This window comes from Alosa sapidissima, chromosome 2, assembly GCF_018492685.1.
Source record: "Alosa sapidissima isolate fAloSap1 chromosome 2, fAloSap1.pri, whole genome shotgun sequence".
NCBI lineage: Eukaryota > Metazoa > Chordata > Actinopteri > Clupeiformes > Clupeidae > Alosa > Alosa sapidissima.
Window position 1 is genome coordinate 39,088,150 of NC_055958.1, and position 144,179 is coordinate 39,232,328.

The following is a 144,179-nucleotide window of genomic DNA, read 5'->3' on the forward strand; positions in this document are numbered from 1 at the left end:
TTCTGTTCAGCAGTTCATACCCAGTCAACACAGAACTATGTTTTAAAGAGTCTGTCTTTGTGTAGATTTAACATGAGCAGTAATTGTAAGACTGTAAATTAATGTTAGCTAACGTTAGCTGGCTTGAATGTCACAATTCTTAACCTGCTTAGGCTGAACGAAATTAGAATATCCATTCATATCACGAACTGGGTGTAGGCTACTTTTAAAATCCGTCTGAATAATAATAATAAAAAACTTAAAAGCAGATACATACCTTCCAAAATCGCCTGATTTCCACTGCATGTTGAAAGCTGCTGGACTGCATGGACGGTTGAAAGAATAACGATTTCCCCCGAACCCACAAATAACTATGCAGCTGTGTTAAAGTTACCCTGGTGCTGAGTAGTGTGCTCACGTCAGGTGGGGGAGAGGAGGGGCGCTGTCCTAAACTATCAACCCAACAAGCTGGGTTACAGAAAATAACCCAACATGAGTAAAAACAACCCCACACAATGACCCAACAGTTTCAACTCAGCGTTTGGGTTGAGAAAATAACCCAGCATTTCTTAGAGTGTACACTCTTAAAAATGCTGGGTTGTAAACAACCCAAATTGGGTTATTCCTAGCCCAGGTACCTGGGTCACTATTGGACCGACCTCATGTTGGGTTAAAATAACATAATCCATTGGGTTGGTGACTTTAACTCTAAATTGGGTTACTTTTATCAAACCAACTATGGGTCATTCTTACTAACATGATGGGTCAAAATAACCCAGAAAAATGGATATGACCTACCAGCCCATTACTGGTTCATATTTACCTCTCTGTTGGGTTATATATTTGACCCACTATTGGGTGTTCTGTTTTTTTGCTTATGGATTTCCAAAAACATATTTCTTTACTTTATTTTACTTATGTACATCAAGGTGAAATAGGGCTGAAAAAATCAGCTGAAATAGACATAGGAGAATACATTATATTAATTTTTATATTTTTTATTGATTGCCACAAATGGGCTACAGTACAAAAGTAAAAAACACTGTTTCATTTCATTCAAACACTGTTTCATTTCATTTTGAACAACAAATTTACTAAAATCTAAAAAACATTTTACAAAAAAAACAACAAAAAAAAACCATTAACTAGCAATGCTCATAATACAGTAGTGTAGTGACAACAGTAGAGAGAACTTGTCCAAAATACCTGTGCATCCTGCAGGAGCTGATCTGGGAAATCTTTGACCTGTGGAAAACAGAAAAAATATAGGTGTTAACAAAAATACAATGGATGAAATGTGTCTTGTCCGAAACAGGCAGCCAGCTACTCTAGTGACTACCCTCTCTCAGCCTCTAGCCTACCATAACACAGAGTAAAAAGTATAGACACATGAAACACATCATACACTAAAATATGTCTTACTTTGAGGGATCCTGTGTGGAAGGTCTGGACGGGACAGATGGGACACTTGAAACACAAAGATTAAAAAGGTTAAAACAAAGATTAATGATTCTTTTAGGTAATCAGTGTCAGATCATATCGGATTCAGTCAGAATGACGTATGAATGAGGGCAGCCTTTTTGGACTCTGCACAGCCTAGCCTATCACTGGGTGTCTCTTGTTGCCAATCATCTTGTGCCACTAGGAAATACAGAAAAAGGGCCCGTTACACAAATAACAGCATCACCCAGGTCCAACTAACAGAGCTAAACGAGTGACCCCACACCTGTGGTTCTCAAACTTTTTCTGTAATTTTTGTCATTCTCCATTTTGAATAGGACTGTGCTGTGTATTTTGTGTGTGTGTGCCTGTGTCAGTGTGTTCTCCATCTGAATGCTAAATAGCTTACGTTCAGGAGAGCCCAGCCCTTCATATTTGGCTTCCTTCTGCCAATTAACAGTTGTCACTATGAAATGATAACATACATTACATGTAAAATATCTTACTATCGTTAGTCTTCTGAAGGAGCTCTGGAAGAGGGTGGTGTGGAGGTCGCTGTAACAGTCCTTCGTCATTATCCGGTGTCATTAGAAAATAAAGAAAAACTAAATTATTGGAGTGAACAGTACGTCAAGTTTATCACAATTAGATAAACTAAAGGCAGTGAGCTGAGTAATTGCCACACATGCAACTCATCTTAACCCAGGTCAATATAAGAGGCTAACATTCACATACAGTATGTTAACAATAGGCTATTTACCAGGCCCTGTTTTGTTACAAGTATGTATAGGTGGGCCATGGGATAGAAAATGTTGAGAACTCCTGGTTTAGGCTAAATAATTGTGATTTCAATTTTGACCTAAATTATGGTTATTATTCCATTATTGAGCAGCACAGCAACGAAAACGGCAACAGCACAGCTGAGCTGTACAATACATCCAGTAAAAAACAATTGCTGCTGTTGGGAGTAACTGTACATGGCTATGAAACAGACACAGATAGTAAATGTAGGGAACAAACAGGGATATATTTGATTAAATAAGGGATTGATGAAGCAGTGGATTTCAGTATGTAAGGAAATGTTTGAATAGTAGGCTAGTTAGATCCATCTGCTCATTGTGTTCCTGATGACAAACTTCACATGACTGAAACCAAAGTGAACTTCAGCTAAGAACCAAATTATAGATGCTAGGGTGATGATGGTCAAGGTTTTACTGTGTACCTGTGTTGCAGCTGTAAACTGGGCAGGATCTGGAATATGAGTGGGGCTGAACATTGCCTGTGGAACAGATAATCATGTACGGAGCATTAGTTTAGACAATTTGAGGACCTTGTTATCAATACATTATATGACAAATATGTAGATTGTGATCTAGGCTACTGTGCAATGTGAATGTAGAGGATGTCATAAAAGCAAAATTACGTCCGAAGCGCCACTTCTAAGCTTGCATTGTCGTTTTCAGGTGAAATGGCCTTTTGATGATAGGAGCACTACTACTTTTACACATGATCGCATCAAATCGCTAGCGCTATTTTAAAAACAAACCCTTTCATTTTAGTAAACTATGTGTACACGAACAATGTTCTCAATGCTCGAGTTCATGTGTATAGACACTGATAATACTTCGATCAAAGTTTCAAGTTGTGTTGAGCCTTCTTAGTGTTTTAAAAATACAGATTTTGACACGATCATGTATCAAAATAGTAGTGCATTCAAAAGGCCACCCCACCCGAAAACGACAACTCATAGAAGCTTAATAATGGACGTAATTATGGTTTTAAACTAAAGTTTGATTCAGGTACATTCCCAAAAACACCCTAGGCTGCATTTTGGCAGAGTTCCGCTTTACTGTTTCTGTTCTGTTTAAATTGAACGTAAATGCCAAATATGTAGTCACCTCTAGTCCCTCAGATTCAAAAGAAGTGCCGAACTTCACCTCTGCTATGACTCCCTGCAATGGCCAGCGAAGTGGCAAGCTAACGTTAACGCTAACTAGCTAGCTTCTACCTACCTAACGTTTGCTGAAAACACATCCCGTTAAAGCACTTTCTAACCACAACAGACGTCATAGAATACAGTATCTGATTAAAAACACTTCTACAATGAGTTTACTTATGTGTTATCCTAAGTTAGCCAGTTGGCCTACAGTATGCAAGTTAGCAGCTAACGTTAGCAGCTAACATAACCAAATAGCTTGAAAAATAGCTTGTGTAGCAACGTTAACGTCACCGTTAATGTTAACCTTAATATAACGTTACTATCTTCAAAAAGTTAGCCTACACCGGATTAGTCTATGCATTCTACCAAATATCATATCATATATCATCATATAAATTGTGGCATACGGATTTTACACAAATTCAACATACCTTCGAGCTTTCACTGCTGGCTTGTCGCTTGATGTGGAGGACCAACGGTTGCAATCAAATATTCTAGAACACTGTTCCAGGGGTACAAGACTGTTGTCTTCATGTCTTTGCGATTGTCAATCCAACTGGTAGACTATATTATAATGACCAATGACTGGGTTAAAATTACCCAGGCACTGGGTGCATTACATGATTTTTTGTGCTCTCAGCCACTAACCCAGCACCTGGGTCTTAACAATAACCCAGCATGGGTTATGATAACCCAATAAAAAGTAAAAATGTCATTAACCCAGTGCTTTAGTTAAAATAATAACCCAGCACTTTTAAGAGTGTAATGAGAGGTCAATATGATCAATATGAGCATACATTTGAATGAGGTATTTCAGTCATAATAACTATTATAATGCTTATTTCCAGAATACAGTCCTCACAACAGACCAAAATAAACATCTAATAAAAAAAGTTGCGAAAGTGATGAACAGAATATCAGAGGTAGGCCTACAGCACATTCAAATGATCTTTCTCTCATTGCAATTTTTCCTCCTCTCATCCTTGTAGGGTCTAAACTGCTGAATATGTCTTTGCCTTAATATTTACATGGTTTTATTTCTACAAGTTTGTTCAGATGATAATCTCTTGGTCTTTTGCCTGTATCAGGATAAAGTGACGTGCCTGTTAACAAGTATCAATGAGGACTACATGAGCCTGAATGAGTGTCGCTCCTTCATCCTCCAATGGGCAGCTGAGCTGAGAAACATCCCTTCTCTCAAAGACAGAACGACCCCAGAAGTCAGTCACGCACGCTCACACACACGCATTAACAAATTAGTGCAAATGTAAGGGGAAAATGTGGGTAGGCTCATGGAAATTGCTGTCACAGTTCCCTGGGATTCACTGTGAACTTGTCCTTATTTTGCTGACAGAGAGGTCAGTGTCACAACACCCGCCAAATTACCTCAACACAGAAGGATCAGCTGATGGAAGCAAGAACAATCCTGTCAGAGTGGGCAGCAAGCCTAAAGTCTCTGCCAAAGGTCAGTGTGATGTCCTACTGTAGGTGAACATGCTCTCTATACAGCCAATGACACTCTCATAAAGACTCTGAAAACAGTTGTAGCTTGGCGTGACAGCAAGACGCTACCTAAGAGTAGCCATGCCATCATAGGCCTGCAACAATGTTGCTGGGACTAGTCCCTTGCAAAAAATAACTATGAATATTACAGTATTTTGGTACAAAAATATTAGCATATAGTGGGTGTGAGTAGGGGAATTTAATTCTAGAATTATGCAAATCCTTCTTACTCTCTCTCTCTCTCTCTCTCTCTCTCTCTCTCTCTCTCTCTCTCTCTCTCTCTCTCTCTCTCTCTCTCTCTCTCTCTCTCTCCTCCCAGGGCTCTGTGTGTGCAGCAGAGGATGTGAGGAGTGTGTTGGAGGATCTGGGGAGGCGGTGGAAGAGGGGGCAGCTGCCCAACATGCTGCCAGCCCTGGACTTCATCATGAGGAGTGTGTTACAGGAACATTCTTTAAAGGTAAATATGCATGGGTATACCCCGAGTTAGTCATGTGAACAACTTCCCCCTTCCTTCCCATCCTACCTGTTTACCATGTTCCACTGCACATGATCTGCATTTTCCACTGCACTGGTGCATTTGATACTGTACTGTACCCAGACACCTTTGTTCCACTGCAGTGCCGCATTTGAGCACAGGTGTAAAGTTTCCTGATGCTCCTGTTTACCCAGAGAGACATTTGTGTGAAGGTATTAGGCTGCGTAGATTCAACATAAATGTTGCTTATCTTATTGTTTTTAAATAAGAGTAGTGGCAGTGCATTAAACTAGCATAGGGTAGTGGATAGAGATCTGGATGGGCTACTCTGCTTTATGGGGAAATGGGGTTGTTTCCAGTGTATAGGGATCTGGATGGGCTACTCTGCTTTATGGGGAAATGGGGTTGTTTCCAGTGGATACCCAAAATGTTGCAGCACAAATTAGTTAAAAGTGGCGGGGGCATCTTCTATGCTAATTTCATCTTGTAAAGCTGTCTCAACTCCATGATACAGCTTTAAACGTTGATGAGAAAAAATGATGCAAGATCTTCTGGCACTTGCTACTTTTTGATGAATATTTCTACCATTGACAGGTTAAAACCCCTCTAGGGAGTTGTTGAAGATAAGCTGGAACAGATGATCCTGTGGCTACAGATGCAATTTGCCCCTTATTGAGATAATATTACCTCTCAAAATGTCTCTTTTCAATGGAACCTATATCTCGTTTGATTCTTTTGTTGAGCTTTGGACTCATCAGGAAGTATTCAGACAGTCATTTCCCTGTTCCTTTATTTGGAACACCAGCAGCTAGGTGAAGCAGGAAAGACTCAGATGATGGTAAATCTATCTACCCTTTGGGCTTTTTGGGGGAAGTAGATGACACACACACACACAAAGATACACACTTGGAAAAAAGTGTGACGTGACAGTTTTTCCATACAGACGCTGCCCAGTGTGTGATCTGATGCTCCCAGTTTAGTTACAGGTTACGCATGTGTTTATTTTTAAGCTCCAAATGTCAAAACTTCATTATTTCATTGTGATGTACTAATGTACCATTGTACCATTGCTTGTTTTGAATGCCCTTCATAACACAATAGTCAAAGGTACAGCACCTTAAATTGACATTTCAATACCATTTGAATTTCAATAGAAGAATAGGTTAGATTACGTTTGAAAACTGAATATGTATGTACTCCACGTCAACAGGATACCTTGTTTGTGTACATGTGCACATTATAATTGTGTGGAAGGGGGTGGATCTGCGATGCCAGATATCGCTGTTGAGCCTTCTGGAGGTGTCTTGGGCGTGCATGTTTAATAACCCCGGTGAAATGCTCTTGAAGGCTTTTCTGTTGGTGATGTTTTTGCCCACAAAGGTTGATTTGTGAGATTTTGTTTTTGATGGTAACTAGGCTTGATTGTTGATAGGCCGCTGTGTGAAACACACTACCTATGAGTTCAACATCTCTCCAGTGTATATTTGAAAAAAAAAAAAAAAAAATAGTTAGGCAGGCTCAAAACCAAAACAAGAGGAAGGGAAACGATGTTCTGTTGAAAAGAAAAACAATAATAAAGTTTCTAAAGAAATCTGAACAGGGACTTCTTTTGTGAGGTAACAACTGCGAGTTGAGGCTGAAAATGAAAAAAAGTTGTTTTGTGATGACGGATAGGCAGCCACAGACCAATGATCACCTGTTCTTGTTAAATTAAATCAGCACCCTGGAGAGGGATACCTACTGACTCATGTAGTGTGGACCTTATGCACGGAACACTCTTCAGCTAGCTCAATTATTTCCGCTGGAGCCAGGTGTGTTGTAGCCGCCGCTATTGCTAATGTAATTAGTATCTATACGGACCTGGTTGAGTTGCACCTAGTGCATCAGCATTTTACAATGTAGAAGGATTTATGTATGTGTTAAAATTGTTATTAATGAGCAAACAAGATATTCAGTTTTAGAGTGAAGATGTAAGGAGCAGAATATAACAGAAGATGCCGTTACAACACAGCTAGCGCTCCACCTGACATAATTGAGCCTTCCGTGCATAAGGTCCATTAGGGGGTTCAGCCTGTGCCCTAGTTGAGATGAGTAATCCCTAGTGCTGAGGTGGTTGAAACCAGAGTGCTGATCAAACAATGCTTGTGATGGGAGAGTGTGAGGCTTTTCCTTTTCAGAATTGAGATGATCAGTGTGAGTCTCTTCTATTCATCCTGTGTGGCAGAGTAGAATAGACACACACTGAGTCTCAGAAATGCTATAGATTCTTGTAAATGTTATTTGTTTCTCTTTTGCTTTCTGTTTTAATGGGTGTCTAATCCCAGTCCTTGTTTCTCTTTTGCTTTCTGTTTTAGTATTCCCATTTCTGTGTCACGTTATTGGTAGAGGTTCTTCTTATAAAAGAACATTTGCTCTTTCTCTTTCTGCTTTAGTATCCTGTTCAGCTCAACTCCCATCGGCCACACCAGATCCTTGTCCACTGAAGCGCATCCTGTACAGGAAGTCTGATTATGCACTTTAGCCTGCTCTGTGACAATGTGAATGTCAATTATATGCTACCTCAAGCAAATGTTTCCTTCATAGAGATATTCATATTGTTGTGCATTATTAAGAGGTAAAGTCAAAGTCAAAGTCAGCTTTATTGTCAATTTCTTCACATGTTCCAGACATACAAAGAGATCGAAATTACGTTTCTCACTATCCCACGGTGAAGACAAGACATATTTTACCAATTTAAGTCCACAGACAAACATAACATTCAAGTAAACAAAAAAGTAAGTAAATAAGAGGGCACATATAATAATGAAAAAAAAAAAAAAAAAAAAAAAAAATTAAGAGCAGCAAAATTTGGTTGAAATTGTGCATAGACAGTCAATAAAATACTAGTGCAAAGTCAGGCCAATAAAAGAAGAGAAAGAAGGAATAAATATGTATAAGAGAGAAGGTAGAAATATGTCCAGAAAAAACACAAAACACCTTAAGTTTTTCCCCTAAAGTATGATCCTTAAGGCTTAATTTATCCTTAGGGAAGGGATTTATTTATAAGGGTGTTGTGCAGAATACCTTAAATTGTTTCTTTAGTTAAGGAAAAACGTTAAGGGATACTGCATTGAAAGGGATTTACCGTCACAAAAATTCTATTGAGATTGTTCAACAGCTGTAACTAACTGGCTAGTAGGCGATGTTGTTAGTTAGCAACCCACCGAACACAGTGAAGTTTAATGATCTTATCATTCATCTCACCTTAAGAATATTCGCTGAAATTGTTCAGGTAGCAAGTAAAGCATGTTATAGACATGAACTGAACAATACTTGCTGGCTAGTTAGAAATTATCCTGACTGTCATCAGTGCACCAAAACAAACTTTTTTGTAATGTTTTGCCTAGTGAACCGAACCGAAGCTCATGGCAGACTAACAGACATCTACATGAAGTTAACGTTAGCCTACCACTAACGTCATGTAAACCACACAATAACAATAAGGCATGTTTCTGATAGGCCTGTTTGAATAAGCATAGCCTATTAGCAGAGAGGTTTTATTTTCAATTGTATAATTTTCAAAAAAGTATAATTATTGCAAGTTGCACTACTTTTTGTATTGGTTTTATACAAGACAATTGTCTGCAATTGTCTTCTGTCTTCTTGCATTCTGATTCCTCACTTCATTAGAATCATGAGTGGCTCTTTGTAAACAGCATCATTTTCTGGGGCCATGCAAACCTGCATTACCACTAGTGTGAAGTTATTCTACATCATGGCAGTAAAATAGACCATCCTTAGTCAATGTACTGCAGCAATTCCTCTCTCAATCTGTAGAAAATGCTGTGAACATCTGATTATGCATGAAAAAAAAAATACAGTGAAACCGTGATATACATTTTTGGTCATACCGCTCAGCACTACGATCCACCTTTGATTTGTTGCACAACCTACACACCCTTTAGCCAACAAATCAAACATGTTATTAGACAGCACTGGCATGTTCTTCAGGCAGACCCCAAATGTGCTGAGCTTTTTCCCATCCCACCCCTTTTTACTCACTCCAGATCTGCTAAAAGACAGGCTGGTCCACTCAGACACCTTCAATCACTCAATGCGTCCCCGCGAACACTTGGATGATCTGACGGGCTTCTTTCCCTGCCGCAATTGCATGTCCTGTACCTCGATCACCAAGACCAGCAAATGTACTAGCTACTCCACTGGTAAACAGTACAACATTAGAAAATTCATTACATGCAATTCCACTAATGTAATTTACTTGCTATATTGCCTTTTGGTTTGCAGTACACAGGCTGCAGCCGTAGACAGTTAAGAGTCCGCCTCAATGAACACCGCAGTGCCATCAACAGGCAGGACCCTAAGTCACCAGTTGCGCGGCATTTTGCAGAAGCTAACCACTCCGTCTCAGAGCTTAAATTTCTAGGAATAGATAGTCTCTTCTACCCGCAGGAGGAGCTGTACAGGACAGACGCTGCTTCAGTGCGAAGTGCGTTGGATCTATTATCTCAAAACATTACATCCACATGGGTCAAAGGATGACTTTGACTTGCTTCCTTTGAGCTGGTTTTATCTGAGAATGTTCAATCTGCTGATTATATATCTGAATATCCATCTATTTTTTAATATACACTTGATTATTGTTAATCTTGTTTCCTTATGTTTTTCTTGTTTTTCTATTTCTGTGATTTTTTTATTTTTATTCATTATCTTGGGTCAGACTATCTACTGTACCAATGAGCCTGAGGGCCTTCTTATCTCATGATTCTCTGAGTCTACACTGCAACCTACCTAGCTAGGGGTCAGGTTGATTGACAGAGCTGCCACCAAGTAGACGTCTTTGTGTATGGAAGACTGAAAGAAAATGGCGTAAATACAAACTTCAGATCCACTATGAAATCCATAAAGAGATGCTCCGCACATATAACTCTGAAATATGCAAAGCAAGACAGTCTTTCTTTTCTAACATTATCAATAGAAGTTCAAATAACACTCATATTCTATTTTCAACTGTTGATAAGTTAACAAATCCCCCCTCACAATAACGCCTGAACTTCTCTCAACTAATAAATGCAATGAGTTTTCATCTTTTTTTTTGAAGGTAAAATTGACAAAATCAGACTCAACATATCTGCTCAATTACAAATTCAACAACCTGAACTTCCAGCAACAAACAGAGGGAAACTAAACTTGATGTCAGAGTTCAGCTTGATAGACTACGAAACACTTGAAAAAACGGTACAGAATCTCAGCTCTTCCACATGTGTCTTAGACACTCTGCCTACCAATTTCTTCAAAACTGTTTTTCACCTCATAGTGGCGGATGTCCTTCAAATTGTAAATGTATCACTGCTGTCTGGCACTTTTCCTAAGTCACTGAAAACAGCTGTTGTAAAGCCACTTCTCAAGAAGAATAACCTGGATGCCTCCATGCTAAACAATTACAGGCCCATATCCAATCTACCTTTTATTGGCAAAATTATTGAAAAAGTAGTCTTTAATCAATTAACCACCTTCCTAACATCAAATGGGTATTTTGATTACTTTCAGTCTGGTTTTCGGGCAAATCACAGCACTGAAACAGCTCTCATTAAAGTTTCCAATGACATACACCTCAACACAGATTCAGGTAAAACATCAGTCCTAGTGCTACTGGACCTTAGTGCAGCATTTGACACTGTTGATCACAATATTTTACTACACAGACTAGAACACTGGGTTGGATTTACAGGCATAGTTATCAGCTGGCTAAAATCATATCTACAAGAAAGGAGCTTCTTTGTTGCCATCGGAAACTGTACCTCAACACCAATGTCCTTGACCTGTGGTGTTCCCCAGGGGTCGATCTTGGGGCCACTATTATTCAACCTCTATATGCTCCCACTTGGACAAATCATTCAAAATAATTTGATTTCATATCATAGCTATGCAGATGACACACAAATTTACTTAGCTCTATCACCAAACGACTATGGTCCTCTTGAATCTATGTGTCAGTGTATAGAACAAATCAACACCTGGATGTCTCAAAATTGTCTTCAGCTGAACAAAGAAAAAACTGAAGTAATTATATTTGGTAAAAATGAGGAAAGACTTTTTGCTTGTTGCCACTCTCCTTGACACAAAAGGGTTGAAGGCAAAGGATACTGTTAAAAATCAGTGATCTAAATTTCAACAGCCACATGAAAGCGATAACTAAATCAGCTTTTTACCACCTCAAAAATATTGCCAAACTCAGAGGGCTGATGTCAAAACATGACTTAGAAAAACTCATTCATGCATTTATCTCCAGCAGGGTTGATTACTGCAATGGACTGTTCACAGGCCTTCCTAAAAAGACTATTACACAGCTTCAGGTGATACAAAATGCAGCAGCTAGGACTCTAACAAAAACTAAAAGAACTGACTTTTTTTTTACTACTTTTGCCTTTGTTTTTGCCTACTAATTATTCTTTATTTTTAAATGATTTTACCTTGTGTTTTATGTTTTCTTTTTATTATGATCTTTACCTTTTAACTGTTCTTTGACTATATTGCCCTTCTATGCTTTTATTTGTTATTATTGTTTGGTTTTGTTTATGTAAAGCACATTGAATGACCTCTGTGTATGAAATGTGCTATATAAATAAACTTGACTTGACTTGACTTGACTATGGTTTGCACTAATGTAGGTCTGTGGACCGAAACGTTTGTACATCACCTCACTTAGTAACACATTGGTTTGATGGATTAAACACTTGGTGTGCGAGTTTTTTCCTTGATTGACTTGATCAACACATCCATGATTCGTGGAAATGTGTACGCCAGATTTATGCCTATTTTTTCACATCTTATTGGACACCACAATGGTTTTCCTCATGTGGTAATAGTTTTCCCTGTAATTATGTATGGTTTGCGGAAATGGGAACTACTGCATCCGTATAGATGAGAGGAGCAAAGTGTGAATTGTGCAGTACATGCTACATTATGGCCAAGCAAGGTGTACTACAGGTGTACTACAGCCGTACCTTACAATCAGGCTTTTAACAACGAGAAACAATTTCCTCTGTGTGTATTTACACCAAGTTGACCTAACTTTCCACCTCTGCACATGTGACCAACGGTACATATATATAGGGTCTTGGCTCTAAAAAGTGCTCGACTACGCCACTTGGGGCCCTTCACGCCAAGATATGTTGTAACCCAGGTATACTTAATAAGACACACACAGATCAGATAAGTAAAGACATGATTCCAGTACAAAAATAAACAAGATTTATTAATGCAGAATTCACTTAAAAGGCCAATTGTTCATTTAACAGGCTAAGCACTGGAATGCACACCCCCTGGGAGAGGCATGAGGCCGACACAACACTCGTGCTCTTGACTCAGGTGCCTATTCACACAGACACACACACGCATGGCAAGGCACAACGGTTACAGTTTACGTGACAGTATCGACATAAGAGTGACATGACGTGTCATAAACAAGTCATAAATGTTTATGACATAACGCCTCTATTATTAAAGGGATATTCCACCATTTGGGGAATTACACTCATTTTCCACCTCCCCTTAAGTTAAGCAATTGATTTTTACCTTTCTCCAGTTCATCCAGCAGTTTTCCAAGACTGCCGATACCAGTTTTAGCTCCAGCCTAGCATAGATCATTGAATCTGACTAGACCATTAGCTTCTCGCCTGCTAGCATCACGTTTAAAAGTGACTAAGATTTCCAGGAATTTTCCTATTTAAAACTTGTCTCCTCTCAAGTTAGAAAGTGTAATTAGACCAACGGAAAATAAAACGTGGCGATTTTCTAGGCTGATTTGACCTGGAACTATACTCTCATTCCAGCGTAATAATCAAGGAACACCATGGGCACAACAGCACAATCAGGGTGCGATTTGTAGGGGGAGATGGTGGGGATTTCCCCCCCTCTGGTTTTCTTATCCCTACCTCTGCTAAATTATTTTTATCCCCGGTGGGGACAACATTTATCCCCCTCTGCCCCTCATATTGATTAATGCTACTTCATATAAGTAAAGCGCTGCAACGTGAGAACAGTCTAGTAGGCTAGCCTACATAATAATCTGACATCAGAAACGCACCGTCACCGTCAGCACTCATGCTGCTGACACAGTGGCTGCGTGATAACTTAATTTGGCCTTGATCGTGCAGGACATTTCAGAATGTCGAGTGTGTAATCCATCATAAATGGCTAGTTTCAATGGAAAAGTTAGCTGGACAAATGAAAGAAAACGAGAAGGATTCAGTGAAGCATATCGTCATATTTTAGAACCTTCAGAATTAGGACAACTGCATGTAGAGTAGAACGTAGGCCTATTGCCCGAAGGAACTTACATTAAATGAGGAGATATTTGCTGAATGTCACAAAAGTGTTACAGAAATTGCTTGGCATCGCTTATTCAATGGCTCTCTACCGAAACACCTGTAGCTTGCGGAGGACGAACGAAATGTTGGTGGGTATTTAAACTATCTAGCAGGTGTTTTAACAGCTGCAAGAAATAGAAGCTTTATTGTCTTTATGTTCTGGTAAATTATTTTCATAAAACTTCAAGTTGCCCTATAACTTTACTCTCCAAACTCTTCACTGCACTGTAGTTAATTAACTGACAGTATGATAGTAGGCTATTTATTTTCTGTAGGCTACAATAAACATTTATTTTTTCAACTTTTGCAATATTACGCACTTGGCTACTGAACGCAAGGAGAGAGAATGTTCGTAGCCTACGCAGCGTGTAGCGCAATGTGTAGGCTATTTGGTTACCAACTAACACTGTTAGCCAATTCACTAACTTAAGACTTCAGTGCCATCATATACAACGTTTTTTACACAACAAATACAGAAAGGATGGAGGCAGCAAAAGTAGAGGAGTCATTTCAGATGAGGCAAGAACAAGGTGAGTTTGTACAAAGCTCTGAATGGCATAGCACCTTCATATATCTCTGAGCTTTTAATATCTTATCAACCACAAAGGAAACTTAGATCATCCAATTCTAATCTTTTAATCGTACCCAAAGTGCTCCACAAACAAAGTGGAGAAGCTGCGTTTATCCATTATGCCCCCAAACTATGGAACACCCTGCCTCTGTACATCAAGCAGGCGAGTTCAGTAAATATTTTTAAAAAAGATCTGAAAACATACCTGTACAGGAAAGCTTTTAGTTAACTCATCTTATCCTGTAGACTACATTTTCAGATTATTCTACATCTGCTACACTGCAAAAACTGCTTATCTAACAAAATCTAACCAAGTGTTATTAATCTTATATCAAGATAAAAAAAAATAGTTGGTATTGTTTTCAGTATAAAGAGACTTACCTAGCGCTTTTTTGTGAAATCATTTGACTTAATTTAAAAGAAATATGACTTATTTTAAGACATCTCATCTTGAAAACAAGCAAATTTGTCTGCCAGTGCGTTAAGCAAATTTGTCCTAAAAACAAGCAAATTTGTCTGCCAGTGCGTTGAGCAAATTTATCTTGATAAGACTCCTTAAAATAAGTTAAAGTCTTCTTAAATTAAGTCAAAATGATCTTTTGAGAGGGCGCTAGGTAAGTCTTTTCATACTAAAAACAATACCAAATAGATTTTTTTATCTTAATATAAGATCAATAACACTTGGTTAGAATTCATTTTTTGCAGTGTACTATTGGAGGGCGCAGCCAGCCAGAAGCAGATGGGCTCCCCCTATTAAGTCAGGTTCTGCTCAAGGTTTCTTCCTGGAATATGGGAGTTTTTCCTTGCCACAGTTGCCATATGGCGTGCTTGTGGGGGGTAAGAGGGTTAAGGCTGCCAGTCTTATGACGTCATTTTCTATATTTTTGATATGTTGCTGAGTAGATCATAAACAGCAAAGAAAAGTGATTGATAATGACTGACTGACTATCATTGTGTTACATGCTTCAAATGTAAAGCACTTTGAGCTGCATTCTGTGTATGAAAGGTGCTATACAAATAAAGCTTATTATTGTATGCTTGTCAAAACGTAGTCCTACCCTGCATTAGAGGAGCTGATCATCATACCAAGCACACTCGCTGTTTAAAGTCATACACCACGGTAAACTAAAACTAAAATGTTACAAAGGTGGCAAAATTAATATAGGCTATTATTAGCCATGACATTAGGCTACTAGGCTATGAATCGTTCGTTCATTTTCATTTGGGGGGGGGGGGGGGTACAAACTTATTCAAAATCATCCCCCCCTCTGGTTTTTACACAAATCACACCCTGAGCACAATGATATCATGCAGCACCTGAAAATAGTCCCTGTAGGCTAACTTCCAGCAACAAGGTTGAGCTGCAGAAGACGAATCGATTAGTGACTGGATATTTACGCCTGAATGAGAGTATAGTTCCATGTAAAATCAGCCTAGCAAATCGCCCCTAATAAAAATAGCGGATGCCCCTGGTGTAGTATCACATGCAACAAGAGGTGTTTTCCAATTTGTGTCATCAACAGCCGATGACTAGCTACAGAATGTTATGTTCACATGACAAAGTGGATTTAAAATATCACCCTGCTATTTGCTGCTGTAGTAATTGGAGATGTGTCATACACGGGAGAGATAACAACTAATCTGGGTCTTTAAATTCTTCCTGCACTGTAACACCCATTAACTGATAACACAATATCACTAAATCAGGCATTTATTACCTTGGTGGGAAATTATGTTGGCATGATTATTACGTTTAAATGCAGATTTGTATTACGTTGGTAGCTGATTGTGTTACTGTACTGTCCCCAGTGATCTTGTTCTGATGCTGTTTACTGGTTCCCTGGCCGGTTTGTTGCCAATGCCACCGCGTGGTGAGTTGTCTCCACCATGTACAACATACAGAGAATAGCCACACTGAACACCGTGGATCATTTGGGTGTAAGAGTCACTGCTTATTGCCTCTTAGCTAAATATAGTGCATGAAAATGCACTGTACTGTTCCTCCTGGGCATTTTATTATTCGTCTTCTTCTAACGCAGTTAATGCAGCTTCAACCGCTTAACGTAGGAACTTCATTCAAACTATGTTGCGTAGGTCTTACTTAGGACATGTGGGCTTTGTATTTTTCATCTTTGTAACTTTTATACTTTTTAAACTATTAATTAAAAACTATTCAAAATTTCCCCATAGACTTAACATTGGGCTGATGACATCATAGGGCCATTAAGCAGAATCCAGGGCCAGGTGGCCAGGCCACCTGCAACAACTGTCAGTTTCTCAGGCTTTAAGCATACAATCTCATTGTCTTAAGACTACAGATCCTGTTCCACTGCTTCCTCTGTCCACAACTGTTTCAAAATAAAAGTCCTCACCACAACAATTCACTGTTAAAGGTGCCCTGCCACACAAAACCGTTTTACTTTTTTTTGAACATGTTAGGTCCATATGTGTTTGTGTTATGTTGTGAATGTGAAAATAAACAGCTACCTCCTCTGTCAGCTCTAGCCACTGAAAAGAAATAAGCAGAGAAATTAGGCCAATTGCAAAAGCTCTTCATATTGACGTGGAATTGATGAGCTCATTACTATTCATGAGCTTGCCCAGTTGAGGCCATGCCCACAAAATTTGTTAGCTCTGTGAGTTTTAGTAGGCCTATGCAAGGATGGCTGAATGTCAACGGACTTGTGGGCTATGCACGAATAGAACGTCAACAATGCATTTTGACCAAGAACCCAGACTTGAGGATCAAATGGCTTCAGTTTATTTTTTGGAACAATGCTACAGGCTTTGCAAAAAGGTTGCTGTTGAAGCCTGGAGCAGTAGGCCTCCATCGCAGCAGTCTACGACCAGTGCCCGTAAGTAAAACGTTATTGTCAACTCAAGGAAGTGCTATGTTATAGAGGTTTAATGAACTCGCTAGCCTAGCAGGTTTTATTTATGCACATTTGGACAATGCTAGCACTCGCTAGCCAAGCAAAGTTCATGCCATGAAGCTAAAATTAGTTGATAACAGCTACCATCGCGGCAGTCTACGACCGGTGCAGTCCGTAACTAAAACGTTATTGTGAACTCAAGAAAGTGTTATGTTATACAGGTTTATAATGCTAGTACTAAACAATGCTAGTACTCACTAGCCAAGCTAAGTTCATGCCATGAAGCTAAAATTAGTTGATAACGGTAACGGCTGTCATGTAGCTGTTAGCCAATCAGAGTCAAGCAGTTAATTAATAGCAGTAATATTAATGAGAACTGGTGCAAATCGAGCTGAGTCTTCATGCAGGCTTTCAATACCACGCTAGAATGGCTTGAAACAAGGTAACCAAGGCATGTTTTCCACAAAAAAGGTTACAGAGTCCATGGTAGAACTTCAGACATTATCACAAAGTAATGAAATACGTGTGGCAGGGCATCTTTAAACAATTTAACCATTTAAACTATCCACCTATTTAATTGTTCAGCCAATCCAACTATATTAAACCACCACCTACCTAGCAACCAACATAACAACCACCTCAAGTACTCTAGCAACAGCCTAGCAACCATGTCAAATACCCTAGCAACAGCCTAGCAACCACTTCCACAGTTACAACCTAGCAACCAATATAGCAACTAATGAGTTTAACCTAGCAACCACCACAACTAACCTTGTAACAGCCTGGCAACCACCTCATGTACCATAGCAACAGCCTAGCATCCATGACAAATACCCTAGCAACAGCCTAGCAACCACTTCCACAGTTACAACCTAGCAACCAGTATAGCAACCACCACAACTATCCTGGCAACATCCTTGCAACCAGCATAGCAACCACCTCAAGTACCCTAGCAACAGCCTAACAACCATGCCATATACCATAGCAACAGCCTAGCAACCACCTCAAGTACCCTAGCAACAGCATAGCAACCATGTTAAATACCCTAGCAACAGCCTAGAAACCACTTTTACGATGACAACCTAGCAACCAACATAGCAACCAACATGATTACCCTAGCAACCAGCATAGCAACAACATAACTACCCTCGCAACAGCCTGGCAACCAGCATAGCAAACACCATAACTACCTTAGCAACAGCCTAGCAACCACTTCAAGTACCCTAGCAACAATCTAGCAACCATGTCATATACTCTAGCAACAGCTTAGCAACCATCTCAAGTACCCTAGCAACAGCATAGCAACCATGTTAAATACCCTAGAAACAACTTAGCAACCACTTCCACAGTTACAACCTAGCAACCAATATAGCAACCAGTGAGATTAACCTAGCAACCAGCATAGCAACCTCCACAACTAACCTAGCAACAGACTAGTAACCACCTCAAGCGCCCTTGGAACAGCATAGCAACCATGATAAATACCCTAGCAACAGCCTAGCAATCACTTTTACGATGACAACCTAGCAACCAACATAGCAACCAACATGATTACCCTAGCAACCAGCACAACGAACCTAGCAACCACCATAGCAACCAACAAGAATACCCTATCAACCATCATAGCAGCCACTTAATTTGGCATAACAACCATCATATGTACCGTAGCAACACTATTGTATCTGCATTATTTGTTTTTACTCTGTATGATATTTTACATAATATTTTTTGCATTTTCATGCACAGGAAATTCCTTGGGAATTAGTTTAATTTAGTGTCTTTTGATTTGTTTGCATGCTCTAGTCTCCCTTCCCATCATTATTGTCACCATGGTATGGGCCTGGGCCAGGTGCTTGCATAATGTCGGTAGGCCTGGGTGGTGTAGAGCTGGGTTAGTGCTTTCATATATCTGTATGGTGCTGTGTCCTGTTGTGTGAGCCTCCGAGGAGGGCATTTGTGTTTACTTTATTTATCTATTTTCTGGGTCAACAGGTATGCCTAGTAGGATTAAGGGGCTCATTGACTGTAATTATTGTGGGAATGTGTGCCGAAGATCACCGAGAGCTCGATGGTGTTTTAAGCCCCCACCGTCAACTTCAAGGCGACCGTTGATTTCAAGGCACCTCAGTGTTTCCCCTAGAAATTTTTCCAGCAGCGGTGCTATTACTGGGGGGTGGGGTGGGGGGGGGTTGTTGCGCATTTTTTTTTTATATATATATATATCATACCTTCGTGTTTCTTTTGTGGACATTTTCAGCTTTCTTTTACATTATTGGTTAAAAATGATAGAAGAAAAATGAAATGGCACAACCCAGAAAAAGATTATTTACAATTTATTTAAATTTGTCTTAATGGCAAAGGCCACACCCAATCTGCGAGCACTTAATTTTTCTGGGCTTTTCAAAGAACATCTCTAAGGCTCTTTGGTAATTGAATTGAATTGTTGGGGGGCCATTAATGCTGACACGCATGCACGTAGCCAGATGCTCTCCTTGTAGTCTATTTCTCAGTCCCAAAACAACAAACCCACGTATAAAAAAGTAAATACTCACTTTTCTTCTACATCACTCCCACAGTTACCATACAACTCACTCACAATTAACTCGAAAAGGACCTAGGCTACTTGATTGAAGTGCGACCGTTCGTCTCACCGTCAAGAGAACGCTGAAGTTATGAGAACACGTCTTTCTGATAAGAGAATGTAGGCTCCTATGTCTAATGCCGCAAACGTAGAAAAGGTCTGTTTGTGATAGCCTATTATAGCTAAGTGGACAGAATTTAGGCTATACGTATATGCCAACATATGCTCATATTTCCTTTAACTATCAGAAAGTTTAAACAGGCCTAGACTGTGTTCGCCTAGCTTTCCCATGCAAACATTACATGTAGCCCTACGCTAACGTTACAAGTCTAGGCTACAATTAACGTTAAGACCATACACCTTGTAGCACATTGGTTTACTCTATTGCATTACTTACGTTTTAATAATTTGTCGTTGAATGTTGATGGAGGCTCATCTTTGGGAAATCAGCTCTCTGGATAAAATTGTCAGCTGGAGCAAGAGTTCTCAGAGTTGACGACACCGGACGTAAATCCAATCAGCAGAAAGAACCGCATCACAACAGTAGGCTAAATCGCAACAAACTTTTTCCCCCCCCCATGTTAAATTCATTTCGGTAATCATGAATTGGTTTCTTTTATTTGATGTAGGCTAGGAGAGGAGGATGCATGTTTCACATTAGTGTCAATGTGTCAAAGCAGGCTTTGGATCAGAGGAATTGCTCAAGCTTAACATATGGCATAGGCTACAAGCGAATTCACGGCATACAAACAGCTTCGTGATGAAATATAACTAATATCATTTTTTATTGTCACCAGGCCTATAAGTAGGCTATTTATTGTGTAACCTACAAGTGAACGATGACACCATAGGCTACACTGTGGCGGAGCAAGACCCCATCAGTCGGATAGCTAAACAATGTAACCGTGTTCAGAACGTAGGCTAGCCATATGGGCTGCAGACTTGTCTTTGGGCTTGTAATCACCTGACACATCATGCCGCATATATGTCCTGAATAATGAGAGGCTAAGTGCGGATTTGATGCACTTAACTTACTCAAGACTTTCAGAAAACAATTTCGAGATGACGTTGGCCGTTGTGCTTTTACAGTGTGTTAAGTGAATCTCGTGATATTATGTTGCAGAGGCGCTGAAAATCCAGCGGCGGCGCTGCGCCGCTGTTAAATACACTGTAGGGGAAACACTGCACCTAACTCTAACCTTAACCCTAACCCTTTGCCTTCCATGCAGCGCTGCCAACGTTGGGGGCTTAAAACACCAAGTAACTCACCGAGTACTGTCAGCACAAAATAAAAGACTTTTGTTTGAGTTGCTGCAGTTAATAGCTAGAGCATCCAGGCAGCTACAGTGCTACACTCTGGGGACCTTTTTACTCCATAAATGAATATGGTGATACAATTTAACTTGTTGTATAACTCATCCTTCTCAAAGTCAATGGTCAGAAGTTTCTTTACTGTTACCATCTCCATTTCTGCTACTATAAGGGGACCATCCTGAATTCAACACCATCACTAAAAGATGTCTCAAAATCAAAAGTGAAAGATAACAACAATAACAATAATAGTTAAGAATTGTTGTTGATAGCATTACCACTGTCTTACTACTTAGTTCTCCTGAGGGCTTTCTGCACTGATTTGAAGTGATGTTTCAAAGATGCACACATGCAAAGATGCCATTTTTTGGTTTTTGCAGTATGAAGAGTCGGCACTCAGCCAGGCTGTAGCTGTCGTCTACTGAGCTGCTCTGCAGATTCTCCCCACACTAACATGAGTGTTGAAGACAGAGAGTGGAAGAGCTGGCTATGTCTCATGCTTCAGCCTGACACAAAGCTCTGCTCAGTTGTGAGAAAGATTGCACCTACAGCAAGGTAGGAGGTGGCGGTTTCCCCTCACAGGGAAGGATGGGAGGGAGGGAAGGAAGGTCCACTGCAATGCTCCGCATTCCTTGGTTAGCCAGTGGCTGAGATCAGGATTGTGAAATTGTCAATTGCAAATCAGGTTTCTAGGCCAAGTATACTTGTGTATACAATTTGTTCTCTGCATTTATCCCATCCGTGAATTAGTGAACACAGAGCACACAGTGAGCACCAGGGTTCTCAAGTCTCACGCAATGGGCGTGAGACACACGCAATTCTGTGAATTCAGTGAACACAAGTTCACACGCCACACCTTGCATTTCTCACGCAGAAATATTACTAGGAATGTCATGATATCTGCATAATTATTTGAGGACGCGCAGGGATACAAGAGGATATCTCGCAGGGTTCAGAACTAGCGCACCACTCATTTGCAAAATCAAAAACATAAATAGCCACCAAAAGAGTGTTCATTGTATCCGGGTAAAATTCCAAAATAGGACATCCCCTCCCTGAAACCACGTTATGTTTGTGCGCTTGTGTGGGGTTACACGTTTAAGATGTCAAAACTGCTCCAAAATGATTTTTTATTCAGAAATCCAACTGTTTGTCATTTTGGTAAATCAGCCTACTTATGGCACTTTAACGTGTGTAAATCAGGCCTTTCTACGAACACTTGTAACGCTGTAGGCCTAGCTTACTTTATGGCAAAAGTTATTTTCCTATTTATAAACTAAACTAAACTGTTGGACATTAAGAAAACATAATGAAGTGTCATTGTAGCTTTGTGTAACCCAGACATCAGCAACGTTCATTTTATACGACCTATCACTCTCGTGGCTGCCTGCATTTTCCCTGTCGTCACGGTCTCTGCAACTTTCACACTCGTTTGTGCTTTTTAGCGGCGTTCATCAGGTCCCGGGACACCCGTCTGAGCCTCCATGGACTATGACAATGAATGAAATTAGCTTATTATCAATGAGTGTTATCAATGTGAGCGAGTATACTACTCATATTTTTTTTCTAAAGATACAGGACTGCTGCAGACAATGCTGCCAACCACCATAATGTAATAGCAACCCAAAATAATGAACTTGCTGTCCTTATAAAAAATAAAAAGTTGGTCTCGGCATGCCCATTCTTGATCCAATGGTTCAAGTAAAAAAAAATAAAAAATTAGCCTAATAAATAAAATATTTGTCTCACTCAGTACATATATCTCGTAAATTTGTGAGCCATAGAATATCCCACCGTCAAGATTATATTTGAAAATTCCAATCTATCCCACCTAATTATCCTGGTGACATAAAAACACAAATGGTTTCCCCTTGATATAAAGGCTGACATAAGAGACATAAGCTATGCAAGATGGGTACACATACAGACTGTCCTGGAAAATAAACAAAAACAAGATATAGGATGTATACAATGACAAATTCAAGGTCTCAAAGTGTTAATGCTTCTTTCCAAAAATCTCACCAGAAGTTGTTATTTAAGGAGTTATTTTTAAAAAAAAAATCTTCTGGGGGAGCATGCCCCCAGACCCAGACCTAACTAAGCTGAGTTACCAACCTTTTGAATTGCACATCTGTGCACATCTGTGTCTGGGGGGCCCATCTGATACTCCGCCCATGTGTGCACACCTTTTGCTACTTAGTGCGCAAGTTACACACATATTTTAATAAATGGTGCACTCATCTTAGTAAATAATGCACTTACTTTATTCAATTCTACACACAAGCGAAACATTTTAGTGAGTGAGTGTCCCCCCCCCCCAAATCTCACTCTAAGCTGAGCTTAAAACTTGGTGAAGCACACACTAACCCGGAGCAGTGAGCTGCCTTGCTACAGCGGCGCTCGGGGAGCAGTGAGGGGTTAGGTGCCTTGCTCAAGGGCACTTCAAATTCAAAGGTGCTTTATTGGCACGACAAAAAAGGCATAAATTGTAAAACATAAAGTACAAACTGACGTTCCCACTGGTTGGGGATCGAACTGGTAACCCTTCGGTTCCAAGCCCGAAGCCCTAACCAGTCCAGGGCTCACCCCATTCAGCATGACCAATTACCTGCATTCTCAGGTCTTGTGCAGTAACTGCGGTACTGTTGGAATGACCCGTCCGCAGTGCGGTTCAGGGCTCCTTGGTCTTTTTATTGCTACATAATAATAAAAAAATAATAATGTGGTTGTCTGTCCTCCTCTCCTCACACAGCAACATTGAGGTCCATCCAGAGTGATGGGTAATAGGGTAGGAGAGGAGGGCATCTCAGACATGCATTTGTTGTATTTAATATCAGTGTCCATTGCATTACTTTGTATTTAATCATTTAGCTGACGCTCTGAGCTAGCAATATATGCAACATGGAAACTAAGAATTCATAACAACACATGATCAACAAACAAGCAAGGGGATTGTACACTATATTTAACCTGCCTTGCCACTAATAGATGCAGTCACAAGAATACATTCTTCTGAAATGGTGATTGGTTGATTTAAACAACAACAACAACAACGTAAAACCCTGACCCCGCCTTTCTGTTCTCTCTCCAAAGCACTTTTTACTTCCTGTTATGATTACAGTGCCCTGTGCTGCTCCACTCTGTGCTGCTCTTCTGTTCTCTGCTATGTGTACTAGTGTTACAGATCATGATTTCTTCAGTCACAGGTAGGACTCAGACACACAAACACAGAATTATAATATGGAGGTACAGTTGCTGGATTACCTCTGCTGACATAGACTGAAATGAAGGCAAAATCTGTCTGATTTACTGTGTCCTTCTCACACTATCTTGCATAAACTATGCAACTATATTCTGGCTGCATAATTGTCCCTATTTTGACTGACACAACTGTCTGTTTACTGACCGTTTACTTTACAGATTCTGTAAGCATCGGGACAAGCAAGAGTTTTCCCAGTTTTGGCAGACATGGAATAAAACCCTGTCAACACGACACCTGCTCACAGCCGTTTGGCAAACCCAACCTTTGCTGCCAGAAGGTAAACAAAGAGCTTTTCAAAACAGAGCTGTGAAAGCAGATTGTCAGAGAAGGGAAGAAGTCCCTGTAATGAGGAATATGACAGCAGGGAAATAAGTCAGAGGAAGTATGCTTTTTATTTCACAGCTGACGTTCTCACACGTTTTGTTTTTGGTGGTTGTTGGGTTTCAGGGTTCCTTTTTAAGAACCAGAATTTTGGATTATTCTGCTGTGGACATAATACAATAACATTGTGTTGGCATAAAACAAGGTGGTGCATAAGTGACAAATTTAAATAGTGAACAAAGGGAAGCTTTTAAAGAATATGCAAAACACTCATGTCTATGTCTTCAGATACAGTATGTCTTTTGATGGCCTTTCAGTCTCTGCACATAGCTCCATAGCTGACATGCCATCAAAACCCCACCTCTTTGCATAGTCTTGTATCAGCATGTTAGGCACATGTATGATCGCCAGAGTTCAATTTGAATGGATATTACATGTTCAACGTCCATCAACTTTTACAGGCTGACCACAAGAGGTGTGCCCAGGGAGAGAAGTTGTACAAAGGTCTAAAGACATTTCTGCAGGTGAGACTACATGCCAGTACTTTTGCATTGCTGTTTTGAAGTGTACATTCTGCCTCAGGCTGGTGCAGTCATGTTGAAGCTGAAATGCTCCTTGTTGTTTTTTTTGTTGTATTTTTGCAGAGGACATTGCATATCTCTACACGGTCAAAAAGCCATAAGGTGGAGACTTTGGAGGAGTCTAAAGCTATAATCAGAGAGTTGGCTGCACAGCTGGGTAGAGTCTCACAGGTATGTTTTACCTTGTCTTTGCAATGTTGATCATAGGTTAGGTTAGTGTTGTCTGAACTGGATCATAATTTGAATAGCAGGTTAGTCTGGTCTGCAGCCTGTAGATGTTTACAGAGATAAATCGCAGAACATTGTGTTCCTGTTCTGACATCCTGAAAGATATCACATCAACAACGCTGCTACTGTAAGTCAGACATTTGCATGTTCTCATGTTAGTGTGGGGAGAATCTGCAGAGCAGCTCAGTAGACGACAGCTACAGCCTGGCTGAGTGCCGACTCTTCATACTGCAGTGGGCAAAGGAGCTGGACAGCCTCCCCCAGGTACAGCACACCTGAGTTAGACCTGGATTACACCTATGTAGTAATGAACACCTGTCAGCCTCGCCCAGGTACAGCACACCTGAGTTAGACCTGGATTACACCTATGTAGTAATGAACACCTGTCAGCCTCGCCCAGGTACAGCACACCTGAGTTAGACCTGGATTACACCTATGTAGTGACCTGTCAACCTACCCAAGATACAGCACTCATCACTTCAAGCCAGGCTTGACTGCACAACTGAAGCAGAACCATATGCAAAGCATGCTCTTCCACAATTAGCAACTAGTAAAACCAGATATGAGAGCAGGGTGTAGGTCTATATAAATATAGACCAGTCGTTTAATTTTGTTTTTGTACATTCTGCTTTCGGTTTATGTTTGTCACCCTTCTGCAACGCTAAGTGGGCCAGGTAGACCACAGAGGACCCCTCACCATAGCACTGTGAACTGGTTACATTTCTTTACGTTACTGATTGTAATGAACGCTGTCAATATGTGACCAGAACTCTGCTAATAACCTGCCACATCAGGGAAAGCTGATTCTTTATCTTTACACAGAAATATATATAGAACATACAGTACTTTGTGGCAGTAACTAAGGGTCTCATAGATGGGCCACATCCATGTCTTCATCTCCACTGCACTGATGGTTGCCCATGTGCCAGGTGATGAACACCCCACTGGAAGTCTGATGTGTGTGTGCTGCAGGTCAGTGGGCCAGTGGAGCTGTGTGAGAGCTGGGAGCAGTATGAGGAGGTGGAGAAGACCCACCCAGAGCAGGCAGACCGGCGGCTGAAGACGGCCCAGAAACTGCTCTCCATCTGGGCCTCAGAACTGGAGGAACGGCCCCAGGTTGGTGGCAGCAACATTCAATAATACAGACGGGATATAACAACCAGGCATTTACATAATACCATGATTCCTCTGATAGTGACATGGCCTATGCTATGTCGGATAGATACATATACCAACTCTCAGATCTCTGGTCTTTTTCCTTCACACCCCTCCCTCCCTCTCTCTCTCTATCTCTCTCCCTCTCCCTCTCTCTCTCTCTCCCTCTCTCCTCTCCTCCCAGGGCTCTGTGTGTGCAGCAGAGGATGTGAGGAGTGTGTTGGAGGATCTGGGGAGGCGGTGGAAGAGGGGGCAGCTGCCCAACATGCTGCCAGCCCTGGACTTCATCATGTGGAGCGTGCTGCAGGATAAGCCCCTGAAGGTGTGCGTGCGTGTGTGTGTGTGTGTGTGTGTGTGTGTGTGCATGCATGCGTGCGTGCATGGTGATGTTGACAATGTTGACAGATTCTGTCAGGAGTATTTAATCTAAGTCTAATCTCTGTTTTTATCCCTTCAACAATGAGGTGTTTCATTTTGTTCCTGTAGGGTGGCATTCCGTATCTGTGGCTGAAATCCAAGCAGAGATTTAGGAGCCAAGGTAAAGGTCAGAAAGTCTTTGAAATGATAATTATGAAACTGGTTCAGCCCACTATCATGCATCTCTTTTGTTTCCTTTCGTAGGAGCTGTTGACCACATTCCAGACATAGGTGTGTATAGAGTTCTTTGTATTCTAATTATATACAGTACATCTCTACCTTACTAGCCTTATGTCAAATAGTCACAATAGCTAAAATTGCTTTTTATTTTCACTTTTCAGTATGGAACATGTTTACGGAATCATATGGTGAGTAAAAAGTATGAGTGCTCCAGCCAAGGGAACATTTTGGTATCACCCACGCCATAACTAAGATAATTTAGGGGAATTTCTGTGTTATAAAGAAATAAAACCAAAACTGATCAACTGATAAATGTTTGAATCTTATCCACTATGAAACTGGACAGACCCTAACCTTCATCCTTTACTCTGGTCCAGTAAACATGGTCCTGGATCAAAACACAGCCCACCCGGACTTCGTCTTCTCCCCTGACAGAAGACAGGTGCGAGTAAGGCAGTTCGGGGAGAGACAGGGCGCCTCAAGGAGTCGTGATCGGTTCGACGGCTGGTGGTGTGTGCTGGGTACCGAGGGCTTCAGCTCGGGCAGGGCCTACTGGGAGGTGGGTGTGGTCGGGAAGGAGGACTGGCGGCTGGGGGTCGTCAGGGGATCCGCCCCCAAGAACGGCTTCATCGACCTGAACACACGTTCAGGCTACTGGACCCTCCGGCTGCAGAGAGACTCACTCAGGGCCTTATCTGTCCCTGCCAAAGACCTGCCCCTGTCCCAGCCCCTCAGCACGGTCGGGGTTTACCTGGACATGGAGGAGGGGCAGCTTTCCTTCTACGACGCAGAGAGACGCAGACACATCTACACCTTTAACCACAGCTTCAAGGAGGAGGTGTTTCCCATCGTTGGCACCATAGAGATAGACACAGACCTGATCATACTGCCTCAACCTAACCCTTAGGGGGCTACAGGTGCATTCTGTAGCATTGTTGTAATGGTCAGACTAAGATTTTACTTTTGCATTATTTTAAGGGACAAACATAAGAGCAGAAGCCTGGAAAAATCCAGACTCATTCACAAATCAGTACATGACACATACAGACTCCGTTTACTACACAGTTGCGTTCCCGATGGTCGGGGGTGTGTAGCCTACTATGCAAATGCATGGAAGTAGGCATATAACCGTAATTTGATTGGCTGGCGCCTTCCGTGGCTCTCCGTCGGTGCAGCAAAAGTTGAACTTTTCGACGGGGGCGACGGGAGCAACGCGACGCAACGGACCCACAATTCAGTTTGGCAACGGATAACGTAAGTCCAAGTGGACGAGATACGTCTCCAGCACTGCACGCAACACAACTGTGTGTAAGCACCATTAGTGGCATCTATACATTCGCCTTTGTAGCACAAGCATATGGTTTACTGAACCATGAAAACATTGTTCCTTGCTCAGCAAGGAATTTGTACATTATTTTACATTTTTACTTTCTCCTCAAGCTTTTACATTGTATATACTGTAGTCTGTACAGTACTGAGCGTATGAGCTGGAAAGTGAAGTGTAGTTAGATCATTGTGCTGCAGCATGTTGCCACTTTGCTCTTGCTGCAAAACCACATCATGTTGATTGCACACTGAATTAACCAAAACCAACAGCACCAAAATATATGTGCTAGATTAACTGTTCTAAACTGCATACACTTTTGTTCCCCTATGCATGCTAATGTGATATTTTAAATAAAATATAAATTGCGTCGGAATTGCATTTCTAGTTATTCAATGTTGTCTTTTATGTCTTTTAACTATTGAACTACTGCCCTTTTATGCTTTGATGTACTCTTTTCTCTTGTGTATGTAAAGCACATTGAATTACCCCTGTGTATGAAATATAAATCAAATTGCTTTGCCTTGACATATACAGTACCAGTGCCTGCTATACATGTCCCACATACTCTCACAACCAACCTCCCTAGAGATTATAACACAGTGCATTGCATGTATGGAATGCAAACGTGCATTACTAATAGGACCAAGGTGTGCTTGCAAGGTGTATTTGTGCAACATAGTGTGAGTGTGCAGAAACAAGAGTTTGCAGGTAGTCCTCTGCTGTTTATTAGGCATTGACAACAAGACAGAAGCTGCATCTATGCCTGTGGTTGTTTTGGTTTGATCATGTGACCCTGTGGAGAGGTAGCCTGGAAACCAGACTCTCTGACTTCGCAGAGTACTGTAGTGAAGTGGTGGAGTACTGTAGGGAAAATAAATCGACCGGAAGTACGTAGGCAGGCCGAGGCCAGGAGGGGAGAGGTGAGAGTAAAAAGTGTCTCATGGGAATATGAATATGAAACCCCCCGAACATTATACTGAGAGACAAAACAAGCCCAGTACAGAAAGTGAAATTGACACGTGACATCTGGGGGAGAGGGCATTGGGAAGGCACCAAGTGAAGTATATGGATTTCCCTGGTCGGTGTCACCACAAACAAAAACATGAGAAGATTAGGCAACTAGATAAAGAGGAAAAGATGGTATTAGTAAACCGTATCGTGAACCATGGGACAAGCTTCCCATCTGGTGTCCCTCGAGTTGAGCACACTGCATAGACTACTGTCATCAGCCACAGGCTGCCCTGAGACCACACTGTGTCATGGTCTTTACTTCTCACCTGACCTAGTCACAAGGCTATGAAGGGAAACAGCAAGTCTATTCACATCTATATTAATGTAACTGAGACACATGGGAGACACAAGGAAGGAACCACATATCATTGTGTGTGTGTGTGTGTGTGTGTGTGTGTGTGAGAGAGAGAGAGAGCGTGTGTGTGTGTGTGTGTGTGAGAGAGAGTGTGTGTGTGTGTGTGTGTGAGAGTGTATGTGTGTGTGTGTGTGTGAGAGAGAGAGAAAGAGAGAGAGAGAGTGTGTGTGTGTGTGTGCAGAGTTACTGGAGGATGGCAAAGGGGAGAACCATAGATAGGGATACAGCTTAGTGGTACCTAGTGTGCTGTTCAATAAACAAGAAAACAAACAAATATATTTACAGTCTGGTGACAATCTTGGGGGGGTGCTATAGTCAAATAAGTACTAAATCCAACAACAACAATAATAATAATAATAATAATAATGATAATAATAACAATGATAATAATGATAATAATATTGGTAGTGGTGGTTGCAGTATAGTTCAAGTAGTTGTAGTTAGTTCTCCTGCACAGCTTTTTTTCTCTTTGTTTCGCCATTTTGAGAACTGAGGGTTGAAGAGCTGGCTGTGTCTCATGTTTAAGCCTGACACGGAGCGCTGCTCAGTTGTGAAAGAGAATGTCTGTGCACGAGTCATGGCTTTAGTTGCCTCAAACGTTCACTGTGTGAGCAAAAGCTAAAAGGGATGATGTCAAAACACCGTGAGTAACTGTTTGCACATTAAATATGAATATATATATATATTTTTCACAGTAGTATTTTGATCATGTCTGAATGCTGAAACACAGAGATAAGGCTGTTTGAGTGCAAATAAAGCAACAGAGTGGTATTTTCCACATTCCCCTGTGTGTTTGTGATAATTTTCTAATGCCATTAAACATTAACATTAGTAAATGGAGTTTATACGTTTCTGCTCAGTATGTGTCACTTCTGCTTTTTCTGTTGCAGCTGCATTTGCAGCTGCACATAGTTGTAGTCTGTATGAAACTAAAAGGGACCTACTGTAGGTCAACAAGCATGCAGCTCACAACCTTTCCTCAAACCAAAGATGAGCTTACTCAAGGTAGGCTAATATTTAATGTAAACCTTTGACAGAGTTGAACCATGCCTTATCTGATTCTTATCTGACTTCATCCACATCTGTTTGCCTTTTCTTTAGGTGATTGAAGAGTGCAGAGTTTGTATTTATTGCAGTTGGTCAAAGGTAAGCAGTGATATTATAAAAACCACTAAGCAAAATCATCCTCTTAGGATCCACCCTTCTCCCCAGCAGGGGAAGCTCTTGCTCACTCCAACAGTGAGGGATGATGAGGGAGAGGAGGAAGAGGATGATGAAGGATTTCTGCTCTATTGAGATGAGAAAACAAGAGTAAGGCACTGAATCTCCCCCTATTACCAACACTGCTACTGTTTTTAGTTTTTGTTTTTCAAAGAGATTTGCAGAGCTGCGGCCTATTGCACAAAAGCAGAATTAAGACATCCGGGATAAGTTACTGAGCTGCGCTCAATGAATCCAAAACAAGAGTGTACAGGCTTAATTGGTTGCACAACGAGCAAGCCAGGGGGTCGTTTCTAGAAAAGTTAGCAACGACGTTGCTCAACCACCATGGTACGACGCAACTTGCGACCAAACAACGACACTGTTACACCTGTTTCCAGAAAGCATCGTACCTGTGTCGCAATTCGCTACCTCCGACGTACATATCATTGGTGGAAACAGTGGAAACGTGTAATACCCCACCCACTAGAAATGTTCTGTCACGGCCTATGTCGACATTTTTCTAATCTAAACCGAGTAATTAATGCTGGCATTGTCATTACATCAGCCAAAACCTAAACCTATTGCAAGCATAGTAACAACAGTTAACTTAAGCAGACCAATATGAGTCATTATTTGTGTTAAATATCTATGTTGGAAAAAATATATAGCCTGAACAAATGTCTGAGTATCCCATAGGTTATCAACTGTCCCGTGGCTTAACGTCAGCGCGTCGGTGCACTGCGTGCTCGGCCGGAGTTCGCATCCTATCTCTTCTTTTCATCTCTGAGTAAGAGTAGGCCTACGAGACACAACAATAGGTTTTGACCATACATATTTATGTATATAATTACTCTACATCGAGAGACCATAGGTACAATACAACAGTCAAAAACAATTGAATCTACGTGTCACACTAGTTCACCTGCAGGTAGCGAGAAGCAAGAGGACAATCTCACATCAGAAAATCGAACCTACAACGTTGGGATAATACAGGGCTTAAAATTAATTTTTCAAAATGGGGGGGAATTCCCCCCTTAGGTTATTCATGTAGGGGGGATTTACACAATTTAGGGGGGAGCGGGGGATTGCAATTTCGATACTTCTTCGATACTTTTTAAAAGTGTTTGATTTTGGGGCCCCCAACACCCTGATGTCATCAGTAATATATACTGTAGTGGGATCATTCACAACAGTGGACATCCCAGATTCTGCTTGACTCTCTCCACACACACACTGAAAATTATGGCTTATGTGATAGGCTATGTTTCTATTTCATATATTTATTAATTTTTTATTTGTTAATATATTAGTTTATTTAGTTAATAATGTATTTTTTTTTTATGTATAGCATTTTTAAATAAACATATTTAGTAATTTGAATGCTTCATATTGATGTTTAAACTATAACACTTAGGCACATCTTTAATGTGTGGTGTAGGTCTAATTGAGTGCACATTGGTGATGAGTAGGTGTAATTGAGTGCCTGTCACTTTAAGAAAATACGTGATAGTAATTAGCCTCCCTTCAGCCTGACGGTTTTAGGCTAGTCGCTAGTGAATAAAAGTTGTGCATAGTGCATAAGGATATGTGGATGCAATTCATTATGTTTTCTATGTTATTAGATAAAATTAATGTTCAAAAAACTAACAAGTTGAAGACAATCTTTCTGGGATCAAGTGTTGACGTGACCTGAGCTAGCAGGATAGTTACCAAGGAGCTCTTTCCAGATGTAAAAGTTTGCCATGGTTGCGTAGTAGCCTATTTGCGTAAGCGCAAAGTGGTTCTCTCTCTCTCTCTCTCTCTCTCTCTCTCTCTCTCTCTCCGTGTGTGTGTGTGTGTGTGTGTGTGTGTGTCTGCGTCTGCATGAGGCCATGTTCAATTCAACTCGGTAGTTGATCCGTCCGGTCAATAGTACCGCCTTCACGCCACTTCCACGCCACGCCGTCATCAGACAGGCTGTAAAAGTGTATGCGGGAATTTCTCGCATTATGATGGCTAGAGTTGTGGGACTTGAACAAAATAGCAAGAATGAGCCAAGTAGGGGAGTCAGTGTCTTATTCAAAATTAAGCTACAGGATAGATCAATCATTGAGTCACAAGATAAACATCCACTTCACAAATTTTTGTTAGGTGGTTGCGATTTTTGGTCACCGGACACCAACAGGAACACCAACAGGAACTACCAAGGAACGACACAAGTGCGACTGCCTAGGGGCAGTAGTTGAAACGACCAAACTTTGCGTCCTTGTTTGCGATTGAGAGTTCGAACTACCCTTTCTAGAAACACCAAATCCAAGTACGATGGAGCGAACTACCAAGGTTGCGACGCAAGTTAGCAAACGATGCTTTCTAGAAACGACCCCCTGGATGAGCAGACACGGATTCATCAAGACAGGTGAAACCTATCCTGGATAAGTGCGCGCTCACGGCTCCCTCAAATAGACCCCGCCACCGATCACAGATTCACTGATTCACCATGGCAACTACAGCGGCTTCGTTGCTTCTTCTACGGTGTGAAGTAGGTAGCGATAGCCTTTTCACAACAGCAACAAACAGCAACACCTCTGTTTAGGAGAATATTGCAACTACTTGCGACCACCACGTGCAAAATGGTCCCGTGACGTCACATTGTCGCATGACAGGTCGGGAATGGCGAGTATGTAAAAGTTAATTAATGATCACAAGCGTTTAAATAATGACAGTGGGTCTAGGTATATCTGATACCAATATGTAGTGGGCAGTGGTATAACTATTGGTTTCCGTTTGTGGTGACTGCTGACTGAGATAAGGGATGAGATTAAATAGATCCTGGAACTTAGCCTGGTCTGGAGCAGGCTAGCTCCACAGAATAAATCGCCATGGTGACTTATACTATAACATATCCTGCTGCCCCCTATCCCGCTTTTGTGCAACTGGATCATGGATAAATTGAGCCAGGATAACCAAGATATCCCGGCTTAATCCCTTATCCTAGTTTTGTGCAATAGGCCCCTGTTATCTAAAATTAGGCCTACTGGGATACCAACACCCACACTTGCCAGGTAAAAGATCAACAATAGCACAAGCCAGTGGGCTTGGTTACGCTTGTGTGTCATGTGGACATTTCTGTATTTACACAAAGAAATCCCTCCTTTCACCCAGACCATTGAAAATGTTTTAGACAGTCTAACTAGGTGACTAACTAACCCATTCTCCTTCAGTTCACTTCACAATGGAGCCAAAGACAACAAACCAAACCCTTAACCTGTCATGGGACTATGGACAAGTGCGACCATACACCTCTCCAAACCAAACCCTTAACCTCTCATGGGACTATGGACAAGTGCGACCATACACCTCTCCAAACATGGAAGAGCTTTGCTGATGAAGTCAGCACACTCAGCACTCTTCAGCAATTGGTTTTGCTTCTGCTATAGTCAGCACTACTGACATATGGAAGTGAAAGCTTCTTACATAAGGCTGCGACATGACCTGACCACTAAGATAGTTGCAACAACAGCATCTTTTAACGTTCATTTTTTCAACCCAGCCTGATCTGACGACGGTTTCTATTCCGCCTGGAGTTTTCGCGTCACTTGCGTCACCCAGTTCGTTGGTCAGATGCGTACAGTCATTTGAACTATGCCCGTTGATCACGCCTCTTGTGCAGTATAGAAAATGCAACTGTTGTTATATAATGGTCACACTGTGGTACAGTTTAAATGATTACCATAAAGTACATAATAGTACAGTATAGAGTGCAAACAACATAAATGTGTATTGCATATGGGATGAAGATGTTATGTGTGTGCAAGGCCAATATTTGAGCAAAAGCTGCAAATGGCTGCCACATGGCTACTGTGAGATTCCCTCGTTGTTGCGCTGTGTTTTAGTTGTAATGTTTGTATTGAAGATGGTCAATAAAGCTTGATGGCTGGATCAGGATCGGCGATTAGATGATGATTTATTGTAGATGGTAAAACAATGAATCACAAAACACACGCTAAGTCTCGAACAGTAAAACTGAGTCTAACAGGTGTGGTTGCAATTAGAAGCGGGCTACTTGAGCTTCCCGACAGAAGATGCTCCAGCTCGAGTTGCTTCCTCCATCCGTATCAGAGATAAAATCTAAGACAAAGCCTGTTATACTAAAACATATGAATGTAAATCATGCCAACGTGGCAGGTGCCAACCAGTGTACAAAACCGGCTCTGACCAGATGGATATACTAGCCCGAACAGAACGCTATCTCCTTCAGCCCTGTTATAACTGATGTTCCTGATCACCAGGGCAGCATGACCCTCTCAATGGTAAATAGGCACAGGTGTAAGCCTCCCTTAGTGTCCACATCTGGTCAGGCTTTTGGTATTAGACAGCATTATATACAATCGTATGGACCTCTCCCCTCACGCAGAAGTAACATATGAACACATCCGAATACATTGAGAATACCCCAGAATTCTACACTACCCCCATTTTCAAACAAAGGACATTCCTCACTACACAGGGTGCCAGGCCAAACTAATTTTCATAAAGTGATGTTCACCTCTGAAATCTTTGTAAATGTATGTTGTGAATAACACATTCATGTTTGCTCTTAAATTCATTTGTAATGTGGGTCAGTCTTTCTCTCTCTCCCTTTCTCTCTCTCTCCCTCTCTCATTATGGGGCAGCCGTGGCCTACTGATTAGCGCTTCGAACTTGTAACCGGAGGGTTGCCGGTTCGAACCCCGACCAGTAGGAACAGCTGAAGTGCCCTTGAGCAAGGCACCGAACCCCTCACTGCTCCCTGAGCGCCGCTGTTGTTGCAGGCAGCTCACTGTGTCGGGATTAGTGTGTGCTTCACCTCACTGTGTGCTCACTTTGTGCTGAGTGTGTTAACTAATTCAAGGATTGGGATAAATGCAGAGACCAAATTTCCCTCACGGGATCAAAAGAGTATATATACTTATACTTATATACTTATACATTCTCTCTCTCTTTCTATAATTTCTTTGGGGTTAGTTATGTTTCTTATTTGCTACGTGTTTACAGTTAAGCTTGTTGTTTTGGTTAAGCTTCTTTTGTTACAGTAGGCTATGTTCACCTACCTGAGTTTACTGAGTTTATGCCATGCCATGCTCTGCCGTAGGAGATAAACTAGTTATTTGGTAATTGATTCTAGATACAAGATATTATTATAATGGAGTCAGATTAAACATGGTTTCTCATAATAATAATAACATAATAACAACAATAATAATACCATCTATGTCTTCAGCCTATCTGTCCATTGTTCACACACGCAATCAGGAGAACGGCCCAACACAACTCTTCCTCTGTGAGGAGCGCTGTGGGCCTGCTCTGTCCTTACAAGTGAGGAAACCGATGATGTGTTATCATGTCGCAGATTTTTCCCTCCTTACATGTGTGTTTTTGAGCAACACAGTAATGTGAACATGAAAGCAGAATGTGATAGCTGTGGGGAAGACTCATTTGCAAAAGCATGCAAAGCTCCGTAGGGCTCAGATGAACTGATCTCTGCATGATGATGAATATGACAGTCTAACATGAATCAACACATGCCTCTGGGGCCTGGGCCGCTTATTTCCCTCTAATTTTGTTGAGTAACATGAAAAAATGCTTAACAGTTTGTTTGTGTAGCATATCATATGTCAGCCACTCCCACCTACAAACCATCCAATAATCACACATGTTTGTGTTAAAATTAAAAGTACAAAACGTGACTGTGTCACATGGACTCACAACGTGAGGGGGCATATTTGTTTATCAGCTGTACGAGAAAAAGGTTATCTGTCAATCAGAGTGAATACTGCCCTCAGTGCAGATTAGCAGACGATGCCATATGTCCCTTTGAAGGAGGTGAAATGAAATGTCACTCTTAAAGCACAGTTCATTTTACTCAGATTGTTTTTTTTTTTCAATTTAGAAACACGCGCTTCTAAATGCAAGTGGATTGTTTAAAGATGATATAAATAGGCTACATACAGTATTATGACCATTTCATTCATTTTCATCTGGGTCCTTCAAATATTTTTGACTGCAGAATGTCATTAAATGACCTCAGATGATGTCAAACTCTTCTCCTTACATGTGGATATGTAATTGTTACGCAGATGCTCCTAGCATTGATATTGCATTGCCTGTTTGCGCTGTGGTTGTCTTGTCTCTCTGTCTCCCTCTCTAGGTCATCCCGAGTGTGGGCCGATTGCGGGGCGGGGCAGGGCCTATATAAGACGGCCGCGTCCTAGGAGGAGGTTTCTCTTTTCGTTCCTCGCTCTCGCCCCTTTCAGAGCTGAGCTGCTGGCAGCGTGGCACTGCGTCGTCGCCTTGCCATTTTCCCTTTGTTTGAATTGTGTTTGCGTTAAGTTAGCACTCACGTACACAGGCTGTTTGTAAAGCACTTATCCTTCATTTCTATTTATCTGAGCGGGTGGTGTTTGGTGGCGGGCTATTATTAAAAACAGGCCCAGGGAGTGTAGAAGACAGTAGTATACAGTAATATATACCATTTTAATTTAATTTAACATTTAAATCAGGTTTCTAGGCCAAGGAATTTGGTCTCTGCATTTATCCCATCCGTGAATTAGTGAACACACAGAGCAGACAGTGTACACACAGTGAGGTGAAGCATACACTCATCTGGAGCAGTGAGCTGCCTGCTACAGCAGCACTTGGGGAGCAGTGAGGGGTTAGGTGCCTTGCTCAAGGCCACTTCAGCCGTGGATGAGGGCATGGGAGTGGCCCGGAGCATCTGTTTCATGTAAGGGTGTTGGTAGCATCTGTTTCATGTAAGGGTGTTGGTAGCATCTGTTTCATGTAAGGGTGTTGGTAGCATCTGTTTCATGTAAGGGTGTTGGTAGCATCTGTTTCATGTAAGGGTGTTGGTAGCATCTGTTTCATGTAAGGGTGTTGGTAGCATCTGTTTCATGTAAGGGTGTTGGCATGAATTAGGCACAGGAGATGAGAGACTAGAACAGCTCCATTTTGAGGTGATGGGGTGCAGTGAGTGAAGTAGGCTCTCAGGCACCTTAGGACATGTGTACTGTAGGTGACAGGCACTAGCACCAATGGGTCGTGGGTCATATAGCTGCATTGCTAGCATGCCCTTCGTCTCTGATGCCCAAGGTTGCAAGTCCGATTGAGAGACTGTGCAGCTCTGATTGCAGGGAGATGAGGACTCCAGTGATGGATGCACACTATCAATTGAAAAAATTCCAACCAGTATTTATACCACCAGCTCACTGTCTATATGTCATTCATGGTTACCCTGCACACTCATCTCTCCCATGCTGATTTTTGTGTAGGCTAGCCTTAGTTTTTTATATCTTAATTCATTTTTGTCTGATATAGGCGTTACCGAACTTTCATCACAAATAAAAAATGACAATTTAATTTGTTTGTTTGTACTTAAATTAACGTAAGCCTAAACTAGAATGGAGCAAAGCCTCCTGGGAATGGGGAATGTGTTTCTGGTGCCGTCAGAATTTTTCCCGGTGGATTTTAGTGTCCCACTCCGCCCCTGGTTGGACCATATGGTATGAGGTTTTTCAGGTATTACAGGAAATATTAGACAGCACAGTATGTACAGTATGTTGGAAAGTATGTAAAATGCAATTGTTTTTTTTTTTTTTTAAATTTTAAACATTTTTGATTGTATGTTTTTCTATTGTGTGTAATGTAATACTGTAAATTAAGACTACTATGCACATGACTTTAATAAAGCTTACTTGTCTTTTTTTAACCAGCCTGGTTGTCTGGATTCTTATCTCTCTCTCTCACGCACACATACACACTCACACTCACACTCTTTATCTCTTTCACACACACACAGACACACATAGACACAGACACAGACACACACACACGCTGATACCACAGCCAAGAGGTTAGGGTAGAGTGAAAGTAAATGTAGTGTTTATAATTTAACTCCCCACTGACATTTCACACTTTGGCTAGCAATAGGAGTGATCAATCCACCAATCAATAGGGACTAAAGGTGCAAAGAGAACAGATTAGCAGAACAAACATTCTCTGGGCTTGTGGCCAGTTTCACTATTGGTTTTTCCTGGCAGGTGTGGTCATTCTTTTGACATGAGGGTTTTGTTATCAGATGCTGCTTAAGGTTCATGGCTTTATCACAAGCTCCAGAAACATGATGCATTTTTTAAATTCATGTTTACATTTATTCATTTGGCGGACACTTTTATCCAAAGCGACAGAAGCAATAGAATAGCATTTAAGCTACAGTGCAGAAGAGAATTTAGCTAGGAATTATCACTGCATCTGTCAATGCTAGCACTAGAGGATAGGATTTTGGCCACCCATTGCTGTTTTCAAAACGAAACTCTATATAACTCACAGCAAAGAAATGGTCTAAGATGAGGAAAATGAAAGTGATGTTGGTGAAATGCAGTAGAGCAAGAAAGTCCTCTTTTTATGATTGCTATATTGTCCATATATTGCTCAGCTATACTGAACTGAAACTGAACTGAGCTGTAATACTGAAAGTCCAGCAAGAGATGCTCACAGCAGACAAACAATCAAATCTGATAATCTGACCTCTCACTGTTCCTGTAACTCCCAGCCCTGCAAACAATCAAATCTGATAATCTGACCTCTCACTGTTCCTGTAACTCCCAGCCCTGCAAACAATCAAATCTGATAATCTGACCTCTCACTGTTCCTGTAACTCCCAGCCCTGCAAACAATCAAATCTGATAATCTGACCTCTCACTGTTCCTGTAACTCCCAGCCCTGCAAACAATCAAATCTGATAATCTGACCTCTCACTGTTCCTGTAACTCCCAGCCCTGCAAACAATCAAATCTGATAATCTGACCTCTCACTGTTCCTGTAACTCCCAGCCCTGCAAACAATCAAATCTGATAATCTGACCTCTCACTGTTCCTGTAACTCCCAGCCCTGCAAACAATCAAATCTGATAATCTGACCTCTCACTGTTCCTGTAACTCCCAGCCCTGCAAACAATCAAATCTGATAATCTGACCTCTCACTGTTCCTGTAACTCCCAGCCCTGCAAACAATCAAATCTGATAATCTGACCTCTCACTGTTCCTGTAACTCCCAGCCCTGCAAACAATCAAATCTGATAATCTGACCTCTCACTGTTCCTGTAACTCCCAGCCCTGCAAACAATCAAATCTGATAATCTGACCTCTCACTGTTCCTGTAACTCCCAGCCCTGCAAACAATCAAATCTGATAATCTGACCTCTCACTGTTCCTGTAACTCCCAGCCCTGCAAACAATCAAATCTGATAATCTGACCTCTCACTGTTCCTGTAACTCCCAGCCCTGCAAACAATCAAATCTGATAATCTGACCTCTCACTGTTCCTGTAACTCCCAGCCCTGCAAACAATCAAATCTGATAATCTGACCTCTCACTGTTCCTGTAACTCTGATAATCTGACCTCTCACTGTTCCTGTAACTCCCAGCCCTGCCCTTCTTCCCCCGCCTTGATGTGCTTATAGGGTTGCCAACTTCCTCAACCTCAGATGAGGGACACTCAGCCCCAAATGAGGGACACTTTCACCCCCCCCCCCCCCAAAAAAAAAAGAAACACTTTATATTCAGATGATAATAATGACAAAGTAAAAAAATATACATTTTAAATATAATTTTCTTAAGAAATAGGCTACTACCGATTTGATGCTGTTTAACGTATTAATGGTGCACTGTCACGTTAAGAACATTGTCTAGGCTAATACACATTCAACATATATAAGATTTTGCCAGCTCCATTTAAATGTACCCTATGGCTAGTTCCCAAAATCTAACATTGTTTGTACCACATGTATAGCACAATATTAACAATGATAAGCATACTATTAAGTTGGTATAAACAACCTTCATTCCTTTGGAAATAGAAGCATGACATGATGCTAGCTAGATATTTTCTGTTTGCAATTATTATGAACCTGGTAGCCACCTAGCTATCTGAGTGGAATGTATTTCAATTGGCATATCATGTGCTTCACGTAAATGCTTAGTTTAAGGGAAGCAAATTATTGAAGACTTCAAGACTCACCAATTCCATTACACAAATGCAAAGACCACTCTTCATACACGCTGGAGCTGCAGCCCATGGGTCTGTATCAGTGTCCGCAATCCACCTAATGGCAACATTTTTTTAGGGTAATTTGGTCTTTGCATTCATCCCAATCCGTGAATTAGTGAAACACACTCAGGCAACAACAGCAGCGCTCGGGGAGCAGTGAGGGGTTAGGTGCCTTGCTCAAGGGCACTTCAGCCATGCCTACTGGTCGGGGTTTAAACCGGCAACCCTCCGATTACAAGTCCGAAGCGCTAACCAGTAGGCCACGGCTGCCCCAATGCTGCCTATCTGGCCTTGGTTTTGAGGCTAAAACACGATAACATACCATGTGTTAAAATGAGACACTTGGCAGATGCTACAAAAAAAAGGAGAAGTCAGAACATCATTTGGGCAGCCGCGAGCCGCACAAGAGGAGGCAAAGAGCCGCATGTGACTCGCGAGCCACAGGTTCGCCACCCCACTAGACTATCCCTCTGTTCCTTCCCTTGACTTAAATTAACTTCAGGGCGTCTGCTGACGTGTTGTGGTCCGGTTTGCCCTGTCGTACTTGAACTGTCAACCTATAATCATAGGTTCTATGACACTTCTAAGAATTGGTTGTGCTGGTTTACTTTTCTGTGTAGTATTTATATTTATGTCTATGTTGTACATTGTGTTGACATCCCAGATATGGTTGAAGCACGTGTGTAAGGCACCCTGGGATGGGAGAAGTGCAGCTGGTGATTGTGTGAGGGATGCAATTGTGCGTGCAGCGAATGGGCAAGCTTCCTGAAGGGGAGGGCAGAGTGATGGAGTACCATCACTACAGTTGAGTATGCCCTATGACTGCCATACCAACAGGCCTGGCTCTTTGGCATTGTGGTCAAGCTGCAGGGTTAGTTAAACTTAGCATAATATTGTCACAGATAAGCTAACCACATAAGCTAAGTGTTGTGCTAATGCTGAGAACAGGCAGATTGCATCTTTATATTTGGCCATATGATGAGACATATACTAAGGTTAATATTTGACCAGGTTCGTAGCAGAAGATTAGACTAAGCAATAAGCCCCTAGAGGCTGGAACTATCAGTTTTAGAATATACAATGTCCTAAACTGGAGATCCAATGTAAGTTCTGGTCTCAAGCATGAGTGATATTTTTCCTGTCACAAGTTCACATCTACTCTTGGCTGCCCATATTTTATTTTGGGGAAAAAAATATAATAGAAACGTTGCAGTAAAGAACGCTATACGTCAATTGTAGCAATCAAAATAAACTATTGAAAACAAAAATATTGAAACAGAGTTCTTAATTTGTGTTTCTTCACATTGCATTGCAGTAGACAACATAATATTATCCTATAGCTGGTTTTGATACTGTCCTGTATGGATGGTAGCTACAGGACATGCTTTGAATTCATAATATTTAACAATACAGCGACAGATCAGATGGCCAGAGACTTGAGACTTGACTTGGACTTCTGGCAAAAGACTTGAGACTTAATTTGAACTTGGCCCTCAAAGACTTGAGACTCGACTTGGACTTCCAAAAAATGACTTGTGAACATTACATTTACAGTACATCTATCCTGCATTTCATTATAGACAAGGTTTTTCTTGGTCAATGGCGTAATGATTTTTAGAGGGATCGTGATTTTTGGATCAGGCGCCAGACCACATCTTATGTCGTTAATTGCCATACACCTGGGCGCAAGGTTTAATGAAAGTGGCGAGCATGGCAAGTAATCCGTCACTGACTTAAGTAAGTATAAGTATAAGGGCCCGTCCCAATACCTCCCCTACCCCTAGATTTTTGCCCTAACCCTCATTTTTGCGCGTGCACGTGTAGGGCTAGGGTGTCCCATTACTTTAGGGAGCAAGGGGAAGTGCTATTTTCCCCTTAAAATCAACCCTCAAAATATAGCCAGGACCGATGTAGGCTTAAAACGAAGTGGGAGATGAAATTACCCAGGATACCGTGCAAGCTCACCGAGCATGCCACATTTTTCATATATTTTCGCAAATAAGCATATTAAAATTTCGAAATATGTTGAATGTTATGTTAGTTTGATGCACATCTGATGGACTGTTGAGTTTTGAACACTAATGTTAGAAAATATCTCACGAAGCTATCTGACGATCATGATATCTGATGAGTGCTTTGAGAGAGTCCCATCAAATAACTTTATTTATCTGATCTGGGTAGTTTCAGGCTACTACCGGTAGACACGTCGGCGCTGCGCGTGACGTAGGTGAGCACGTTCGCTACGCTAACTTGCATATAGTGGTGTTCCAATTCATAGGGAAAGATCTTCACCTCCACTTCCCTTGTCAAGGGGGCTTTAATGTTGAAGGCAATCAAAACCAAGTGGAAGTTTTAAGGGGGGAGAAATGGGACGGGCCCTAAGTATATATACTCTTTTGATCCCGTGAGGGAAATTTGGTCTCTGCATTTATCTCAATCCGTGAATTAGTGAAACACAGTGAGCACACAGTGAACTGAAGCACACACTAATCCTGGCGCAGTGAGCTGCCTGCAACAACAGCGGCGCTCGGGGAGCAGTGAGGGGTCAGCAGTCAGGGAGCAGTCAGCTGTGCCTACTGGTCGGGGTTCGAACCGGCAACCCTGCGATTACAAGTCCGAAGCGCTAACCAGTAAGCCCTGGCTGACCCTAACTGGGTGTAAGATATGAATAAGACTTGCGTCGTGCTTTGTGTCACGTTACGCCGGGTGTAGGATGGGGGTCTAGGTCATCAAGAGCTACAGTAACCATGGTCAAAGGACTTTCACATCCTGACATGTTCAAGCAATTTGCAAGGACCAAGAGAGCTATATTAGACTTTGCTCCCTAGTGAAACTTTCGGTGGCTGTGTGTGTGTGTGTGTGTGCGTGAGCACAATTTATTTATGTTTTAATGTGTTTTGTTTGGCTTGGCTGTGTGTGTGTGTGTGTGATGAGGCAATATGAGATTGTTGTTGAAATTTCCCTTGACATCCTATAACCTTTCTCTTTTAAACAGGAACCAACCTGTTTTTGCTGTCAGCGGCAACTGATAGTTTGAGCTGAGCAGGATATCTGCTATGCCTGATATGCCCTGTTTCATATTGCCTGGAGACAGTTCATAGGGAAAATAATAGGCTGTCAATAGGGGTTAGTTGATCGCAACCAGCAACTAAAGCCAGGCTACCATTGTGACAAAGCAATAAGGGCAGGGAAGTCCCTTTCTTTCTGTCTTTGTGTATGTGTGTGTGTGTGTGGTGACCAGACTACCACTTTTCTTTTTAGGGGGGTTCACCACCTGTCACAGCCATGCCAGGTTCCCCAGAAGCCACACCTGTGGGGTGTACTACGAATCTCGATTAGTGGGTTAGCGAGGTATGTTGCGCTCAAAGCCAGGCTATGCTGTGACACGAAAGTGGATCTGTTTTAGTGTCGCTATATCACCATGGTATCTTATGCTGTCAACCAAACCTGGTCGGGAGGAGGTTATGTGCTAAGTTATAGCTCAAATCGTGTAATCTACCGCACACTGACCAATCAATTGTCTTAAAAACGAAGTAATCTCACGTGTAGGATTCTGTTATATATCTTACAGGTGGAGCTCCGTCTCTACTAACATTTTGGATCTCGAATGCGCTTTAATAGTGCTGTGCGTGCAAATATCCCACTATGGACGTGCATACCATACAACAACTGATGACAATTGATTTATTTGATGTTATAGGTTAGACACAAAAAATGACCGCAGTGTAGATTAAGCTATCGCTCATGAATGCGGAAGTAATTGTTTTTAAATAGAGGCGGTCTTGTGCGTCTCCACGTTACACGATTGGCCAAAGTCATCCCAACACCGAGAACGCGCACAGAACTGAGCTGAAAGCCTAGTTTGACAAATATATCACATAACTGCAATCGTAGTATCACTTAACGTATACCCCTGAGTCAAGGCTTTGTCAAGCCTCGATATGTCTACATAGCCTAGATATGTCTAACGTGCTTTGTAGTATACCCCACCAGTCACTCACCTTCAGACTCAACAAATCCCTCAGCCATGCCCATCAATCAGTCCCTCACAGCTCATGTGTCCCTTTCACTTTCCCCTGAGTACTGGAATTCCCTACACCTGTGTTGCTCTGGACTCTAGCCCTATATTTACCCCACTTCCCCAGTACTCCACGTCTGGTCTCATCAGAGAATGACACAAGAACTCTCTGCTCCTGTCTTCCCACGTTTGTGCTTCTTCTCCAGTTAAGTTGGATCGTTTCTTTGGACTACCTTATTATTTGAACTCTAGCTGTGCTGTGGACCTTTTTGCAGGATTTCTGTTAACTTTGTGTTTCCTTTCCTTTCCTAAGCCTTGGGCCTGCAACTTCCTTGTTTCATGTTGTGATCATTAAATCTGAAAACCTAGATCTGAATTCTCTGTCTGAGTCAGTGTGTCCTGACCCACAGCCGTGTAAATCACAATTATTTATTCAAGGCCTTCACACAACCTGGGCAGCCGTGCCCAGCAGCTGTGGCCTACAGGTTAGCACTTCGGTAGCTCTCTTGCCAGCACTGCTCTTAAGGCATCGGGAGGGAGGTTACCAACGTACATACTGCCCAGCTACGACCAGCTGGATAGCTTTACACACGTGTGCAAGTGTTAATTTAACGTTTTAGAACCACGTCTCTTGTGGTTTAGTTTATTATAACTTATTGTGTTGAAGTGAGAACAACAGGCACGTGCAGAGAAGGGGGGCTACAGGGGCTCTAGCACCTGCCCTTTTGCCCCTTTGATGTCCAAGAGTCCTTTTGACAAGACCCGTTTTTTACTTTTTAAAATTTGTAATACTTTCGCTAGTTCCAATGTGAATATTCGCTAAAATGTCTCATTAATAGTTTGTGAAATTAGAAATTTACAAAATTAACAATTTTCTGTGTTAATTGAAATGCCTTGCGGCCACCAATCTGTGACATCATACATTCAGTGAACTCTCAGAAGGTGCACGCAGGCACAGTGCTGCAGGAGACGTTTGGGAGCACGGTAAGGTACTTGGCAGTTAGCCTATCTGAACATACAATAGTATTCAGCTTAGAGATAGAGAATAAAATGTTTAAAGTTGTTTCATGTTTAATGACGTAGGCTATCAAACCCGTTTTAACTAGTGCTGTCAAACGATTAAAAAATGTAATCACGATTAATCGCTGAATTCCTATAGTTAATCACGATTAATCACATATTTTATCGCATGATTAAAATTCTATTATTTTGCATTTCTGAACTTTCCAGGAGTCCATGTTAACAATATAAAGCAATTATTGTGTATCTTGATTAGGATTCAAATGAAAGCAAAGGAAGTTACTTCATTAACTTAACTTAGACGTAGGTCTATTTGATTATTTCAAATCAAATTTCAAAAGATGTGCAGCAGACCTGAGGCAACACAATATATTCTTCAGAAATATAGCTAATAAAGGGCATAACAAACATAAAATACTATATTCATTATCTTTGAGTTCAGTTGAAAATAAGGAACTTTTCGACATGAGTGCACTGCCATTTTATAGGCCTACAGTCTATGGTGCTCTGTCACTTGCCACACACATCAGCACTGAAGTTTTTAACAGGCAAACACTGGATGCACAATGGATTTTATGGAGCGGCATCGACCAAATATAACTGAATCGTGATTACACGGCGGCAAAGTGCGATGCTGGTGTGCAGAGCTGTATTGAAAAGAATGGAATCTAATGTACAGTTCATGAATGTCGAAAGCAGAGTGCATCGCACTCATGTCGGCATCGGTGTCCACAGCAATTTGAAACACCATTCAGCAGACTGGGAGTTCAGAACTGCGTTGGTGTTTATTGTACGAATCTACTCTTTGGCCGGCTCGTAAGCATAAACAAGTGTGTGCAGCATGCCTTTACGTAGCCTACTAAAGGCGCATCATCATATAGGCTACATTTAATCTGCACCACGCCCCGTTTTAGCGGAAAACAAGTTAACATACATATATCATTGATTCTAATGGGAAAGACAGATAGCCTAATCACACCTTGACGTTACATCTAGTTATTAATTTGCAGGCCATTCAATAATTTTACTAACACGGCAGTTATAAAGAATTATGTGTATGTAACTTACTCATGTCGAAACGATGTAGGCAACATTACAACCCATTCAGCACGTACTAGCTACACTTACCATATCCCATGTAAAACGGTTAGCTTGCTAGCTAGCTAACTGTGGGACTTAAGTATAACAGGCATAGCCAATTATCTCACCTAGTTGTAGGAAAAAGGCTACGTTTATATTACAAGTGATAGAATGAATGTGTGACTTATGTTTAGTTTGACTGTTCTACATTCGTGACACTCCTGTTAGTAGGCTAAACTGGAAAGAGCAAAAAATAGGAACGTAATGGTCACATTAATCCCATAAACACACAGATAACTCTTACACCAACCTTATTTTGTGCCTTTTATTCACGTTTGTTTCAAGATTTAGTAAGTAGAACCCCTTTTCGCTCCCCACTTCTATGCAGCATAGGGTTCCATTATCCAAACAGCTCCCTTTCCCCTAAAAGGGGGCGTGTACATGCAGCACGGTCTAGCTAGATCCAGTGTGGTGTTGTAGTTGTTCTAACGTTACTAGTTGTTGCAACAGCTTGTGAAAAAACTACAAAGTTTGAACGTTAATCTCGCGATAAAAAATCGACGCCGTTAAAATAGGTTTACGTTAACGCCATTAATAACGCGTTTAACTGACAGCACTAGTTTTAACCATGTCATGGTCCATCCATTTCAATAACCTGGCAGCTTCGAAAATCTAAGGCTCTAAGGCTGAACGTTCATAACATATTCTGTTTAGGTTAGGCTTATACTATGTTATAGTAGCTTACTGTAAGTTAGTAGACCTAGTTCATAAAACAGAGTAGGCAAACCTTTTCTAAATCGTCATAAGCCGACGACATAGGCTATTGTAGTTGTTTAACTAACCCAATTCCACACGTCGTTCTCTGTTTACAGTAGGCTACATTACGCGTCATTTCACTCAGTGGCCACACGCACAGCACGTGAATCTGCAAGACACCAGCTTGCTAATGGTGGTAGTTCACTGTGATAAACATTAAAATTATAGCCTGACAAGCCAGACTAGGCAATAACATATTTGCTGCCGCTATGTGCGTCTAGATTTCTAGGCTATTAAAATTAGCTTTGAATTTAATCAATAAGATGAAAGATGTTTTATTTTGATATAATTTGCATGTAGCCTATGTATTCTCTATTGGGTTGTAATCAAAATTAAGTTTTAAATAACGTTTTCTGAAAATGTTGTTCCATGTGGCCTTTTTTTTCATTTGAGCCCCTGCCCCTTCAATGGTCTCTGCACGCCCCTGGAGAACAATATATTTGGATGCAAGTTCCATCTTGGCAGCTTTTATGCACAGGGGAAGGCCTTAAAAACCTATACCATACTTCAAACATTCAGTATTAATTATCATTAATCCATTGGCTGTGTGGGTTTGAGTTTATGGGAGTTTGGCTTGGCTGTGTGTGTGTGTGTGTGTGTGTGTATATGTATGCACTTCTGATAAGGCTCTGAACAAAATGAGGACCTCTTAATGGACTTTGTTTCTTGACATCCCATTACCCTTTCAAACAGGAACCAACGCATGACTGTAGCCAACAGTAACAGCTTATCAGCACTGAGCTAACAACACTGTCCTAAATGAACACAATAAAGTGCCTAGAACAGGATATCTGGTAAGCCTGATGGTGCCCTGTTTCATATTGCCTGGAAACCATCTGGCCATCTGACAGTACAGAGGCCAAACAATCTGCTGTCAACGGGGGTTAGTTGACAGCGACCGCAGCAACGAAAGTCAGGCAACCGTTTGGGTTGGGTTTGAACCTTAACTGACTGCCTGGCTCAAGTTATTCTCAGTTTATTTTTTTCAAGGCGGGCAATAAAGACAGAGAGAGATTTCATGTGACTAGAGTATTGCCTGCTTTTCCAGTGATATCGGAAGGGAAGGTCTTAACTCCAGCTAGAGATGTTTACTGCAGACCAACTAATAATGTGTGTGCTCACGTCACTGAGATTACTGTATGCCAGTAACATATTAGCATCTCTCATTATCTCTCTCTCTCTCTTTCGTTCTCTCTCTCTCTTTCTCTCTCTCTCTCACTCTCATTCTCCCTCTCTCTATATGCATGATAATCTCTGTGAAATGTGAAACTCCTACACCATGACGGCTTTGTCATGACACATGCTATTTATACAGCAAGAATAACACCTGGTGGGTGAGAGACGCAGGATCAAAAGAGAGGGGAAAACAACACAAGATCAGTGTGATATGTGGCCCCAAACCAGAACTGGTATTAGGATGGTTCAGCAGCAATAACACCTTGAATTAGATCATGAGAAACTCGGTCAAACACTCAAACTCGTATTGGTGTGGGTTGTGGAAGGTACAATGGGACATTTGAGAGTGTGGGGAAGTCCAAAGGGCAGGTAAATTCCCCTCAATATCAATAACATACAGTATGACACTATCACATTGGCATTACAGAACTGAAAAAAGATAAGGGGTTGATTGAGAAAGGTCTGATATAGCCTGGCTAACGTCAGACCTTATCTCATTGAGATGGGGTCTGGGAACTAGACATTAATTTTCTCGTATTTGAAACGTGGTTTACGAATGCCCAGAGCCGTTTATTGGGCGCTACAGAGGTCAGATGATAGCTGTCTGCGCCAGGGGTTTCTTCCTCTGTCTCGCTGTCCTTGTGAGCAAGGTTGGAGTTCTCTCTGCAGAAAGTGTGATCTAGTCTCGCCTATAAGTGATTGGAGTTCTCTCTGCTGAAAATGTGATCTACCTAGTCCCACTGAAGTTCTCTAAGCTGAAAGCATGATCTATCTAGTCTCATCTCTAAGTGATTGGAGTTCTCCAAGATGAAAGTGTGATAGTCTCATCTACAGAGCTGGACAGTAACGGAGTACATTTACTTGAGTACAAGAGTAGCCTACATTATCCCTAATAATCAAACAATCTAGCAAACTGACTAGCAACACCTACCTAACAAACCAACTAATTTACATACTTGCTAAAGTACTTTCCTCCATAGAGTACCTTTGAGATCACCCTGGACCATAAGACTGCATGACCAAGCCTCAGTCCTTCTAAACACAGCGAGCTGAGATCCCACTCGTCTGAGCAGCACTAGGTGAACTCTTCCACATGTAGTTCCACAGCCAGTTCACAAGGGCACAGTATGATGTATAGCTGATGTTTACATTAAACATAGATTGATCATCAAAAGGCTATGACAACAACAGAGAGAATGATATATGTTGACTTGTATGATAGTTTCCGTCTTACTTGTAACACAGTGAGTAACTGTTTGCACATTAATTATGAATATATTTTTGTTTTCACAGTAGTATTTTGATCATGTCTGAATGCTGAAACACATAGATAAGGCTGTTTGAGTGCAAATAAAGCAACAGAGTGGTATTTTCCACATTCCCCTGTGTGTTTGTGATAATTTTCTAATGCCATTAAACATTAACATTAGTAAATAGAGTTTATATGTTTCTGCTCAGTATGTGTCACTTCTGCTTTTTCTGTTTCAGCTGCATTTGCAGCTGCACATAGTTGTAGTCTGTATGAAACTAAAAGGGACCTACTGTAGGTCAACAAGCATGCAGCTCTTGAAAAGGAACAAAGTAGGAAAAGAACACAATTTGACAAGCGTGACCTATTTTTCTGGAAAAAATGTGCTGGACTGGGCGGCGGTCATATTTTGTACCGCTCTGCGGTACATCTAGTTTTCTCCATGTCAGTGATATGAGATGGCTTCACTAACTTAGCTTTCATTTCAATCTCATTGTTATTTCCCCCCTGAAGTTTAGAAAAACAGAGGTAGTCATTATAAGATATGATTCAATCTTGGTTTTGATGACAGAAGACAAGGCTGTTTGTGAGGAGAAGAGATAAGCTCTTTGAGGGGAAAGTTATTGAAGGGGAAAGGGGAAAGTTACTGGAATCAAATGTGTGAACTGCTTTCTTTACATATGTTCCCAAGACAAGGGAGTGGGAACTAGTGTTGTGTGGTTGGGTCATTGCTGCTCAATGGACCCTTTCAAGAGAGTTCCATTCTCAGCATCATAGTTGGCCCCACAAGACTTCCTTTTTAACATTCCATATGTTATCTTAATGCAGAGGAAGTAGATTGAGGCCCAAATAGAACGTTCAAGCATTGTTTTTGTTTTTATTGATGAAAGGGTCTATATGCGAAGCTACAGAGGCCACCTGAGAGCATAGACACGCTGCCCACAGGTGCACAATAAGGTTCAAAGTGATTGTAAAGGCAAAGGTTAGACATGCAAAGTATTGCAAAACATTTAGTTGATGTGTTGTTCATATATGAGGCATAGAATGACTGACTATGAACTCATGTAAATTCCTGATGATTCATGAGATAGTAAGGAATGAAGTAATATGTAAATCATGAATTCATTCATGCATAAATTCATGATAATGTATGTACCCTTAAAATGTGTCTGCTATTTACAGTATATTCAGACATGGGCAGTATTTCAATTATATGTATTTAAAATACATATTTAATTACTTTAGCGTATTTTGAAATTTGTATTTTGCAGGATTGGAAAAACTCAAATGTAGTTTGTAACAAAATACTTTGAGGGATTGAATTTGAGTATTTCAACTACTTAAATACTTCTCAAATAAGCCAAAATGTCATCACTCAATTAAATATACTACCCGCATAACCATGACAATATGCAATGCTTATCATAAAGCCAAAGGCCAGAATCTTGGTGAATCTGGTTTTAAGAATAGGCTGGGTGCCTGGAGATATCCTTTGGGCAATTCCCTGTATTCAACTGTAAAGCTGACCTAAACATTTCATTACCTTTTTGGAAGAAAAGCATGAAATGTTTACACATTTTCCATTTTCCTTGCTATGGTATGCCACATTTGACCAACTTAAAGGTGGTAGATGCTGGGGGGAACTGTGGCGCAACAGGCTACAACACCCATGCCATGTACGGGTCCAAGTGCCCACGGGGACCCAGGTTCGTATCCGACCTGAGGTCATTTCCCAACCCCGTTTCTCTCTCTCTCTCCCACTCACTTCCTGTCTATCTTCACTGTACTATCCGAATAAAGGCAAAAGGCCAAAAAATATACTTAAAAAAAAATGGTGTCTTCTATTACGATCCCCTTTGAACATGTGTAAAGTTGAAAAAAATTAAAAGAAAAGTCAATTGTGGGAGCCAAAATGGCCAACTTTATCACCCTTCTGTAAGGACAACATGGGGTGTAAACCCAATTTGTTTGTTTATGTCAATTTTTGTCACCCTGTAGACAACTTAAAATGTTCTGCATTTCTCATTAGTGGGTCACTTTGATACTAAAAGTATGATTCTATGTAATGACTGTATGATATCTGTACTGTCCCTGTGTATTTCTGTGTGTGACTGTATTTAGAGATAAGCAGGAATATTATAACTTTGCAGTGTTTCACTGTTCTGCATGGCTGCGTCAGTAGCTATCTGCTCCGGATTGCCAGGTTGCCACTAATCAGTCTGATTCAGTGTAGTCCATGTGAGATGGGATGACCAACGCCATCTCCCGTCAGCCTGGAAGGATACTTAAACCCTAACTATTTCCTTGTCTAGTTAGAGCAGCTGATGGATCATGTGAAGTCATGCTGTCTCTCCCTTGATGCGCATCATTGTAAATAAACTCTGTTCCTGATTTCTCATACTATTGGTCTGACTGGGTCTCTATTAAATCTATGGTATCAAAATTACCATCAGTAGTTTCCTTTGTTACAGTTGATTCCACGGTTGCAAAGCCTGCTTGTCAGTTCAATCATTGTTTACAATGATATGGGATGGTGATTACATTTTTTACCAGATCTACTTCATAGGTGCCTCAATGTACAGAATTAATAGCCCCCTGCCAGCCAATCAAAAATAGTATTTCTTGTCTCTTGGGGGTACATTTTCAATAATATGCCTTATTAGTATACTATGATTATTGTGTGGGTATTTTTGTATTTCCAAATTACTAATTACTTGTATTTTAACTACATTTTTCACATCAGTATTTTGTATTTTATTTTGTTACATTTAATGAGCCAGTATTTGTAATTTGTAACAAAATAGTTTTTGATGTATTTGTGCCCACCTCTGAGTGCTCTGTGTGAGTGAGTGTCAAGCTGATGGTGCAAATGAGTAAGTCCAACAGTGGAACTAGTAAAACTATAGAAAAACTATATATATATATACACATATATAACTATATTAAGAAAAGGTATACGTGTGGCCACAATTCGGCTGTGGCATGGAGGGAGGGGCTATGCATATGTGCTAATATAGCACACAAACAGTGAGGCAGTAAGTCAGTGGTAAAAAGTTGCTAGTGGACAGACAGTACCCAAACATGGAGCAGGTGAAGAGGCAGACAGACTATGCGGAGAAGTCTATCTCTCCTCTTCCCTTAAGTTAAGCATTGAACAATTCAATGGCCCTGGGGACAAATGACTTTCTCAGTCTGTCAGTTGTGCAAGGCAGTGAGCGTAGTCTCCAGCTGAACAGGCTCTTCTGCTTTACAATAGTACTGTGGAGTGGGTGACACTCATTGTCCAAGATGTTGATCAGTTTGTTCAGGGTCCTTTTGTCAGATAGTGAAGTGATACACTCCAGTTCAGCTCCGACTACAGAGCCAGCTTTCCATACCAGCCTGTCAAGTCGCCCAGCATCCTTCTTCTTTGTGCTTCCTCCCCAGAATACCACTGCATAGAAGAGGATGCTGGCAACAACAGACTGGTAGAACATCCTGAGCAGCTTACTGCACACATTGAAGGGCCGCAGCCTCCTCAGGAAGTACAGCCTGCTCGGCCCTTTCTTGAAGAGTGCGACAGTGTTGGCTGACCAGTCCAGTTTATTGTCCAGGTGGAGACCCAGATACTTGTAGGTGCTTACCACCTCCACATTGATCCCATCAATGTAGACTGGTAGCAGAGCGGGCTTAGACCTGCGGAAAATCCACCACCATCTCCTTGGTCTTTGAAGTGTTAAGTTGAAGGTGATTGAGTTTGCACCATGAATAAAAAATGGAAATTATTATCCCAGGAAGTCCCAAAAATATGACTTGAATAGAAGTTAGTTAGTTATTAACAATTAATTGATAAACATTTAGAATACTTTGAGCACTGATCCAGTCAGCATAGGCCTCTTACATTGTTTGCAGGTAGGCCTACATTTCATTCCATTTTCGATGGTAAACGCGAAACAGCGCCAAAACAACCACCAGTGGCAAAAAGAGTATTACACGTGTACTGTTAAAGTGATGGTTTGGAGTAATTTCACCCTAGGGTCCTTTGCACCATGATCCCGAGCCAAACACCCTCCCAGAACGTGTTTTCCCTTGGTCCAACCCTGGTTGAGTAGCGCTGTCAGAAACGAATGACTTTCTGCAGGCGTAATGGAACCAACTTTTATCTCGTAAATTACCCCACTAATAATGCCCTGAATGGTACGCAACTTCTACAGTAGTACAACTATGTTCTTTACTCATAAAACGAGGCATTGGGAGGGTGTTTGGCTCGGGGTCATGGTGCAAAGGACCCTAGGGTGAAATTACTCCGAACCATCACTTTAAGACTCGCCATAGAGAATGAATGGGGGAAATTACGCAGAAAACCGGACTCTTGTAGAATTCATACTTGATTCAAGTCAGTCTAAATGTGTTATTGACTATAGGCTAGTTTTGGATGCTTTTACAAACATCCCACAGGGGGAGGGAGTGGGGCATTATGATACAGGGGTGTTTGCCTTGTCTGTTTTGTCCTCTTGTTATTATTATTATGTGAGGAATATTTGTTATGGTAATTAGGGCCCGAGCCTAGACACATACCAATACCATGGCAACAGAAATAATGACAATTACACTGGTCACATGATCAATTTTAACATACTTTTTTAACATACTCCTCCTAGACGGTTTCTCAGATTCATGTGAAATTTGGCAAACAAGAAGCTAAGATGTCACTGATGTTAAATTGTGAAGGAATTTTTGATATGTTGTAATTTTAATCTTGCCACATAAACAGGAAATGTGTCATAAAGTTGCCATTGAATGAAAGTTGTCATTGAATGAATGGTCTGAAACTTCTCAGGTTAATAGATATTATGATTATGATGATATCCAGACACCCAAAGGGCCTGCCTGGCATAGCGCCACCACCTGGCCAAGCAGGCAATGTGCTTGAAATGGACAATGCCTTAACTGATTAATCTGACACTTTTCCGGTAATTTTCCTATTTAAAACTTCTCCTCTCAAGTTAGAAAATGTAACAAGACTAATGGAAAATGAAACGTGGCGATCAGTGGCTTATTCCAGAAGTTGAAAACAATTAACAATGTAGAATAATCCCTGACAATGTCAAGAATGTAGATAGATAGATAGATAGATAGATGATAGATAGATACTTTATTGATCCCCAAGGGGAAATTCAAGGGTCTCAGTAGCATACAGACATCACACACATATAAACATATAACTAAACTCCACTGTACAATAAAGACAGTAGAAGATAAGAAAGATAAGAAAACTAACAAAACTAAATACTAAATACACTATATAAGTTAAATTAAGATAGTCCAATGTGCTTGAGGGTGATTAAGCATAAGACGCTTGTAGTGACAGGGCCGGGACTGGTAAGGTGCTAAAGGGAGTGATTGTCATGGTGAAGGTGCAAAATGTAATCCAACCATAGTCCTTTAGTTATGTGTGCATGGCAAGGTGCTCAAGAGAGTGAGTGTCATGGTGAAGGTGCAAAAAGTTGTATCATGAATCGTTCAAAAGTAATGACCAAAGGAACTTTGGGTCATTTTAAAAAACAGCATTTTTTCAGACTCATTAGCCTGTTTTTTAAGCTTCCATATCTCAGACAATAAAGTAGATACAAGCTTATTGTGCACAGTAGTTGCTGCTGGATATCACATAGTTGACCTGAAGTAGGAGGCAAATCCAAGATGGTCAGGTGGGATTTTTTTTAAAAATCTGTTGATTTGGCAGGGAATGACCCAATAGAGAAGTGAAACACAAGATCATGTAGCATGTGATCCCCCCCCCTCCCCATGTGATATGCCATTATGATCATAGTTTCCCCAGGTCTGGGCTGGATATCTTACTACATGACAGCTTGTGTCAGGAGGATTCAGTATAAATAAACTTTGACCTTGAATTGGATCCTGAAAAACTCACTGACCTTAGTTGAACACTCAACTGATTAACTCATGCACATGAGACTGTGGGGAAGTCCGACGGGCAGGTATAGTAGGGCCTCAGAAACATTACAAACATCACAAACATTATGACACATCACATTGACATTTCAGAACTGAAAAAAGACAAGGGCTTATTGAGAGAGGTGTTAGAGACATAACAGACACTAGTATCACTATGACACACAACAGTAATAATAGCATGTGATAGTAGCTTGACAGGTAGTAGCTGGTTCAGTATTGTGTCTGTATGCTTTATTGCCTTCTGCTCCTGACACTGACCGACGTTATGATTAGCAGTGAGGGCCAGACATCAGGGGCATGACTCCAGACATTGTAGCCAGCAGCTGATGACCGCAATGCTCCTCATGAGACTGGGCTCACCACATGCAGGAAGCACTTCACGGGGCATTGGTCACTGGATTTTGTCCTTTTTGACATTTTCCTTATCTAGCCTACAGCAAGCGCACACATCAACAATAACAATTAAAGTGTTCTCGTTGACTGAAATGGAGGGAAATCTGTGATTTTGTTTGATATTGACATGGCAACGAACTGCGAATGTAACAACAGAGAGGGTTAAAGCGAAGTAGGATCTTTGGTAACAATATTGTGCAGCTACGGTTACGGAGTCAAGTGAGGTGGAAAGTCATATAGGCTAAATTACTCAGATAGACTCACAATATTACATTTTGAAAATGAACAAACTAAAATAAAATACATTTGAATTAAATACTCATTAATTCATTTCAAAAGCTGAGCCGCATCAGAGGGATCAAAGAGCCGCCAGAGGCGGCCAGAGGGACAGTAATTGTGGACATGTAATCAGCACGCACGCGCGCGCGCGCGCACACACACACACACACACACACACACACACACACACACACACTCACACAAACAAACCCTCAAGTCATTCTGTCTGAACACAGTATTTTTTTTGTTGACAGTGCTTGAAACTGTATTAAAACTGCTGACATTGTTTCAAGTGCTACTCAGTGTCATGCAAGTGTATATGTGGCCAAATGAAGCTAACAGTTCCTGCATATGTTGTACATTTATTTATACACATAGTACATTATAAATGCACCATAGACAAGTAAACTTGCACAATCAACTCGTAGAACTGACATGGAACATATGATTAAATGTTGCATTAGGACATTTGATCAGAAATAAAAGCGTGGTGAATATCATATTCATAAATTATACTTATTAGTGATGCCAACCTTTTTAATTGTATGTGTTGACTAAGATGTGCAGAAGTGTAACAGCTGGGTTTATACATCCTTTCATATATTTAGACACTCCTTGTCTTCCATGGTCAAATATATGCTCTGTAACCCACAGTCCTCCACAGTATTGTTGAAGTAAGTCAAAAGTCAAAAATTGAGTTTGTAAAGAAAAATGCAAACACTGCTACTTTTTTGAAAAGCCTAACATTCCTTTTTCTTGACTTTATGTAAAGGTATAACACAAACTTGATCAATTTTGATCATGTTTTGATTTGAAATTGAATGGGCAGTGTTCCCAATGCATTAATATTATGGAATTAACAGCTACAGTATTCTAAGGATTTTTGAGCTTTATTAAATTGTTTAAAACACACTGCTATTATTCTGCACTTAACTATATATTGTAAAACGACCTAGAAATATGATTCTGGGGGCCAAATGTGTAGGCTGCGCATAAAAGTTTGGATAAAAAGTTGACGTTGTTCTTCCTCGTTCAGACGCTTTTTGTAGGCTACGTGAGAACAGTAAAGTTTCCGTTTTCTTTGGTCTGGTAACTTTGTGTTTTGGCCTCTTCAAGAAGTCATTACAAATAGGCTATCCACTCGAAATCAGCCACCTAAACAGTTGCTGACTTCTCACGGAGATTGCACTCGATTAGTCCAATTCAATTTGTTTTGAAGTTAATTGGCGGCCTATTTAAAAAGAAAAACATTAACATTAGGCTATTCATTAGCCTAAGCTGATCGAATATTAGTTTACCTTACAAGTTATAGCCTACGAAAGCCTCAAGTGTTACCGCCTGCGTGAATAGAGCAACTAGAAGCCTCAAGTGTTACCGCCTGCGTGAATAGAGCAATTAGAAGCTGCGCTGTGTAGCTCAAACTTTAAAGCTGATTTTCTAAGAAACTATTTTTTTTGCTGAGATGAGGATAGCCTTCACATTTTAAACAAACGGAATTGAACAAACAACCCCTTGTTTTAAACCCTGAGGTCTGTGGATTATGAATAACCAATAAACCCATTTTTTACATTTTGTCAAACTAGACTCATTTTGTCGTGGCACTCCCCATATTTTGATTATGCGTGTGGCTCATGGTACCACAGGGAACCTCAAATAGGCTTCAGACATCTCAAAATAAATGAATAAGGCTTATTTAAGACCTTCCCATAAGACCTCATATGGAATGGCAGCTGGGTATGGTACATACAATTGTTTATGGGGATGTTCCCAAATACTTCAGAAAATAAAAGCTGGGCAACTGTTGGCAAAGCATGTTATGGTCAGTTTTATTCCATGTAGATTTGGGTTTGAGAATTACGTGAAGACAGTAGGGTGGCTCCCCTGCCAGTCCCCCATTCATCAGTATTGCCCCCTTTCTCAGTGATATCGGAAGGGAAGGCTGGAATTTCAGCCAGAGATCCTTACTGACAATCCAATAAATGCCCAGGGCATAGACAGTAAAGCATGCCACAGAGATGAATAACAGGTGACAGATTGGCATCTCTCATGACTCATGTCTGGGTAGACTCACTTTCTCTCTGTGGGTGTATGTGTGTTGTTGAATGACTGAGCCTGTAGCTTCCTCTGGAATGTGAAACAAAACTTCTATATGATGCCATATATATATATATATATATATATATATATATATATATATATATATATATATATATATATATATGAAACCAGCCTGAAACTATATTTTTAAGTTAAAAGTATATATATATATATATATATATATATATATATATATATATATATGAAGCCAGCCAGAAACTATATTTTTAGGTAAAAGTATATATATATATATATATATATATATATATATATATATATATATATATGCAGTGGCGTCGTTAGACCTGGGCATTCGGGGCTATAGCCCCGGATCCTCTAGGGATAGCCCCGGATCTATGGGCCGTCAACAACAACAAAAACTCTAATCGTGAATGAAATAAATAGCCCCATAGAAGAGACTTTTGTGTTTTGTGTCCATTGTGTGCATTAACAGCAGCGCAAGACAATCTGACGTGATCTGGGCAGGTTTAGAATCATTTGTTGCAAAATGTTGCAATTTCAATTCTCCTCTACGCTATTACGCATTGCTGTTTCGTGCTTAGACTAACTAGCCTTAGCGAAATAAGTGTATAAGGACAAATGGATATTAGAAGTTTATTTAGAGAAAAAAAAAAGGGCAGAGCAGGGACAAGAAGTGGAAACTCTTCAGTGTGTCATCATCTCCCGCAACCCAGGAGGACATTTCGATCAGCTCAGTTTCAATATATCGTGATTTACTATTGAATCACATGCGCAGTAAATAAACCTGACCTCGTTTGAGGGGGCTTCCAAGCAATGCATGTTGGGCTTGATTTTGACAGAATGGAACTTTTTCTTTGGGCAAAAGTTCGTGATATACAACCCAAATGCATTGCTTTCAAGGCACCCACACTCTAAAAAATGATTCAGAGGTTAGTAGATAAAACTTAAAATGAAGAACATTTTCGACATAAAAAAATTAAGTTTGCTACTTGTACATGTATAGGTGAGTTGACAATTTATTTTAAGGAGTTTGTAATACTGAAAAAGAAAGAAAGCTGTCTCAACTTATTCATATATGGATTTTCAACACACAGTCTTGCTTTCACCTAACAATAGAAAGTATTAAGTTCCTGAAACTTGTAAATCTCGTGACCAAACTTATAAAGCTAATAACACGATTGAACGTTCAGGACCTTCCAGACCACGCCTGAGAAGTAACAGAAATTATGGCACAGGATCCTGTAGCCTGCATCGAACATCACAGGTACGTGCAAAGTAGTCTAGCCTACTATTTTTGTGTTTGTTTTAAAAGCAACAGCTATCAAACAACGGCACACAGTGCGTCAAAATCTTTGTCACGTGACAGTCAAATGAAATTAACGCTACAGCTTGCCCTTTTGCTAATTTGAATATTTGAAAAGATGGATTTTAGCTATCTACAGACAGTAGCTATCGTGTCTTCCAAGCTAGCTGCTGCTTGCACGGTAATTAAACCATTTGAAAAGATGACTTTGGTAGCTGGCGTCTTCAAAGTTACCTGCAGCCTGCCCTTTGATCATTTGGAGTTAGTAAAGGTAAATTTAGCTGTCTGGTGTCTTCAAATTTCACCGTGGCAGCTGTATTCCGCACTTAACATTTTAGCATTGCTAGTTCTAACACTGCACGTGTTTGAGGATCATATTTGGTCGTCCTAGTTAAGCCTAACATTGTCACTATTTATGAAGGTTTGTGGGCCATTTGACATTCTTAGCTTAACCTGAACATAGGCCTAATAGGTAGGCCAACATTTATTTATTTTTGAAGTTTGAGAAATATTATGTGTCAATCCCTGCAAACCATGTAGATTTTGTTCATTTTGTTGTTTGTCTTGAGGTAAATTTTCTAACATTGTGCCTTTCTTTTATACAGATAAATGACGAATTCAGACGGAGCTCTACATTCATTCATTGCACAACTGGACCAGTTGCCATTGCTTTAAAAATAAACAATGCTTTCAGAAAATTTAAATTGCTGTGTGCTTTTATTCAGACAGAAGTGAAGTAAGTTACTATAACTTAAAAAGATCCATGCAAATTGTTACCTTAATTTTTTTTAAGTCATTTCAACTCAAGTTGTTTTTTGAGTAAATATTGTGAGACTTTTATAGTGAGAAGAACTCAATTAGTTTAGCACAATCAACCTGATTTGTCCTCTAAAAGCTTAATTAAGTTGAACCAACTTAATTATATTAATTTGATCATATAATATAATTCAGTTGTTCTAACTATATAAGTCTCACAATATTTACTCAAAAACGGCTTGAGTTGAAATTACTTAAAAAGATCCATGCAAATTGTTACCTCAATTTTTTTAAGTTGAGTAAGTGTATTATTTTTTAGAGTGCATAGCCCATTAATTGAAGGGGATGACGTCCGAAATGTTTATCCCGAGACGAACGCTCACACCTGTCAAGTGCACGACAGAGGTGCATGACGATGTTTATTCTACAGGCTATTTTAATGTGATATTTGGGGTGTTGTATGTGGTGCACTTTGGCAGAAGAGACGTTCTCCTCAGGGGCGCCTGCAGGAATTAATGCTATGGTACGCACACCCATCCCCCCCCCGCAAAAAAAATAATTCACTCGTGAACAATATTTGTCCGTTTTAGGTCCGTGCATTGGTCAGTCAGCAAAAAAGTAGCCTACATAGCATAACAACATCCACATGCAATAATACAACGACAACGTCTACAATGACCTATTCATTTGGACAACTTGATAAAGCCCTATACAGGCTAAAGTTACCTTTAGTTTTGTTCTAGCGTAACGTGACGTCTGGCTTTAGTGCAGTCTAACGTTCTGACAAGCACACCAATTGCCTACCTTGTCCATCTGGAATAACTCCTAGCGTTGCTGCCTCCATCCTTTCTGTTTTCGTTGTTTAAAACTTGTGATATCCATGATGAGTATTGAGTTCGTGAATTAGCTCAACATTGTGTGCTGATAACCATATAGATAGCCGAGTAAAAGAAAACAACAAGTAGCCTATTGCGTGGCTTCATGCGTATTCTCTCTCCTGCTCAAACATAATGTGTTCACTAACTTTACGTAATAGAAAATGGTAAATAGCCTGATGGCATGCAGCTAATGGGATACTGTACATAGTTGGGAAGGTATGGTAGGCCAATTTGGTGTGAATACACACACACACAAGGGACATTTTCTCTCGCTGTTGAGTAGCCTGATGGTACGCACAGTGTGTACGGACGTACACCTGCAGGCGCGCCTGGTTCTCCTTACACGGTCTTTAAACATCAAAATATTCAGAATGCCTTGACGTGAGTCATTACGATTGGCCTTCCTTTTCATTCTCAAAGTAGGTTAAAATTGCATGTTCATCAGCACGATTTTCAAAATCTCTTGGGGGAGAAACCCGCGAACCCCCGGACAAAAAAGAACTCTAACTTCTGGGCTCTAGCACCGAATGTTTTAAATAGCTAGCGACGCCCCTGTATATATATATATGTATATAGTAAGGATATATATAGTTTCTGGCGTCGTCATTTGTCATGCTGGATAACAGCTAAACCTATCCTATAACCTATCCTCTCTTCCTGACTGAAAGAGCTTTTTTCTGTCTTTTCCTTTTATATATTAAAGGTTTTCAACCTAAAATAAGTTATTACAGATGTAGGCTAATCTACTTACAAAACTAATAAAACAGAAAAAAGATAAAGAAGAAGCTATTATAGAGTTGTGCCTATGAAAGCTGTAGTTGGCTAAGGCTATTGAGTATTGAGAGCAAATATAACACCTAGAGGAAAGACAAGAGTGAGATAACGCAGCTTGTGATTTCCCCCTTATGATATGATCATAGTGGCCCCAAGGATCGGAAACAGTATCAGGATGGCTCAGGAGAAATAATAGTTCCTTGAATTATACTTCCTTGAATTGGATCCTGAAAAACTCAGCAAGCTCAGTTGAACACTTAGCTGATGAACTCGGCGCAGTAGGATCATGTGCAGGATCACCAACCCCTTTGATGAAGACATATTGTAGTTTACAAATTTCTCTGGACCCCCCCCCCCCCCCCCCCCCTCTGTTATTGCCATGTGTCTTCATTAACCTTGTAGTCCATAATTTCCACAGATGAAGTTCACATATGAAAACACTTGTCACATAGTGGCCCCTAGTGGCCCAGGAGACAAAGACATTCAAATTGAGAAGCTGTGGTAAGCAGTGAGTGATACATGTTTTGGTCAAGTATATGCCATTGACAAACAGTGTGGGGCAATTTGATTTGCTTGATGTGTTAGTGGCTGTAACATTTACACAATGTATGCTGTTTGGTGAAATGAGGAAATAAGTTCTGCCATATTTTGACAGTGCAATGGTTGAAACTGAGAAAACAGACACTTCCAATTGAACGGTACAAAAACAAAACGTCTGTTTTTCCCTCCTCACACAGCGACATAAGCTATCCATCCCAGAGTGAAGCATGATGAGGAGAGGATGGCATCTCTGTTTGTTCTGACACCTGTTTTTGTTATAAAGGACGATTCTAGCAACTGTTATTACCTTGTACTTGTCAAACCAACAGCCAAATCTCAGCTTTCTATTACCACTGCTTGATTTTCCTAAATCACTTTTCATTATTGGATACCTTCCCAGGTCATGACACCGTCACAGGACCATTTTGTGTATAGTCTATTTGACCTCAGTTTCATTTGACAGGAAATGATCCTTTCCACTAGCAGGACATACAGTACATCTGCTGTGACTTTGTCCCTACTTATGCTGCTCCATTGGAGGATGTAGGGGAGACCACTGTGTCATTCCCACAGTGTTTGTTTCTCCGCATCAGTGTGTACGGAGGTCAGATGATGGCTCTCTGCTCCAGGTGTTTCTCCCTCTTCCCCGTTGCTCTTGTGTGCTCCGTTCCAAAGCCTCTTTGTAAGGCTGGGGTCTTTTCAGAAAGTGTGGCCTATCCAGTCTCATGTACAGATCGTAAAGGCGTTGTATTGGTTGTTCTTATAGGCTCTCTGCTATAGTGTAAATAGTGCAAAGGCATTGGCTCACCGAGACCTGTTTTTCATACTGGAGAAATGGTATCATCCCTAACAATCCCCAAACTGACTAGCAATACCTAACTAACTAACTAGCTACAGTTAGTGTACCTTTGAGATCACTCCAGACCCTAAGATGGCATGTCCAAGCCTCAGTCGCTCAAAATACAGCGAGCTGAGATTTCACTGGTCTGAGGAACGCGAGATGAACACATGTTGTTCCACAGCTAGCTCCTCAAGGCACAGAAGCCTTCAGCTCACACTCTAAAAAATACTGGGTTATTTTCTCAACCCAAACGTTGGGTTGAGGCTGTCAGGGCATTTTGTGGGGTTGTTTTGACTCATGTTGGGTTATTTTCTGTAACCCAGCTTGTTGGGTTGATAGTTTAGAACAGCGCCCCTCCTCTCTCCCACCCGACGTGGAGTACACTACCCAGCACCTGGGTGACTTTAACACAGCTGCATAGTTATTTGAGAATTCGAAAAAACATCGTTATTCTTCCAACCGTCCAGTCCACCAGCTGTCAGCATGCAATGGAAATCAGGCGATTTCGTAAGGTATGTATCTTTAACTTTTTTTAAATGTTTTATCCAGACGGATTTTAAAAGTCCACCCAGAGATGTAGAAGCTACCCTTCATGATATGAATGGATATTCTGCCTGCCAATTTCGTTCAGCCCAAAGAGTATAGAAGTAGCCTACTAACTTACAATTACTGTTCGTGTTAAATATACACAAAGACAGACTCATAAAAACATAGTTCTTTGTTCACTGGGTATGAACTGCTGACAGAAACAAAACGAACTTTTACAACATACTAAAATGAGCATACCAAGCTGGTTAACATTAGCCGACCATATAGCTAGCATCAATGCTAATTAAATATGCTTCGTGGTGGTTGTAGCCTAGACTATGGTTGCAGCTAACATCAGCTAATATTAGCCAACACAGTTGAAGTAATGTTAGTCTCTTCACAAGCCACACGTACAGTAATAATAATGGCAAACAACATCTCATTAATTCATTCAGGGTAGCTTCATATTATAGCCATGTAACTTAACTTTACTGGGTGTTTTTGGTTGTAGCAAAGAAGACGGGCTCTGGTTGTAGCATCAGACAGTCATTTAGCTGACGTTACCCGGTAACGTTAGCATCTAGAACTAGAAGCTAGTGCTACAATTATAACAACTCCATAGGTGGTCATGGTTTCCGAGTGTGTTGCGCTAATATTTTGTCTCCTGGTGGATTTTTAATGTTTGTCAACATCATTCAATGATAATGGTTCATGGAAATCTTGATATAAAGTTATGTAAATAACAGTGATTAATGCACTCTTTTTTTTTCTTTGATTCACAGGTGTGATCCCCAAAACGGACGGTGGAATCTGCCTGCCTTCATGGAAGTATCACAAGCTTTTTCTAGCTATCTGTTCAAAAAATAAACTGCAAAATAAATAAATGTCCAACTGTTTTATTTCATTGCATGGCTATTGTTGCCCATTGGATGGATTTTAAAACATTATATTGTAACATTAATGATTTGCAAACATTTATTTGAATTATTATCAATTAATATGATTGGATTAAGGAGAAAAATAAGATACTTAGAATAACCCATAAATTAGGTCAGCATAACCCAGAAATGACAGTGAAAATAATATAAATCCTGGGTTATATAAGATAGCCTACCCAACAATTATGTAGGTTTAACCTAACAGTTTTGTTACGATAACCCAATGTTTGGGTTAGACTATCAACCCAACTCATTGGGTTGACCGAACAACCCAATTTTCGGGGCTAATATAACTCAGTGCTGGGCTCGACCACTATTTACCCAGTGATTGGGTTGAAATTGGGTTGTTTTTAACCCAATGTTTTTTAGAGTGCAGGGCCGCAATACTGTTAAGAGAATGTGAGGGGATGCTGAGACGAGAGATAAGATCTTGGTTGTACTGCTAGGACAACAACAATCAAGCCTGTTGCTTGTGTCGTCAAATACTCAGTGTAATAATAGTCTTTGAAGTCTTTGGAAACAACATTAATTGTAATGAAGATGTATACATTAGTTGTGGTTTATATAAACATAGTTTTGTAACACTTTACTTGACGGCATCTACATAAGAGTGACATGACACTGTCATAACTTCATGACAAAAACCAAATGACACTTGACAGAAGCGAGTGACAGAAGCGTTATGTCATAAATGTTTATGACTTGCTCATAATGTTTATGACACGTTCATGACAGTGTCATATCACTTTTATGTAGATACCATCAGGTAAAGTGTAACCCATAGTTTGACCATCAAAAAAGAAGGATGTTACGTAAAAACTGAGATGATAAATGTATAATTGATAGCCCATCATTTATGGATGTTTGTGGATGGATGGTTTAGGGTTTCCATAAAGTTGTAACTCCAGAAATACAAAGCATCATAATGTGATTTTCTGCTGTGGCAATATTATTTTTGAAGCAGTTGGTAAAAAATGAGTTTGGTATCAAAATGAGTAGAAAATGAATTTCATCAACCAAAGCGGCTCTGAAGTCAGTCAAAGAATCAGTATTCCATGAGTTCACGTTCCAAATTTGCATGTTAGCTTAAGCATTCTTAAAAGTCTTACCAGGAAGACTCAAGGTGTATGTCGGACATCTAATAATACATCCCCTATTTGCTTCTCTCAGCAGGCTACCGTTGACGTCCCTTCCTGCACCCAATGACCATCAGTACAGAACATCTCCATCTAGAGACCCAGAGTTGGGCTCCTTTCCTCTGTCTTCTCCATTTGCTCTGAGACTTTCTAGTCATGGGCTGACAGGGACCTACACCAAAGACTGTTTACTATGCACAAGAGTCTGTTATGCTTATCTTTCATGCATTTTTATCTTTCATGCATTATCTTTTGGCTGTTGATTCTGAGTAGAATTATATTATATTTATTATATTCCCGTCAACAGAGTCTTTCTGGTAGAACTGCTAGGAGAGGTGAGCAGAGCGGTTCTAGCGAGGTTTGCCTTGGCAGGTTTATAGATAGGGTCATGAAGCGATTTACAGCAATCGTGCAGAGGTTGAGTGCAGAGGCAGGTGTCAAGCGGGATTTATGCAGGACACCCCCATCCCATCCCTGACTGAGGAAGACAGGAGGTTTTAGGGGAGGGGGTGGGTTGAGAGAGAGCGACGGAAGCAAATGTCGCGGTTTGAAGCAATAGACTGGGGATAAGTTACCTGACAGAGTGTCACGCTAGGGGCGTGGCAAATTCCGTTATGCTCCTCCCAAACATCTGTTTTGAACGCCATTTTGTTTTCTGAGTTTTCCACGTCTTGTGATCCACTGCCCCCTCCCTAAACCAGGAATATACTCAGTTTTGAAAGATGGCAAAAAACAGTAAAACATTCAGAAATGAAAGCAACAGGTTGTCATTCATTGATGTGTTTATACCTTTCATGATAATATCATCATTGGATCTTGACAAACTGTCTTGGAACCATAATAGTGGTCATAATTCATTGAGAAATTTGTTGGAAATTTGGCAGTGACCGGCGGTATTGCATGGTGCGGTAGTTTAGTGGTTAAGGAGCTGGGCTAGCGTGCAGTAGCCTGAAAGTTGTGGGTTCAATTCCCAGGTTTTACCGTAGTGCCCTTGAGCAAGGCACTTAACCCAAAGTTGCTCCGGGGACAATGTAATCCTTTGCAATATAATGGACATAATAAATCACTTTGGACCACAGTGTCTGCTAAGTGTGAATGTATTGCTCTTGGTTAACAAAGACAGATCTCTGCTGCTTTCCTGAGTTACATTCAGAAGAGATTAACTGAAGATCCTGACATGTAGAACTCTGTAGGACACACACTGCAGAGTGGGAAGTTCTTGTAGTTGTTGTGAACAGATAATGACAGATAAAGGCATAAACAATGAACAAGACTTGGTGTTTCTTGAAGCTGCTCTTCATCTCCTTTAGTAGATTATTTGTTAATGCAGTAGGATACAGTGCCTTATGAATCTTATTTTCAGTTGACCTTCTCAAAGCATCACTCTCTCTATCACTTTTGGCTGGTTCATATCACACTTTCCCTTCATCTACTTTATTCATGTGACATTGACTGAGACTATATTTGGTCAGGCCTGTTAGAAATAGGACAGGAGACTGCCACAAACAGTCTTGCTTGATTTGTTTTTGAGACTGACTAAATGTATCCCAACAAAAAGCTCATCTGCAGTCGGCTGAACCATCGATTAGCTTGTGAGGCCGAGCTGATAGCTGACAGGAACAAGAAGCAAGCAGTCATTGTGAGCAAAGGCAACGTAAGCAGGGATGTGAAATTCAGTACAGTTTTATTCCATGCCAAAATGAAGCGCTGAGAGAACAGGGGACATTCACACCATAGCCATCTTGCCTACTTATTCAGTTGGAGTTTCAGGTAAAAATGCTATCTAGTGACCAAAGAATGGTGAAGAAAGAAAATAAATGAACCTAAGCAATCTGATCACTCTCATGTGCGTATGTGATAGAGGCCAGCAAGTACAAAGATACAAGGTCAATCGCTGACTCCCAAGTCTCATGTCCCACTCTGTAGGTAACATAGAAGATTAAGGTAGTACTAATGTTAGTCCACCTAACCCATAATTTACCAACATTTAACCCAGTGATACATTGCAAGCTAAATATCACATGATTGGACATTGTAATAAGTGTCCATTCTAGCTATCTAATGATTTGACTAACACAATGTCTTAGATTTAGCTAATGGGTTATGGATTATCACAAACAAAAATGTATTGTGAGCATTTAATATCACTTACCAATTAAATTGTATTAGCGATATCTCTTGCACCACATCATCATGCACATGTATGACGAGACAACCTTAGTACTGCTGAAATAAAACTGTCTGTCTCCAACTGTCTGTCTCCAACCAAACTAAGATGCTCACACATGTTACATGTAGCTTCCAAGATGGTGTCTCACTGGTGGTGGGATTTTGCTGCAGGCCAGACAAATATGCCAGATTCTAGAGAAAAGAATATTTCAAAAATTAACGCTCTGTGATTATCCCTTCATTCACGAGCATTGAAGAGGAGGACTAAAAATTAACCCAAACAACCATGTTGAGGTGTCATTGGATGTACGTAAAAAAAATATGAACATCTCAGGTGTATCATATTCAACAGTAATTTCAAGCTCATTGAGCAAACAGTGATATTAAACATGCATCTTTCTCATGTCCACCACAGTTGTATTCCCCAAGACAACAGAGAAGTTACACACCTGTTACTGCAGTAACCTGGGCATGACAGACGTCAGTTCCATAGGAGTTGGACACTTCACAGGAATACCTTCCAGGTGTATTGCTGTTACATTCATGAAGACACTCCAAGATGCAGGTGTTCCCGATGACCTTGGTGTTGTACCTGTAGGAGGCGTACAACTGCTTTCCATCCTTGTACCACGTCACAAACATCTTTGGTGCTCCCTTAAATGTACACTCCAGTCTGAGCTTTTTACTCAGAGGGAAGCTCACATTCTCCAGCCTCTTGACAAAGCGAGCAGGTTCTGAGTAGAAAGAGAGTACAATGTTACCATGACCTCTAATGAGGGTTCACTCCAAAGGTTTACCAAAAAGCCAATATGCGTCCAAGAAATAATATCTTTCTGCCCATACAGGTACATGTGGGCACTGATGACTGACTAACTGATGAGTCTAGATAGATAGATAGATACTTTATTGATCCAAGAAAGAGTCTATGGCTATATATGAGTGTAATATATTTGGAGCCCACTGCAAAACGTATTTAAGGAACATGCTAACCTTTTGGGAAATTATTTATTTGCCGTCAACAACAGAATTAGATGCAACCTGGTCTCATAGCGAAACGTACCCCTGGGAACGTTTTCGCAAACCCAGCCAAAAACGTATTTTCTGGAGGTGCACACTGGCCAGTGGGGGTTTCTACATTGTTTACTACAGTTAGGTCTGGTCAAATTAGGTCACAGCCTACAAGCTCAGAAGTATTATTTGGTTACCAAACCAAAGTTTTACAAAATATAAGGGCACAAACACTGGACTGCCGTCTATGAGTTAGCTGCCCCACCTTGGTTGCTTTTTTTTTTTGAGCTAGCAGCGCAGTCATTTTAGCTCAATTTCAACACCCAGTTGTGTGCAGGGCCAAGCCGCGCAACTCAACACAACGAACGAAGACCAGATTCGGCACACAGCCGGATTCGAATTTGGCTGGGTTTTGCGAAAATGTTTCGCACTACAAATCCATATTTCTCTGTGTGTGCAATATTCCTGTCTGACACTGTAAGCCAAGAGTGTTAACCAATTAGTGTATAGCTAAAAAGGGATCTATAGGCTAACAGGTCTAACCCACTTCAACTTATTTCTCAAAACATGTTCTTTTATGAATATCATCATCTTCCATGAAATATATGCCTACCTGGAACTGGGAAGACATAACCATGGCAGAGAACAGACCCATACTTATTGGTAATTTCACATGAGTATCTTCCAGCAGTCTCCTTCTTGCACTCCTGCAGGGCTTCCACGGTGCATGAGTTCTCGGTCTGCTTTGTGTTGTGTCTATACGAGGCATAGAGCTGTTTGCCATCCTTGTACCAAGTCACAAACATCTTGGGGGCTCCAGTGAAGGTGCACTCCAGTTTGAGCTTCTGGCTCATTGGGATTAGGAGGTTCTCAAGCTTCCTTTCAAAGCAAGCAAACTCTGAGAGAAACAAGATCATGATTTATGACTTATAAATCGTAAGCCATTGTGTGTGGATAAATCACAATGTTTTTCATCGATAAACTCTGGTAATGAACAAACCTGGTCCTGCAGTGATCTGAGCATGACAGATTACTTTTCCAAACGAATTACTGATTTCACAGGAATACTTTCCAGTTGTTTCTTTTTTGGATTTATGCAGGCATTCCAGTACACAGGAATTGTTGGTGACCTTGGTGTTATATCTATAAGAAGCGTAGAGCTGTTTGCCATCCTTATACCAAGTCACAAATATTTTCTGGGCTCCCGTGAAGGTGCATTCCAGTCTTAACTTTTCGCTCGTTGGAATAGTTATATCCGTCAACTGCTTCACAAAGTGTGGAGCATCTGGGAAGACAAACACAATCCATGAACTCCTTCTGGTACACATGATTATACAAATATCTAAAGAGTCTGAAAGACTGTAACTTACGATTTAGTTCAATTAAAGTAAAATGTGAAACAAAATGTTCTATTTTTTCAAAAATTATTACAACTTAAATTATTACAAGCTACACAAAACCTCTCATAAATAGTATAATAATGTTCCATGTTGAAAGTATTTATAGTTTTTGTATTGAACAAACCTTTCCCCACTGTGATTTCAGCATGGCAGACAGCTGATCCATAGGAGTTGCTGATTTCACACGAATATACTCCAGCAGTTTCCTTGGTGCTTCCATGAAGGCACTCCACAATGCATTTATTGCCCATGAGTTTTGTGTTGTGTCGGTAAGAAGCATACAGCTGCTTGCCATCCTTATACCAAGTGACAAACATTTTTGGGGCCCCAGTAAATGTACATTCCATGGTCATTTTGTCTCCAATATAGACCTGCATGTTGGACAGCTTCTTCACAAAGCGAGGAACATCTAAGCAAAGTTCAAAGCACATTTCAAGATCATTTGAGATTTGAAACGCTGCACAAACGGATGTCTTATCTTCTGTATATTTGCATGAAAACGTAAAAATGCCCAAAGAAACGACTTCAAAGCGTTCCAATGTTTTTCACAAAGAGTTCAAAGACAACCTGTTGTATAGCATGTAGTATTAAGAAGATACAATATGGAATCCATGTCCTGGTTTCTTAACAGCATACAAACCTTTCACTGTTGTAACATCAGCATGGCATATATTTGATCCAAACTTGTTTGACACTTCACAGGAGTATCTTCCCGGGGTGTCCTGGTTACACTCATGCAGACACTCGAGGATGCAGGTGTTCCCGATCACTTTGGTGTTGTATCTGTAGGAGGCGTACAGCTGCTTATCATCCTTGTACCAGGTGATGAATGTTTTGGGGGCCCCGGCGAAAGTGCACTCCAGTCTCAGCTTCTGGCTCATTGGGATGGAAACGTCCTTCAGCTTCTTCACAAAGTGTGGTGGCTCTGAGAGAGGGTTGCAGTTACAACCAATTACACGTTGCAACCACATTCAGGGGTTTAGAGAATCTGTGTGTATGCATTCAAAAGAGAAGCAGAGTGACTAAATTAATATTTACTGAAGCTGGTACTGACCTGCCACTGCAGTGGTTTGATCACTGTATCGTCCTTTGGTGACAAACGGAGAAGGTTCTGAGAGGAAACAAATACAAGATGGTTAAAACATTTAGTCAAGAATGACAAGAAATTGTAAAGTTGTCAAGAAGGCCTGACTAACTGCAAGACAAGTCTACATTGTGAGGCAAATATTTTGGGAAATTGTTTTTAGCATTTTTGAATTTTAATTGTCATTATTCAAATGTTTTTAACTTTAAATGAGTCTATTCAAATGTTTTATCACGATGATGATTAAAAATCATTATATTATTTTGCATATCAGTTTGTTTTAAAGCCCATATGCAATGATTATCTATACATATTGTTTGGGAATCACGTGAATAACAAGAAAGTTACTTTAAGAAATTAAACGTAAGATTTATTTGATTATTTCAAATCAAATTTCAAAAGATGTGCAAGATAGCGTGCATTAAACTAAAACATGCTAAAGCAGAAGTGCATGCATAAAAACATAAATAATCTGTCTTGATTAACTAACAGTTTAGTTAAGTAGTTCAGTTGACAACGTGTAACAATGCAGGAGTGTAAACAATGCTGCACAGTATCAACAGTGTTGTATCTATAAAAAGCATAGAGCTGTTTGTCATCCTTATACCACAAATATTTTCTGGGCTTAATTCACAGATTTAAACTTGATGTGCTTTGGTGATATTTTGATTCCATATGACTGAGCCGATGCGGAGGTTTAAAAAAAAAAAAATGTGTCACTCAGCCGATTGGGAGGTTGTTTTACATAAAAAAGTAAAACATGTTATTCAGAACTATGTTGCTGTTTATCTCCATGACTGCAGCAGTAGGAGATACTAGCAATTGTATGTGACAGCTTGGCGACAAGATGATCTTTGGTAAAGGCACAAGTGATGGTGTAAAATTAAAAAAATATCTTTGATGGCATGTGATTAATGTGATTAAAAACAAAAATGACGCCTTGTGTTTATATACCTCATTGTAATTAACACGCTACTGCTGACAGCCCTAATAACTAAAGTGTATACCTGGAATCAGACAGTCAAAGAAAAAGTCAACAGGAGTTCTTACTTCAGGTAAGGATGGTGGATGGAGGATAGGGTACAAACCTGGTACAGCAACAATCTGGGCATGGCAGAAATCTGTTCCACAAGCATTGCTCACTTCACAAGAGTATTCCCCAGTAGTTCCTTCGTTACAGGGATGCAGGCATTCCAGGACGCATGAATTCTTTGTGACTGTGGTGTTGTATCTGTATGATGCGTACAACTGTTTTCCATTCTTGTACCAGGTGACAAACATTTTGGGGCTTCCGGTAAATTTACACTCCAGTATCAATCTCTTGCTCATTGGGATAAATTGGTCCTGTAGCTGTGTCACAAAACGAGCTGGTTCTGTGAAAGAAAATAGAAGAAGTAATTCTGGGAAGATTAGCGTCAGGGCCATGATATTTGAAATGATGAGGCAGGATGACCTTACTAGATTACAGCAACACCAAAGAACTTTTCCTCTGTCGTACGCACGCTATTTGTTTATCCAGCAACGGCTTTGCAATATATAATGATGTCCATAGACAAGGTAGAATATGTTGCATGATTTTATGAAAGTACTATGTATTGCGACATTCAAATTTGTAGTTTCTTATGTCTCGTTCCATCGAACTACAGATCCGCTACCCGATCTGGCAAACTTACATAGTGCGGTTATAGCCGATAGAGGGCCGCGAAGCGAATGCAGAAGTGTCGTTCATCCTGTTACGAGTTGATGAACCACTGAAACAATTTTGGAAACCTTATTTTAAGGTACAAAAAACTCTTTGGTGTTGCTTTAAAAAGCTATACGAACCTGTAGCTAAAGCAACCTCAGCATGGCATATGTCAGTTCCATAAGAGTTGCTGACTTCACATGAGTATCGGCCAGCCGTCTCTTTCTTGCTCTCATGAAGACATTCCAAGATGCATTTGTTAGCCGCAACCTTCGTATTATGTCTATAAGAGGCATAGAGCTGTTTTCCATCCTTGTACCAAGTGACAAACATTTTAGGAGTTCCCTTGAATTCACACTCAAGTCTTAATTTCTGTCCTACAGTAACGTAGACATCCTTCAACTTCTTCACAAAGCGAGCAGGTTCTAGGGGGAAAAAAAAAAACACAACACATTTGTTAAGTAGGCCTAAATCCATCGGGAGGAAAGAATAAGAGAGATCTCTCAAGGGGCAGTCCAACAAGGCATGCCTCTTTTTAACGTCATGTTATCTGTTACTCTCGGCCTGAGCTATGTGGAATTCTGTAGGATTTGAGTCGTTTTGAATGCAGCCACAGTCTTGACTCTGAGGAAGACGCAGTGCGTCGAAACGTCTTGACTCTGAGGAAGACGCAGTGCGTCGAAACGTCTTGACTCTGAGGAAGACGCAGTGCGTCGAAACGTCAGTTGTTTGTGCACCTTAATAAAAAATGTTTAAACGTTCTCTGAGTGCTCCGGTCATCCCTGGGTGTAGTCTCTCTGAAGTGGCCCAGCCAGTCTTTCTGACTCTTTAGTCCTGGACTGTGAGCACCGATAAGGCTTGAGCGCAAGTGACACCTGTCTTACTATATTAGTGTCTCATGAAACAGTCATGAATGCTTTATGTGCAGTTTATGACAGATGCTATGAATGTGTTATGAAATCACCCATCAAGTAAAAGTATTACCAAGAATTTTTATCAAGGACAAATAAACTGACACTGACCACTGCCCGTTGGTGCCTTCGATACGCCTCCATCTCGGAAAACTGCACAAACAAGATAAACAATTGTGAGTAATGGTTTATTCATTATGAGCCATCCAACCAATAATTCAGAGATTGCATCTCATGTCTGAATCCACAATGCAACTGACCTCCTGATGTTTTGACTTGGGCATGACAGATCACTGTTCCATAGGAATTGCTAAGTTCACAAGAGTATTTTCCACTGGTTTCCTTGTTGCATGGGTGAAGGGCCTCAACGATGCACTTGTTGCCAATGACCTTGGTGTTGTGCCTGTATGAGGCGTACAGCTGCTTGTCGTCCTTGTACCAGGTGACGAACATCTGCGGAGCTCCAGTGAAGGTGCACTCCAGTCTCAGCTTCTCGCTTACTGGAATGCGGAGATCCTTCAACGGTGTCACAAACAGTGGAGGTTCTAAGAGAAACAACATCAGCATCAAAACCTATCATTCTCTTTGTACAGTAACATAACGTGATGTTAGAAAACACACAACACACATGTCGAGGACTGTTTACACTAATTTACATGTATTTTGGTCCCTTAAATAAAAAAAGAATGTGCTCCCCATAGGTCTTAACATATTGAAAAACATTAAACGTATTGAAAACGGTAGTAAAAGCCCAACAATAAGACTGGATTACGCACCTGGCCCAAAGTTGATCTGAGCATGACAGAAATCACTTCCATAAGAGTTGCTAATTTCACAGGAGTACCTTCCGGTGGTATGGCTGGTGCTCTCATGGAGACCTTCCAAGATACAGGTGTTACCCGTCTGTTTTGTGTTGTGCCTGTAGGAGCCGTACACCTGTTTGCCGTCTTTATACCAGGTGACAAACATCTTTTCAGCGCCTGTAAACGTGCACTCAAGATAGAGTTTCTCTCCCCTTTTCAAGATGCGGTCGGTCAGCTTCTTCACAAATTTAGGGGAATCTGAGGTAGAACATGTAAGAGAGGGAGGATAAAAAAGTTATTATGTGGACCTGATGTATGCACAGAAGAATGTGGTTTTGCAAAACATTTCGCAAAACTGCGGATGCTTGTCATTATGAATTCATTCAGTTCTTATCTCATCTACGGCATTACAATTGAAATAGCTCTGGCCCTCCGATCACTCTACTCACCCTGCCATATGTGTACAATAGATGGGGGATAATCAAAATAGGCTTAAGCAACAATAATCAAATGCTGACAAATGAAATTGTTATAGAGCATGATGAAGTAAGGCAAGTTTTGCCCCTGCAGCTTGGTCGTGGGGAGCATCATAGCACTGACCTGATATTGTGCTGACCTCAGCGTGACATATATCAGTTCCGTAAGAGTTGCTGACTTCACACGAGTAAGTTCCAGGTGTGTCGCTGTTGCAGGGGTGCAGAGCCTCCACAATGCATTTGTTCCCAACAATCTTGGTGTTGTATCGATAAGAAGCGTACAGCTGCTTGCCGTCCTTGTACCAAGTGACGAACATCTTAGCAGCACCAGTGAAGGTGCACTCCAGTTTCAAACACTGGCTCATTGGAACACTGACATCCTTCAGTTTCTTCACAAAGCGAGCGGGTTCTGAGACAAACAAAGGCATGGTTCACTGAGTAAGGAACACATGGAGTCTTAAGGCTACACTTGGTCCGCAATGGAGGCACTCCATTTGCGGTGAGTAAAATAGTTTTACTGTACGTACACACCACCACCGACTTGAGCTTTCAAAGAAGCTTGGGTTGCTCTGTCAAGGACGCTTGTCAAAAAAGTACAGGGAAGCTTTGGATGCTTTGGCCACTCTGACGTGGTAGCATTCTACATTCGATCATGTTCTATCTTACTACTTTATTTTAAGGCCGTCTATTCCGATTGGTTGCTAGTCGTTGGTTGCTGAACCGTGTCACAGCTCATTACCATACTTTCTGCTTGACGCTTAAGTCGCTGAAGATGCCCAAAACGCGACGGCGACGGATTTGCCGCTTCAAGCAGCTGAGAGAAGCCGGCTTCCATTGAAAATGAATGACTTCCTGAATCTTTGGAACCTCAAGTCGGCGGCGGTGTGTACGTACAGTTAGAAGACGTTTTTGAACGGATGTGTCGCTATTACATCCATTCGACAGATCCATTGATTATAGTGGAAGCTAACTGATGCAGCAGACGTTCCACAAACAGAACGCTTCAGTTACATGTCCAGTGTAGCCTGTCTGTTGATGTGAAAATTAAATGCTAGATGTTTACAAAAAAACAATACAGGTCCTAGCAGCGCTGTATCTCATTTCTGAATATATGACTGATGATGTAAATCTAAAATAGACAAATAGGCTAAGAAACAGTTTCTACCCAACAGCCATAATCTCACTGAACGGTGAACGGTGCTACCAAAGCATAGCTTTATGTTTTACATTTTATGAATGTGGATGTGTATGGGTGGGATATATGTGGGGTGTAAAGTTTTTATGCCCTTTTTTTATGTCATTTTATGTCCATAGTGACTTGTTTTACTTATTTATTGCTACTTTTGCTCTGAACAAGAGGAATGCACTTAATTTCGTTGTACCTGTGACAATGACAAATAAAGATATTCTATAGACCCTTTCAACAATAAAAACAAAAACAATGCTTGAACATTCTATTTGGTTCCCAATCTACTTCCTCTGCATTAAGATAACATATGGAATGTTAAAACGGAAGCCTTGTGGGGCCAACTATGATGCTGATAATGGAACTCTCTTGAAAGGGTCTATTCTATAAAATACAGTACGTGAAGATACTTTTGCGGCACACCCACCTGCAACTGTAGTGATCTTTGCGTGAGAGACATCTGTGCCATAAGAGTTGCTCACTTCACACGTGTATATTCCAGTGGTTTCATTGTTGCACTCATGAAGGCACTCCAAGATGCAAGAGTTCCTGGTGACCTTGGTGTTGTATCTATACGAAGCATAGAGCTGTTTGCCATCCTTGTACCACGTGACGAAAAGCTTCGGGGCTCCAGTGAATGTGCACATGAGTCTCAGCTTCTGGCTCACTGGGATGGTGAGGTTTTGCAGCTTCATCACTAAGCGAGCAGGTTCTGTGAAGGAGAAAAACAGTGAATTTATTCACTTCCACCACTGCACAAGGCGCATGGTTAGATCCACTTAGCCATTGGAATACTAACATATTGTACTAAATCAATGCTTAAATGATTCAATCACTGCTAAAAAAGATTATAAACCAATACGTCATGGTATTTGACTAACCTGTGACTGCTGTGACTTGCGCATGACAGATCTCACTTCCATAGGCATTATAAACCTCACAGGAGTACTTTCCACTGGTCTCCTTGTTTGCCTCATGCAGACACTCGAGGATGCATGTGTTTCCGATGACTTTTGTATTATATCTGTAAGAAGCGTAGACTTGCTTCCCCTCCTTGTACCACGTGACGAACAGCTTTGGAGCTCCGGTGAAAGTACACTCCAGTCGGAGCTTCTTGCTCATGGGAACGGTGTGATCCTTCAGCTTTTGGACAAATCGAGCAGGCTCTGAGAGGAAGGAACATTTGTGTTAATTCTACAAATCACATCCAAGAGCAGTTCTGAATCTCAGTGTCCCCTAATCTCTTAGCCCTGAAGAAGACTTAATTGACATCTGATAAGTGATTGAGTTTGAGAGGCTGTAAGGGATATTGAGATTTATTTGAAATTATGTAAGATGTGGGATAATTTGTATATGTTTCAAATTTACTGTAATGTTTAGACCACAAAGCTTTCCCACAATATCACTTCTATCACCAAATTGTCATTTCAGGCAAACCCACAATGAATGAAGTTAAAAATGTGCATTATGTAATGGAATCATTCATATTCATTGTACACCACAGTCGTTATTAGAGGAGAACAGAGTGGTTACACACCTGTCACTGTAGTAATCTGGGCATGACAGATGTCAGTCCCATACAAGTTGGACACTTCACAGGAATACCTTCCAGGTGTGTCCTTGTTACACGCATGAAGACACTCCAAGATGCAGGTGTTCCCGATGACCTTGGTGTTGTACCTGTAGGAGGCGTACAACTGCTTTCCATCCTTGTACCACGTCACAAACATCTTTGGTGCTCCCTTAAATGTACACTCCAGTCTGAGCTTTTTACTCAGAGGGAAGCTCACATCCTCCAGCCTCTTGACAAATCGTGCAGGTTCTGAGTAAAATGAGAATAAGATGACACAATATTACAACTTATAAAGGTTTACCTTTTTTTTTACACATATTTTTTTATTGATTTCACAGGTTTAAGCAAAAGAACAATTTACATCAAAAGGCTTATTTTCAATTTTCCTTCAAATGCACTCCCTTTCATTCCCCACCCTCTCCAGTCATCCACACTACATAGTCTACACTGTACAGGTTATACAACATGCACAAAACTAAAAATAATGTGCAATGTATAATGCCACATACATCCACACATACAATTGGAAACAAAAAACAAAACAAAACAAACACAAAAAAAAAAAACGAAACCAAATGGGAAGGGGGTAGGTTAAACAAATCTGCAAGTGAAATAAGGCAGTAGGGTCGGATTGTGCTCTGAGCACTCTGAGGCATGCCGAAAGACAGTACCACTTGAAAATGGTGTTATTTATCTTCAAGTGTTTTTAATTCTCTTATGTATTGCAGTGTTGGATTCCAAACTAACTCAAATTTATCAGGAGACCCTCTTAAATTGTATTTTATTTTTTCTAGATTGAGGAACATCATAAGATCTTTAAGCCATGTGGACGCCGTGGGGGCGACTTAGCGGTGACTTCCATCCTAGTAGTATTCTTCTCCGCGCTAGTAAGGATGCAAAAGCAATAGTGTCTTTTGCCCACTTCCTGAAATTCTCATGGTTTGGTATTATCCCAAAGATACCAACTTCTATGCTTGGTGACAACGTAACACTTAGAAATTTGGACAAATGGCTAAAAATATTTGTCCAGTAATCATGAAGACGAGGACAAGACCAAAACATGTGTGTCATGTTTGCTGGAGATAAATTACATCTGTTACAGCTGTATGTGACATTAGGATATATTTTGGAAAGTTTAGAATTGGTAAAATAAATGCGGTGGATCACTTTGAACTGTATTAAACTCAGCCTTGCACAAGATGTACTCCCATCCACTCTGGTGAGCGCTTCCTTCCAATTATTGTCAGATATGGGGCAGCCCAGCTCCTCCTCCCAGTCTTTTCTAATCTGGTCAAGCGAGGTCTCTGTAAATTGGGATATTGAAGTATATATTCTGGAGATGAGGCCTTTTTGACTGGTAGGAATGTCCAAAATTGAGTCGACTGCTGAATCAGGTGGGGCGTTTGGAAAAACTGAATTATTCAACTTGGCAAAGTTACGGATCTGGAAATAACGAAAAAGATGTGACTGTGGGAGGTTAAACCTTTCACAGAGCTTGGTAAAACTATTAAAGGAGTTATCAGTATAGAGGTCTCTTAAATTTGTAAGGCCCGACCTTTGCCAAAAGGAAAAGGCTGCATCAATATTGGGGGGAAGAAAAAGATGGTTATTGCCAGTGTTTGGAATAACGCCGTTTAAAAGAACGCCGTTAGGTAACAACGTTATTTTTTCAGTAACGGGGTAATATAATTAATTACTTTTTACAATGTTACAACGCCGTTAACGTTACTGGACGTTAAATGCGGTACGTTACTTACTTTGCATTGATTGAATAAACTGTGTAATCCGAACGCACCCCTGGCTCACAGCTAGTGAGGAGGTGGGTTAATAGGTACCTTCTGAGCCTACGTCATTACGTTCACTGGAGGCAAAACAAACCATCACCTCAGCTGGGAAGCTAAACGAACAGTCATATTCGGGAGGCTAAAGGTTATCATGGTCTCACCTTGCTGTGCTGTCGGGTGCCAGAACCGAAAAAGTCATCTGTTAAATTTGAAATAAGTAGGCCTAGGCTACAGTTTCCAGTGAGAACGTAGTTGTTCGTTTGACTCACGATAACCCAAGCCTTGTATCGGAACCTCACATATTAGCCTACCAATCGTCCTGTATTTCCAACCTCTTTACATGTATGTCACTTATTCATTTCTATACAAACCAAGACTGCGGATTCCTAAAAAAACGCAAGCGCCCACACCATAAGTGTATCTAAATAAGCTATGTAGCCTACCAAAAATTTAATTTTACTGTGACTCGAAGAGCTAAACCAAATCCTTGATTACTAGCTACTAGGCTACTACTGTGTAAGGCCCAGCACTAACTCCGAGCGTGGTAAACAAAATTGGATATTTCAGGCAGTAAAAGCCCCGGTAAGAAACAAACTAGATTTTGTTCAAATCTAGACACCTATGGCTACTGAAAATGTGAGGTTCATTTATCAAATGTTATTTTGAAGTATTAAAAAACATTGTTGTTTTAGAATTTTCAAACGAAATGGTTGGTAATTAGCACGTTTGCAATACATCTTTGCCTTGTGACATGGGCGGGCGCTGGCTCGGTAAAATGTCGGTTCGGCAAACACAAAATTCACCACGTCATTGTAGGCCTATTGTAAGTCTTGGACATGACCATTTAGGAGATAGTTATATGCATTCAATGATTTATACACCCTCAGCTTCTCCTTACTGTAGACACTCGGTTTTTCAATAATGTCCGGCCATTCAACTGATGGCAAACCTGTCTTTCCAATCACTGACGGTATTGGGTCTGTCAGGATGGTCCCATCTGATAATGTAGCCTTAGTTTTTTCAAATAATCCTCCTGATCACGTACACTGAGTGTATGTACGTATTGTGTTATATCGTTACACATTTTAGCAAAGATTTTAGATTACTGTCTGATTTTAGCCGCCTCACTAGTACTATTCAAATAGCCGCCTCACTATCCAAACGATTGTTTCTGCCTCCAGTGACGTCACGCCCACCCGAATGTTTATGTTTTCACCACCGTTGCGAAGGGGTCTATAAAGACGTAGCGATTATGATTGGCTAAGGCAGAGTCATGTTTCATGATAGCCAATCAAAGCCAGTGTTTTTACACACTTGCCAGCACACGCGCCACACACACACGCAGCAGCTTAAGTAGAGATTCGACGAAACAGCAGGTCAGGAGCAATCCGATAAAAAGTTGACATTTTCAAGGTGGAGATATAAGCACTACTTCAAATTCATTGTGGTCAAAGGCAACAAGAACGTGCATGTAAAGTGTAGGCTACATTATGTCCAGGAGCGAAGACTTTGTCGACATCCGTTGAAAGCAACTCTAATTTAATGAGGCATCTCACACACGTATCTAAAGCTAGTGGCCAAAAACACTGATAGCCTACCTCCACCACAGATGATAGCTCGCCATCCACTAGCAAAGAAGGACTCGGAGCAAAGTCCTCCAAGCAGCAAAAGCTAGATCTTTCTGCCTCACAACAAAGGCTGAAGTCAACCGTAGGTCTGTCGATGTGCAATATCTTGAATTTCCCCTTGGGGATCAATAAAGTATCTATCTAACTATCTATCTATCTAATAAATATCGAAAGTTATGTAGCCTACAAACACCTGTCTGTTCTACTAATTTCAACTGGCTTTTCAAAACTGCTCAAAAAATCTAAATTCTTTGACATATAGCAACTTTTTTTTTAACAGTAACGCAAATAGTTACTTTCCCTGGTAACGAGTTACTCTTATCATAGAGTAGTCCTAATTCAGTTACTAACTCAGTTACTTTTTGTAACAAGTAGTGAGTAACTATAACTAATTACCTTTTTAAAGTAACGTTCCCAACACTGGTTATTGCAAATGGGGCTATGGTTAGATAACCCCTTGAATCGAAAAGTAAGTCTAAATTGAGACCAGATCCTTAGGGTAGTTATAACAATGGGATTACCTGTGTATTGAGTGGACTGAATGGGTAGTTTAGATGTGGGCAGAGCCAAAAGTGAAGTGGAGGTAAATGAACTAGCCTCGATCTCACACCAATTTAGCGTCGGCTCCTGAACCCAGAGAAGCATTTTCTGTATGTTGGCTGCCCAATAATAATTTCTCAAGTTTGGGAGCGCTAGTCCACCGACTGATCTGTCTCTTTGTAAAAACCCACGTTTGATCCTGGAGACCCCATTGTTCCATATAAAGGAGGAGATCAATTTGTCAACTGTACTAAAGTATGATTCTGGTAGAAAGACTGGCAGACACTGAAAAAGATATAAAAAGCGTGGAAGTACATTCATTTTTATGCAATTTGTCCTACCTGCAATTGTTAAATGCAAACCCTTCCATCTTTCCAAATCTAGTTTAATCTGTTCCATTAAAGGTAGAAAATTGTTTTTGAAAATGGTTGATAAATGTCAACAGATATTCACCCCTAAGTATCTAAAGCTGCTTCCAGACATCTTAAAGGGAATGTCTCCATCAGTAATTTGTGGGTCTGGGTACTAAGAAGCATTCACTTTTTGAGTAGTTCAGTTTATAACCTGAAAAAGTTCCAAATCTATCTAGCAGTTAAATTATGTGAGGGATAGTGGTTAATGGATCAGAATTAAACAGCAATAAGTCGTCTGCATAAAGTGAAAGTATATGTTTGGAGCCACCTCTAGTAATCCCCTGATTATAGCTGGTTGATTGAAGTGCGATAGATAATGGTTCGATCGCCACAGCAAATAATAGGGGACTCAGAGGACACCCCTGACGCGTAGACCTGCAGAGTGTGAAGTTTTGAGACCTCATTCCATTTGTATTTACTGAAGCTTTGGGTGAGGTATATAATAACTTTATCCAGGACATGTATTTAGAGCCCATATGGAATCTGTTAAGGACATCAAACAGGTACCCCCACTCCACCCTGTCAAAAGCCTTTTCAGTGTCTAGTGAGACCACCACTTCTGATGTCTCACCAGGAGCTGGGGATAAAAGGATATTAAGAAGTCTGCGAATATTTGAGAAGGAATGGCGATTTTTCATAAATCCCGTCTGGTCTGACGATATAATATCCAGTAAAACAGGTTCCAATCTCATAGCAAGTATTTTAGCTAGAATTTTATAGACATTATTCAAGAGTGATATCGGTCTGTAGGAACCGCACTCGGTACTATCCTTGTTTGGTTTCAACAACAAGGTTATGGAGGCAGGATGTTATGGAGGCCTCTGTGAGGGTTTGGGGTAGGGTTCCCTGATCCAAAGAGTCATTAAACATTTTAAGAAGAAGAGGGCTTAGCTCAGGGGCGGGCAAACTTTTTGGCTCAAGGGCCACATTGGGTTTTGAAAATTGCCCGGCAGGCCGCACAACCTACGGATGGGCCCTCCACAGTTTTTAAATGGTCAGTAGTGGGAACTGCTGTTGCCTTTATGATTTCCTTAAAAGTTTCTTATAAGAAGGACATATCACTTATCAACAATGACAAGCCAGAACCTGCGGCTCTCTCTCCCTCTCGTGAGTGCGTTCCCAATTAAATGGATCGCATAATGTTCACATAATGGCCGCAGTTTGCCCACCCCTGGCTTAGCTTATCAATGATTTTTTATAAAACTCTATAGGATACCCATCTGGGCCAGGGGCAGGGGTGGAGCTTGAGGGGGTGCGGGGGGTGCGGCACGCGCACCCGCGTGGGTAAGGTGGGACGGGCCTCTCCCACGGCACAAGGCCGGAGGAGCTAAGATCATGCAAACGGTTTCTTTTCAATCATTTTCATCAGAGTGGGACGTATTAGGCTTATAGGTTGCCCCAGTCAGGACGAGTTATGACTCACGGTTGCTGAAAAGTTTTGAAATTTACTTTGATGATTTACTAGGTGTAAAATATTGAATAAAATGTTCTGCTGTATGACTGGCTTTATTTTAACTCTCATATTGAACTTTACGACGTGCAAATTTACAAAATTGGATCAACGATATTGTCTCCTACAGACGTCAATGAGAGAACACTTAGCCTGCATGATTTTGGTTTCGATTTTCTAATTGGAGTAAGTCTTTGTGACAACACGTCATGATACATTTGATAATGTTTGATCGTTGTTTTGGTATGAAGCATCTTTTACGTAGCCTAATGAATGCGCTCTAGAAAGTGAAAGTAGCCTAACCTAGGCCTATGCGCTCTGTGTCTGAGCTGTCTGTGTACGTCCGCAATTGATTACGTTCCTCAAATGGAGAACTCATCAATCTCATGGTATTTTTGCCCTAAAATGCATGAAACATGCAAGTTCAAAATCCCGCCAGTAGCCACGTTACATCTCCGTTTCATATTTGCCTAGGCTACTAGCCTACAATAAATTGAACGAACTCAACTGACAACAGGTATCTACTGATTCGGTCATTGAGACTATGAATACAGTAGCCTACAACAAACTTTCTCTCTTTCTGAAGTTTATTTTTGTATTCCGGGGTACAGTAGCCTAATTGCATAATGTCTTGACAATAGTTTTTCTTACAGCTTGCTGTTTAAACTGACTGCGCCGCTCTGAACTTTCCTGCCAGGTTTATGACGTAAACCGCATCTCGGCTCTGGCATTGCCTAAACTCATTGTGTGGGAAATCAGATTATCTGTCAATATTGGGCTTTGAAAGTAAGGGATATTTGCTCAGTAACAGTAGAAGTAATAGTACATTTTGTAACATTTATAGAGAAAGCGAGGGGAAGTTAAATTAGAAATTAGAATCGTTGGAAATTGAAAACACATACAAAAACATATTCGGGGCTTTTGAAAAGAGATTCGGGGGTTGAGCCCCCGAAAACACCCCCTCGCTCCGCCAATGCAACCACCCAGCAGTAACTTCTGCATTCAGTGAGATTTGCACCGCCCTAATTTTATTTTTGACTCTTCCCGTCACCGTTGCAACCTCTGAGCGCTCATTTTCCCCCGGCCCGGCTCTGACTTGTTCCGCCACTGGCCAGGGGCTTTGCCTCTTTGCATTAATTTAATTGCATCAGTAATTTCATTAATTTTTAGAGATTGATCCATATCATTTGCTTTGTCAGGAGCAATGGATGGAAATTCCAAATTATCGAGAAATGTTGTTCTATATGTGTCAGTGTTAGAGGCTTCAGAAGTGTATAGTTTAGAGTAATACTTTTTAAAGGTGTCATTAATGACAGACGGGAGTATTGTAAGTTCTCCTGAAGAAGTTCTTATTTGTCTAATTTGTTGGTGGTTAGCTGGTGAGCCAACAGTCGTCCTGCCTTCTCACCATGTTCATACAAAAAACCTTGTGAGTGCAATAGCAGCTTTTCTGTTTCATGTGTTGTAAATAGATTATAATCCATTTGCAGATTTTGACTCTCTTTTACAAGCTCTGGGGATGGTGATATTGATTGTTTGTTATCCAATTTTTTAATATTTTTTCAGTAGCTGCTCTTGTTTTTGTTTTTTACATTTGTTTAAACTTGCAGAGTACGATATAATCTCTCCTCGAATAACCACTTTTAATGTTTCCCAAAGCAAAGAGGGCAATATGAAATCTGAGTTGTTGTTTATAAGGAAATTATCAATTGCTGCAGAAATTGTGCAATTAAATGCATTATCATTGAGCAGTGTACAGTTCAACCTCCAGGGGGGCTTGTTTTTTGTAAGAGTGTGAAGGAAAGGTCAAGAAGCAGTGGAGCATGATCCGATATGACTATGGCGGAGTATTCCGTGTGAATTCCGGAGTATTCCGACAGCTGGAAGGAGATCATTGCCAATGAAAAAGTAATCTATACGTGAGAAAGTTTTATGAACCTGGGAGTAAAATGAAAATTGTTTTTTATCAGGGTAGAGGAAACGCCATGGGTCCACACTTCCTAATTGGTTCATGAACGAAGAGAAGGCTTTGGCCATTTTAGATGGTGGGTGTTGTCTGGAGGAGGATCTGTCCAGTAGCGGGTCAATTGCACAGTTAAGGTCACCCCCCCAAAATTAATTGATGACCGCTTAAATTTGGGAGAGATGACACCACTTTTGTAACAAATGCTTCATCATCCCAGTTGGGTGCATACAAGTTTACAAGAGTAACTGCTACATGGTTAAGAGAACCTGTAACTATAATGAATCGGCCTTGAATGTCAGCTATTTTATTTCATAACTTTTTTATGAAATAAAATAGCTGCACCTCGTGCTTTGCTACTAAAATTGGATTGGAAACAATGGCCAATCCACGACGCCCTCCGTCTGTGGTGGTCCTTAGTGATCAGATGGTTCTCCTGCAGAAAAGCTACATCCGTTTTCAAGTGTTTTAAATAGGATAATATTCTGCCCCTCTTGACTGGGCTATTAAGCCCTTTAACGTTCCAGGATACAAACCTCAGGTTTGCTCCTTTACCTTTTATTATGTTAGCCATATGTAATGGTCAGAGGCATGTACTGTAAAATAGTGGCACTGCCTTGATATGAAAAGATGAGAGCAGGGGAAGGGGAGGAGAAAAAAAACATATAGGGGACATATATACCAACAGCTGTAGTAAGCACATACCCACCCTCCCATAGAATTACCCCATATTAAACTCTCAGAACGGAGAGTGTACAACATTAATGCAAAATCTAACATCAGGATTATCCATAACGCACCACTTCCAGATGGCATGAACCACTTCACTTCTACTTGATTCAGGGGGCTCCTATTTTAAGTAATGAATCCTGTGTATACTGAGATATTAAGCACTAAAATAAGATCAGTAGGGAGGTATAATATAGGCCTATAATCAAGGTTCGTCTACCCCTTATCATTAATTGTTATTATGTATTTTTTATGTATATGTATTTATACAGAATAAGGAAACAGAACGATAGGCCTATCATAAAAATAGAATTCAGGTAATCACAAATCTCCAAAAAAGTACTCACAACAGGTTTTTTATCAATCCAAATTAACAGAAAATTCTAACTTGCTGGCTGTAACAAACATCTCGGGATGAGGCCGATTTCTAGGCCTACTGGTCAGAGACGTTGATGTGCTGGTCATGAAAGTCCTGGGCTTTTTGTGGCGAATCAAAATAATAGTCCTGATCTTGGAATGAGACGTGAAGATGGCCTGGGTGCAGCAGGCGAAACTTTATTCCCTTCAGATACAAGGAATTTTTAATCCCGTTAAATGACGCTCGCTGTTTGGTCAGTTCAAAACTGATATCTGGGTAGACTTTCAGTTCGGATTCATGGTAGGTCATCTGATGTCTCCTGGCCTATCTCAGGACTTTCTCTTTCTCTTGAAAACGGAGGAATTTGACGATAAATGCTCTTGGCTTCTCTGTATTACTGTCCCCCGATCTGTGGAGGGAACGATGCTCTCTCTCGATCTCTGGGGTCACCGTCATCAGCAAGTCTGACACAAACTTAGTTGGGTCCTGGCCACTTTCACTCCCCTCAGGCATGTTGATTATTCTCAAATTCGAACGTCTGGATCTATTTTCGAGATCGTCGATTTTATCCAGAAGTTTTCTACACTGGGATTGAAGCGTTTTAACAGTAGTCTCCATCTCGGTGAGTTTTCCAAAGTTTTCCCCAGCCAAAACTTCTGTTTGAGTGAGACGGTTATTAAACGATGATACCTGTTGTCCCAGTGAATCCACCGATGATTTGAGGGATTGTGTTGACTCGTGGATCAGAGCCGCCACATCGGTCTTGAAGCTTTCACGCTGATCATTAAGTAGGGATTCGAGGTCGTTTTTGGTAATCGGGCTGTCTTTTTTAGTTAGTCCAGTCAGCTTCTCTAGCCATGTTAGCTAACTTAGCCGAAACTCATTAGTGCTACTCATTAGGCCTATTTCTTGACACTCTCGTATAAAGTGTGTATGAACGTCCAGTTTCAAGTCAACCAAAATATAAGAAAAAAGGTACTAAGGTTGTTCAGCTCAAAAATATGAAAAGGTTAGTCGGAGCCCCCTTTTGCGCGTCTGGTCACTAACTCGTCATGCCGGAAGTCCATGAAGGTTTACCTTTAACGAAAGTTTATTCTAGAACCAAGCATGAAATATTTTCAAAAACATCTTATGTTGTTTCTGCATAGCTTACGACTGAAGCTATTCAGGAAATTACTGATGACACAATTTGCATTGTCTTGAAATATAATAATGTCCATAGGATTGCCTGTACAAGGCTTAGAACATCTCAAGTCAGACAACCAATATCCTCCATTGCAGTAATTCTACCTGTAATTGGGTTGATGAGGGCATGGCAGAGATCTGTCCCATACTGATTGACGATTTCACAGGAGTACCTTCCAGCCGTCTCCTTCTTGCATTCATGTAGGCATTCCATGATGCAAGAGTTATCAGAGAGCTTTGTGTTGTATCTGTTGGAGGCATTGAGCACTTCACCATCTTTGTACCAAGTGGCAGAAATCTTGGGAGCGCCAGAGAATGCGCACTCCAGTTTGAGTTTCTGGCTCATTGGGATTAGGAGGTTCTGAAGCTTCTTCACAAAGCGAGCCGACTCTGAGAGAAAGAAGATTAAAATGGATATAATCTCACTGTTACAGATCAGGAATGGAAATATACATGATTTGTTCATAGATTAACTCTATAAACTATTAAACTTCATAAACCTGAACAGCTGAACAAACCTGGGTCTGCAACGATCTGGGCATGACAGATTGCTGTTCCATAAGAGTTGCTAATTTCACAGGAGTATTTTCCAGTAGTTTCTTTGTTTGGTTTATGCAGGCCTTCCAATATGCAGGAATTGTTGGAGACTTTGCTGTTGTATCCATCAGAGCCACAGAGCTGTCTGCCATCTTTATACCAACTCACAGATACTTTCTGGGCTCCCGTAAAGGTGCATTCTAGCTTCAACATTTTGTTCAGTGGAAGGGTCATGTCCACCAGTTTCTTCATAAAGTGTGGAGTATCTGAGAGGAAAAATACAATGTTCTTTATTCACTGATATTGGATCCTATTTTTCAGTTATTTCTAAATATGACAATCTGTAAGTTTATGATCTGTGAATATACAACAAAGTACTCCAGTACAGTAAAATTACTTTATAAAAGATTAATCGTAAAGTACTGTACAAACCTGTTCCTACTGTGATATCAGCATGGCAGATAGATGATCCACGAGAATTGCTTATTTCACATGAGTATCTTCCTGCAGTGTCTCTTGTGCTGCCATGAAGGCACTCCACAATACATTTATTGCCCATGAGTTTTGTGTTGTGTCGGTAAGAAGCATACAGTTGCTTGCCATCCTTATACCAAGTGACAAATATTTTTGGGGCCCCAGTAAATGTGCATTCCAGGGTCATTTTGTCTCCAATATAGACCTGCATGCTGGACAGCTTCTTCACAAAGCGAGGAGAATCTGGACAGATTTAGAACTGTTTAAGTCAATGTCAATTGCACTTAATAAATGAATATACAATGCATTGCTAAGATAGAATCAATGCCCTTAGGGCCTTTAATGTACAAACCTGTCACTGTTTTCACCTCGGCATGACACCTTTCAGATCCAAACTTGTTTGACACTTCGCAGGAGTATCTTCCCGTGGTGTCCTGGTTACACTCATGCAGACACTCGAGGATGCAGGTGTTCCTGATCACTTTGGTGTTGTATCTGTAGGAGGCGTACAGCTGCTTATCATCCTTGTACCAGGTGATGAATGTTTTGGGGGCCCCGGCGAAAGTGCACTCCAGTCTCAGCTTCTGGCTCATTGGGATGGAAACGTCCTTCAGCTTGTTCACAAAGTGTGGTGGCTCTGAGAGAGGATGGGCATTAAAACTTAGTAACTATTTCCACTACATGCAACGGTGTGAGTGAATCTTCAAACTCAAGCATTGAAAAAAAGGAAGCACAGTTCTCAGATACTGACCTGCCACTGCAGTGATTTGAGCATAGCATACATCTGTTCCATATTTGTTAGTGATTTCACAGGAGTATCTTCCTGTAGTTTCTGCGTTGCTCTCATGAAGGCATTCCAGGATGCAGGATTTCTTAGTGACCTTTGTGTTATATCTATAGGAGGCATACACTTGTTTGCCATCCTTATACCATGTGACAAACATCTTCTGGGCTCCGGTGAAGGTACATTCCAGTCTGAGTTTCTTGGTCATTGGAACAGACAGATCCTTCAACTTAGAGACAAACTGTGGAGGTTCTGAGAGGAAACAAATTGAAAGCAATTTTATTTTTTCATTAACATTTTATGTAAATTGAATGGACAATATTGTTTCTTATCTTAAGCAATAGCAAATCTAAAGTTGACCAAAGTGTCTTTCAGTAAAGAACTGTTTGAACATGAGGATGTGCCACTTCAATTATGCAAAGATGATAATGTACAAACCTGGAACGGCAACAATCTGGGCATGGCAAATATCAATTCCGTATGGATTGCTAACTTCACAAGAGTAAATTCCAGATGTTTCCTGGTTACAGGGATGCAGACATTCCAGAATGCACTTGTTGTTTTTCACTTTAGTGTTGTATCTGTATGATGCATAAAGTTGCTTCCCTTCCTTGTACCAGGTAACAAACATTTGTGGGCTTCCAGTAAATGTGCACTCCAGTATCAATCTCTTGCTCATTGGGATGGTGTGGTTCTTTAGCTTTTCCACAAAACGAGCTGACTCTGTGAAAGATAAGGTGGAATACAATTTAAAGCAAGTACTGGATTGATGATAATCTGAGTTTGACATGATATTTTTTTCAAATATAGAAAGATAGATACCATAATTTCCCGCCTATTAACAGAGTTTATACATTGATTTTACAAATATTTTCTTCAGCTATGAGGCTAATACATAGGGGCTTTACATGAGAATGCAGTTTTTTTCTCAATTCTTCTTTTTGATAAAAGCACAATCTGATTCTGAGTCATTTGGGCTATTGAGAGTTACGGTTACAGGGGTGCGGTCAATACACAGTGTTGTTTTTTTTAAATTCACATAAAACACTTATTGTGTGGTTTACACACAATGTGGCTAATACACGGGAAATTACTGTATATTATTTAAAGGAAAATTCCGGTATTTAGCACTTTGAGTCCCTTTTCTGGTTTGTTTTGGATGAACTAGAGTGGTGGACACACAACCTTTTTGACTCGTTTTGAATCGCCTTTGATTACTCAGAGTGGCGGCACTAACCACTCGGTGAGTTGCACAGTTTTGAAAACGAACGTTAAGGGTTGTTTTAGGACATGTTTGAGTAGCCTACAGTATGCCTGTTGGCAGCCACTCTGAGTAGTCAAAGGCGATTCAAAACGAGTCAGAAAAGTTGAGACAGGACCAATCGTCAAAATTTCGGTGTCCACCACTCTAGTTCATCCAAAACAAACCAGAAAAGGGACTCAAAGTGCTAAATACCGAAATTTTCCTTTAAGGACAAAGACAAGGATTAATGCAGCACATTCATCCACTTGGGCAGGCAAGACCTGTGAGGAAGCTTTGAGGTAATTTGACATGCCTTGACATTTTACATTGTCATCCATGTAAAACAAATATCAGAAAGTGCTATACTATGTGACCCTCCAGGGCAAATCAATTATATGGACCAATTTCTTCAAAATTGAGGGTCCCTGGAAAGACACATATATGTCAGTCTTTGGCACAAACCCAGCAAAATCAAAAATAAGCAACACCTCCAGAGCATTGTGAACATGTTCTAAAATCACTGGCCACCCTCTTCAGTCTCTGACATCACTGCACAACAAGGCAACATTAAGGAAAGCCAACTGCATCAGAAGACTCTACCCATGTCCTACATAGAGTTTTTGAATGGCTGCCCTCTGGCAGGCGTCTGCACTGTCCTCTGGCTAGGACTAACAGGAGGAAGGCCACCTTTACTTTTGAGGCTATTCGCCTTTTGAACTTGAATATACTCTCAGCCCCCTCCTCCTCCCTCTCCTGGGACTAACCCCCCCCCCCCTTACACTCCTGTCTGTCAATATATATATATATATATATATATTTGTTATGTCTTATATGTTGTGTTATGTCTTATATGTCACTATGCCTGCATAAGGAAAATTGCCCTTCGGGGATAAATAAAGTTTTTTGAATGGAATTGAATTGAATTGAAAAGTATATATATATATATACTGAGAGCAGTAACAATGCCATTAGTATATTGGTTTGGTTAAATCTATTATAAACAGTTTTCGGCAATGTTAGTGTCTAAAACGTATGTCTTGTATGTACTTCTGCATCAGTGAGATACATTTGTGGTTCATGTGTTTCAAATATTACATTTAAGACTTCACCCGTCATTCAAATTAGAGTCCTTTTATAAAGCTGTTTTATAGTTTGGTTAATAAACTTCTATACAATTGATGCTGTTGCTGTTCTATACAAGTGATGCCGTTTCTTTTTAAAGTCAGCGGACTATATGGTGTATGATATAGGTTTTGGTTAGTGGACTATACAGATGATATAGGTGTTAGTGGACTATATGGTGTATATGGATGATATACTGGTCAGTGTCCACTGTCAACTGTCATTGGTGAATGTCCATTAGTCTGTAAAATGAATATAGCTCTGCACACTACACAAACAGTTTGCAAAATTAGAGTAAATTGGAAACTTTAAAAAGAGAGAATGAAAACTGTTTTATATGCTGTTGTGGAAATATCCAAACATGCAATCGATCAAGTTATTGTATAGAAAATGCAATCTCATTGCATTCTTAGAATAACTTTGTTCCCACATCTGTGTTGTTGAAGTTTTTGTATTATGAATTTTTGTAGCAGAAAGTTCTATCATAGTGAGATCTTCTGAGAAAGACAATTTGATTCCCCCTGATAAGCCATACAATCCCCAACAATGGCAGAGAAAGTTGATTTTAAGAAAATAATTTCTATGAAAAGTTATGAAATTTACATTTTCACAAATCATCTTGGCTGTCCAAAAACATGTATGTGCTAGGAAACCCTTTGCCCACACATATCACAATTGATACTCGCTGCTCGCATAGTACGAGAGATTCATTTAAATTTCCCTCTGGGCACAATACAGTATACCTTACCTCCCAATCTACAAGAGATTTATAAAAATTTCCCTCTGGGGACAAAACAGTATACCTTACCTTAGCTCGCAATCTACAAGAGATTTATTTAAATTTCCTTCTGGGGACAAAATAGTATACCTTACCTTACCTCCCAATCTACAAGAGATGTATTTTAATCTATGACTGGTCATTACATACAGTACATTGTGCTGATGTTTTATCTCAGTGCTTCATAATGTAGAGTGAAGTCCTTTTGTGGATGTGATCAGGGATGGATTACTGCACGGGTCTACCAGGCCCAGGGGCCCAAGGGATCAGGGGGCCCTGAAGCCCAAGCCATTGCATGGAATCATTGCCTCAATATCAACACGTCAGGATGTAGGCTATGAATCTGATTGAATTAAAGTATTGGCCATCCCCAAAATGCACCAAAATACAGGAAATCACATCAAACAAATTAAAAATGTTCTGGGGGAGGACCCCCAACTAGAGTTCTGCTCGGGACTGATTTTTGAGTCCCGCGCCCGCCCGCTCCCGCAATATTCTGTCCCGCTCCCGCATTAATGTGTCATTTGTAGTCCCGCTGCCGCCCGCATCTGTACCATGACGTCTCGCTCCCGCCCGCATCTGTACCATGATGTCCCGCTCCCGCCCACATCTGCAACATGATGTCCCGCTCCCGCCCGCTAAAACCTGCATGCAGGAGGGACAGCCTATACAGTTTTTCTTTCTGTCTCACGAAAGGAGCACACACACCTGAGAAAGACTCCAGATGTCAGTTTCTTGGTTGTGAATGTAGGCTAACAACTGAAGTAGGCCTAGCCTGGTGCCCTCTTCCTCTGTCATGCTTTCAATTTCGAGTTTTGACAGTGAGCAGGAACTGAAGCATTCCATTTGTGACTTACAGGCAGGTTGCACCAGGCATGTAACTGAAGCATTTCATTTGTGACTTACAGGCAGGTTGCACCAGGCACAGAACTGAAGCATTCCATTTGCGGAACACAAAAACAAATTTGGAAGACTGGTCTAATTATTGTCACATGTAGACACCGCTATCATGACTGGTGACTGAAGAACGAGCTCCATGCAGCAGTGAGTTCTAACATTTTATGTTTAAAGGTACACTATGCAGGTTTAGGTATTTTTGGCGAGTTTAGAGCTCCCTCTAGAGTCGCAATGTATTTATATGTTAAACTGCTATTGTAAATAGCAAAGTTCTTGTAATAGGAGTTTTGGCGGGGCGCCACTCTTGGAAGTTGCATGGCTGGTTTTCTCGGTAGGGACTCGCTACGTCTATGCTGTATAGCTATGCTAGGTGAACGATTCGCCTATTACAAGTTTGTTTACCATCAAATTGGCTTCATAAAGGTGAAAATCTTGCATAGTGTGCCTTTAAATTGAATGGACAATAATGTTTCTTATCTTATCTTATCTTAGGCATTAACAAATCTAAAGTTGTCTAAAGTGTCAGTTTCAGTAAGGAACTGTTTGAACATAAGGATATCTCACTTCAATTATGCAAAGATGATAATGTACAAACCTGGACCAGCAACAATGTGGGCATGACAAATATCTATTCCATATGGATTGCTAACTTCACAAGAGTAAATTCCAGATGTTTCCTCGTTACAGGGATACAGGCATTCCAGGATGCATTTGTTGTTTTTGACTATGGTGTTGTATCTGTATGATGCGTACAACTGCTTCCCTTCCTTGTACCAGGTAACAAACATTTGTGGGCTTCCAGTAAATTTACACTCCAGTATCAATCTCTTGCTCATTGGGATGGTGTGGTCCTTTAGCTTTTCCACAAAACGAGCTGGCTCTCATAATTATTCTAATGCTTGGTTGAATTTCCCATTGACCTGTGTTCTTTAGAACGTACATTAGCATATGTTATAACACCTATGAAGTAGATCCTTTTTTTTTGGCGGTATCACACTTGTATATTAATTCGCTCAACTCCTTGTGAAGTTTAAATTAACTATCATGTTGCATCCAAGCTGTAAAATACAGACGTTCAGAACATAGCAACATTTAACATGACGGAGGTGGCTTTTAGCTAGTTGGATGGCAGTAGGCTAAGTAAAATAGCGATGTTTCAAAGTAAAGATAAGGTTAATCAGACTCCTGGGATATGGCCGCTTGACAAAAGAAAGATGGAACTAACGACTGGCCTTTGGTCGTAGTTGTAGCAACCATCCATTTAAAACTAACGACTGGCCTTGGGCCATAGCAACCATCCATTTAGAACTAGTAACGGCAGTTTGTCCTGCAAGTTGAGAAACTAGTTGATATGTGTCAGAAAGAAGTAGTTCTACAAACAAGACAGTTTTAGCGATTAAAACGTTAAAATTGTAACAGGAAATGAGCACAAAGCAAGTGGCAACAGTCGAATAAGCAGGATAATGGACTCCACGGTGTTGAATTAAGAGAAATGAATGTAGAAATGAATGCACTCCGCTGCGCGCCGGGGCCGTTTTACAACCTCAACTGAGCATTCATTTCTGTTAATCGAACGCTGCATCGTCCATTATCCCTTATGCAATTACTGGATTGATGATCATCTGAGTTTGACATAATATTTTTTTCAAATCTAGAAAAATAGATTCTGTAATTTCCCGCCTGTTAACGGGAAATTTATATAATTTTGCAAATCAATGTATTTTACAGCTTGGATGCAACATGTTGCCATGTCCCGTGGCATCAAGGAAGCAAAAAAGGAATACACTCACAAGATAACCACCCACTTCAAAGACAGCAGGAACGCACAAAGCCTATGGCAGGGCATTCAGGCCCTCACGGACTACAAGCCCGCGCCACAGAGCTGTGAGAGCAACATCCCTCTGCTCAACAACCTGAACCGCTTCTTTGCTCGCTTTGAAGCACAAAACAGCACCTGCCCACAGAAGACACATCCCCCTCTACATGAGCAGCCCCTGTGCCTCTCTGCCGACAGCGTGAAGAGGACACTTGCTGCTATCAACACCCGTAAGGCAACAGGTCCAGACAACATCCCAGGTCGTGCGCTGAAGGACTGCGCAGGGGAGCTTAAGGATGTCTTCACAGACATCTTTAACACTTCCCTGAAGCAAGCCATCATCCCATCATGTTTCAAAGCTGTCACCATCATACCTGTGCCGAAGAAAACTGCTCCATCCTGCTTCAATGACTACCGCCCTGTGGCACTGACACCCATCATCATGAAGTGCTTCGAGCGGCTTGTCATGTCACATATCAAAGCCATTCTCCCCCCCACCCTGGACCCCTTCCAGTTTGCATACCGAGCCAAGCGGTCTACAGAGGATGCAATCTGCTCTGCCCTCCACCCAGCCCTCACCCACCTGGAAAAAAGAGACTCATATGTGAGACTGCTGTTTATAGACTTCAGTTCTGCATTCAACACCATAATACCACAACAACTCATCTGCAAACTTGACAAACTGGGACTCAGTACCTACCTCTGCAACTGGCTACTGGACTTCCTCTGTCAGAGGCCCCAAGTAGTACGTGTTGGCAACAATACCTCAAGCAGCATCACACTGAGCACAGGGGCCCCCCAAGGCTGCGTGCTCAGTCCGCTGCTCTTCACCCTGCTGACGCATGACTGCACTGCAACCTACAGCAACAATCACATAGTGAAATTTGCTGACGACACAACTCTGGTGGGTCTCATCACTAAGGGCGACGAGACTCAATACAGGTTGGAGGTCGACCATCTGACCACATGGTGCAGGGACAACAACCTCCTGCTGAACGTCAGCAAGACCAAAGAGATTGTTGTTGACTTCCGGAGAGGTCACACCCAACACCTGCCACTGACCATCGACGGTGCTGTGGTGGAGAGAGCGAGCAGCACCAAATTCCTGGGGGTGCACATCAGTGAAGACCTCTCCTGGACCACCAACACTGCATCACTGGCGAAGAGAGCTCAGCGCCGCCTGTACTTCCTGTGGAAACTCAGGCGAGCAAGTGCTCCACCAGCCATCATGACCACATTCTACCGAGGCACCATTGAGAGCATCCTCTCCAGCTGTATCGCTGTGTGGGGCGGAAGCTGCACTGAATACAACAGGAAAGCCCTGCAGCGCATAGTGAACACAGCTGGAAGGATTATTGGTGCTTCACTCCCCTCCCTGAAGGACATTTACACCACCCACCTCACCCGCAAGGCGACCAAAATTGTGAGTGATGCAAGTCACCCCGCTCACAATCTGTTTGATCTACTGCCCTCTGGGAAGAGGTACAGAAGCCTGCGCTCCCGCACTACCAGACTCACCAACAGCTTCATACACCAAGCTGTAAGGATGCTGAACTCTCTCCCTCCTCTCCCCCCTCCACCCTCAGCTACATAACATCCTGGACATTGGACCCAAAATGGCCGCCTGCACTACTCCACTTGCACACTTGCACACTTGTACACTTTACAACTTGGTGTTGTTGTCCTGAAAACACAACACTTCTGCTGCTCTTACATAACTTGCACCACTATGCCACTTTCTTTCTTACTTAGGTCAAACAGAACTACCCAAGCCTTTTATTGGCCTGACTTTGCACTAGTATTTTATTGACTGTCTATGCACAATTTCAACCAAATTTTGCTGCTCTTATTTTTTCATTATTATATGTGCCCTCTTATTTACTTATTTACTTACTTTTTTGTTTACTTGAATGTTATGTTTGTCTGTGGACCTAAATTGGCAAAATATGTCTTGTCTTCACCGTGGGATAGTGAGAAACGTAATTTCGATCTCTTTGTATGTCTGGAACATGTGAAGAAATTGACAATAAAGCTGACTTTGACTCTTTGACTTTGACTTGATGTTTTCTTCAGCTGTAAGGTTAACACATAGGGGCTTTACATTTCTTAATTATTCTAAAGCACACTATGATTCTGACTCATTTGGGCTATTGAGAACTACGGTTACACAGGTACGGTCAATACACAGTATTGTTTTTTTTTAATTCACATAAAACACTTATTGTGTGGTTTACACACGATGCGGCTAATACGCGGGAAATTACTGTATATTATTTAAAGGAAAATTCCGGTATTTAGCACTTTGAGTCCCTTTTCTGGTTTGTTTTGGATGAAGTAGAGTGGTGGACACCGGAATTTTGACGTTCTGACTCGTTTTGAATCGCCTTTGATTACTCAGAGTGGCGGCACTAACCATTCGGTTGTTTTTTTAATTCACATAAAACATTATTGGTTGCTTTACACTCGATGTGGCTAATACACAGGAAATTACTGTATATTATTTAAGGACAAAGACAAGGATTTATGCAGCACATCACATGAGGGATTCATCCACTTGCGGAGGCAAGACCTCTGTCTTGTGTAGTCAGTTCTATCAGAAGCTAATTTTTGCAGCACATTAGGGATGGAAATTAAATATTTTGTCCACTTGCCACTGTGGAGATTCCAAAATCTACCAGCCACTCAACTTTTTTTACCTGCCACTAGAAAAACTGTATGAAAATGTGACCATGTAGACATTTGCCTCAATTTCAAAACCGGATTACTCTGGAACAGCTAATTGTATAGGGGAATTCTTTACACCTTTGTGTTCGGTAAGTTCTACTGTTTATTCTGATATGCTGTTTGTAATTTCTTGAATGAAGAGTTTGTGAGATATTACACCATGACGAATGAGTGTGGAGATGTGCGTCCGTCCATCATAGCAGCGTGTCATAGTTTTCCGTGAAGGTGTCACAGGCTGATTAAAATAGCTATACAGGCCACTTTTCACATGAGAATATTAGTCTGTGAAGATACAACACAGATCCACAGATCTCGCTATATTAATGTTTATGCAGTCATTCTGAAATAGTTAGCAGTAACACGTGTTCTTAATGGTAGTGGCAAAAAGTGAAGTGCTGCACCAGTGCCCATAGGCTATTCTGCTGGCAGCGGCTCAATGGTAGGCCTAGTTATTGTAGATAACTACCAAATCAGCGCAATTTACTCCTATAGGCTGGTAACGTTACATGATCCCTACAGACACTTTCTTATTTTTAACCGTCAATACCAGATCTGACAAGTTGTGGTATGCTAGCTCTATTTATTTACCTGCCACAGGGGCTGGTAAGTTGACCAAATTCCCCCGCCAATACACAAACCCGCAGGTGGCGGGTGCTAATTAGCATCCCTGCAGCACATGCTATATGAATGGAACGCTTCAGTTACATGCCTCGTGTAGCCTGCATGTTAAGCTGTTTCCTATCAGCCTCGTGTAGCATGTTAAGCTGTTTCCTATCAGCCTCGTGTAGCATGTTAAGCTGTTTCCTATCAGCCTTGTGTAGCATGTTACGCTGTTTCCTATCAGCCTCGTGTAGCATGTTAAGCTGTTTCCTATCAGTCTTGTGCGCTCTCCAGCAGGGTGCACATGCTATATGAATGGAACGCTTCAGTTACATGCCTCGTGTAGCCTGCATGTTAAGCTGTTTCCTATCAGCCTCGTGTAGCATGTTAAGCTGTTTCCTATCAGCCTCGTGTAGCATGTTAAGCTGTTTCCTATCAGTCTTGTACGCTCTCCAGCAGGGTGCAGGGAGGGGCGCAGTGGTGCCACAGCGCCCATACCACGCTTCGGTCAAAGTACCCATGGTGCTACTGTACAGCGTCCATACAGTACCACGCTTCGGTCCAAGTACCCATGGTGCTACTGTACAGCGTCCATACAGTACCACGCTTTGGTCCAAGTACCCATGGTGCAACAGCGCCCATACCACGCTTCGGTCCAAGTACCCATGGTGCTACTGTACAGCGTCCATACCACGCTTCGGTCCAAGTACCCATGGTGCAACAGCGCCCATACCACGCTTGGGTCCAAGTACCCATGGTGCAACAGTACAGCGTCCATACAGTACCACGCTTCGGTACAAGTACCCATGGTGCAACAGCATCCATACCACGTTTCGGTCCAAGTACCCATGGTGCAACAGTGTCCATACCACGCTTTGGTAGAGATACTCACTTCCTGTCAATCATCATTATTCCATCTAAAATAAAGGCAAAAAATACATATACAGTATATAATATTGCCAAAGTATTTGAAGAACTCATTTATCGTCTGTATTTGATGGTGATAATGGATCTGTGTTTTAAGGGATCTGATGGACAGTTTTTGAGATGTTATGTTGGAGGTTATTGTTGCACCATGTTTCTTGAGAATATGTGTTTTGGGACTGTGCAGAGAGGCCACTGTATATTCTGCACCTCTCCTGGCAGGGATGATTTGCAAATTCAGGTTGAAATACCAGCTTAGGTTCTGAAAAACACCATCCTCTACTCTACCTCAGATCACCCAGTAGCACTTCAATAATCCCAGGCATAATAGTTAACAATTTCAACTTGATTGATACATAACCTTGAAACCTGTTTTATGAATCAAAATTCCCTGAACAACTTGTTGTCATACTTTTCTGGAGATGAAGCATGGTCATGCCCAATTTAAATTAAGTCTGACCACTCGGCGGCCATCTTGGTAGCAGCTTTTGGGCAGCTATTTAGGAAGTTATATTTCAATGAATAGTGAGGCATACATAACTCCAAATAGAGAGGTCATATTGACATAAAAAGTACATCAGACAAATCTGTGTTTATAAATATCAAGACAGGACACACCACAGAAAAATGGGTGCGTAAACCCTGAACCTTTGGATTGTAAGATGAGTGATGTACCACTCTAACTGTTGACCTACAAGACATTTATGTCTGTCTGCACAGTACCATCGATATTATAGACAAATTCACATGAAAGGATTCACATATTCCATTGATTTGATTGGTCAGGTCTACCCAATTGTGTCCAGAGGCATTTCCCCCCAATATCAGTTGAAACACACCACATCATCATGTCCCAACTGACTCAAATTCTGAATACAATTTAGTCTGGCTACGTCAATCTAGTACATTTGATTATTACAGCAAGAATTCAATGTCAGTCAGTGTCATTTCATGTCCCTAAGGTACCTCATTTGAGAATCTGCTGTGTGCTTTCATGTTTCTGGGTGTTAATGTTTTTTGTCTGCTGCCTTTCAAGTGAAAAATATAATGATAACTGGAACAAAAACAATAGGATTCTAGCTTTGTTAATTGAACTGCTAAAAACAAAACAAAAAATAATACAACATTAATCCAGCAGCTCCTTAGTATCTCAGACTCCAAAATCAACAAGGAAGAGTCCCAACTGGTTTCGGAATGCACAATAACCAGAGCTAATAATTGCTGTCTAACCACCTGCTCTGGTTTGTGGTTTAGCATTGCCAGATCCAACCCAATCAGCGTATGAAGTAATAGCCCAAAGTTCATTATATATATATATATATATATATATATATATATATATATATATATATATATATATATATATATTATCATAATTATCACACTCTGATAACCAAAATCAAAATCAACACTTTACATTTCAGAAGCATTGGCTTTTGGCAATCATAGGAACATAACTACTCTGACTGTAGAGTTACTTAGGTTCTCAAAAAATACCACTCTGCAAATACAAGGAAACTTATTTGCACTTCAGTCACAGGAACATAATTACTCTGACTGATGCCTTAGGTTCTCAAAAAACACCACTCTGCAAATACAGTACAAGGAAACTTATTTGCACTTCAGGGGCACGTTGGAACATGGCACATCACAAACCAATCCACAGAGGAAACGTGTAACATGTTCAGTGCACTTTGGTCTGCACTTCATGACATTTTGGGGGTGGGGCGGTAGTATTGCAAATGCTTGTGAACCCCTGCAATAGGGCATGCAATTTGTCCAACCTTCATGCATGCATACCTCCATGCTGTTTGCTTGCCAATGAGTGGTGACTCCATTCATTAGGTTGCATTCCATTGGTTAAGATGTCGAAAGCGGAACTGAAATATTTGTGTTGGCTTCATACATTGCTTTTTTCCACAAAAAATGTCACAGATATTGCAGTCTGAAAAACGAGCTCCATGCAACATGTGAGTGCCAATGATCATGACCACCATGCCTTTCCTGAGAAATGCTCAAACATCTTCAATGTTTCAAGAAATGCCCCATGAAAATATTCCCTGAAACATTCTGGCAATGCAAGACTGAATGTAGACTGACCTGTTAGCACTCTGACATTAGCATAGCAGATCTCAGTCCCATAAGCATTGCTGACCTCACAGGCATAAATCCCAGAGGTATCTTTGTACTCATGAAGACACTCCAAAGTACAAGAGCTTCCTGTGAACTTTGTGCTATATGTGTGTAAGGCATTGATTTCCTTCCCATTTTTGTACCAAGTTACAGACATTTTTGGAACTCCTTTAAAGGTGCACTCAAGTCGCAATTTCTGACTTAAAAGGATGGTGATGTCCTTCAGTTTTGTCACAAAATGGGCAGGTTCTAAGAGGAACAATATTTTGATTACAATACGTTACATTAGTGTAAAGTTACATTACATTATTTACATTAGTGTAATTACATTAATTACATATTGTCAGCGAGGATAAATAAACTTTTTTGTAATCCATTTAAACATCAATTCTGCAACTCATCCTCTGTTAATCAACATGATATTTACAATCAATTATCTATTACATGTAACACTAATTCTAGCTGTACAAGGGACCTCAAAATAAAGCCAGTAAGCTTAGTAAAAATGGTTGTATAACTAGAGAAACTGAAAAGTGACTAGGTTTTTGACTAATTTTGCACCAACCTGTGTCTATGCTGACATGAGCATGACAGATGTCGGTGCCATAGGCATTGCTAATTTCACAGGAGTACTTTCCAGGAGTCTCTTTATCACACTCGTGAAGACATTCCAAGATGCAGGTGTTCTCAATAACTTTCCTGCTGTATCTGTACGACCCATGGAGCTGCTTGCCGTCTTTGTACCAAGTCACAAACAGCTGAAGAGATCCCGAGAATCTGCACTCCAGTCTCAGTTTAGCGTGAATCGGAATTGAAACGTCGCCCATCTTCATCACAAAACAAGCAGGCTGCATTTTATCCTGTCTCTTGGTACAGCCTTCAGGTTCTAAAAAGAGTGATAACCAATAAAGTATGGCAATGATCTCACAGAGTCTGGTTCTACCTAGACTGGCTTCCCTGGCACACACGTATTTAGACATTGATGCAGAGGGCAGGGTGGCACGGGATTATATGCGTATATGTGGGCAGGGTGACACGGGATTACAGGAAGCAAGACAATACAGTTACAGCAACCACCGAGTAGGATTGTGTTCACTCAAGGAAGTACTGTAGTTCAAGAGTATCTTGGCATTTTGATGAAAGATGAAAAAAATCAGCAATGATTGGGCGAAATGCGTTGGATACATTAGATTCCTGTAACTTTTGGAAGTTTTGGAAGCTGATTGGAAGTTTTGGAAGCTGACTGGAAGTTTTGGAAGTTGATTGGAAGGGTATATCTGCTTGTGAACACATTGTTGGACATCATACAAAAGTGCAGTCAAGAGTTAAATGTTCTCCCTTTTAAGAAAAAATGTCCTTCACTCACTTCATAAAGAGCAGGTTCTGCAAAGACCAAGAAAACCATCAGGTGGGATATTGAGTCTTGTAGACTTGGGTTGAGATGGTTGTTCTTTAAAGATATCTTGTTTTCTCCATATCTGAGAATCAGACCTTCACCTTTAATCCAAGTTAAAGCCTAAAAGCATTCCCTTCAGAATTATTTCTTCATTGTTTTGGATGAAATATGTTTTTTTTTTTTTTTTTACAAAAATGGACAGGTCTATTTTGCAAGAGAGAAACAAAATGACGTATCACAGATCTCAGATTCATGAGATGCTGGGATACCTATCTCTAAGTTTTACACATGCACTCATCCCCATTCGATTTCTTCAACCCACAAAAGAAAACAAGTTACTTCAGTTACAACCAGTTTAAGAGCATCAAAAGACAATTTGTGGGTTTATTATGGGATGTCTCACAGGCACAATATCTGGCTGAATTGTCCATCTTAAAATATAACACACAGGGGTCGGAACTACCCAGTATGCAAACTTAGGCTACATGAAGAGGCACCATGATATGTTCCATACCATGTGCTCCATGCACACTCAATTCAACAACACCTTTAAAGCCACATGATTAACTATAACATCTTTAAAGCCACATGATTAAAGGTGTTGGTTTCATGCTGTACTGAAAACGATGAAACTATACCTCAGTCTATCTGTCTGTCTGTCTATCTGTCTGTCTGTCTTGTCTTACTTTCTGTTTGCCAGCCTGTCTGTCATTAAACGTTTTACACTATAGACAATAGTATGCCAAGCCCAAAATGTACCTCCATCACAGCTATACCACACACGAGCATTTGTGTTACCAGCGTCACGTGCCTCTGCAACAATCCTTGTCTCATTGAAATTAGCCTATATAATGTAAAGACTGGTCATATCTTCCAAACCAATATCCCTTACTGTCTAAAATGTTGTGATGTTTTCCAGAGTTCAACTAATGGTCCCACTACCTGGTGTTTGTCCACCTGACTCTCAAGACAAATGTGATGCTATCTGCCATGCTCATTTTAGATGTTGCTATGCATGGGTTTACAATGTCCATTGACTCCTTGTCACTACTCCATTCAAAGTTGTTCAAGAAAAAAACAAGCATACTTAGTGTCATCATATTATTTATTACCATACCATTTCACTGTTATAATACACTACCACACCGGAAAGATGTATGCACAACGAATTAACCGAATCTCTTAATGCTATATCCAGAAATGTTGTTTTAAAATCCAGTCATGTTTGTTGAACACTGTAGGCACAGGATTGTTGCTCCCTATCTTTAATTCATGTTGGATGAAATACACAATTGCTCTTGTGTAATACACTACAAACCCTGAAAGATGTTTACACAAAGAATTAAGCAAATATATTGATGGGATTAAAATAGAAATCTCATCACAATTACTTTGAAACTGTTATATTAAGCCAGAAAAACAACTACCATAGGATGTCTAGATACGGGGATTTTAAAAGTAATGTCTTCTTAAGAATGGTTGGTGAATGAGGTCCATTGTCACCTTAACTGTTGACAGGGTTTGGTAATAGGCAATTACATTAGCTTGCATTGTTGTTAGCAATAGATTCATTCAACATGTAGATTACTGCCACTTTGCCTGCATCACAAAAGAGGGAAAACATGCTAGCAGCGTACCATTGAGTCAATGGAGGAAATTGCTACCAGTCACACTTTTCCTTTGAATTCAGATGGGGTTTAGCTTGTTTCTAAATGGTTTCAAGGTTTTTACTTAACTGTCCAATGTATGTTATCTACCTACAGTAATTCACCCTCAAAATCCTGCTGTTGAGGACATTTGTCTGGTAGCTAACATTTAACGTTAGCTTCATTACCTTGCTAACTAGCTAACTTTATATCATTAGTGTAGGATACCTAACTAATTCACATTACTTGTTACAACTGTGTATAAGTAGCCTAGAAATCTAGACGCGCCCCTAGCGGCCGCAAATTACATTTGCTGCCAGGGCTAGTCTAGCAACTCTCCGTTGACTTGTGAGCTCCAGAAATCGAAACTTAATCAGGCCAATGAAATCGTGTATACTGTAGAGTCGTTAGGTGGGCTTAACATAATGATTGATGGCAGAGTTGCAACGGTTTGGCTTGAATTCCCTGCTACTTGAAAACAAATAAGATGGATGTTGCTGCTGGCAAACAGTGTGACACGAGTTAAGCTTTTATTAAGTAGGCAAACGTTTGAACTAGCCAACTAGCTCCGCTGGTGGGAAACGCATGGGACTCATAGCGCTGCCGCTGTCCTATTGCGTGCAGAGGGAATTTGAAAGACAACTGATTATCCCGCCCCTCGGACTGAGCACTGCGACATTTTAATGTGGGTCTGGCTCGTCAGGCTAGTGTATAAGGACATTCTACGGATTTTACATTCATGTGAAAAGGAATTAAATATTTAATCATGTTAAGGTTTTTTCTCTACTCACAGAGGTGTACCTCCATTAAGTTATGTTCAATCAAAGTCGTTTGCTTAGTCGTTATCCACCGCTTGGGGGCGGGAAAATTATGTTAAATGTACTATGTAGGAGGTAGAAATTACATACTAGTCACTGGTACTGATTGGCTAAAGGGTGACCCAATGCTGATTGGTTGAAAGCTGGCCCAATGCAGATTGATTAAAGGCTGGCCCAACTGTTTCAAAATAAGGACTTGATTACTAGAAACAACCCCCCAATGGGGCTTAGCCAGATTCTATTCACAAAGTGAATTTCAATTTGGTTTTTAACACGCTAGCCTTTCAATGTTTTTCCTTAAAGCAACACCAAAGAACTTTCCCTCTGTCGCACGCACGCTATTTGTTTATCCAGCACCGGCTTTGCAAATAACGATGTCCACAGACAAGGTAAAATATTTTGCATGACTTCGAAGTACGATGTATTGCGACATCAGATGCAAGTCAAATTTGTAGTTTCTTATGTCTCATTCCATCGAACTACAGATCCGCTACCCGATCTGGCAAACTTACATAGTGCGGTTATAGCCAATAGAGGGCCGCGTAGCAAATGCAGAATTGCCGTTCACCCTGTTACGAGTTGATGAACCACTGAAACGATTTTGGAAACATTATTTTAAGGTACAAAAAACTCTTTGGTGTTGCTTTAAATACCTTCAGGGCAGTACACCTTAACAACCAGAGCTAAACTTAAAAAAAGTCAAAAGTTCTCACAAATCTCATCTTTTCAGCTTATGTTAGGAGTAGTGAAGTGTAAGAAGATATTTTAGTTTGTGTGTGTGCATGTGTGTGTGTGTGCATGTGTGTGTGTGTGTGTGTTTGAAGCTTTGCACATATAACATTGCCGATTTATGTGAGTCTTACGTTTTTAAGAGAATACTCATTCTTTTTGTTGAATATTGAATTAATATTTGAAAGTGTCTGAGATGGTAGTGTTGTTATTAAGACAGATAACATCATTGGTTGCTTGATTGTCATTAAAATGACCATATCATTAGGCCTAGTAACGAAAGTAGATGGGAAGACTGCAAATGATCAAAGTAACAAAACATTGTATTTGTTTTATACAGTACATGTAATCACTGCTGTTAAAGTAGTTTAATGTACATTAAATGACCCCAATGCAGAGAAAAGCATTAGTTGCCAACGAAGGGATAGCAGGTGGTAGTGGGTGTCCGAGGTGTCCTGATATACAGAAATAATGGAGGAGACGGGAGCAAAACAGAGTGGAGTTTTCTCCACCAAGTTAATTCATTTCATAGATTAGGACGCCTTACAGGATGTTATTCTGTTTGTCCCCCATGTTGCCAGTAATGTATGTACTGTAGGCAATGCATTTATGGCACAAAAAGGGAAATGCAGTTCAGTTTAAAAAGAGGCCGACCTGTTCAATTTGTTGTACAACTTTCATTGGTTACGGAAAATGATGGTGGGTATCTTGGTTTAGTATTTGTAGTTTTTGTAGTTTGTAACAAAATAGTTTTGGATGTATTTGTGCCCACCTCTGCAAGTAAATATTTGAGACAACAATGTGACAGAGACATTACAGAAAAGCACAGATAACAAATTTTGCAGCACAAAGACAACTGTCTACATAACTATCCAATATCTGCAGCCTGCAAGCATGGCAGCTTGCAACAAAAAATAGACTCTTGACTTACCAGGCTTGCTGAGGTCACTGCCATGCTGGGGGGCAAGTTCACCAAAATCTGCACTCTTGGGCTGCATGACTACGGGCAAGGATTCACACGGATCTTCTCAGGATCTTCTCTAAAAACAGGTGACACTGTTCTGTGGAGGAAGAGAAAAATGTAAATAAATGAAGGCAGTAATGGAGACATGACATCCGACATAACTGGGGCAGGGAAGAACACACACTAGTAATCCAGGGTTGCGGTGAAGTGGATGGGGAAGGAAATTCAATTTTATGAAACATCAGAGCGTCGTAAAAGTGGGGAGAAAAAATGAAGAAAAATAAAACGGTCAAGAGGTGATGTAGGTGACCAGGCAGCGGAGGCAACCAGCGGGGAACATAGATATATATATATATAGATAGATAGATAGATACTTTATTGATCCCCAAGGGGAAATTCAAGATACTAAGATACAACATACTAAGACTGTAGGCATGCATGTCAAGGTGGCATGTGTGGTCTTCCATTTATTCGTCATGAAAGTCTGAATTAAAGATTAAAGTTAGATCTTCAGAAAATGTGTGATTTTATTCACTCTCTCAGTCTTCACCTCAGGCTGGTGTGCAATGAGCGGTCTGGGGTGAGCAGTTATAGAGCCTGGGAGGTGTCACTGCAAGATTTGTTTTGATCGAGAGAATTTGTACTCAATTTACTAGATTGTGCACTTATTATTTTTTATAAGAGCACAATATAAAACGAGGCCCCAATTTGGTAAAATGAGTGCATGATTTAGATCATTCAATTAGGGGTCTAATCCCTGTAGAAAAGAACGGTAAAGAACAGTAAGCTATTTCCGTTGTTTGCTATGGTTTGGCAGACACAGCTATTAATGTTTGGTCCAACCACCACCAGTGCATGACATGATGCTCAACAATACCAGTTTTATAGGGACATTTCAAACATTCTGACGGATCGAAGTAGTAAGATGCTTTGGAAGTTTCTCTCAGTTTTATCAGAAATTAGGACTTTACATCACTTTGCCATGAAACTGTAACCTGACTCTCGCCAGATGAATTTCGTTCCACCTAGCTCTACTCATCCATCTGGGATCGATCCATTGGAGCGGTGTTTCAGAAGGCTGGGCCTCATCAAAAATCCTTGCATATGATTGGATAAGCCACTTGTCCGTCATCTATTGACGTGCTACTTCAACCACTCACATCGAAGTCAACCCTTGACGCTGAGAACAGCCTCACAGTCGCTTCTGCGCCACGTCACATCTATGAAACTCCCGCCCTGCGTCCTGATTGGCTCTACCATAAAATCTGGTGCCGAAATCACTCTCAACGGAAGCGATCCCAGATGGATATGAGTGGAGCTAGGCGGAACGAAATTCATCTGGCGAGAGTCCGGTTAATGGAACTGTACATTACTGTATTATTCTAGTCTGAGTCAGGTTAATGAAACTGTACATTACTGTGTTATTCTAGCCTGAGGCTTGGCTGCTGCTGCTTCATTATATCTCCTAACGGTGGTCTCTGTCCAAAGCCCATCTGATGACTCTGGGTGGGTTCCAGGCTGTCTGTGGTGGGGATGATGACAGGTGGATATGTAGACACTGTGAATGCGGGCTCCCTGTAAGCTACTTAACGTCCCTGTAGGCTACTTAACGTCCATGACATCCAGGCCCTGTGCAACATCTGCCAAAATCAGCTGTTGGATTACTGACCACTGCCAACGGCACCAGTGTGTCATTTGTGATGGATGTCTACGTGTTGACTCAGGGGTGAAGGGACATTGGATTTCGGGTCCATGGACAGTTACAGGCTACTGTCCTACAACTCTCTAGGGCTGTGCAACAGCATGACCATTTTTCTGACTCAAATTGTGTGAAATGCTGAGCAAGCACACTGGGCACCTCAAGCAGAAACGGCTATATGGCAACACATAACCACGCATCGTCTGCTGAAACAGAAACGGCTATACACATAACCACACATCGTCTGCTGAAACAGAAACGGCTATATGGCAACACATAACCACACATCGTCTGCTGAAGGGCAATTCCATGAAAAATTATGTTTTTTTTGTAACATCCATAACGCCAATAAAATGTGATGGTATGGTATGATGTGAATGATTACATGACATTTGAGGATGTGCTATTTTTGGCTGAAGAATGTACATGAGAAAAAATGCACAAAAAATTAATGTTATCATTCACATCATACAAATGCCAAGGCATTCCACTGGCGTTATGGATGTGACAAAAAGCCCATTTTCTGTGGAATTGCCCTGAAGCAGAAACGGCTATATGGCCAAACATAACCAGACATCGTCTGCTGAAACAGAAACGGCTATATGGCCACACATAACCAGACATCGTCTGCTGAAACAAAAATGGCTAGTTGGCTACACATAACCAGACATCGTCTGCTGAAGCAGAAACGGCTATAGACCCTTTCAAGAGAGTTCCATTATCAGCATCATAGTTGGCCCCACAAGGCTTCCGTTTTAACATTCCATATGTTATCTTAATGCAGAGGAAATAGATTGGGAACCAAATAGAACGTTCAAGCATTGTTTTTGTTTTTATTGCTGAAAGGGTCTATATGGCCACACATAACCAGACATTGTAACCAGACAAGTAATCTCCTCTCTGGTGCCCCTCTGGCATTTTGCGCGCTAGGCAACCACCTTTGTTGCCTAATCCCTGGCCCACCCCTGAGAGCGGTGGGCCAGCTGGCCCGGGATGTCTTTTTTAGGGTATCAGGGATAGGCCTATCAGTTGCACCTCTCCTGTTATGTCACATGGTGACTGTCAGTACTGTTTATTTTGGGCCCCTGCCATTTCTGACAGAGAGACGATCATTTTTCAGGCACAACATTTTTTTATTTTTCTGTTAACTTTGTACATTTTACCAATGACAGGAGGAAAAAACATGTGCATATGACATGGGTATGGAAACAATTGAGGTGTTATAGGTGGAGGCATGTGTTTATCTTTGGCACCTACATAAGATAAGTTTTCATTCAAATCTCGGTCTGGAACATTTTAGAAGACAGCTAGTTGCAGTTTCTCAGATATACTGCTACCGCTTCAAACTAATGCACATATGATTATATGAACATATATGAACAGATATATGAACATATGATAACATATGATTATTACCTGTGGGTTTCTGGGCTACAGCACTGTGCTGTGCTCAACCCAAAGTCTGCTGCCTGGGCAAACTCGTGACTGCCGGATTCTGTAAAGCACCATGCTACATGTGTAATGTTTTGGCGCTCTATAAGCACACTAAATTACTAAATTGAAATTGAATTGAAAGGTGGTGGGTGCCTGCCTGCCTCTGGAAACACACACCTTAACTGTTACTGTGGCGGTAAGACGTTGGGGTTATCTAACATTAAGGCAAAATATTTTTTGATCAAAATTGTATATAAAGAAAACAATTCTGATGCACAATGGTACTGTAGAAATCTAAATAAAAATAGCTGTTCATTTTAAGCTTTTAATGTCAGTAAACATAATTCAATAAATAAGGGGTTTTAACTGGAACTGGGTATTGGATGTTTTTGGATGAAGTCTTTGCTGTTTTTATTTTTAGCACAGTTTTGTGTGGACTAACAGTGCTTCCACCAACTTCAGTCTTCAGTGCACTATATGTTAACATTGATGAATACTAAAACTTACCTTAAACAATATATAAAATATCCTGTTTTTACTACAACAATGCATTCAATGCATTATTTAAACCTATTTTAAATGTAAGTATGATTTGCCTTCATGCATTAGGCACACTATGTACTGTAAACCAACATGATAAATCACAAGTACTTTCACCTGTCTGCAGTGGCGTCTGAGATAAAAAAGCCCAGTCATTATGGGTCGTGTTTGTCACAGCATTGCTGTGTGTTTAAATATAACCTCATAGCCTCTGCCACACACACAGACACACACACGCGCACACGCACACGCACACACACACACACAGAGGGGCTTTTTCACACCTACACCCATGGCAGAGGTGTGACATGCGGCAGGATCACGAGGCAGTTACGGACGGCTTTCATCTTTTACCTCCTCAGCTACCATCAATACCCTCATTAGATCAAATCTGCCACCTCACCCCCTGCAGAATACAGGCACATGCACCCACACATGCACAATTTCACATGTGGATGTGCACACATGAGCACACACACACACACACACACACACACCAAACACACACACACACACACACACACACATTCCACTCACACCGTTGCTATACTATATAGCATACTGTATAATATTGTATACTAGTTGTTTGCTGCACAATGTAAAATATGGAAATTTGAAAAGTGTCACTATTTTGTCAGTTCAGATCACAGACAGATTTCTGTTAACTGTAGTAAGATCATAGTAAAAATGTAATGTGAGTAATTTCAGAAGTGGCTTTAAATGCTGCATATGTGTGTATGGTTATGCATACCCCATTTGGCAGAGGTACACTTGATCTGCACAGTTATATAATTACTTGTGCGTCTCAGAGGCTATTGGCTTTCCCCCAGATATATTAAGAGTTTGCTTGCATAAGCAATTTCTGCCCCAGCTGTTGAGAAAGAATGTAGTGTTGCAAAGTGATGTACAGTCTTCAGATATGTCACAATAGCAACAATGTGTATACATTAATCAGTAGCAACAACATGTATACAGTACATTAATCAGTAGCAACAACATGCATACATGTATACATTAATCAGTAGCAACAATGTGTATACATTAATCAGTAGCAACAACATGCATACATGTATACATTAATCAGAAGCAACAACATGTATACATTAATCAGTAGTAACAACATGCATACATTAATCAGTAGCAACAACTTGTATACATGCATACATTAATCAGCAGCAACAATACGCGTACATTAATCAGTAGCAACAACACGCATACATTAATCAGCAGCAACAATACGCGTACATTAATCAGTAGCAACAACACGCATACATTAATCAGTAGCAACAACATGTATAGATTAATCAGTAGCAACAACATATATACATTAATCAGTAGCAACAACATATATACATTAATCAGTAGCAACAACATGTATAGATTAATCAGTAGCAACAACATGCATACATTAATCAGTAGCAACAATATGTATAGATTAATCAGTAGAATGTATCAGTGCAATCAGCATACTCATTAATATTTTTAATTGGGTCATCTTTACCAATATCTATTTACACGCATTTGTTTTTGTAAATATTTGGACTATGAGGTAGATATCTCAAACAATCATATTATTGTAAAACAAAATAGATAAATAAAAACAAGAAACAATGTGAGGGGGAAATACTGCATGTAGATGAATAAACAAACTGATAGAGGAGGAGGTTCACAGCTGCTGGAGTAGACTGAGAGTAAAGCCAGGGGTCTGGCGTTTCCATTTGTACGTAGCTACGTAAACTAGCTACGTAAACTGTAAAAACTGTAAACACTTACGCCGTTTCATAATTATTAAAACATTTTTTGAAACCTTTCTCAAACTACATTCAGAGAACGAACGCCTGACAATTCTTGAAAAATCAATCAGTCACCGCAGAACAGTTTCACCTGTGCTCAAGGTAAGTAAGGGTTCCCTTATACCTTTTGTTATATATATATATATTATATATAGCTCTGGACATACATGGGAAGAAGACAAAACACTTGTCTACAGCAGTGTGTTTGCCCACTTTGTTGCAGGCACCCAGAACATTCCGTCCCCCATACCAGTAACTCATCACCTAACACTCATTACCAGTTAACTCCCCCTTTAAATAAATGTCTGCCATATCAACACTAAACACACTCGTACACTCTAGGCTCCATCAAATAGCACAGATTGGCTCTTACATTTTTGTTGCTTTAAAACTTGTCCAGCAGAAAGACTTAAAGTGTTTATTATGGGCATCAAGTACATGTCATGTATAGACCCTTTCAAGAGAGTTCCATTCTCAGCATCATAGTTGGCCCCACAAGGCTTCCGTTTTAACATTCCATATGTTATCTTAATGCAGAGGAAGTAGATTGGGAACCAAATAGAACGTTCAAGCATTGTTTTTGTTTACCTTGTTGAAAGGGTCTATAGAATATGGGGGCAGAAGTAGATTGGGACCCAAATAGACCCTTTCAACAATAAAAACAAACTATAATTAGAGAATAAAAGATGATTTAAACTATGAGCTTAAAGACTAGCAGGTGTCTTACCCGACTGTCACAAGTTGTGGAGAGCAGAGTCAAAACAATTAGAAGAAGGAAAAAAAGAAAACAATTTACTTTGTATGTTGAAACTCATGCAAAAAGAAATGCAAGGAAGCCCCCGGGAATTCCAAAAGATGGATCAAAGAGATCGTGAAGGTACCTCAGTGAGCGTGTGCAGGGTGCTGGTGCTGGTGCTGGAGGTGTGGCACTTCAGTGATCAGCTGCTGCTGGCTCTCACCTCGTCCGTCCTTCCTCTGAGTCTCCGTGGCAACTCTCCACCGGGTTCAACCCCAAAGCCTGGCTTGGCCACTGTCCACCCAGTTCAACCCCCTCAGCCTCGCAGCTACCTGTGATGTCATTGTTTCAGGCATTCACCAGGATGTACCCAAATATGGCACTGGCAGCACTGCTTTTAAAAACCTGTCATCTCACGTGTCATTCTCTTATGGAGCACAGTGTATTGTCAGTACGTCAGTATGTTCCTTGAATTCATTTATGATATAATATTCAGTCCTGCTCAGTGATGATTGGAGATCCCTAGTATGACAGCTGTACCCAGTGGAAAAGGTCTGTGAGAGCCTCTGATGGCACTGGCCAAGCCACTAGCTGTCTGTTACAGGTGATAATTGGTACTGGCATTTGGGCGCTATGTATAACATGGTGATAAAGGCAGGAGGTACTAATACTAACACATAGAAATAAGGAAGCGCGCTCAACACCCTATAGTACTTCAACTGGGTGCTTAAACTTTCTTGATAATAAATCAAAGACTTTGAAAAAAAGTTAAAAAACAATGCTGTATGTTATTAGGCCACTCATTAATGTACAGGTAAAAAACAAGGCTGGATGTTATTTCATGACCTGTTGAGAGACAGAACTGGCAGAAGCATCCAGTGATGATAATATTCTTGGGGATAGCTCACTGTCTGACAGGCCGGCATACTTGAGGGACTGTCCCCAGCTGGGTCGACAGGCTTCGGGTTACAGCTTTAGACTCTAGGTCTAGGTCAGCTTTAGACTCTAGGTCTCCACCGATCCGCCTCTGGGACTGTGTGTGTGTGTGTGTGTATGTGTGTATGTCTGTGTATGATGTGTGTGTGTGTGTGTGTGTGTGTATGTGTGCGTGTATGTGTGTGTGTGTGTGTGAGAGAGAGGGAGATGACACATGTTACATGCTTGTAGAGGAAGAGTGTCTTTGACTTCAACATGACTACACACACAGGTCTTCAACATGACTAGACACACACAGGTTTGACTACACACACACAGGTCTGACTACACACACAGGTCTGACTACACACACACAGGTCTTTAACATGACTACACACACACAGGTCTGAACATGACTACACACACACACAGGTCTTCAACATGACTACACACACACAGGTCTGACTACGCACACACAGGTCTTCAACATGACTACACACACACAGGTCTGAACATGACTACACACACACACAGGTCTTCAACATGACTACACACACACAGGTCTGACTACGCACACACAGGTCTTCAACATGACTACACACACACAGGTCTGAACATGACTACACACACACACACAGGTCTTCAACATGACTACACACACAGGTCTGAACATGACTACACACACACACACACACACACACACAGGTCTGTGGCAAAGGCCACAACAGGAGGAAGAAACTGGCACATAATTCAACATTGGTATTCCATTCCAAGATGGCAAGGCATCAGTCCAAATGAGTATTGAGTATGAGTATCTGATTATTTTGTTGCACAGTTCAATCAGGAAAATGGCATACTGTGTATGTTTCCCTGTTGGACATGAATTGACATGTAATGATGTCTTATGTATGCTTGAGATGAAATGTCAAGTCTGCCTCTGCTGCAAGCTGCTGAGCTGTTTTGTTGTAAATAGCCATAATTAATTTCCCAGTAGCCATTTAACTCATCAATTTAAATAAGCTACAAGTCATATGTTACAGTATACTGATGTAGTTATTTCCACAGAAACCCCTCCTCACTAAAGTCACATGTTATTCTGATCAGGTTATTTCCACAGAGGCCCCTCCTCACTAAATCATATGTTATACTGATCAGGTTATTTCCACAGAGAGCCCTCCTCACTAAATGTGTTTACCTGTAAGAAGAGGCTCTCATGCTGCTGGAGCAGAGATTCCTGTGGAAGGGTTTCATTTCAGGATGGCCAAAAGGGCTAGTCACTGTACAGAGGGTATCTAAAAGCAGTCAGCACACAGTTGCCCCATCGCTGAGATGGACTCCACTTACACAAGGGCATTTAAAACATGCATGGGGTGTAACATACACAGGCTACTGCACCATGACGATTTAGTCACACGTACAGCAGAGTGCATTAACCGTTTAACGGCAAACTCAACGTCAATGTGTGCACTAATAATGAATATTGCACCATGCCGGTTTAGTCACACGGACAGCAGAGTGCATTAACCGTTTAACGGCAAACTCAACGTGTGCACTAATAATGAATAAGCAAGTAGCACATCAAATTAATTAGGATGTAAATGAAAAAGATGGAAAAAGCTATCTTGTACATACAAATTGTGTCCAGATGTATTAAAAATAATTTAGAAATAATTTGGATGGTTAAATTACCTGTTCCGGTGAAAATGGTGACTCCCCCTAGCATTCCCAGGCGGAAAACCAACCTTGCAATACTGGAAGTGAAAAACAAGAAACTCGTTTTTGAATCGTGTTTCTTACCTTGTAACATCCACATTGTTCTGCCGAACTTATGCTAACCGTTTCTCTAGCTTGTATACAAATCCATGTGCTTTATCGTCACCTTTTTCCACAGTTTGAAATAGCATAATGCGCAAGTTAGCTATATTTCCACCTCTGCTGAAGAAGTTGCGCATTATGCTATTAAGCTATCTTGTACATATCAATATATGGCACAAAGTGTGTCCAGATGTATTAAGTAACACGAGTGCCACATAAGAATGTCCATGTTTACAAGAATAACAAGTTCTCGTCAGTGCAACTGACTGAAAGCATTGTGCAGTCTGTAACTGCCTCTCTTCACATCTCTGTAGTTATCCATGGTCACACATATGTATAAGTAAGTATAAGTATAGTATATATACTTGTTTGATCCCGTGAGGGAAATTTGGTCTCTGCATTTATCCCAATCTGTGAATTAGTGAAACACACTCAGCACACAGTCAACACATAGTGAGGTGAAGCACGTAAGTATAAGTATATGAGGGGGTTAGGTGCCTTGCTCAAGGGCACTTAGGTCGGGGATTGAATCAATCCGGCGACCCTCGGGTTACAAGTCCGAAGCCCTAACCAGTAGGCCACGGCTGCCCATATGCAGTATGTACATGCAATACACATAAGCAATCATTTACCAGTGATGCTGCTCTTTGCTGTTGCTCAACATACCTAAAGTGCTTTCTAAACCTCACTGCAAATGAACTATCAAACCTGTTGGTCTCCTGTGAAAATGTTCACAAGTGTTAACGTTTGACCAGACTGGATTTCTATCCTAACCCTTGGGGCAGCCGTGGCCTACTGGTTAGGGCTTCGGGCTTGTAACCGAAGGGTTCCCGGTTCGATCCCCGAACAGTAGGAAACATGTGGGCGGGGCAAGTGGTTGAGCACTGCTCTCCTGTGCCCACATCCACGGCTCAAGTGCACCTGACCCCTCACTGCTCCCCGAGCGCCGCTGTAGCAGGCAACTCACTGCGCCGGGATTAGTGTGTGCTTCACCTCACTGTGTGTTCACTGTGTGCTGAGTGTGTTTCACTAATTCACAGATTGGGATAAATGCAGAGACCAAATTTCCCTCACGGGATCAAAAGAGTATATATACTATACGTATTCTTACCCTTAACAACATATGATTACAGAATACTATTGGTGGTTCGAACAGTTACATTGCTATGATCACTGAAACCTCTAGAATTAGCGTGTGTACATCATAATAAAGGAAACTGTTTCTGTATCAGAACAAGTCAGCAAGAATAGCGTAGCCCTGCTCCTCATTAGGCTCAGTGGAGCACCCGGCCAGGGGGGTTCAGCCACAGCACCCCTAGTGGACTGTGAAGGCACTGCTAGAGGTTCCAGGGCATGCATCACATAATGGTGGTTCAATGTAGACATCACTATGGTGTATTCAGGAGTTATCTTCAGGTTCTTTCCTCAGTCAGACAGGTGATTTCTAAGTGCCAGTCAGCTCAGTGGAGAACTAGACGTATACATAGCAAGCTCAGCAGAGTGCAAGGTTGATGGTGTGAGATGGGTTGTAGAATAGCTATGCTGGAAGATGCACCTGATTCCTATGGGGCATTTGTATGTAATTCTGTGTATTCTCTGTTAGTAAATTATCTAGTGATTATCATGAAACATTTGTATAAACATTAATCCGAGGAAGCAGCGCCATAAAAAAGAAATGTTGTTTTTGTTTTTGTTTACAAAACAAAGCTCCAGTGACCTATGACCCTGGAAGTGTTTTCTGTCTGGTCAGTCTAGTCTTGTGAGGGGGAGACGCACAGGCACAGCTGTCACCAGCAGCTGGCCGCACCGTGACATGTTGTGGCCATAACGTCTGTCCAGACCACAGTCATTACAATCTGTCTGTCTGTCAGTTTTATGCCCCTCCTAGGCCCCTGTAGGCTCCTGGCACTGACATGCCACAATATTGAACCCCCAGCCTGCCAGTGTCACAGATCTCAGTGGAACACCAGACTGATGCATAGGGACATGTTGGAAATGTTTCTTCTGTTGTTGTCTGAATCACACCCCAGTGACCCTTGACCCCCTCCCAGAAGGGTTTCCCATGTTGGCCTAGTCTGAGGAAAAACACAGCTGTCACAGCAGCTGGCTACAATGTGACATGCCATGCTCTAAAGTCTGGCCCCCGATACTAACCATTACACTCTGGAGGGCTGCAGGGACATAAAACACACTCTGCCACACCACAATACTGAACCACCACACTACTGAACTACTGAACCACTCTGACACACCACGATACTGAACCACCACACTACTGAACTACTGAACCACTCTGACACACCACAATACTGAACCACCACACTACTGAACTACAGAACCACTCTGACACACCACAATACTGAACCACCACACTACTGAACCACTCTGACTCAATACACTACTGAACCACTCTGACTCAATACACTACTGAACCACCACACTACTGAACTACTGAACCACTCTGACACACCACGATACTGAACCACCACACTACTGAACTACTGAACCACTCTGACACACCACACTACTGAACCACCACACTACTGAACCACTCTGACTCACCACAATACTGAACCACCACACTACTGAACCACTCTGACATCTGACACACCACAATACTGAACCACCACACTACTGAACTACTGAACCACTCTGACACACCACAATACTAAACCACTCTGACACAATACACTACTAAACCACTCAATACACTACTAAACCACTCCATACACTACTAAACCACTCAATACACTACTAAACCACTCCATACAATACTGAACCACTCAATACACTACTGAATCTCTCTGACACACCACAGTTCTGAACCACTCTAACACATGGGGGCAGCCGTGGCCTACTGGTTAGCACTTCGGACCTGTAACCGGAGGAACCCGAACCCCGACCAGGAGGCACGGCTGAAGTGCCCTTGATCAAGGCATCTAACCCCGAGCGCCGCTGTTGATGCAGGCAGCTCACTGCGCTGGGATTAGTGTGTGCACCTCACTGTGTGTACACTGTGTGCAGTGTGTGTTTCACTATTTCACGGATTGGGATAAATGCAGAGACCAAATTTCCCTCACGGGATCAAAACAGTATACTATACGATACTACATCACAACACTGACACACCACAATACTGAACCACTCTGACACAGAGTGTCAGGATACTACAACACCAATACAGCACACAGATACAAATAGAGTACACAGTCACAAATATAGCACAATAACCTTAAATGTGCAGTCAGCGATTGTATATGATTTCAAGCCCATAACATTGTTTGTCACATTCAGGAATCATCTCCAACTCCCAGCTGCCCATTCCTTGACTAAAATGGCCGAAGGAGTAATCTGTCTCTGACCAACAGTACCATCATGTGTAAAGGGGTAATCTGTCTCTAACCAACAGTACCATCATGTGTAAAGAGGTAATCTGTCTCTGATCTACAGTACCATGAACTGTGTATCTGTCTGTCTCTATGGTAACAAAGATGGGGAAGCATCTTTTCGAAAACGGTCTAGTTTGGGATGTATATATGGTTGTGTGTCAGTGCATCACTGCCCCATATCCCTACCAATCATGATGACGCAGGTCTGCAGTGTCTATGCTGTACCTTGGGTAGGTCGACAGGTCAATAGGTGTAATCCAGGCCTAATGCTGTACCTTGGGTAGGTCGACAGGTTACTACATAAGGGTAATCCAGGCCTAATGCTGTACCTTGGGTAGGTCGACAGGTTACTACATAAGGGTAATCCAGGCCTAATGCTGAACTTTGGGTAGGTCGACAGGTTACTACATAAGGGTAATTCAGGCCTAATGCTGTACCTTGGGTAGGTCGACAGGTCACTATAGGTGTAATCCAGGTCTAATGCTGAACCTTGGGTATGTAAGTTGAGAAATGTAGCCTCGGAAACATAGAGATATCGAGCTATCCTCATTTGAAAGCGCTTGTGTGGACAAATAGGTTAAAGAGTTACTGTAAATGGCAATGACATACTCGTTAATCTGACTCCATTTATTTATATCACCATTCAATTACCAAGTAACTAGTTTATCAGCTATGAAAGAGCATGGCACACTACAAGAATTGAAGTAGGCAAATGAACAATTTATTAGGCATTAAGCCTTAAAGATAAATGTAACCAATATCACTTCAGTTGAATGTACAAGTAAACTCACATGGTCTACTATAACAAAGAAGCAAATGGTAACAAAGGAAACTTAACCAACTCACAGAGGTAAAATTAACAAGTTAGAGATAACAGATACACCAGATAAAACAGTACAAACCCAGAGATAGAGAGAGAGGGAGAGAGAGAAAGGGAGAGGGAGAGAGAGAGAGAGAGAGAGTGAGAGAGAGAGAGGGGGGGAAGAGAGAGACCCAGAGAAGAGGTCCAAGATGGAAAATAAGAGCCCTTTCTCCGAGAGCTATCCTGCTTTATCCCAAAGATCATTTGAATATGCGAGGCCTTCTCACCTGGCGTTACAGGTCATTGGATAGCTGGTGGAATAGGTGTGGGTGTGGGGCTTGTGACTGTCACACCTAAAGATCACAGTGTAGTTTTTAATCTACAACTAAACACAAATACATTAAACTGTGATGAGACCATGATCAAACTGTTGCCATTATTACAAGTATTAAATCAAGACCAAATATGAATGTATTATTCTCACAACACATATTTACATAGATACAGTGATTTCAGAGGTAACCAATTATGTATGATAATGAGGTTGGCCTACAGTATCTCACCATAAGACATCAAGTAGGCCCAGGACTGAGTTACCTCTCAGTAGAGGGGCCAGAACAAGGAGCAAATGGTCACTTTATGCATGAGCAGGTGTTGGGGATCTTTGGCCATGGCCAGCTAAGACAATACAGATCAAACACAGGTATCCACACATGTAAATTGAATGCAAAAGGCATTCTTTAGAAATGCAGAAGGTTTGAGCAAAAGACGGGCCTTACAGGTAGGTTGACAGGTCACTACATAGGTGTACTTCAGGGCTAAGTCAGGTGTGCTGTATCTTGGGGAGGCTGACAGGTGTTCATTACTACATACAGTAGGTCATAGATCCAGGTCTAACTCAGGTGTGCTGTACCTGGGGGAGGTCAACAGGTCACTAGGTGTAATCCAGGTCTAAGACAGGTGTGCTGTACCTGGGGGAGGCTGACAGGTGTTCATTACTACATAGGTGTAATCCAGGTATAAGTCAGGTGTGCTGTATCTTGGGGAGGCTTTCCAGCTCCTTTGCCCACTGCAATATGAAGAGTCGGCACTCAGCCAGGCTGTAGCTGTCATCTACTGAGGGACTCTGTGCATCCTGTGCATCCTGTGACCTCGATGTTATGGCCAAGACAAGAGACAGGTAAATGCGCACATGTTTGGAAATTTACATATTTTCCAATTTCAGGACAATACATATTATTATATATATTGTCCTGAAATTGGAAAATATACATCTTATATTTTCTTATTCAGGGGTGGGGAATCTATAGTCATCATATTTATCAGAAGTATAGCGACCATCTAGCCTAGAAATCTAATTACATTTGCTGCCAGGGCTAGTCTAGCAACTCTCCGTTGGCTTGTGAGTTCCAGAAATCGAAACTTAATCAGGCCAATGAAATCGTGTATAGAGTCGTTAGGTGGGCTTAACATAATGATTGATGGCAGAGTTGCAACAGTTTGGCTTGAATTCCCTGCTACTTGAAAACAAATAAGATGGATGTTGCTGCTGGCGAACAGTGTGACACGAGTTAAGCTTTTATTATGTTGGCAAACGTTTGAACTAGCCAACTAGCTCCGCTGGTGGGAAACGCATGGGACTCATAGCGCTGCCGCTGTCCTATTGCGTGCAGAGGGAATTTGAAAGACAACTGATTATCCCGCCCCTCGGACTGAGCACTGCGAACGGTGAGTGCCCAGACCCTACATTTTAATGTGGGTCTGGCTCGCCAGGCTAGCGACCATCGCCCAAGCCTTCATCTGACACAGCTCAGGCAGTAGATCAAGCTTGATGCATTCCACAGGTCCGCCGGGACAATGCAATGGATGCTACATGTCCAGGCAGTAGATCATGCTCGATGCGTTCCACAGGTCCGCCGGGACAATGCAGTGGATGCTACATGTCCAGGCAGTAGATCATGCTCGATGCGTTCCACAGGTCCGCCGGGACAATGCAGTGGATGCTACATGTCCAGGCAGTAGATCATGCTCGATGCGTTCCACAGGTACGCCGGGACAATGCAGTGGATGCTACATGTCCAGGCAGTAGATCACGCTCGATTGGTTCCACCCTGACCTGACGGAGCAAGAGCAAGCAAGAACAGAAATGCAATGACATCACCAACAAGGAGTCGGATTAATGGCAAGACCTCAGAGGAGTCGGATTAATGGCAAGCCAGCAGGCTGCATTAAACAACACATTGAGCAACCTGGAAGTGAATGCATTCTCTGAGAATGTGCTTTAGAGTTTCATAAATATGCATAACGTGCATAAAACATAATCTGCCCTGTTCTGCCACAGCACACAGACTGGAGGTATCAGGCACTGGGATTAGCAGCACACCATTCTAGTCAACGTTGAGCTGGAGCCACCAGGGGGCGCACTGCTCCCCCACATTCCATACAGTACATGAGCAATGGTATTCAAATCTGTTTAATTGAACTGGAGTCTTTGAGACATGCTCTTCATAGTCAATCAAAGTGGGCTCTTATCAAAGACACTCTAGGTTTTTGCACCTGCTCGTTGGAGAGCGTTATAAATAGCAGCACGAGAGGATAAAGTTGTCTTGGCCTTTACAATTGCATCCAGCGACTTAGTCAACCTTAGGTTTTGGCTTAGTCGAGTTTCATGTTGCTCACATGTCCTTCACTGTCATAATCGCCCTCTAATGCTCTCGGTTCATAGAAGGTTCTGTGGAGATTTCTTTTTAATTGGAAATGTTAGAGGACCAGAATTTGCCAGATGTGCTGTGCACGGTAGCCCAATTCTATGTAAGCCTACAAAGATGAGAAGACATAAGAAAAGTGTTGTTTTTTGTCAGCCATGACACATAGCCGGTAGCTCATCCACTCTTGAACAAGCATGCAGAGCAGTCAGAGGCATAAGGTCGTGTTGACATCTATAGATGATATGTGGCAGGGTCTCTAATTTCAACTGAAGACTAGTCCACACACTTTAATGAACCTGGCACATACAGGGACAAGCAGTGTTTAGAAACCAGGTGTTTACACGTTTTTCTTTGTTTTTTGTTTACGTTCAACCACCTTTGACCACTGAGATGAGGCCATTTGTATAACACTAACACATTAAGCAACAGCTAATATGACCATCAAAAGATGTAGTGGTATTACTCATTGGTTACGTATTGCTGTTTTCCTTTGTGTGACTCCATTTCAGCCACCACTGTCTTGGTTGCTCTCAACCCTGTGTAATACACATGCCTTGCTCTCTCTCTCTGGAGCGTTTACCTTCGTAGGGCTGAGGTCGGGTTTGCCAAAGGGCTGAGAACAGTAGTTCTGCTGGAGGGCTTGTATTCTATGTCTGCCAACTCTGAGCAAACTCTGGCTGCCCCCAAGACACACAGGATCTAAGGAAACATGTCGCAACACAGTGGTAACACAGTGGTACTTTCATTATCCAAAACATGCAGCAGCACAGTGGTAACAGAGTGGTTTCATCATCTAAAACATGTAGCCAGAGCTGTCTATGAAGTTCAGCCGATGAATCATGCAACAAGATGCAAAACATGTAGCCAGAGCTGTCTATGCAGCCCAGCCGATGAATCATGCAACAATAAAACACAACACACACCAGTGGTGAATACATGAATAGAGTTATAGATAATATTTCTGTTATGTTTATGTATGTGGCGTCTAACCTGTAAACAAGGAAGGCATGGTCTTTACAGGGCTGTACGGCTGTGTGTGATCATAACAGGAAGTAACTGCAGAGAGGCGGGACTAGAATTGTTGTAATTATTGGCTGAAACTTTTTCAAGTACTGTACAACCAATCGTACTTTAGAAAAGGAGGGTAATACAAAGCTCTAGCCTCCAAAGCGTGCGGTGCATGCGGACAGATGCTGATGACGTGACATGTACTTTTCAATGTGATCTTATTCGGTTCAATGGGAGGATATACTCTTTGATATGAGGTTAATTAACTTTTTGATTTGTGGTTGTAATATGTTTTATAACTGTTTAAATTCCACAGTGTGGCTGAGTTTGCAAAATCAATCATTTTAAGATAGCAAAAGAATGAAAAGGAACCAAGTTGATGCCAAATGAATCACATGATCTGCCTGACACTCACGTTTCACTGTCATTTCATACGCTTGGACATCATCATAATTTCATAAGACACAGGCAGTTGTAAACTGGACAGTCTTGTGACAACTGACAGAACCCAGGTAATTATCTAGGAAACCAATCCCTGATGTCAGTGATGTCCCTGAGTTGACCATCTGGTGGACAACAATGGCTAGAACATGTTGTCACTAAGTCTATATGTTAACATGTCTAAACCACAAAGTGCCACTGTATAGTAATCAGATATAATAATAATAATAATAATAATAATAAACAATATAATAATAATAATAATGATAATAATAATAATAATTATAATAATAATAAACAAAACAATATACACACTTCTTCTATCACCCAAATATATTTCCCTTGTTTATTGATATCTAGGGCTACATGATATGGATGTATCTCCGTTCTGTATCTCAGATGTACTGTATATATAAACTCCATTGCCCTACCCAAGACTTTAGTCGTTGCTAAACCACGTACGACACAACTTTGGCTCAAAACACAACAGTGTAACACCGGTGTCTAGAAAACAGTGTTTTTTGGTCAGAAATATCAAGTCCCGTTGTTCATACACATTGCAGTGTTAATTTACATTTATTTCATCATTTATTAATTTGGGCAGACACGTTTATCCAAAGTGACTTTGGATTCAAAGCAATAGAATAATATAATTGACTTATAGCAAAAAAAGCCAAAATACATCAATACAAATATATTTACACACAGCATTGATGTTTATTGAGTTATTAGCTTTTTCCATTGCTTGAATGGTTAGCCCTACCTGTTTTTTTCAATGGCCATTTTTTAATATCTCGATTAGTCATCTCGAAAAGTCATGGAATTACTTAGAGTACTTAGAGTGGGAACCCTGGTAAAGATACACTAACAAAGCCTTTTACAAGAGTCACGACCCATTACAATGGAAAGAAGGTTTATTGTGAATGTAATATTTTTTAGTTTATTTCAAGTTCATTGATGAATAGAAGCAATATTAAAATGCATTTGAGTATAGAACATATTAAATCAATGCACATTGGTTTAATAAACCTTACAGGCATACTGCAGTATAAGATCCTATATATAAGTATATATATTACAGGCATACTGTAGGCAATATAAGATCCTGATTCCTGATATCCCAGTGGTATGGTGGACATGCATCTGGCCCTCTGACAGCGACAAGAAAATATTTGTGGCCCTCTCTGTATTTGTGGCCTCTGTATTCTCTGCTGTAGAGTAGGCCTAGTTCCATGTCAAATCAGAAAAACGCCACGTGTCATTTTCCATTAACTACACTTTCTAACTTGAGAAGACACAAGCTTTAAATAGGAAAATTACCAGAAATCTTTTAAGCATGATGCTATATAGGCGTATATACGTGATAGGCTACTAATGGTCTAATCAGATTCAATGATCTACCGTAGGCTATGATAGGCTGGAGCTAAAATTGGTATCGCCAGACTTAGAGAACGGCTGGATGAACTGGAGAAAACTCAATTGTTTAACTCGAGGGGAGATGGAAAATGAAAATATCTCCCCAATTGGTGGCGTATCCCTTCAAGGTGCATTATATGAACATAATATTCCATTTCTAAGTCATCCCGGGCAAACATATTCAACTACGTCAGCTAAAATAAAATAAAGCTTTATCTGCACAACATTCCTCTAAACACAGGGAATATACACAAAAAACAGAAAAACTGGAAAGAAAAATGTTGATGTAGGTAGGCTACGCTATAAATGGGTGCGCGCTGTGTTTTCGAACTGACGCAACGACAGCAAACTTGAAAGTAGCTCGAAAAAAGCAAGCGATCACTGTTGACAGCGCTGTACTTGGCATAGTTGCTCGATGTTGCGATAAACACTGCCACCCAATGGCCGAAACGTGCATTTTTTTTAAGGTGGAATCGAAACTTAAGGAAAACCTGAGGCGAACGTGGAGAACTTTCAGCATCGTCTCCGAAGTAGTGGATGGATGTTAAAACATGCAAGGAAGAAATTGGTTTTGTTTGTGTAGCCTCCATGTTGTTGCTTTTGTTATGTTATATTAAGCTAAATCGTTGACTTAGCTAAGCAATGACTTACTGTTGAAACAAGTTGAACTATATTTTAACTTTCGCGCTTGCGTTTTTAGAAGCCTCGTTTTTTCGCTCTCTGCTTGTCCCGACTGCCGTGGGTGTGCACACAGGATACACACTTTGGACATGGATCCGTTACTAGTTCTGCAGGTCGTGCTGTACACTGCTTCTTTCATTTGCGGGATTGTTACAGCCGTTTTAGTCACAATTGTGCAGGTAGGTGGACATCATTATGCTTAAGTTTGCTTAAGGTTTGTGTGGAGGTACAGTAGACTGTGCTAGTTTGTATCTGATCTGAACTTGTTTTAGCCTGCGACTTGCCACTTCATTAAACTTTTTGTAGGCTAGGGTAGATAGATAGGCCTACATCAGATTATGGAGACAAAATTAAAACCAGAGGTTTTTACAGGCATGCTTTTTAACTTTCGTTTTCGTTTCTAAGCAAAGACAGACAGGTCAACATCAGCCGTGGGGTTATCCCTAAATTTCGTTTATCAAAGTGTGTATGTGTGTACACAATTTCAACACATTTCTCACCATACCAAATTTTAATATTATACTAGACTAAATATTTTAAATAATTTGAAAAAAAAAAAAATCTCTCCACTCCTATTCTCTTCTCTTAATCCATCTCATCTGGTCCGCTCTCCTCTCCAGGTCTCTCCTCAAAACACAAAGCCTTGCAGTGCGACTAATGGGCATGACAATGATAATCATAAACCGAAACCGTAAATGATAACAACAACTACTAGGCTACTACTAAACTAGATGTACCGCAGAGCGGTACAAAATATGACCGCCGCCCAGTCCAGGACATTTTTTCCACAAAAATAAATCACGCTGAAAGGCCTATATGATTCTAACTGTCTCACTAAATTGCATTATCCACACTCAATTCTCACTGGTATCTGCTAGACAACAAGTACCAAAACATGATTAGTTCATAGATTTCACACGTAAAATTAATTTTATACAACCCCACCCCCATCTTGCCTGTTCATAATTTTGAGAAATTCTTGTGTGCATGTGTGCATGTACATGTTTATGTTTATGTGTGTGTGTGTGTGTGTGTGTGTATGTGTGCGTGCTTGTGTGTGTGCCTGCGTATGTGCCTGTGTTTGTGCATGTGCATGCATGCGTACATATGTCTACTGTGTGAGTATGTGTCATAAGTATGATTACTGTGAATGTATGTGTGTGCGTGTGTATCTGTTTATGCACATGTGTGCACATGGAATGAGTTAAGATGACCCCTGGAGGCAAACATACGGAAAAAATTGGCCCTATGGTTCTCAAGATATTCACAGAAAACTGTGTCTGCCCTACCCTCCTTTCGGGGGGTCCAGTCCAGCGGGGGGGCTACAGATCAAAACGATGGTTCCATGCTATCCATGTGGGGTTATATGCCCACAAAGTTTCGTGTACCCCGGTCTTTCAGTGTCCCGGGAATCCTTGTTGGTGTACGGTCACTAAATGTACACGTAAGTTATTTTATTGTAAGGCCCCCCATGAACGAAAGTTCACGAAACTTGGCATGCATTCGGAGGATGTCATAATGATCCTACACTTTCAATTTCGTGCAGTTTTGACCATGTCAGCCAGAGATATTGTGATGAAAAGACCTAATTCTTTGCTTTTTAATTTTTAACTAGGTGGCGCTATACATGAAATAAGTGGTAATGGGATGGGTTGACATGCCCTCTTAAGACCAACATACACAAAAAAGGTGGACCTCCTAGGCCCTACGGTTCTCGAGATATTCACAGAAAACTGTCTCCGGCCACCTACAGGCCAGTTGGTGTATAGTAACATAAATTCATTTATTGTGTGCCCCCCCATGAGCGGAATTCCACGAAACTTGGCGTGCATTCAGAGGGTGACATAATGATCCTACACTTCCAATTTCGTGCAGTTTTGACTATGTTAGGTCACAGATACCTGCGATTACAACACCTCATTTTTACTTTTTTGTGTTTAACTAGGTGGCGCTATACATGAAATGAGTGGTTATGGAATGGGTTGACTTGGCCCCTTGAGATCAACATACAAAAAAAAAATGGTCCTCCTAAACCCTACGGTTCTCGAGATATTCACAGAAAACTGTGTCTGCCCTACCCTCCTTTCGGGGGGTCCAGTCCAGCGGGGGGGCTACAGATCAAAACGAAAAAAAACGATGGTTCCATGCTATCCATGTGGGGTTACATGCCCACCAAGTTTTGTGTACCCCAGTCTTACAGTGTCCCGGGAATCCTTGACGGAAATTTGGACATGCGAAAAAAAAAAATCTGACTAAACCTATATGACCGCTGCGCAGCGGTCATAATAATTTGAATGCTAATAAATCTGAAGTTTTGGAGTGTATGACTGATTTCTGATGTTGTTCGGTCTCTTTACTTTAGCATACAGTACTGTAGTTCGCATATAGTAGATTTGCCCTTCTAACACTGATGGGGATCATGGTTGTTTCCAACTGTATGCACATTCAAGGGAACCATAGTGCTGTTCATTCACTATGTCCTCTTCCCTGCACAAGGGAACCAAAGCGCTGTTCATTCACTTCCCTGCTCTGAAAAAAAAAAAAAAAACATTGTGTGAAACAGGTTGATGTAGGCCTATGTAATGAGAGTAGCCATTCAGTTGTTGCAATTACTATTGCAGTGTTAATGTTGATAGAGGATAACTTGCCAAGTCTTGGGATAAAACATACTGAATAAGATGAGCCACAGTATTTGGAAGCATTTATTGAATTTCCCCTTGGGGATCAATAAAGTATCTATCTATCTATCTATCTATCTATCTATCTATCTATTTGGAAGCATTCATTGTGAGTTGGAACTACTATCTTGTGCAATACTACGTATCATATCCAAAATGCTACTGGTCTCTGAGTATAAGCAACATTAAAAAACCCATGTGAAGAACTGGCAGCAAGTGATATATGGAGTCAGAACAACGCCATAAAGATTGTGTGCCCGTGAAAAGATATTCACATGTGTAATAGAGTTTTGTCTTCGAGAATATGATTTGCACAAGTGTAGAACCGTTTTGTAACTGTGGAATTAATTTGTCTGTGTGCAAAAAAAATGCGTACCTGCAGAAATATTTTGTGCACTTTATGGCATTGTTCTGATTCCATAGTGATAAGCCAAATTTACTGTCAATGATGTTCTGGAAGTCTGCATAAAAGGCTTGCCTAAAGGACCGTTCACACTAGGATCGATAACTATAAAGAGATAACTTTAACTATAACAATCAAAGCATCCACACTGACCAACGATTAGGAAATAATTCTCTCCTCATGTTGAAGAATGTAATGGCTAAAATAAGATTCTGATTGGCTGTCAGCTTTTTATCATTCTCAAAATCACACTGAAAGTGATCCCCAATTATTTCATTTGTTATGTCGTTATTGGTATAGTTTACAGCATGTGTGGATGCTGTCATTCACATCAGTTGCATTTATATTGTTTTTGCCATTATCATTAAGTATAGTATCATTCTTTTATCAATTATAGTATCATTCTTGGTATGGGCTGCCCACAAGTGGACAGTGAATGCAATGACATGTCAGCCCCCTCTCTTTGTCTGCAGGCCCAGAACGAGGGGAAGTGCTTGCTGTACGGAACACTCCAGTACGATAACTCCACCGCCACGATTAGTGTGACCTCCTCTGGCGACCCGTCTGTCTGCAACTTTGCGATGGCCATCCCTGTGTGTGTCACGGTGTTCTGTTTCTCACTCATTTGCTACAGCTGTGTATGTGGACAGGGCAGTGGGTAAGCATGCTGTCATATGGGGATACAGTATGTGTCATGTGGGGATACATTATGTGTCATATGGGGATACATTATGTGTCATATGTGGGGATACAGTATGTGTCATATGGGAATACATTATGTGTCATGTGGGAATACATTTTGTACAGTGTCATATGTGTGGATACATTACAGTATGTGTCATATGTGGGGATACACTGACATATATCAATGTCAATGTCAATTTATTTGTATAGCACATTTAAAAAACAATAACAGTTGATCAAAGTGTTGTAAAAATAAAATAATATAAATTAATAGTAAAATAATAGTAAATAAAATAATAATAATACAATAATAAAAAATAAAATAATAATGATAAGTAGATCCCAGATCAAAGCAATAATGATAACAATAAGAATATATACAAGGTAATAATCTAAATGATGTACAGTGCCATGTATATGGGGATACATTATGTACAGTGCCATGTATATGGGGATACATTATGTACAGTGCCATGTATATGGGGATACATTATGTACAGTGCCATGTATATGGGGATACATTATGTACAGTACAAGTTCTCGAGTATGACTGAGATCTGCAAACTCTGCTCTCAGAGCTGATAAAGGACCCTTTTGATGTCTGCTTATGGTTAGAAGAAAATAGATTAAAATGACACCAATTATAGTTAACCATATTCAGGTGTTTTTTTTTTTCACAATTGGAGCAATGAAAGTCACAGTCATTGTGAATCTTTAACTGTGATTTGTAAGCAGTATAGCATTTTTATGTAGTATTTTTACAAGGTGCATAGAAAAGTATGATGTCTTGTTACTTGAATGATATAGTAGTCGCCAAAGTTGCAATAGTCCATAGTCCATAAATGCTATTGGTTGGTACAGAAATCATAGGATGTAATTTTGATATTTCTATATCTGTTTGTGTTTAGAGGGCGCCTGTGTGTGAACATCACCCTGGGGATGAGTGGACTCCTCATGTTCCTCTTGATCATCAGCGGCTGCCTCCTGAAGATAGGAAGAGACAAGTTATGCGAGTCTCTTCCACTACCCCAGTTTAACAGGTGAACTCCAGATTCTCTCTGATTGATTTCGGAGCATTAAAGGTTGTATCAGCGATTGTGGGGTAACTTCACTGTTGTTGACATTCAAACAAAACAGAGAGCTAGCTCGCTACTCCCTCCCCCTCCCTCCCGTGCAATTGAAACTCTCCTGTACACGCATCTCGTCGGTTATTGATTTTGCCTTTGAGTGGTTGGCAACTAGCCTGACGAGCCAGACCCACATTAAAATGTAGGGTCTGGGCACTCACCGTTCGCAGTGCTCAGTCCAAGGGGCGGGATAATCGGTTTCAAATTCCCTCTGCATGCAATAGGACAGCGCTGAGTCCCATGCGTTTTCCCACCAGCGGAGCTAGTATAAGTATAGTATATATACTTTTTTGATCCCGTGAGGGAAATTTGGTCTCTGCATTTAACCCAATCGGTGAATTAGTGAAACACAAACAGCACACAGTGTACACACAGTGAGGTGAAGCACACACTAATCCCGGCGCAGTGAGCTGCCTGCTACAACGGCGGCGCTCGGGGAGCAGTGAGGGGTTAGGTGCCTTGCTAGAGGGCACTTCAGCCGTGGCCCACTGGTCGGGGCTCGAACCGGCAACCCTCCGGTTAACAAGTCCAGAGTGCTAACCAGTAGGCCACGGCTGCCCAGTAGTTGGCTAGTTCAAACTTTTGCCATCTTAAAACAAGCTTAACTTGTGTCACACTGTTGGCCAACAGCAACATCCATCTTCTTTGTTTTCAAGTACCAGGGAATTCAAGCCAAACCGTTGCAACTCTGCCATCAATCATTATGTTAAGCCCGCCTAACGACTCTATACACCATTTGATTGGCCTGATAGAAGTTTAATTTTTCGAGCTCACAAGCCAACGGAGAGTTGCTAGACTAGCCCTGGAAGCAAATGTAATTTGCTGCCGCTAGGGTGCGTCTAGATTTCTAGGCTAGTTGGCAACGCTTGTTGGTAGCAAATGTTTTTGTGTGCACATCTCAGGGCCTAGGCTGCCTACAGAGACACATTTTGACGGCCTGCTTATGGAATTGTTGTTGTGATGAATGTGATCATTTATGGTTGGGCCTTTTTGGGCCTGCAATCGCTGATACAACCTTTAAAGACATTGAACCTTGATAAAGGCTATGTGCCAACACGTTGGTCCTTAATAAATATATTGTAACACCTCTAATTATCACCCATTTCGTTCGACAATTCGAAAACAACAATGTTTTTCAATACTTCAAAATAACGTTTGATAAATGAACCTTACATTTTTCAGTAGCCATAGGTGTGTAGATTTGAACAAAATCTGGTTTGGTTCTTACCCGTGTTTTTGCTGCCTGAAATATCCGATTTTGTTTACCGAGGTTAGTGCTGGCCTGGCGGGTCGTCTAGTTCCACCCTTTCAACGGCACATGAATGGTTAGACTGAGAATTCTCGTCGCTACTTTAAAATTCCACTGGAGCTCCAAGCGGATTTGTACACGCAGCCTTACAAGACTGTTTACAGCTCTTTGAGTCACGGTAAAATGTAATTTTTGGTACATAGCTAATTTAGATACACTTATGGTGTGGGTGCTTGCGTTTCTTTAGAAATCCGCTGTTTCAATTTGTATAGAAATTAAGTAAGGGATAATGTATAAAACGCCGGTCATTATTGGGAAAATAAGTCCCGACAGGGCGAACCGGACCCCGACGCGCAGCGGATAAACTCCCCACAATGTGACTCTTTAGCCTACATAGCCTAGGCTATAGCCTATTTGTTACCGTTTCATCGTGGCTTTTGGTGAGAAACAAATAGTTCGACAACAGCACACTGAACTTGAATAAAACATTCTTTAGAACACAGCTGATCAACCGTCTGCTTTCACTTTTGAATGAAGTTCCAGTCCTTGCGTAGTGATATGAAAGACGTGAAATAGAAGCACAAAGCCCATTTTCCTTGACAGCGGTCTGTTATACTTAGCAACGGTCTGTTATTGAGAATTAGCAGACCACCGAACGTTGGGAAGGCCCATTCAAGTGAATGGAGCATTCTGCAGCATTATGAAGAGCCGTGTAATAATAGTAAGTGACACATACACGTAAGAGGACGGAAACACGGGACTGGTGGTAATGGGGGGGGGGGGGGGGGGGGGTTCCGATATTAAGAGATCAGAGTGTGTGGCTACTCTGTTTTTAAATTGATAACTTCCTGGCCAGCACCTCTACTTGCTTTTCCAACCAAAATATACAGAAATTGACATGCTCAATCTCAATTCAATATAGGGCTGCACGATTATGGCCAAAATGATGATCATGATTATTTTGATCAATATTGAGATCATGATTATTTATCACGATTATTAATTAATTTTAGTGACAAAAATATTTTTTCCCTAAACATATTGGACATTTACTCCCCTAAATTACTGCAAATATAGACTTGACTGCGACTTCCAAACTTCCAAACAATTTCCAAACAATTTTTTGTGCGTGCTATACTTTGTTAATATTTGGGGAATCCTTAATGGCCCACCGGGAATCCTCCCAACGCTCCCCATTAGCCACTTAAGCTCTGCTTCTTGTTCATGAGTTTAATTGTTTAGTCCAGGAGTGTCCAAACTTTTTGACTCAAGAGCCACATAGGCCGGCGGGCCACACACAAATAATAATAATAATAACGTTTTGTATTATTTAAATGACAAAAGTAATTTTGTTGTAGAAAATTGATTTCTTAAGAAATACTGTTAATTTGATACTGGTCAATTCACTTATAAATGGTGCACTTACAAATGGTCACTTTAAGACTCTTTGCCAGCTTCACTCAAAAATAGCCTATGGCTAGTGCTGTGCCTATGGCTGTGCCCTCACCGTTTATAAATGGTCAGTAATGGTCAGTAGTGTTGCCATCGTGCTCTCTCCATCTCGTGCATGCTCAAATGCGTTCTCAATTAAATGGAGTAGCATAACTAGTTAGATCTGAAGCAATGGAGATACTATGTATCTCGATATAACAAGCTGTTTTGACATTGACATTGTAAACGTTCTCTAAAAAGAGTGTAAAGCAGTTTGCAGTAGCCTAACGTCGTCTATCGCTGGAAAAAAATAGTGAGCGAGCGGCTTATGATAAACTGATAAATGCTCGGCGGGCCGGATTAAAGTGCGTGGCGGGCCACAGTTTGGACACCCCTGGTTTAGTCATTTGTTGATATGTAAAACACTGACGTGTAGGCTACATTTTCATTATTGTTCACTCGTTTTGAGTAGGCTGTGTTTTGAAACGCATATGCATTGTAAGTTGCACATGTAGCTTATAAAATACATTAATAAAATTCACGGATCCCGTCGTTAGCTCAACTCTTATTAAAGGCTATATCGGAGGAAGCAAACAAGGACTAAAAGTAAAAGTTAAAAGGTAGCCTATGTGTGGTTTACGTCATGTGATGTGTTTCACGGTATGAGTTGAGAGCCCTTCTTTGCTTATATTTTTGGTTAACTTCACTTGCCTGAAATCCGAAATATTTTCGAACAACGGATGATCCGTTTCGAGGGACAAGCTCTTGGCCTTCTGCTGTGCCACACATTTGATTTTTGATCGTTGTTGTTTTTGTATAGTCTAACTAGCCTACTAATAGTTAAAATAATGCTACTAGTCCACAGTGCATCCAAACTGTGAGCAGTGCATCAGGCTGAGCAGTGCAGGGAACAGCTGTCATTGGTAGGCTGCATGCAGGCACATGGTCAGACAGGTTTAAGGAGCGCTTGATTTGTTTTGTAGCGGAGCGTTCTATGGGTTGCCAGGTTGGTTCTATGGGTAGAGCACGCATTTGTAATATCACTCGATCACGCAAATTTGACTGTGGGAAGCCAAAATTGTGATTGTGATTAAAATTCGATTAATTGTGCAGCCCTAATTCAATAGTAAAAAAATAAATGCAAGATCTGAATCCACGGCTATGAGGGACTTTGTGTATTTGCAGGTGTGATGACGCCCAGAATGTCCAGTGGGACATATCGAAGAGTGGCAGCAGATTCTACACCCTTCTTCACAGTGCTGAGGTAGGGCTATGCAATTAATCGATTAATTGTGATTATGACTTCAAACGATTACATATATATATAAAAAACATCATCAAAATATAATGACTATTTAGCTATATTCAGTTTCATAACAATGCTTTCCTTTTGTCTCGAGTTGTCGGGTGCATTATCTTTTTGTATGTATTTGTTTTCTGTTGGATTATATTTAAAATTCAGAAATGTACTCCTCCAAATTCCCTGTAAGTTCCAAAATCACTGAGTAATTGTGTTTAATAATCGTGCTCTTAATATTGAACAAAATAATTGTGATAATAATTTTTGCCATAATGGAGTAGCCCTACTGAGGTACCGCACAGTACAGCTCTATGTCTCTTGCCCCTTCAGTGGCCTGATGAAGCAGGGCCGTTATGCTTGATGTTAGACTATGGCACACTTTAGTTCTTCTGTCTATTGCTCTTCTTCTGTATTGCATGCATGTATTCATATCCAGCCTGTCGTTGATCTCTTTTTGCCATTCCACTTTTCATCCAGTCACTTCCTGTTTGGATGTTTTTCATTCATTCATCACAGTATGTTTCCTTATTTTCAGGAATGTATGTATGTTTCCTTATTTTCAGGAATGTATGTATGTCAGTATGTTTCCTTATTTTTATGTTTCCTATATATTCACTTCCTCATTTCAGCCTTCATGCCTTTGTGTTGCCTTCAGGCCTCCTGTCGCCCTTTCTTTCTGACTATGTCCATTATGTCATAGTGTATTGTTATGACATTGTTATGTCTTAATGTGTACTGTTAATTTAGATTTGATAAATGTCAATAGTGGGTTTGTGTAATGGTAACCAGCTAATACGTAGCTGCACAGCATGTACGTTAGAAAAACCTCCCTCCCCACACCTTCAGAGACAAGCTTGTAAGAGGCACTGGCTCCCATGGCTTTTAGCTCCCTTGTTAGCATGCTCACTTCCCAAGTAATTACCTAAGGAACTTAGTCATCTTAAAAACTCCATTTTATCAGACTCATGGCCCTGTTTTATAAGCCTCTATATCTCAGACTAGATACAAGCTTAACGTTTTGCAAAGTAGTTGTTGGGTATAGTAACATTATTGATATAAAGTAGGAACCAATTCCATGATGGTCAGGCTGGAGGCATCTGTTGACTTCATATGGAATGACTATGTAGTATAATTTGAGCTCTCTCTCTCTTCAATCCTCTCTTTACTTTAGATATCGGTGTGGGTGAATTTCTTCTGCTTGCTGTTCGTCGGAGGCCTGGCAATTGCCCAGTGCAGTCCAGGGACATCCGGGGGAGGGGGCCGGGCGACGCGTTGCCATCGGGGAGGCAGGGGACGCAGGAGGTGAAGCTGTAGTTGGGAGGTTCACTAAAAAACACCAGCGTATTTTAGACCAAATTATTGTTATTATTATTTTACCTGAGTTGTTATTGTGATTAATTAATAATTGATCATGATACATTTGTCATGATACATGTCAAGTTGTGCTTTGTTGTGTTGTAAATACAGCTTTTTGCAATGATGAGTAAGTCTTTTACATTGTTAGCCATACATGCACATTACACATGCCTATATTGCATCACCTTTATCCTCTGAGAAGACAGAAAACGCACTATCAATCTGCACTTTCGAAGACCTGTCAAATATTTGATGTTGTATTAGTGAGTGCAGTCCAGGGTTTTAATGAGATAGGAGATGGTATTTTAAGATGTACAGCACAACGAACATATAACATCTAACGGCTTCTCTTCTGTGCTGTACTGTATGCTATGTGCTTCCCTGAGCGTACCCACCGGAGTCTAGGTCTTCTTTTGAGTTTTTACAGTTTCTTTATTGTGCATTTTCAGTGTATCCCTTTGTGTGAGCGCAAGCTAAGAATTCCGTTTCTTTATTGTGCATTTTCAGTGTGTGTGTGAGGGCAAGCTAAGAATTCGGTCAGACCATTTGTTTTTGTTTTTGTTTACATAACAGTATACAACACACAATAAAAAAACTCCCATCGCATGTTGCACATGTTAACATCAACACTTCCAACTCTTTCACTTCAGAAATAAAACTGATATGAATAACTGATAAACTGATATTTTAGTGCATGGATTACAATGTGGTTTATTTTCACAACATGCACATTGTGTGCAAATATCTTAAAGGAAATGGTCAGTGTCATAATCTTCACCCATTGGTGAACAACACAGCTGCAAAGTGAGTCTCATTAAATAGATTTTTGTAAAATTCACCTCTGACTTTGACTTATGACTTTGAATGATCTTTTAGAATAATCTTTGAGGAAAACATCTTTAAACTTTTGTGATGCAATGAACTTTTGACTTATGTGCTTTACAACATAGCTATGGTACTGAATAAAGTACTGTATGATATGATGTCTGTTCCTGCCGTTTTTTAAATTTATTTTATGTTTTTTATTTTGCAAACTTGTAAATTTCAGTTGACTCAGTTAAATTATTCGCTTAAATATTTAATTATCTGCATCTGTGAGAATCCCAAACTTTGCTGGATGAATAATCAATAATCATCAAGTCTTTCCTTAACTTACTTCAAGTTACATTACTTAAAGGAAAAATCCGGCGAGTTTTCCAGCATAGATCTCCGTTTTGGTAAAAGTGATTGTTTTCATTTTGTTTCGTACCGACAGTACTCTGGGACCTTGAGAAACTGAGAACTTTGTGAAAACTCACTAGATTTCCCCTTTAAAGGTGCTCTAAGCGATGCTGGGTAACGTCACTTCTGTTGACGTTCAAACAAAACAGAGCTAGCTCGCTACTTCCTCCCCCTCCCTCCCGTGCAATTGAAACTCCTAAACGCACATCTTGTCGGTGATTTGCTGCAACAGTTATGTTTTTATGGGCTAGGTTTGTCCAGGTTGTTTTTGTTGCCGTTTTTGGAGCCTGGGTTGTCCACAGAGATCGCATTTTTTACAGTGATCAGGACACAGGCAGCTAGCGGATGGTGAGGTGATGTTTGCTGTAAGTGACAAAAAATGTTTTAGCCTAAAACACACATCGGTTAGAGCAACTTTAAGTAATGCAATTTCAACTAAGTTTCATGAGTCAACACCATGTAAACAAATCATCTGATTTTACTTTAAAAAAAAGAAAACTATTTCACTGTTGTTTTCAACTTGACAGTGTTTCAACCTATAGGCCAACTGTGGCCAAAGGACAGACATGTTTCATATCAAACTTCTGCTTCAGGTTGTAGGCTTTACAGTGACTGACTGGGGGTGAATGAGTTAAGCAGGTTGACCTACTGTCCCATACTGCCCAGGCCACTCCTTCAGAAAGATTGGTGATGAATAGAATAAGTAGAAATAAGGAAGCGCACTCACCACCCTATAGTACTAATGGCAATTTTTCACACTGAAGAAGGGTGTCAGCCCGAAACGTTTGTGAGGCAATTAAGAAGTAAACGAAACTGTTGAGTGCTTGCTTTATTTATTTTTTCAAAGTCTTTGATGAATAGAATAATAAATAAACCTAAAGTACGATCCATGTCCAGAGGAAGTAGAACATGGGGATCCAGTGTAGTTAACACTGTGTCCTGTAAATCAGAATATCACATGAAAAACAAGGCATGGCTGTTTTGAAAACTATTCATTTGTGATGATCAATGAGGCTTTATTTATTTATTTATTTATTTATGTATTATTATTATTATTATTATTATTATTATTATTATTAATGATAATAATAATAAGCAGGTGGCTCTCAGCGAGCACATATATATCCGGTGGAATGTCAGCAGGGTTGTAATGGCATCTTCTGTTATATCCTGCTACTTTCGTGTTCACTCAGACACTGAAAATCTTGTTTATGAACAACTCTTCATTCAACTTTGACACATACATTACATAAATCATTAATTTTATTTAGTACGTATGTTCAGTGAAAGCGTGTTGTGTGGTCGGCTGTTTTAACAACAGTAGGAATATACAGACCTAGAATTAAACCGTTTGTGACATTCACAAACCTTTGTTGCACATTGATTGGATTACCCAGAGTTCCTGGTCGAGTGGAGGACCAAGATGTGCGTTAAAAGTGAATGAAATACATACGATTAATAAAATAATCCTGAATACCTGTAAGAACATGTGAACATATTAGCAACACAGCTAGTAATGACAGTGTTTGGTTTTATTGTTGTCATTAATTAATACACGTCTTAATACATTATGTTGTCAATAAATTACCTTCATCGGTACGTTTTGGCCACTGCCTGACATCATCTACCCAATGTTCCCTTTCACCTGACATTTTTTCATGAGCAGGATCTCCTATCAGATATTCTCTGACAGGATGCTTTCATTGAAAAGCAATTAGAAGGCACCGCAAGTGTCACACCGTCACACTCCGCAGGCACGCAGTAATGGCAGCAGGCAAGATGGCGGCGCCCATAGAGTTCGCAGCGGATTGGTGTATAGGCTACATGATAGGTCAAATAATCTGCATTAAAATGGAAAGGCTTCCACCTTTCCTCAAAGTTTAACTAATAACATGAAAATATACCAAACATCATAATCCTGCTAGCAAACGGAGTCGGTTTGGCAGGTGTAAATATTTATTTAGGAATACCCTGTTTCCGAGCTCTCTGTAAACATGTTGACCACGGGCCCCTTGTAATATAATTGACGTACCGATAAGTCGCTTTGGATAAAAGCATCTGCTATGCAAATGTAGGAATTGTCCACTAGATGTCACTGTTTGCCATAACAAATCCTCAAACAGAGCAACACTGAGCTGATATTACTGCACAGCTGCATTACCTGTGTGGGGTGTGGCTGGAGATAGGTGCATGTGGGTAAGTAATGGCCAACATGTGGGCTGGTTCATTATTGTGTGTGTGTTTGTGTGTCCTCAGTATCCTTACTTCACAGGCAGAGTGCAAATTACCCCACCATAATTGGGGGGTACTGCTCCTTCAGTTCTTCTATGGCCATCATGGTCCACTACCATATGGTATCAATCCCCATCGTGATCGCCAAGTGCAACATGTGTTGTGCAACACACATACAAGGTCTAAACATGCGACAAACTGATAATCAGTAGGCTACAGAATATCTCATTGTTATTATATATCCAAAAGAGAACTGTTTTGATCAGCTCTCAACATTTAGAAGTTAAGTGCACTGAAATACCATTCTAATAGTAAAAGTAATATGAAGCCTATTGCCTATTTCATGAAATATTGATTTGGTTCATTTTCTTCAGTGGGTAAGTAGCAGGTAAGTAGCCACCGGTAATTAAATGTATGAAGACGTGACATGAGCTATGAAAGATCAAAACACGTGAAGGCTGTAAAATAGCACATTTTCAACAAGCTAGACGTCTGCTAGCAACTTACATTTACACATGCACGTCAGCAGCAAACCGAATTTAGGCTACTGGAGGAATCTAGCGTTTTGTCATTAAATGTTGACACTTGCTTGAGAAGTTGAAGTCGTTCTCTATCATCGTTGCTTCTAGCGCCACGGTGGTTAAAAATGGTACGGTCCATAATAGGGGTGTCTGAAATCGCTTTACATTAAAATGTTCCTACAGTGAAAATATGAGTTGACTTGTATTGTAGCCAACTGTAATGATATTTTTTCACAATATCAGAAAAATATCTAATCCCCCCAAAACTGATATTCCTATCTCTTTGGAAGGTATTGGGTCTTCATTGGGGGGTATAGTACCCCCAGTACCCCCTGTAATTCGAACTATGTTCACAGGGTTTTGTCTGTAGGTTCAGTATCTAGATAAGCTACTGAAGCTACTGCTTCAGTCTTTCAGATGGAATATGGTTAAGCTTAAACTGGAGTTACATTTTATAATATTATTTTTTATTTATATTAACCAAACTATGGTGTTGGAAGATAGCAGGATTTATTTGAATACTTCTCAGGGGATTAGCAGATAAAGCTAGCTATGGGAATAGAACAGAATATTTGGGGGGCGCCAAATAATTTGAGGGGAGGTGCGGAAGGTTGATTCAAAAAAGAAGGAATCAACCTTATCATTTTAGCTTTACTCCTCCCATGCTTACATGGAGCCAATCTTAGCTTTGCCTACTGTTCGGGAAAGCCCTGCAATCTGATCATTCACTCATTCAATCAGCGCTAGCCTATAGGAATTCAGTGGGCTCTTTAAATATGTTCCAGCTAACGCTGCTTCTGCTTCTCAGTACGCTGACTCTGACGTCCTAGCGCAGGCGTCCGCGCGGACCTGCGTTTTTGCCTTCGCCCCTTCTGCCCTCGGTGGCGTTCCTTGTTACAATCCAACCGCGCTCGTTTGCTGCGCTGTTCAGACCTGTGCGTCCTTCGGTCAGGGCCACTGCGTGTCGCTTCATCGCTAATCTCTGCATATCGAAGCCAGTCACACTCACGCTGTTGCAGCCTTCACTTCACGGTAACCTACTGCCGGGTTGCCGTCCTCGCGCAACTCTGTTGCAGGCCCGTGTCGTTTCGGCAACAATTTCTCAAGCTTCAGCATCTGGTTGGTAAGGTTATTGTGCTCTCTTCCCAAGCTCCTCGAGCTGGGCTACACTCTACCCACAGTCATGCAACCCGCTTGCCAACGATATTCGGCGTGCAGCAAACAAACTGACTCGTCTGACACGGTTTAACTTTCACTTAAGCCTCCTTACAATAATTCCTGCTGATTTCATAATCCCTGCAATTTGTGCTGTTAATTGCTAGCCTGTACCACGTTGCCGTTGAACCCAACCCAAGACCTGTTTAATTGATGTTCTACACTTACTGTGGTTATCTCGATGTCTACCTTGGTTGAGCGTCGTCAAACCAGTTGTTTTTTGTGTAACCTCTTAATTTGCCTCGTGGCTCGTTGGGCTGCATAGGCTTTAGGCTAGGCTACTCGTCTGCTGGACTTCGGTTCAGGTATCGCTCCTTGTGCATGGCTGCGGGAAGCCAGTTCATTCGTTGCATTTGTTTAATCATCTGGGATTGCGTCCCATACCTTCTGGTGGGAAGTCTACACGGCCTTCCTCGGGTGATTCTCTGCATGCACTGCTCAAGTCCTCCTCAGTCGGTCTCGTATGCGAGTTTGCGCTTCAGCTTGCTCAATGTAGCACGGGCTGTTGACTGCTAGTTGCCATTGATCAAACTACTCAGCTACCGCTGATCTGT

General features: G+C 40.9%; 4 protein-coding genes and 5 long non-coding RNA genes across 18 annotated transcripts in view; 7 read left to right on the plus strand and 2 right to left on the minus strand.

The window, feature by feature from the left end:
* zgc:113314 (uncharacterized protein LOC619272 homolog) overlaps positions 1 to 8,644 on the plus strand; it is a 12,943-nt gene extending 4,299 nt beyond the window's left edge. For 2 of the 4 annotated variants that reach the window (XM_042071166.1, XM_042071163.1), the window contains exons 4-9: positions 4,207 to 4,281; positions 4,447 to 4,578; positions 4,713 to 4,823; positions 5,181 to 5,318; positions 7,769 to 7,950; positions 8,281 to 8,644. In XM_042071166.1, the coding sequence (XP_041927100.1) occupies positions 4,207 to 4,281; positions 4,447 to 4,578; positions 4,713 to 4,823; positions 5,181 to 5,318; positions 7,769 to 7,819 (507 nt within the window). In that variant the 3' untranslated portion in view covers positions 7,820 to 7,950; positions 8,281 to 8,644. Of the gene's footprint in view, positions 1 to 4,206; positions 4,282 to 4,446; positions 4,579 to 4,712; positions 4,824 to 5,180; positions 5,319 to 5,930; positions 6,867 to 7,768; positions 7,972 to 8,280 lie in introns of those variants that run through there. The other 2 variants (XM_042071164.1, XM_042071165.1) reach the window with 2 other exon arrangements.
* Positions 8,645 to 24,128: 15,484 nt separating this feature from the next.
* Positions 24,129 to 28,885, plus strand: si:dkey-18p12.4 (SPRY_PRY_C-I_1 domain-containing protein). 2 transcript variants are annotated; one of them, XM_042071106.1, is made up of 11 exons: positions 24,129 to 24,247; positions 24,462 to 24,580; positions 25,086 to 25,148; positions 25,269 to 25,376; positions 25,593 to 25,697; positions 26,406 to 26,549; positions 26,773 to 26,910; positions 27,075 to 27,126; positions 27,210 to 27,236; positions 27,347 to 27,373; positions 27,563 to 28,885. In XM_042071106.1, the coding sequence occupies exons 1-11, from the start codon at positions 24,229 to 24,231 to the stop codon at positions 28,090 to 28,092; spliced, it is 1,332 nt and encodes a 443-aa protein (XP_041927040.1). In that variant the 5' UTR covers positions 24,129 to 24,228; the 3' UTR covers positions 28,093 to 28,885. The 2 variants fall into 2 exon arrangements, with proteins under 2 accessions (XP_041927040.1, XP_041927041.1); XM_042071107.1 differs by lacking the exon at positions 25,593 to 25,697 and having other exon boundaries at positions 24,135 to 24,247.
* A 1,101-nt stretch (positions 28,886 to 29,986) lies between these two features.
* LOC121692118 lies at positions 29,987 to 35,005 on the plus strand. 2 transcript variants are annotated; one of them, XR_006025231.1, is made up of 4 exons: positions 29,987 to 30,665; positions 30,980 to 31,024; positions 31,094 to 31,189; positions 34,282 to 35,005. It is a non-coding gene; the product is annotated as an uncharacterized LOC121692118 (long non-coding RNA). The 2 variants fall into 2 exon arrangements; XR_006025232.1 differs by having other exon boundaries at positions 29,987 to 30,521.
* Positions 35,006 to 42,759: 7,754 nt separating this feature from the next.
* Positions 42,760 to 61,673, plus strand: LOC121692145. The gene is made up of 3 exons (XR_006025234.1): positions 42,760 to 42,860; positions 55,492 to 55,496; positions 61,661 to 61,673. It is a non-coding gene; the product is annotated as an uncharacterized LOC121692145 (long non-coding RNA).
* On the plus strand, positions 60,152 to 61,215 carry LOC121692064. Of its 3 annotated transcripts, XR_006025227.1 has the most exons (3): positions 60,152 to 60,211; positions 60,399 to 60,472; positions 61,117 to 61,215. It is a non-coding gene; the product is annotated as an uncharacterized LOC121692064 (long non-coding RNA). The 3 variants fall into 3 exon arrangements; XR_006025226.1 differs by lacking the exon at positions 60,152 to 60,211 and having other exon boundaries at positions 60,219 to 60,782; XR_006025225.1 differs by lacking the exon at positions 60,152 to 60,211 and having other exon boundaries at positions 60,219 to 60,472.
* Positions 61,674 to 64,517: 2,844 nt separating the features above from the next.
* Positions 64,518 to 65,712, plus strand: LOC121692030. The gene is made up of 2 exons (XR_006025222.1): positions 64,518 to 64,812; positions 65,611 to 65,712. It is a non-coding gene; the product is annotated as an uncharacterized LOC121692030 (long non-coding RNA).
* A 2,857-nt stretch (positions 65,713 to 68,569) lies between these two features.
* Positions 68,570 to 91,762, minus strand: LOC121690078 (titin-like). Of its 3 annotated transcripts, XM_042070429.1 has the most exons (22): positions 91,480 to 91,762; positions 91,009 to 91,293; positions 90,610 to 90,894; positions 90,216 to 90,500; positions 89,765 to 90,049; positions 89,352 to 89,636; positions 79,161 to 79,445; positions 78,505 to 78,789; positions 78,051 to 78,335; positions 76,562 to 76,846; positions 75,935 to 76,219; positions 75,419 to 75,703; positions 75,270 to 75,311; positions 74,388 to 74,672; positions 73,652 to 73,936; positions 72,534 to 72,590; positions 72,120 to 72,404; positions 71,604 to 71,888; positions 71,080 to 71,364; positions 70,693 to 70,977; positions 69,521 to 69,805; positions 68,570 to 69,263 (listed from the first exon to the last, which is right to left on the minus strand). In XM_042070429.1, exons 1-22 carry the CDS (start codon positions 91,718 to 91,720, stop codon positions 69,217 to 69,219), a joined length of 5,517 nt encoding a protein of 1,838 aa, XP_041926363.1. In that variant the 5' UTR covers positions 91,721 to 91,762; the 3' UTR covers positions 68,570 to 69,216. The 3 variants fall into 3 exon arrangements, with proteins under 3 accessions (XP_041926363.1, XP_041926370.1, XP_041926378.1); XM_042070436.1 differs by lacking the exon at positions 74,388 to 74,672; XM_042070444.1 differs by lacking the exons at positions 75,270 to 75,311; positions 75,419 to 75,703; positions 75,935 to 76,219; positions 76,562 to 76,846.
* Positions 91,763 to 95,864: 4,102 nt separating this feature from the next.
* On the minus strand, positions 95,865 to 116,027 carry LOC121691927. Its single transcript, XR_006025211.1, has 3 exons — positions 115,179 to 116,027; positions 108,799 to 108,928; positions 95,865 to 95,961 (listed from the first exon to the last, which is right to left on the minus strand). It is a non-coding gene; the product is annotated as an uncharacterized LOC121691927 (long non-coding RNA).
* Positions 116,028 to 128,029: 12,002 nt separating this feature from the next.
* Positions 128,030 to 139,416, plus strand: LOC121691388 (transmembrane protein 179B-like). Its single transcript, XM_042071174.1, has 5 exons — positions 128,030 to 128,387; positions 131,763 to 131,947; positions 132,882 to 133,013; positions 136,966 to 137,044; positions 138,252 to 139,416. The coding sequence occupies exons 1-5, from the start codon at positions 128,298 to 128,300 to the stop codon at positions 138,384 to 138,386; spliced, it is 621 nt and encodes a 206-aa protein (XP_041927108.1). The 5' UTR covers positions 128,030 to 128,297; the 3' UTR covers positions 138,387 to 139,416.
* The last annotated feature ends 4,763 nt before the right edge of the window (positions 139,417 to 144,179 follow it).

Bases quoted from the DNA above. Each gene is read 5' to 3' on its own strand.
- si:dkey-18p12.4 (XM_042071106.1), top strand. The intron at 26,550-26,772 runs GTTGGTGGCAGC...CTCTCCTCCCAG, and splicing joins AACTGGAGGAACGGCCCCAG to GGCTCTGTGTGTGCAGCAGA. The intron at 27,374-27,562 runs GTGAGTAAAAAG...ACTCTGGTCCAG, and splicing joins CATGTTTACGGAATCATATG to TAAACATGGTCCTGGATCAA.
- LOC121691388 (XM_042071174.1), top strand. From the start codon at position 128,298: ATGGATCCGTTACTAGTTCTGCAGGTCGTGCTGTACACTGCTTCTTTC. The intron at 128,388-131,762 runs GTAGGTGGACAT...CTTTGTCTGCAG, and splicing joins TTTTAGTCACAATTGTGCAG to GCCCAGAACGAGGGGAAGTG. The intron at 133,014-136,965 runs GTGAACTCCAGA...GTGTATTTGCAG, and splicing joins CCACTACCCCAGTTTAACAG to GTGTGATGACGCCCAGAATG.
- LOC121690078 (XM_042070429.1), bottom strand. From the start codon at position 91,720: ATGAGCAAGAGATTGATACTGGAGTGCACATTTACTGGAAGCCCACAA. The intron at 90,501-90,609 runs GTTTGTACATTA...AAATCTGTCCAG, and splicing joins CGAGGTGAAAACAGTGACAG to ATTCTCCTCGCTTTGTGAAG. The intron at 73,937-74,387 runs GTTCGTATAGCT...TTTCTTTCACAG, and splicing joins TGAGGTTGCTTTAGCTACAG to AACCAGCTCGTTTTGTGACA.